Source organism: Falco rusticolus, chromosome Z (genome assembly GCF_015220075.1).
Source record: "Falco rusticolus isolate bFalRus1 chromosome Z, bFalRus1.pri, whole genome shotgun sequence".
Classification (NCBI taxonomy): Eukaryota; Metazoa; Chordata; class Aves; order Falconiformes; family Falconidae; genus Falco; species Falco rusticolus.
Genome location: NC_051210.1, coordinates 66349711 through 66460186, shown reverse-complemented (window position 1 = coordinate 66460186; position 110476 = coordinate 66349711). Strand labels below are relative to the sequence as shown.

General features: G+C 40.9%; 3 protein-coding genes and 1 long non-coding RNA gene across 6 annotated transcripts; 1 reads left to right on the top strand and 3 right to left on the bottom strand.

The window, feature by feature from the left end:
• Positions 1-8674: 8674 nt before the first annotated feature.
• ITGA2 (integrin subunit alpha 2) lies at positions 8675-79190 on the top strand. The gene is given in 41 exon segments (XM_037373591.1): positions 8675-8812; positions 29681-29804; positions 37809-37824; positions 37826-37920; positions 39114-39204; positions 42941-43054; positions 43420-43448; positions 43450-43476; positions 43478-43541; positions 44670-44818; positions 45889-45908; positions 45911-45977; positions 45979-46014; positions 46016-46054; positions 46462-46532; positions 46535-46570; positions 47833-47939; positions 49378-49516; positions 51545-51690; positions 52422-52565; positions 54693-54896; positions 55682-55822; positions 57282-57414; positions 58399-58550; positions 59610-59720; positions 60308-60390; positions 61199-61340; positions 62955-63047; positions 64049-64079; positions 64082-64124; positions 64220-64322; positions 67512-67566; positions 67569-67612; positions 68431-68486; positions 68488-68539; positions 69063-69167; positions 69494-69600; positions 70903-70909; positions 71859-71948; positions 75343-75459; positions 76231-79190. Coding segments are annotated over 41 exon segments (3516 nt in total). The 5' UTR covers positions 8675-8769; the 3' UTR covers positions 76321-79190.
• Positions 61351-75236, bottom strand: LOC119141350. Of its 2 annotated transcripts, XR_005101910.1 has the most exons (4): positions 74633-75236; positions 72163-72275; positions 70993-71283; positions 61351-62037 (listed from the first exon to the last, which is right to left on the bottom strand). It is a non-coding gene; the product is annotated as an uncharacterized LOC119141350 (long non-coding RNA). The 2 variants fall into 2 exon arrangements; XR_005101909.1 differs by lacking the exon at positions 61351-62037 and having other exon boundaries at positions 70714-71283.
• Positions 79191-80981: 1791 nt separating the features above from the next.
• LOC119141338 (molybdopterin synthase catalytic subunit) lies at positions 80982-89864 on the bottom strand. Of its 2 annotated transcripts, none has more exons than XM_037373578.1 (5): positions 89750-89864; positions 88726-88861; positions 87735-87888; positions 86194-86317; positions 80982-85024 (listed from the first exon to the last, which is right to left on the bottom strand). In XM_037373578.1, exons 2-5 carry the CDS (start codon positions 88844-88846, stop codon positions 84956-84958), a joined length of 468 nt encoding a protein of 155 aa, XP_037229475.1. In that variant the 5' UTR covers positions 88847-88861; positions 89750-89864; the 3' UTR covers positions 80982-84955. The 2 variants fall into 2 exon arrangements, with proteins under 2 accessions (XP_037229475.1, XP_037229476.1); XM_037373579.1 differs by having other exon boundaries at positions 89730-89843.
• Positions 89255-93148, bottom strand: MOCS2 (molybdenum cofactor synthesis 2). Its single transcript, XM_037373580.1, has 4 exons — positions 93038-93148; positions 92528-92649; positions 90012-90158; positions 89255-89902 (listed from the first exon to the last, which is right to left on the bottom strand). Exons 1-3 carry the CDS (start codon positions 93047-93049, stop codon positions 90032-90034), a joined length of 261 nt encoding a protein of 86 aa, XP_037229477.1. The 5' UTR covers positions 93050-93148; the 3' UTR covers positions 89255-89902; positions 90012-90031.
• Between the last annotated feature and the right edge of the window lie 17328 nt (positions 93149-110476).

The window sequence follows — 110476 nt, the reverse complement described above, 5'->3', positions numbered from 1 at the left end:
TGTAAATTATTCACATAATCTTCCCTAAAACTTGGTAACAATTTGTAACAAAACTTCCTAGAAGACAAAGATTACACCTTTTACATGACAGTTTAACTTTAGAAAACATTACAAACTGTGTAATTGCTTAACTGTTATCTCATCAGAGACTACTTTAATGGTGAATCACACTTCACTAATAGCAATATCCTGTTCAGTCACAGGGGAAAGCTTACCAAATGTCCTACTCTGTACATATCTGATCATTCGAGTTTGCTGGACATTTTCCATGGGAGTATTTCAAAGAAAATCAGAAAAAAAAATCCACTTCTATTTTTGTTTATTTGTTTTAAATCGCTTTTCAATGGAATGACAAAAGAAACAGAATCACTTTCTCACAGCAGGAAGTATGATATTATGTGTCATTTGCAAAAAGGGTTATAATTCATTGCATTTAGCAGAAGCAGCCTTAACACTTCACAGTTCAAAGGCAACAGCAGCTCATGCAGTGGATGTGGTTTGAGCCCTGTAAGAATGGAGAGTCCTAAAGATTAAAGCACTGATGTCATTTTAGTAACAACTGGCTGATACCACAGTTCAGACAGCACAACTGGATTCTGTTTAATCAGAAGTGGATGATAAAGTGAGCTATCCTCAACATAAACATGTTTTAATCACAAAGACTGAGGGCTAAAACCCCAGAGACACTGGACTTTGCTAATTCAGTCATAAAAAAGGGTGAGTAAAAGACCGTCAGACAGATTTTACTTCTGACAGTAGTGCTCCTTTACTGTTTTTTCCCTCTCGTGCACTTACCCTTCTGCCCTTCTTCTCTCAGTGCCCTTAAGTCTTCTCAGAAAGAACAGACATTCCTCAAAGGCTCACTGAATGTTGCACCGCCTAGGGATTTTCAAAGAAATGGGGGAGGGAGCAGAAGTATTCAAAGCAGATTGCACGTTCAGATCTAGTGGGCCAGTTGTCTTAGCACACTTTGTCCATCCTCTTCACACACTCTGTTCACTTTCAGCAGTGGCCATGGTGAAATCCCACTTTTCCGTTGCAGTTCAGCTCAATTTGGTACTGGAAGTAAATACTGCAAAGCTTCACGTATCTTGTTCAGTATTACATATGATCCTTAAGGATTCATGTTAAGGGTGCCACTGTTCTTCCTCCTGCAGTAAAGGAGTTGGACTTCTCTCTTTAGTGAAAGTTTCTTCATATTGTCTTCCATTGCAGAGCCTTTTCATCCTATCAGAGAGAATAAAACGAAAAACAGATCTCCTCAGTTTTCCCGAAAAAGCTTTTGAAGTTTTGGAATTTTGTGACAGTAGACATAGTCTGAGAAAAGCAGTTAATTTTCTTTCTTTTGAGGAATTGTGTATGCAAACCTTGCTGAGTATTCTCATCTCATGGCCCAAATTAACAGCCATTAACAGCTCACTTTCTTGTTTGCCAGCTCATAAAATCTCACTGACAAGAGCCTATTACTCTGGTCTCAGTCATTTTACACTATGTCACAACACATGCTATTACATTTCAAATCTTCTAGGGTTCAGCTGAAACTTCCCACGACCCTGCTAGCCAGAAAAAAAAAAAGTTCTGGTGGTATTGCTGGTTTAGGTTTTGAGACTCTCACGAAACTCAAAAACTACTGAGCTGCTTTTTGCCATTTATTTGAGGGATCTGTCAAAATTCATTCACAGTCTCTGGCCCCCCTTTATGTCATGAATTTTCAGTATTTGGAAGGATGCCTATAGCTCTCAGCAAACAGCCATTACCAAGTGTATTTAGAGAGCAGTATACAAGATACTGCTGCAGCATAGTTTGCCCTTTCAAGCACCTCCAGGTTTCATTCCAGTTACTCAGGGCTGGTGCATTTCTCCCTGCCCCAAAATATTTCTTATAGGATGAATAAGATTTCTGCAATCTGATAAAGAACACTTCTGTACATCTGGTCAGCTAGATGACACTTGACCCTGTTACCATATTTTATCCCCCATTCACCTGTCTGATATTTTGTCATTAACTCAAGGTTTAGTAGCTAACGGTAAATAATGTAGCAAATTATTAGTTGGTAATAGATTCAATTCAGCTGTTATGTTTGTACCAAAAGGTTGGGATTTTAATTATTCAGTATTATTTTCTATTAGCTTAACTCATTTAAACTGCAAACAATAGAAGGGGGGACAGGGGACGTGACGGGGGACATGACGGGACAGACGGACCCAACAACAAAGCATTGCATTAACACTTACATTCATCTAACCTAATCAATTTAAAATTCAGTGTGATTCAGTGGGAATTCTTAAGAGAGTCAGTTTTGCTAAAGAATGCCTACCAAATGACTGAGCAACTTCATGTGACAGGCAAATAAAAAGGAAAAATGGATAGGTCTTACTTAATTCCACAAACCAGAAAACAACTACTATGTTTTCAAAATAGGAATGGTCAAAAATATAAATAAAGGCATCTTCTGAGGAGACAGAGGTTCTCATCTTATCATGTACTTGTAAATCCTGTGTGAGGAATATTTTCGAGATACCACTATTTTTATTAATTCAAGTGGTTATTTGAGCTGTATCAAGGTTAATGCTTTGGTAAATGGGCTGAAATTGCTGGGGTAGCACACTGGCTGCTATGGAGAGCATGAAATTACATAGGCTGCATTAACAGGCTCCCCTGTAGGTCCTCACTTTTGGGGATCACAGGTGAATGGAAACATTTCTTCACTAGATATCTTATTTGCCATTAATATAATTTCCCCATGACAAGCACAAGCTTTGCTCACCTGGAAAAAGAACTGGTAAAAATATGTGTATAGTCTGTGCTAGATAGGACACAGTTTAGTCAAAACAGCATGAAACAGGTAAATGTGTACTCGTACATCTAGAGTAGGAAGCAGTGCTGTGCAGCAGGAGCAAGACTGGAGGGTGATACAGCTATTGCTGAGGATATGATGCCTGCACTGTATGCCTTTTGAAGGTTTTGCTTTGAACCCTGTCTTGAATATCAAGTACATATTTATTTTTCAGAAGACAGCCTCACTTTACAGGACATGTATATTATTCCTGCAGGACCACTCCTCAGATCAGAGCACTGGCACACTTGTCTTTGCCTGTAGTAAGAAGGAGCATTAAACCACCTATGGCTGCTGTTTGCTCCCTAAAATCCTGATTTCTTCCATATTCAACCCCATTTAGTCCCTCCAAGGTTCATATTACTTGGTTAAGAAATGAAGTGCATGCTGGCCCAGCTAGACTTTCAGACATTGTGCCGTGATCTCTGTAAGTGTCATCTCTACTACCCCTTTTCTGTTCATTTTTATCAGGTTTTGTGGAAAACAGGTTACTTAGTATAAAAATTTTTCTCTGGGATGGCTTGTGTAACAAGGTAGTTTACTCTTGATGACCATCTAAGAAAATCAACTTCCCAAAGTGGATTTGGCTGATTCTCTGGGAGTTTAAGATGCACGGGGGGTAAAGGAGGCAACTCCATGAAATTTAAACCAGTCTGCTTTTTGTCTGCTTTCGTAACCCATCTGCAACTTCCTTTGCATCTGTGTGTGTGTAAGTTTTCAGCCACAATGACCCCCTGACTGCCTCCTCACACCCTTGTGCAAGTGCTAGTGCCACCACAAGAGGTAGGAGTTGTGAATGCACAGCTGGGCAAAGAGGAGCCAGAGTTGAGACTTGGATTAAAAGCACAGCCAAAGAGTGAGACAAGAAGTATACATCAGCTATGGCAGGTGTGATCCACTAACTACTGCACCTTGTGACTTCTCCCCTGTGAACACTAAGCTTCGGAATGGGCACTAAACCTGCGGCTCAGTTTACCTTATGGGGGCTGTGCGTGTGTGTGTGCCTGGGGAGGGGGGGCATCAACGTACCAGTTGACACATTACATGTTACATACCACTTCAAGTGCCTGACACACAAGTTCTGCTGAGCTTCACGAGTGCTTTTTCCTTGAAGTCGGCAGTGTAGGTATTTCTGAAACTTACGGAGAGAGAGTCTTGCTGCCTGAGTTAGCTGTCCACACCTGCATGCAGGGGCTTTCAAAGGGAAGTGAGACTATGGGATATTTTCAACTGTCACTAATCTTCTGCCCTCTGTGCAGATTTCTAGTAGAGGACAGCAACTATCTTGTTAATAATATAATATTAAGTATACAGAAATAATCTATTAAGGCCATTATATTCTCAATAATGGCTTGGAATTAAATCATAGAATGAGCTAAATACTAAAAATAACCAATCCTTATACATACCAAGAAGCCTGTCTTCCCTATTATTCATTATAAGTAAACCAATTGAATAGAAAACTGTAAATAGGCCCAATAGCAGAAACATAAAAGAATCAATACAAAGGTCTATGCAGTACCAAGTCCCGTCTCACTGTAGACAAAGCAACAGGAAAAGCATAAGGTCAAGGTACGCAGGCAACCAGCTTCTCACAAGCACTGTTCCAGCCTCCAGCCTTTTAGAATCATAGAATCACAGAATCATTTAGGTTGGAAAAGACCTTTGAGATCATCAAGTTCAACCGTTAACCCAGCACTGCCAAGTTCAACACTAAACCATGTCTCCAAGTGCCACATCTACACGTCTCCTAAACACCTCCAGGGATGCTGATTCCACCACCTCCCTGTGCAGCCTGTCCCAGACCTCCCCTGGTGCAACTGGAGGCCATTTCCTCTTCTCCTATCACTTGTTATCAGGGAGAAGAGACAGAGACCCACCTTGCTAACACCTCCTCTCTGGTAGCTGTAGGGAGGGATAAGGTGTCATGTCCCTCCGTGAGTCTCCTCCTCTCCAGATTAAACAACCCTTGTTCTCTCAGCCGCTCCTCGTAAGACCTGTGCTCTGGACCCTTCACCAGCCCCACTGCCCATCTCTGGACACACTCCAGCACCCAAACGTCCCTCTTGTCATGAAGGGCCCAACACTGAACACAGGATTTGAGATGCGGCCTCACCAGTGCCCAGTGCAGGGGGATGATGGCTTCCCCAGTCCTGCTGGCCACGCTGTTTCCCACACAAGTCAGGATGCTGTTGGTCTTGCCCACCTGGGCACACACGGCTGGCTCATGTTCAGCTGACTTTCGACCAGCACGCCCAGGTCCTTTCCTACCAGGCAGCTTTCCAGCTGCCCTTCCCCAAGCCTGTAGTGTTGCATGGGGTTGTTGTGATTAGGAATCCTTGGCAGATTTCTCTTCCCTAACCTTCACAGGGAACACAGGTTAACTTTAAACATCCACCACCCTACAGCACTGCAATCTGCACCTGCATGCGCTGTAGGAGAAGAATCTTCTGTTTATGCTGATCTTTCTGTGCAGTAGCTTCATCAGACATCCCTCCCTCATGTGTTCTAAAAGGGAGTACAACTGACCCCATCAGCCTGACCCACGCCCCTTCTAATATATATTTAACATGTCCTTTTAAAGGCATCTATTTTCAGAAGCAGACAGTCCTAATTTTTAATTAGCTTTGTTATTGAGGCAGTTCCCCACCTTCCTTATTCTGTCTCAATATTTTCTAGCTCGACTGTAGCATTTTGAGTTGATTGAACCAAAATTGCACAAAGTGTTAAAAATGTGTGGTTTAGCCAGTAGCAGAGCAAAGTGGTGTTTAATTCTCCACTCAGTGCCTAAATAATTGTTCAAATCTTATTTGTGCATTTTTTTCCCTTTTTAATTCCCAAACTGAATTATTACTAATGTCTAAACTACATCCTCACAGCTAATTTTAACATTTCCTTTATAGATTTGATTTTTTTAGTGGCTTATTCTTTTTTCCTTCAACACAGCCCTTAATGTAACATTTCTGTTACAGACATTGTGTGCGTGCGCCAAAAATAATAACTGATACTTGGTAGTCCTTCCCTCCAACATCTTCAGACAAATCACATCAAAGGAGTGACCTGGAGCCATACACCTTGGTCTAATGTGTGTAAATTACATCACCTTTGCAAGAGAAACTCTGATTCTTTGCCCACCCCTCACAGATGACGAAAATGGAAATACCTGAATGCTTTTCTGAGAAGGCTGGTATTATTTTTACAGTTTGTCATCATATTAAAAAGCTAGGATAACACACATTAGTTGTAAAATTTCACAATAAAACTGATTATTAAGTATGTGTTCACCAGATTATCTTTTAAAAATCAAATATTTGCTCAGTGTCTTTCCCTTGCAACTTTTAATTTTTCTTGAAAAGGCAAAAATAATAGCGATCTTTTTGTAGTGAAACTAGTCAAGTGACTTGCTTCCCACAGCCCTTACCATGAAAAAGAGAAGTTTGTTTGGCACTTGCTAACAAAACAGTTTCTTCTAATGTGCAAGAAATCTGTATTTTCTTCTAGTGTGCTAGCAATCCATATTTGCACAGAACCAAGCCTGAAACTTTGCAAATCAGCTCGGGCAGATAGGGCGGTTTTGCCAAGGGTCCCTGTGATCGCTAACAAGCAGACACAACAGGGTGCTAGGACACACATCACTGTTCAACAAGGACATGTAGAGCAAAGGGTGTCTGTCAGGCCCCATTTTAAACTGCAAAGATAAACAGTGCTAACCAAACTTCTCTGAAGGATTTTTTTTTATCAGTGTTGGTTAACTATTATAACAATTTTTCTGAGTAAGTGTAATGTGTATAAAATAGCTGAAGAAAGTCAAAAAGGTGAAATACTGCACAATATAGAAAATCTTTTTTTTCTATAATACTCAACACACAGCTCAGAATTATATGAGAGGGTTGTTATCAAATGCCTTAAAATCTATTTAAAACACAAGTATTCATCTAAGGGAATATTGTCAGGGAATACAATAATTTTCACAGTATTTATTCTCCTATGACCTACCCTTTGTAGATACAGACAAATGTTGGTCTGAGAAGCAACACCCTGAGAGACAGCCTTTGTGTGTGAGAAACTATTTTTCAACATTGTGTCTGGATGAGGACGAAAGTTTCATATCCTTAGGGTATATTTATAATTACAATGATGTAACTGAATCAAAGACATTGTTTTGTAGGAAACTGAGACATCTTAGTCTGTGGAGGTTATTGTAGGGTGGGGCAGAGGGGAATTCTAGGGTTATTTCATCTATTAAGAAGCCGTATTTCTCTATGCTGTGCTTTTTTATTATTATTATTGTCCTTTTATTAGTATCCATTAATTAGTGTTCTTCTTCCTTGAAGAAGTACAGATTTTCCTCCTTGTCCTGGAGCTGCACACACCTACACACCCAGCACAGATGGGAAGGCAGCAGCTAGCGCTGCTCTCTGGATCACCATTTGCCAGCTGTCACACTTGGTACTGAAGCTGACGTTTCTGCCTTGGGTAGCTGTGCCTTGGCGCATCTGTTTGCAGGGCTTGGGTGACACCACGGAGAGGAAAGCCGGGGACAGCTCTGTGAGACGTTTGAGTCATTTCTGGAAATGACTGACCCAGGGTTTCGGAGTTCGGAAGTGACAGTGTCTTGGGAAGAGCTCACAAACAGTGAGTCCATGTGCAAGTTCATGCGCTAGGATGAGTAACATGTCTGTGTCTCCTAGAAAAGTAAATAAATGAAAGAAACCAATGTGAGTTATACAGGGACAGGTCCCTGCTATACTTCCATCAATGACTTTTATGTCCTGGCAGAGCTTTCTTGAAGTACAGGGTGTCCTTAAAGAACCAATGCCCAAATAAATACCTGTTGAACAATACCACCTGTGGCCAGGCTCCTTAATTTTAACTTATGGTTCAGGCTCAGAATGTTACAAAGAAATAAACTGAGCGAACACATGTACTTCTACAGAATTCCTGAATTCAAAGCTACAGTCTGTGTCACACCTAAAGGACGATGACCTAGATGCCGAGAAGGGGAAAGGAAGGAAGCATTTCTATTTCAATTTTCCAGGCAAACTGTCTTTTTCATTACACAAAGTTAACGCCAAGAAGTTCAGAATTATTCAGCAGAAATCATTGCTACAAAATAGAACACATCCCATATGAATGTGTTTTGGTATCTACCAGAACTGCAGGATGGAGAAAATGAATGTTCGTGAAATACTCCGAATATGCAGTGTTCAAACAGTGCTGACAAGGTTAGATAGGCTGAAAGCTGCAGCGCACAGGTACCTGCACTTTGAACTTCTGATTTTTTAGCAAGTTGAAATCCTCGCCTCCCTGTGATTCACGTAGCTTCGCTGGATGCTGGCCTGGCACCCAAGCCAAAGCCGGCAGTATTTCGCACAGGCAATACCTCCTCGCCACCATTGCCAGCTTCGGGTCAGTTGCGTGGCAAGGCTCCTGGAGCCTATTGCGCTCCCTCACAGCTGAGGACATGTTCTGCAGGAATTTGACTTAAAGAGGATACAGGCTCAATGCTGATAAATGTGCCATTTAATCCCCGAGGAAGGCGGCCGCTCGACGCTGTTACGTAAACCCGCGTTTTACCAGGATTCTGCATTTTTTTGACCCCGAAACTCGGAAAGAGGCACCCCCCAAAGCACCGTCCCGGGGCGCCGGGTGCCTCCCGGAGCCCTGCCCCCAGCACAGCGCCCAGCCGCTAGCATCCGGCCCCGGCCCCTCGCCAGCCGGCACCGGGGCTGCGGGGCAGTGGGGGCGCTGCGTCCGGCTCCGCGCCCGCGGCGCGCAGGGGGCGTGGAGGAGGAGGAGGAAGAGGAGGAGGAGGAGGGGTATTTCGGGGTGGCGAGGAGCAGGTGGTGCGCAGTGCCGCGCTGGGAAGCGGCCAGCTCGGGAGCGGCACCGGCCCGGCCTCCGCACCGCACCGCACCGCACCGCGCCGCGCCATGGGCTCTGCGGGCGCGGCGCTGCCGCTGCTGCTCGCGCTGGGTAGGTCGGTGCTTCCGCGCCGGGGGTGGGCGGGTCCCCGTGCCGCCGGGGGGGCGGCCGGTGCGGGCGGGGGGCGCGGGGGCGGCCTCGGCGGCAGCTGCTGCCTCTCACCGCGGCGCCGGGGACGGGGCAGAGCCGGGCGGCGAGTGTGTGGCGTCCGGGCCAGGGGCGCGTTGGCTGTGCGTGCGTGTGCGGTGCGGTGCGGCGGCATCTGCGCAGCGGGTCCGGCGCCCCAGCTCCCGGGCTGGCGTGGGGTTCGCCCTCCCGTGCAATGGAGCGTGGGCGCCTGCGGGAGGGGAGCGGGGGCAGCCTGCCGTGGGAGTGTACGGCTACATGGCGATTGTGCCTTTTTAAAGGGGACGATACGCGCCCTGTGAATGCTGTTCCTAATTTTCAAGAACCCTCTAGGTCTGTTCCCACCCCGTTGGGCAGATGTCGCTCCTTGGAAAAGGACAGGGAAACTTGAACCATCGCCTCCTTCTCTTGGCTGACTAAATCACCATTACATATATTTTCCTGGGAACTATAAGCCATCATATTCACTTGCCATGAGCGAATTCCCAAGCACTTTCAGAGTTTAAACATTACTGTATACTCTCACAAACCCTTAATTAACAAGTCGGTGAAGAAGCAGCTTAAAACTGAGCTCTCACTGATGAGCTGTTCTAACTTGTTCTTTCAGTAACTATAGCAAACGCTACAGTGGAATGTGCGGCTGCAGGGTATGACATCAAACACAAAAATATTAACCTGTGATGAGATACACAGTATGCAAACGATCTGGTAATAAAAAAAAATAATCTTAGCAGTATCAACGGGCACAACATTCACCCTGCACTTTTGCTTAATCCATCCTTTATTCTCCTGGTTACAGTCACTGTACAGCACCAGGACCATTATCATGCTCTCGAATTCATGGGCTCTTAGGACTTGCAAAGGTTTATAGAGTGGTGCTGAAAGCAGAAGATAAGGACTGATTGCAAGAGGAGGATTCCCCTGGCAATGAGACTGACAGAAGTGGGATAGGTCTACTTTGTTCAGGCACTGTCAGAGATTTGTCTTCATTTATACAGTTGAAAGCTGTCATCGTGTTGATTTCAGATGTGTCGTGACATTTGATGTTAGTGGATGTAATTGCTGAGTTAATACTCAATTAGGCTTTTTTGATCTTGTAGAAGTAGCAGGGAAGAAAAAGCTTCAGAACAGGAGCATTTTCCCTGAGCGACTGGGAGTCCTGCTGTGATAGTACTGTTGTAGCTTATGCAGAATTGTTTTGAAATTTATTAAATTCCCATCAACTGCTTTACTTTCAAAGCTGATATCTGTGAATTTAATTGGGCTACCTTAGCTGAATTAGTCAGTACTTCAAGAAAATATTCCAAGTTTATTTTAAACTTGATTTTTGTGTCAGTATATTCACTTCTGAATCGTCAGCGGTATTTAATGGCCCACATAGGGTATTGCTTTATTGTGTCTCCACATTAAACTAAAAGTAATGCAACGGTTAGGAAGGGTGTGGGTTAGTCATTGTTGGTGTTTACTTCTGTGTTTGGAAAATCACTGACTTTTTAGGTGCTACAAGAAATCCAACAGAACTACCATTTTGATAACATGACTTTGCTACCAAACCTGTTACTCCTTGATCAGAAAGTATATAGCATACAGAAGCAGGTTATGTTAAATCCTTCACTTACAGTTATTCCTCTTAACAGGGCTGTACAACAAAGTGTGATGCTCTATGTTGTAACACGCTGCTCTTGGCTGCTTAGAGATTTGCTATATCTAGTTCCTTAAATTTACATCTTAAGTTTTTCCCTTAGCCTGTTCTTAAAAATCAGAGTCAAAATAGCCCAGCTCTTTCTGAGAGTGAGGTCAGTGGACAATACAGTAGCTTTCCTGTTCTCAGTTGTGGTAACATTTTCATTGGAAAGTTCTAGTGCCTTCATGCTTCAGAGGAGATATTTGAAATCTGGCAGGAAGGTGCTGTTTTGTATAGTCTTGAATATCTACCTAAATTTGGCCAAATAACAAATCTTTGGAGAACTGTGTTCCTCTGGAAAGAAATCTATTTTTATCAGCTTGATTCTAATACAAGTTCTGTCCATCCTTGGTGTGGAGCTTGTCAGACTTCCTCTGCTGTTGGAGTTGTAGTGCGGTGTAGCTGTTTCTGTGTGAGGACTAGGTCTACGCCTGCAAACACAGAAACTCTCTCCTGTGTTCTCATGTTATTTGGTATTTTTACAGCGGTCTCTGTTGTTTGAGGCGTTCTGCTTTCCAGTTTGTTTCTGGATCCTGGTCCACTGATTGTCTGTACTACATGCTGTTAGCTGATTCCTGGGCTCTGAGTGAATCAGCTTGTTCTCCATTTTTTGAAAATAATTTATTTCTGAGTTAATTCTCAAGTCATAGTGTTGAAGGACCATGTCTAGTGGAGGAAATAATATTTAGTAAGACCTCACCTATCTCAGCAGGCCTACATATTAAAGCCCAGCATGAACCTTCCTCCAGCAACCAAGGATGTGAATGATACAACTCTGACACATCCTTAAAATCTCCGCTCTGTGAAGTATATAGGCCTTGCACTATGTAACTCTGAAGTGGAAAATCATGGCTAAGTAAGGGTTATGCCTTTTCGTAGAATCATAGAATGGTTTGGGTTGGAAGGGACCTTAAAGACCATCTAGTTCCAACCTCCTGGCCATGGGCAGGGACACCTTCCACCAGACCAGGTTGCTCAAAGCCCCATCCAGCCTGGCCTTGGATGCTTCCAGGGATGGGGCATCCACAGCTGCTCTGGGCAACCTATGCCAGTGTCTCACCACCCTCACGGTAAAGAACTTCTTCTGATATCTAATCTAAATGTACCCTCTTTCAGCTTGAAGCCCTTCCCCCTTGTCCTATCACTACAAGGCCTTGTAAAAACTTCCTCTCCAGCTTTCTTGCAGGCCCCTTTGGGTATTGGAAGGCTGCTCTAAGGTCTGCCTGGAGCCTCCCCTTCTCCAGGCTGAACAACCCCAGCTCTCCCAGCCTGTCCTCACAGGAGAGATGCTCCAGCCCTCTGATCATCTTTGTTGCCCTCTTCTGAACTTCCCTCGATGGGTCCCTGTCCTTCTGACACTGGGGGCCCCAAAGCTGAGTGCAGTACTCCTGGGAGGGTCTCACACCACACATGCACCATTTGAGGACCATGAGATCTCAAGCCTCATGGGACCCAGGCAGCCTGGAGGAGAAAGCAGCCTTATCTGAAACTGGGGGGTGGTGGTTCTCTGCAACTTTGGATAGAAAATCAGAATTTCCAAATATAAGCCCTCATCTGTTTGGTACATATCTGATCCATGCAGATGAAAAACATCCTGTTGTCCTAGGGCCCTTGTTGGCAGTGGGCTGTAGAGCTGTACAGAGGAATAGGAGAGGATCCCACTATAGATTTTTTCTTTCAGATGATTTTTGTTTAAAGTGGGATGAAAGTTGTGATCAAAAAACAGAGTTTAGCATGCAAAATTTAGGAAGTGCCTGAAGTAAGTTAGCAACCTGGATTTGTTCCTTCTGTGCATTAATGCATCATGCTGTCACTGCCTGTGGACAGGGTAAGGTAGTATGATCAGAGAAGAGGTTGGGGCTCCTGCCATACTTAGTTTTGAAGTCAGAAGGTGTTCTATGAATGAGGAAGAAAGGTAGGATGAAGGGAAGTTGTATTTTTTTTTCTTTTCAAACTTGGATTCTTTCCTTTTTTTGGCACAAAAGCAGAGTGCAATTTCAGGCGAGTCATTTAAATCAAATCTTTGACACGTGGTTGGAGCTTTTGTGTTCATCTCTTTCTCTTTGCTCAGCCCTCGGTTCTCAAAACTGAAGCTGCATTTTCATGATCTGGTTAAGCTGACCTCAATCTGGGGCTGATGCTGCAAGGACATTTCATCCACTCCTGATTGCATGTTCCCACCGGTTTCCCTGTGCTACCACAGGGGCTTGGTCTGGGGAGCAGGTCAGGGACCCATTTGCCTGAATAATTTTTTCCCATTTTTGAGCCAGGTCAGTTTTGGAGATGAGCTAAACCAATCCTGTTCACTTGAGCAATTTATTTAAGCATTAGCACTGGCACGGGGGACAGGCAGAACTTGTGGCCAGAGGAGGGAGGGAAGCTGGAAGAGTCCCTTTCACTGGTAGCCAGCACTTCCACTGGCTTGAGCTGGTTGTGGAAGTGCAATTTGACATGCAAAGCTGCTGTGTATTCACAGCTGTGAATGAAGTCAATGGAAATTGTATTTCAAATGTGCTAAGTATTCTGAAAAAATAAGGTTTTAGCTGTATCACTAGATACTCAAAAACAGCAAGTACTTTTGACCTTTATCTTTTCTTTAATGGGGCTCAGGACGATCTCTCATTTCACTCGGTTGTTGAAAAAGAAATTCTCTGTCACTTGCCAGTACTTTAAGGTGCTTGTGGTCAAGGTATGTAGAGATTAATCCACAAGGAAGCTGCTAATTCAGTAGGTTAAAATAGTATTCATAAAAAGTACAGGGCCATGTACTGAGCAGTAAGGACAAAAGCGATAACTCAATAGCAAATGAAAATAGCACACTTTGTGCAATAAATGAAGCCAGAAGTCTGGGTGAACAGGTAGTGTGTGATCATAACGGATTTGCACACATAGCAACTTACAGCTGTACAACCTGTCTTAACTTCTGCCTTTCTCCCTCTTTGTGCTCATCTTCTGTTACCTTGCTTTTTTATTATTGTATTTGAGTAACGTTAGTATTAAAAATCATTCAAAAATCTGGCAATTGTTTGAAAACAGGACTGAAACGGGAGTGCCTCATAAACTGAAATTATCTCTAGTTTTTCATACTTTCTAAGAGAGTTTGTCAGGTAGTAGGAGTGTTATTATATATTATTTTTGGAGTTTGCCTTTCGTAGCTTTGCACATTGAAGTAAGGCCTCATTCATACTGTATTACAGGACTTGTATTTTGTACAGATGATGCTTATTTTAGAAAGCATACAGGGTATTAACATAACTTTCCTATCACCTTAACAGTTAACATGTATTTGTGCATAATTTGGGCAAAATCAACATAAGACCTTACCAACAAGTTTTAACTGTGTGCTGCCTGGCTCTGGGACAGTTTTTCAATTGGTCTTTGCTTCTTTGATTCAGTAACACAGAATTTTCGTGGAAGAAGTCAAAGAAGTAAAAGGACTGATATTCCTTGGTTTTGTTGGGTTTCTTAGCCACTATATAATTGTGGTCTTTCCTCGTTACTGTTAATCTTGAATGAATGAATGAATGAAAGTGGTTTTTGCATGTAGTTCACATAATGTATTTTTATGAGGGCCAATAACTGGAACTGCCAGCATAATGGCTTCATGTCAATACAGCTAAATGTGAATAAAATACTTTCCTCTAGGCTTAATGCAGGTAAGAGGGAGTTTCTGTATCTTCCATTGGGTAAAGCAAGTCATTTTCCCCAGCAGAAATCTTGGGCAGTCTGTGTACCCAGTGTTGTTGCTTTCATGTGAAGGTTTCCTTTGTTAGGCTGCGGTGGCCGGTTCCCGTTCCCATGGTGACCGTGCCGAAATGCAGACGGGACACAGGCGGGATTCTCATCGGCGTGGCCATGCACTTGCATACCAACACATGTTATCTGCTTGGCTTAGGACATTTCTATTAGCAGTTTTAACGTTTAGGATTTCTTTTTCGCCTAGTCGTGTCTGGCCCTGTGATACCGCACCGGGCTAAGATTTCAGACCCTGTACAGTAAGAGGACAGCAAGTTGATAAGCTTATTTTTTGTGTGAATAAGTTGTCTGTACTATTCCCATGCAGATTAGTCAACGACATAAGAGAACTGCCTCAGTCTTAGTTTTGATTTTGGTTTAAAAAAATAACAGAGAAAGATTTTTATTTTTAAGCCGTTAGGTGAAAGACTGACACATACCTATGCTAAATAGTTATGTGAACATACCCGCTTCTCAAGGCACTGATAAAAGGATAATAAAAATAAATGAATGTGAATTCTGTAGGATAAATGATACCTTCTGTCTATATTAGCTGAGTGTGAGTGTGCATCCCTCACGCTGCACTCGTTTTCTAGAGGTGGCAAATACTAAAGGCATCTAGTAGAGCCAGCATAATCAGTGTGAGCATTTCCATCACTTCCAAATCAGGCTGGGAGCATTTCAGGATCTTCAGAGGACTAAGTCAGTTTTTATTTTCTCCTGGAGCAGCATATTCTTTAAAAATCTAATGAGACTCATGTATTATTCAGGACTTAAAAGAGGAATTATACAGGCAAAGAAGTAAGATCAACACAGGCTTCTAGAATGCAGGATGAGCGAAGACATTTTGTGTATAACCGAATGGCATCTGCATGGTTGAATGTCACACATGATGAATGTCACGGATTCTTTTGTCCCTTCCAAATTACTGGTAGACAGGGTGAAGGGCCTGGAAGTTATGCACAGCCCTGGTGGAACTCTTTTGCCTTATTCCGGATTTATTTTACCCTTTGAATCCTGCTTCTAAGTTCATCATTCTTCCTGTATTTCATACAGGATGTTCTTTTTATTGGCCAGGGAGACTTGTGTGACTGTGATTGGTTATTTCTAAAGAACAGACAATAAAGAAATCTTGAGGAAAATTACTGTTAACAACACACTTCTGGAAGGGAGCGTATCACACAGTGGAAATACCTAAGGAAATAATGGACGTCGGGGGGTGGGATGGGTTGGTGGTGAGGAAAGATTACATTAGGGTTTTACCTTTTATCTATCTGCCTGTCTAGCTCCCTATTTCGAATATAGCAACCCTTAAGCAAGAGAACTGGCAGCAGTTGATGCTGTGTTAAGGCTGTGATACAAAGCGGTATGTAACAATAAGACTGCGGATGCCCAGGCTGTCTGACCCACTGGATTACCCAGTAAACAACTACCTCAGCAGTCTGCAAGATCAGACGACTTACCTGAATGAGGAGCAATCAACCCACAGCTTGGCTCACGTGAGTTTAGTGCAGCGATGGATGCCGTTATGAGAAGTTGTGAACCCAGCAGTGTCCTGGGGATGCGTCTGTGTCCTGTTCTGTGCTGCCTGAAGTAAGGCAGCTGCCCACATGTAAACCAGCTGGATTATCTAATAGGCTGTCTACCTCTTCCACATACACAGCAGTCACTTCTTGCAACTTTTCAGTTCTTGTGACTGTTGCTTTCACAGTTGAAGGGAGACATGAACACATACTGGGTAAGAAATTCTACTTCATTACATAATCTGCAGATCAGTAAACTACTGGACTCTTAAGCCTAAATTTACTCTTGGCTGGTCCTGTTCTGTTAGTTGAGTAAATGTCTATGTAAGTGTCCAAATAAGGGCAACCTGTATCAAGAGTTAGAGACCTGGTTTCTTAATAGCAACATGCTACAAGAAGGAAGGTAAAACACAGAATAATCCCATTGGTAGACACCTGTCTGAAGCAGAAGCAAGTAGGGTATCTTGTCCCTGGGCAACTAGTGTGTCCTAGATGGTTACCAGATATTATTGCAATGGAAGGTATGACTCACATGTTTCTGTGCCTGTATCCTTATTTCCGTTTCCTATTTGAGGAGAATGGTAATTGCTCAGTGAAGAAAGGAGCAATGTTTCATTAAGTAGGTTTTTACCAATTCTGCTTTCTTAACTGTAAATTCTAATCAGACCGTAAGAATAGCTTCTTAATGATGAACACGGAGCAATTTAATCCGGTATTCCTACTGTCATGTTAAACAGTGGGGTTTCCTCAGACCCTTTGTATTTGATCAGCCTGTCAGTTTCCCAAGATGAGACCCTTGTGTCCAACCAGCCTGACCGCTACCAGAGTTTTGACAGGCCACTGTATCAGAGGGTGATTTGAGTAATCTGTTCAGGGACTCCTGCTCACAACATCATGGAGTCAAATCCTTTGTAACAACTACTCAGAACCTATGGAGACTTACACAAAACGAATTTCAGCTGAAGATTTTTATTACACAGAATACAAGTTTGTGACAGAGTAAGGTTTGAGAATTGGTGGTAATACACTGACTGCAAAACAAGCTTAAAACTTCACACTTAATAACAGCTGGCATGATGTAGTCATAAAGTTCTTAGCCATTAGGCATCCCTGTGGGGCGGGAGACAGGTTCAGCCCATGGACTGATCCCAGAAGTTATGATCGAGTCTTCCCTAACTTCTCTCCTCATTTGTCCACTTTTTATATTGCATATTCATTTATCATACATGCAATAAGTTACAAGTTTCTCGCTTCTAATGCAAACTAGAATGCACCCTCAAACAGCACTACTGAAGTTCTTTTACTAGCTATGCATGCTCCCCAAGTTGGGGTTTGCCCTGTTCCAGAGCAGCTATTTGAGTTGGAGGTTGCGATCTCCCAGTACCACAATTACCTTTGTCTTGCTTTCAACCAACTTGCTGTGGGTTTCAACACCTTACTGACTTGTGTCTTCTTGTGGCCGGAACTTCCTCGCTTGGAGGCTTCTTTCTGCGTAACTTCAGATAACGGTGTTCTTTTCCCCATCCGTTCTTTGTTTCCTGTCCTTCCCAAGGCTGACTCCCTTGATTAGAAGTCCCTTCATTCGTAACAACTTTAAAAAAATGCTGAATCAGTTTGTGGTAATTTGTGAGTTTAGACAACAGTTCTCTGCCCTCCCCACCCCCCTACCCCCCTGCTTTGAACTTACATTCGGGACCAGTCCATTTTCTTTACATTTACATGGAGCTTGAGTGAATCTAGTCATACCTATTTTTATTACTGGTTGTTATTATGTACCAGCGAGGTTCAGTAGTACCTTGGAGGCAGGTAACTTTGGGGTGGAGGTGTGTGTTAGTATTACAGTGAGATGATTTCATTTGAGGAAAGTAATTTTGCCACAATGGTTGTCTCAGCACCAGACATCTTCTCATGTATTCTTCATGTGACAACTGCTATGCAGCTTATCAGCTGTGCAGTACCATCAAGTTTCCGTTCCACCAGGCAGCACAACAGAGCCCGGCTGTGGGGTCTCCACTCTGTTCCACCCTCTGTTACTCCTGTCAGCATAGTAAAGTAGATTATGTGTGTGCCAACCATCCTGAAAGCAATAGCTGTATCTTACTCTAAAAAGCTTCCTATAATACTATACTTCTGTTAGGTCCCAGTTTTCTCTAATCCCCCCAAAAGTAATTTTCCCACACCTACTGTGTAGTACAAAATTCAGAAGTACTGTATGTGCAGTACTTCAGATACACGTAGAACTGATTGGATTTATAGATGCTAAAATCAAGTGTAGTTGAAATTTCTCGAATGAGAATTTAGCTAACCTTTCCGAAGTGGAAAAACATTTAAGTGGCCTGACACTTCATCTAACTGTGCCCACCAAAGAGAGTTCCCATTTAAATATTTCTGAAATGCATATAGGTCAGATTTAGAATAGCAGAAAAGACTGAAAATGAAGTGACTGTTAATATGGGCAAAAAATAGATGGAGAAAAAAATCCAGCAGCACTGTTTGGATGGTAGTCCTTTAGTAGCTCTGCTAATAAGTTATCCATTTGACTATAGCCTGATATCCTTTCATTTCCCTGTCTGTGCTCTCTCTTTTTTTGTTTTTTCTTTTCCAAACTGCCCAAAGCCAGTTCATCATACTGAATGGTAAAAAAATACTTTTAAGAGTCTCTAGAGTTGTCTTTCTGAGAAGTTGACAGCTACAATAGACTCTGCTTCTCTGAAGACAAAAAGCAACTGTTCTGCACTTGTGGAAGCAAGTATTATCTCAAGAAAACTCTTCTTAAATGTACGTGGGCCCTTCTCTCTGACCCCAAAATGTACAATGGCTGCATTTTACAAAAAAGGTAAGTTATTTCCAAACTCTGACTAGAGATAGCCTGTCATCACCTGACCACAGGCGTCTCAGATACACTGGAGTCTGCGGTTGCGGGCTGTGAGAGTACCTGCCGCAGCCCCACTTCACCTGAATCCTGGTACCCCCCACCTCAAAGCGCAGAGTTAGGTGCCTTCAACCCAGCAGAGACATTTAGGTGCCTTTAAAGTACATGAAAAATACTTGCCTGCAAAGCAGGAAGGCTCCTGCAGTTAAGCAGTGGGTCGAGGGGAACGTTTAAACTCCATCTTTCTCAGGTACTTGCGTGAGGTGCCCCCTTCCCCAGTGGTCAGTGGTGAGGAAGAGCTTTGGGAGGCAGGGGTCTAGTTCAGCTTTTTTTCAAGAAGTAGCTGCCTGAGAAGTGATGGTAATAGCTGCCTGGGAAACATGGGCTTAGTTCTCCCTTAAGGCTCATGGTGATGCAGATTTACCTTTCAAACTTTCCCAGAAGCATCTTTGCTACCGGGCAAGAGAAGAGCTCTCCACTTCTGCTACTGAACCTGGGTCTCGGCTCATCCCGGGGCGGGTGCGCAGTGGCATTCCCAGGCATGGAGGTTGGACTACTCATGCAGATAGACAGTGCATAAAGATCAGTTATTTAGCTGTTAAGTCAGTTAATTATTTAGAGCAGAAGTTATTTTATCAGGAAGCATTTGTCACCTCTAGCTGTGATACCAGAGCTGGGCCTACAGCAGGGCCAGAGGACGCCTTGCTCTCAGGAGTGCTTCTACACCTGTATCTTATTCGGGATTTTTATGCAAATTTGTGCTGTGAAACCTAGGTGACATTATTTTAGGTTTATTCTGGGTTAGGCAGCTACTGAAGTCTGGGCTTCCTGGGTTGTTTCCCTCATTTTAATGAGCCCGTATTCTGCCTAGGCCTTATCTGCTGCCAGAATTAATCATTTCAGTATGCATTAAGAAGGAATTTCAGGTGAGCAACTGGGACCACCTACCTACTGTTGAGGCTGCTGAGCCATTAGCTCCCCTTATAATCAGGGGAGGGAAATAGTTGTTAAGTCTGCTATAGGAAAACAAAAGTTGTGATAATTATAGCTCTTCCAAGTATTATATTATATATCCTGTGGTGCTTTGGAGGTTTTCTTTTTGCAGGAAGCTGATGCAGCAAACTTTTTACAGCTGAGGCTGTTCTTGTTTATGGGTCTGTGTACAGCTCAGAATGCTGAGCTCCTGTCTTGCTCTTAAAAATCTGTGAAGGAGGAACAGGGTAAAAGTATCCTGAACAGCATGATGGCAGGGTCACTCTCTAACCACTGCAGTCCTCACATGGCGGGCAGCAGTGCTGGAGTGGTAAGGGGATTGATGGTAATGGCGAGTCCCTCAGCCTTTTTCTAATTTAGCCTTTTCAGGTCACATTGAACAATGATGTGGTATAATACACTAATACGTTATAATACACTGAAATTTTCATGTAGCCTAGAGTGTGATAGTGCAGGGAAGTACAGACACTTTTGGTTTCTTTCCCACTTCTTGATACCTGTCTGCAAACATGCGTTTTCATCTGTGTACAAACATGTTTTCATAGCAGCTGAGATGGGCAAATGCAGCACATGGGGCACAGAGACAGCAGTCTCATCAACTTCTGTATGATGACATGCATTTCCTCTCTTACAGTCATAATGTGGCTCGTGCTTCCCTGTCTATATTTGGAAATGTTGCTGGTTTTAAAAAAGGGTCAACAACTGATAATGTGGACACAAGAAGATAATTTGCTGGAGTGAAATGCTGCTTGAAGAGTCAGTCTTTGTCATAGGGAAGCAGGCAAAGTGTTACTTTATCATCATTACTTGTGAAGCCGGTGACCTAACTGCACATAGAACATATAGGTGTGTTCAGCTTGTTAGCCTCATGTACTTTCAGTTGCTCCATGGTATCACTGAGAACACATTGTGGTGCTCTTAAGGACAAAGTTGGAACAATCCTATGTTTTGCACGAAGATAAAAGAAAAAACGCAGTTTATATTAGAAAATGAAATTTATTTGCATCTTCTGTAAAAGAAAGTTTTTTCCACTGAACTTAATGATAGAAACATGCCATGATAATAAATTTGGGTAGGCTTGAATACTTGCTGTCTTTATTAAAAACACATAATAAGTTGTCAGTCCTGCTGGAACTGCTCTTAACCATTACTTTGAGATCAGTCAAAGTGTATGCAGTAGGTTGTTGAGATTTCTTAATTCCAGATGAAGAGCATCTTATTTGTCTGCTTTGGGAGCCAAGGAGGACACTGTGTAGACCACAAACAGGGAGTTACCAAGAGAAAGACAAGTCCTTCAGAGCCATGGGTAATGCAGTCATGGGTAAATTTAATTGGATTTCTTACTCTGCAGCAGTGCCACAACAGTAAAATAGACAGCACCTAGTTGTGTTATCTCAGTATCTCAAACTTTTTATTCACAATTTGGATGTTGTATCATGTTTGAGTTGCTTTTATAGCAGGTTATTGCTTACTTTTTGGTGCAGATTCTTGGATCATAAACAGTTGTTAACTGAAAGACAGTGACTTGGGCTTTCACACACTCAAGAGACTTTCAGGCTGGAAGCTGACCTACTTCCAGGAAGAAGCAGTCAGCCAACTAAACCAAGGAAGTTTGTTAAAGGGAGGGAGAGGAGAGAACAAAGGCTGGTGGGAGGGAGGATTTGTTACTAAATGAGGCATTGTTTTTTTTCTTTCTTCTGGGTGGATTTTTTGTGTTGATTGCTTTTTGGGATTGGCGGTGGTGTTTTGGTTTTGTTTTGTTTTGGGTTTGGTCTTTGGTATTTTTTTTTGGTTGCCTACAGTTTCCTTCTACCCTAAATGTTATACTTTGTTAAGTATTAAATAGTTAGAGATATTGTACCTCATATGAAGAAAACTTCGGTCTCAATATAAAAGAAAGTAAAGCAAATAGATGAAGCAGTGAAATGAAGACTTGCCTATTAAGGCTTCTGTAAACATAATGAAATACCAACAAAGTAACTGAAATGAGGATTATAAAATACTCTGATTTCTAGTACAAAAAATCCAGTGTCTTGCAACTCGCATTCTTCGCTGCTCTTGATTACGGTCAGAAGTTCACATTGTCTTTATTTAGAAGGTTGTTCTCAATAAGAAATCTGTTTGATTTAAAATAAAAATAGATTAAATGTGATTATAAGACTGCTGTTTCAGTACATGAGCTAAAGATACATACTCACTATGGCAAGTAGATACTGATAACTTTGTGCATATTGAAGAAAAAAATAACAAAAAAATAGAGAAGTAAGTATCCAGGAGAAAACTAATGAGAAAATAATTTTAGTTCTGTTGACCGTAATGAATAAACTACCAGACTGAATTATAAATAGTCCTGTATTTTCCCTGCATCAAGTGCATTGGATTCCACATAGCCCTAAGTATACTAAAGATACATCAAAAAAGTGTTTTGTGCTTGTAAGTCCCTAACGGTGCAAACAATATAGGATTGCTTGTTTTACGTGGGAAAAAACCACCTTCATTTGATGTTGTTACCTGTGCGTGCACACAATGCTCTAGCAAAACTGTAAAGCTAATTAGGCTGAAGACTAATGTGTTAGAAAAAAAAAAAGTGTTTCTTTTTTTAAGGCAGATTTGCTCTCTGAGCAAATTCACTGCAGTAAGAATTGCTCAGTGGCTTCTGAAAGTCACAATGAATAATATCTGTACAGCAGTTCAATAGAATAAAGTAACTGCCTGCTGCTTGTTTCGTTCTTTGTGTATTGACAGTCTTGTGACTAAAACCTTCAAAACACGTTGTATTATGAAAGCTGTTCAAATTATGGGTTGTTCATTCTGTAAGAATAATTGACTAATTCCAGTTGGATTATTGCTCTCATAACACATGTTCAGAATAATAAGGGAGTGACTTTACTCCTACACCAAAATGTTGTCTTTTAATAAAAAGTAGTAAAATGTTTAATATGAAGCAAATACTACTTGATTGCCCTCTTTCATAACTTTATTACTTTCCCTTCCTGCCTTCATTCCACCTTCTGCCTAATAGTTCAAGGACAGTAGGTGATTATAGTGCAAATGGTATCTGTAGGTGCCTGTACTCCCTTACTGACTTTGGAACCTATGAGTCAATTTCAGGAAGTTTTTGCAGAGGGATGAAAAAAGAACCAGCTGGATATCAGAGTGAGGCAAAAGTGCTTTCACAAATTCCCTGACAACTAAGGAGATGCAGTGTGACCTTGCACAATACAAAACACCAGAAAATCCACCCCAAAGAGAGCCCTGAGAAATACTTCAGTCATGGGGAAACCTTGAACTAGAGTGTGCAGTCTGCTATGAGATGAAGCCAGCAGAAAGCAAGAGTTACGAGTTCTCTCATCCCTCCCACCCCTTTCTTTTCTGTGCCCCCAGTGAGGTCTGACAGGCTTCAGGGCTCTGCTAATGTGTGTTCTTTGGAGGAAGAATTCTTTGAGACCAAGGAGAGAATTTTCTTTGTAGAATTTGTTGTGGCTCTCTTTGAGCAGATTAACATAAAAGGCAAAGTAAAACCCTGTTCTGGAAAGAGCAGATACTTTAAAAAATGCTACACTGAGCAATTAAGGCAGCGTAGGCTGTGCACATCTTACTGGCTGCCAATCTATGAAGCTGCTACAGGAAGCAGACAATAATCTAGTGGGGGTTTCTTAATACTTTTTTCCAAAACAATTCATGGACTAAAAAACCCGTGCAAGAATGCATGTAATACTGTTTTGGTTTTACCGTAATGCCAGGTCACAGCCTTGCTGCTCTTCTGTAACTACACACTTACCCAAACTTCCACCTGCAAATCCCCTAGTGTGCTGGTGACTTTGGGCCCGCTGCCCTGTTGGGGGTGGCATGAGGGGCACGGTTGTAGCCATGGCCATGTTACTGAGCAGAGGGGAGCTGCCAGTGGGGGCTTCTCCTTGTTCTCTCTCCTGGCATTGTTACTGGCGTGAATGTTCACTCACGAAGACAAACGGCTGCTTAGCTGGATGACACAACAAATATAACAAGGTTCTATAACTAATAGTTGTTTGAAGAAGAGAACACCATACCATTAAGGAAAAAAAGTGTGTGAAGTTTCCTACTGGCAAGGTTAATATTAGATACATGTAAAACCAATGCTTAGCACGAGGTGGATCCTTACTGACTCAGCAGTCAAATTCCATCGCATCTTCTTTTTCCTTTATAGTGTGATAGCTAGGCCGGTTTGATGCCAGCTATAAATAAAAGCAGTAGTGAGTGACTCTGTTTGGCTGGGTGTTTTAATGAGACATGAGACTGGGCATAACTGGGTCTTTATGATTATGGGATTCTATCATATATTACCATCTTGAATTGGAGCATCACCTTTGAAATGTAGTATAAAGTGATTGAAAAGCCAGTTTTACTCCACTGAAAACAAAATGACATGTTTCTTATGACACTTAGGACACAAAATGCAGACTAATAATATTCTTAGTATATTTTATTAAACTTTCATAAACTTATTTTACAAATGAAATAAAGACACAAAATCAGATTTCTTTTTCTTTGCATCCAATGAAATATTTTATTTTTGTTGTACTGATAAATCTGAATAAGAGGTTACAATCTGACAGCTATCATAATCGTGACATTAAATGATTGATTACCCAAGAGATGTTTTCCGCTTGTTCACTTGAAGCTGTGAGCTTTGCTTACAAAATCAAAACAGTTATGAACTGGGTGTACCTAATATGAGCTATTACTTCAATAAACTTGCTTCAGCTTGTACTTCAACGGCACCAAACAGAAGACGTTATAGCTATGGTTAGACATGTCATTTATAGTTACAGAAGAATTCCCACATGTTCAGGCTCAAAGGTGCACAGTCAGAACATGTATTATTTTTGATCCTACTAGGAGCAAGAAAATGGTGGTACAAAAGTATAAAAGAAGCTATGCTGCTACACTACAGCAGCTGTGGTACACACTGCAGTAATGCAGCTCCTGAAATGTAGGAATTCCCCCCCAAAAAAATTTGATTCAAAGAGGTACTGGATTTTATTGGAAAGCTTACAGTTCCTTTTATCCAGTTAAGGATTTTTCACTAACTCTTCTTTTCCGTGCTTGATGAAAGTGTTGTATTTAAACCAAAGCACCTAAGCCCCCTATCCAGTTGGCAGAGAAGAACTGCTGCTTTTGAAGTCTTCAGAGGGACCTTCAGAAGCTTTAGGCTTGTATCTGGCTTCCTTTGTTTCACACGGTCTATTTATTTGACTGTAAATAAAGTGTCATTTGCAGACAGAAGTTAGGAAGTGGATTTTTACTTGCAGAACTAATCTCTCATTGTGATCATTAAGTCACAAAGTAAAAGTCTGTCACTAAAAGCTATTAAAAGTCCAGATAGTGAATTCGTTTTCTTTATTTCAGGATTCTTAAATTATCAAAGTTCATTGCCTGAAGGCAGCAACAGATACTGAATCTTTCCAGCTTAGAATATACAGTACTTTGAACCTAGATGCTTCAATGATTGGCACCCTTTTAATGCATAAGAGACCCTCTTATTCTGGCACAGGCTTAAAATAGGTTTGAAGCAAACTTAGCATTTTCTCTTTTTTTGCTACAAATGCTTGAATTTCTTGTTCTGAATACTGTGGATGGATGTACAAAATGGATAAAAAGATGTTCTTGTAGTGTAAGCACTATATAAGATGGAGGAGGAAAATGTCAGGAAAATGACTAGTATGGAAAATGCAAGTATGTACTTGCTAGCCGCAAACCAAGTAGGGTTTGTGTGGAGTAGATCTAAAAATCAGAACCTTGCTGATGATTATAAAAATGTGGAATTTAAAATGACTGTGATTGAAATATACTGAAACTATGGTTCATTTGACAGTTTGTCGTGACTGAGGGTGTATTTGACAGCTTTTCTACATGGATCTTACAAAGCAGTCAGGAGTGAGAGGCAAAGCTGATTCTTAAGAATACTGCAAATGACAGCAGTCATTTTCTTACTAGTTTTTTTCTCTTTTCTTTTTGCTGTCCTTGACTGGCTGCCTGTCCAGAAGATGCAGATGATAAAGGCAGTTTTGAGAAAAAGCCTGCAGTCTGGCAGACATTTTTCCCCTTATTCCAGGTAGAAATCCTTGCCCTCAAAGAGCAATTCTGTGATGCTGCAGTAGTGCAAATGATCAAAAAGAATAAAATCAAGCCCCTGTAGCAAGTGGGAGAGATGGATGAAATGGTTCAGTGATGAGGTGGAATGGGAGGCTGGGGAGAAAAAAAGAGCATTACTTTCCTAAGTTGTGATGAGGCCCAGAGGAACTGCAAGGAGCTGAAGCATCCCTGAGCTAGACCAGGCAGTGTCTTTCCTCCTTGGAATCAGCCCCCACCTTGGCAAAAGGAGGACAACAAGGGTGGCCCTGGAAGGTCCAGGGAGGGATGCTGCAGTGCCCATGGCGGGAGAGGGCAGGAGATGCACAGGCAATGCGTAACACAGCAAGCGTTGTGTTGACCCGCATCTGACTTGTCACAGTGCCCTGTGGGAATTTGAACCAGCACGAGGACTTCCCTTCAGGCTGTTGGTTATGAAATCGGGTCTCTTGAGTTTTATCACACTGTGGAAATTTTTGCCCTGGCTCTAGCATTTAATGAAACAGTCACCTTGACCACAATTCAAAAGATGTTCTATGCATTTGCACCAAAGTTGGCCAGTGCACTTAGAAGACATTTAGCAGTTACCATTTGGGTAGTTGTGTGATTTGCTAATAACTGTGTAACAAGAGTCCAGTCAGTCAAGAGTTTTTCTCTAGATGTCATTGGATTTGGGGTCAGACTGAAAATATTTATCATTCTAGGATACTTCTGGCTCTTCATTGGAAAACCAGGGTTTATTTTCATGTGCATCACATAACTTGAAGGGTTATTCTTCTGTGTTTATGTGCAGGATGGCACTGCATTATAGTATCCTGTGGCCTCTTAAGAATGGGGCACTGCTAAATCGTGCTTGATTTCTGACTGAGGATAATATAATTTGAAAATAAAAGACCCAAATCTAGGATGTGACATGAGCAAAATGTTTTGGTAAAATGCAAGTATATTAGATCATGGAAGAATTGCTGGCAATAGTCAATACCCATCTCTTTTCCCTCTTCCCAAAACCCAGACATGAACTATGGATATATGAGGTCATGTTTAGTGACAAAAGTATTGCAAAACACAGAGTGATACGTATGTACACATTCTCTTCTCCAATCTTAAACATTACTCAGGAAATACATTTATCTCTTAAGAGACGTTTCTCAAGGAGCTGTACTTTTATGGAAGGGTGATTTTTTGCTTTCCAGAGGTCAGCTGTAAATAGTGGTTGTTTGATTTAACTAGTATATTATTTCCTGTTTTGAGTTTGTGGTGAAAAAGGAGTAGCTGTGTGAGTTTTATTTAGTCTTTTGCTAGTAATGTTCATGTTTTCTATTATGTGGGCAAAGGTACAAAATTCATTGAAATTTTTTACGTGTTGTAAGCTTTGTCTGCAAACCTGCGGTTGTGATTTTAATGTTCTCACTATGATGTCATTATTGTTATTACTCTTACAGCTACTGTGATGGGTTGTTTTATGCGGGTATAATCACTGTTCCTGTCTTCTAGAGCTGGTTCTGGGACCTGGAAGAGAGTCATACCAATCATGAGCTCTCTGCCCATCAAAACTAGAGATGTGCTTGGAATTTTATATTTTTAAGATGCCAAAGATTGGCACATCTCTCCTTAAACGTTCACTGTTATAAGAGATTGTCATAAAGGCTGCCACTTTACTACACAGTGACTCATGCTAAGTAAGTATGGTGAGGCACATTTTGTGTGTAGAGCAGATAAAAAAACTCATTCCGTCTGGGCACACAGGAAGGGAGGGGAAGTGTGAAGGATGTTGTTTAACCCATGAGCAACTCCGTGAACCTGCCTCACCTGTGAACCTTGGGGAGTAACTGCACAGTGCAACCATAGGTGGTGATTTCTTCCATTGCTGCCATTTTTGGAGGGTTGTCAGGAGCCCTGTGGTGTTCCTCAGGTGGGCTGTAGCTTGTTCCAGGGATTCCACTGTTGTCTCAGTCCTTCTACCTTCAAGCTGGGGGAGGAGTTATCTGCTCCTGGCTAATAGAGGATTCCAGCCCTTTTCCTGCAGCTTCTGTAGTGGACATTATCCTAGATGTCCACCTACGGCTCTTGATCGGAAAGAAATCAGGTTCTTTATAAATGAGCAGTGGTCACTCATGCGTTGCAAACTCATGACACTTGAGACCCCAGTTCACACTGTCAGTTCCTTTGAAAATGGCATGGAGTGGCCTACCCTTATTCCTAGGCATGCAAGTGCCCAAGTAAAAGCAATTAATACCCTGATCATAGGAAAGTGGACTTTCAGCGTTAAGTGTGATGATTTATTAATGCAGTTCTATCTTGCATGTTTGTATTTCTAAGTTTTCCTGTTTAGACAACTGTTCAGACTGTTTGGACTAAAAACAAAGTGCCTCAAAAATGTAGGTTTTCTGATGCAGATAGACACTAGAATACAAACAGTATTAGCAGTTAGAGTCAGTGTATTTTCATTTTAATAAAAGCTGGGTGGATGGGATTAAATCCAGTTGGCAGCCAGTCACAAGTGGTGTTCCCCAGGGCTCAATGCTGGGACCAGTTCTGTTTAATGTCTTTATCAGTGACCTGGACAACGGGATCAAGTGCCCCCTCAGTAAGTTTGCAGGTGACACCCAGCCGTGGGGAGCGTTGATCTGCTGTAGGGCAGGAGGCTCTGCAGAGGGGTCTGGGCAGGCTGGAGCGATGGGCCCAGGCCAGTTGTGTGAGGTTCAACCAGGCTGAGTGCCGGGTCCTGCCCATGGGTCACACCAGCCCCCGCAGCGCTGCGGGCTGGGGGCAGGGGGCTGGGAACTGCCTGGGGGGAAAGGGCCTGGGGGGGCTGGTCGGCAGCCGGCTGGGCATGAGCCCCCCGTGTGCCCAGGTGGCCAAGGAGGCCAGCAGCATCCTGGCTGGTGCCGGGAACAGCGTGGCCAGCAGGGCCAGGGCAGTGCTGTCCCCCTGTACTGGGCACTGGCGAGGCCGCCCCTGGACTCCTGTGTTCAGGTTGGGCCCCTCACTGCCAGGGGGACGCGGAGGGGCTGCAGCGTGTCCAGAGACGGGCAGGGGGCTGGTGAAGAGTCTGGAACACAGGTCTTATGAGGAGTGGCTGAGGGAACTGGGGGTGTTTGGCCTGGAGAGGAGGAGACTTGGGGGGGGGACCTTATCCCTCCCTACAGCTACCAGAGAGGAGGTGTTAGCAAGGTGGGTCTCTGTCTCTTCTCCCAGATAACAAGAGATAGGAGAAGAGGAAATGGCCTCCAGTTGTACCAGGAGAGGTTTAGATTGGATGTTAGGAAGAGTTTCTTCACTGAGAGGATGGTCAAGCATTGGGACAGGCTGCCCAGGGAGGTGGTGGAATCAGCATCCCTGGACGTGTTTAGGAGACACGTAAATGTGGCATTTGAGGACATAGTTTAGTGTTGGACTTGGCAGTGCTGGGTGTGATGGTTGGACTTGATGATCTTAAGGGTCTTTCCCAACGTGAATGATTCTGTGATTCTATGATTTTAATGAACCTCAGCAGGCCTTTTATGGGTTTGCTGTGCTATATGCTTAATTTATGCCTTAGGATATAGGAGGATAACAGACATCTGAATCATGTTTCTTGCCTCGCTTCAGCTAAAACATTCCTATTAGTAATGCTGCAACTTTTTTTAAGGCAAACAGTGAATGAGTCCTTGATGTCTACCCACAATATTATAACGCGTGTAAAGAGTGCTATACAGGCATTACGCATGGTCAGATAGGTACTGCAGGGAAAAGACTTTTTTTCTTGCATGTGTCAAAGGCTACATTTTATTTTCTTTTCTCGGGGGAGCTGGCACAGATAAAGAGCCTTTTTCACAGGGATCAAAATTCTTCTTTAATTGTTTCTGTGATAATCATAATCTTTCTGTTAACAGGCATTCTTCATAACTGCTGTGAAGCCTACAATGTTGGGCTCCTAAAAGCAAAAATATTTTCTGGTCCATCAAGAGAGCAGTTTGGATATGCAGTTCAACAGTTTATAAATGAACAAGGCAAATGGTAAGCAGTTTGAACAGCTTGTTACATGAACATCTTTTAAGTTAAAAGATTAAGGAAAAAATGTTGCAACTTGGTTTTCTTTTATAATTCCATGTTTCATTTAAATGTGTTACAGATAATTAATTTTTATATTAGAGTTATCTTTTTACAAATAAATACTTAAGTTATTAAAACAAAAGTTGAAATACTCAGAAGACTTACGCATGTTCAGGGTTTTTTTCCCTTATGCTGTGTAAACTGAGGTCTTTCTGTTAATCTTTTACTTTCATCTCCAGTACACCAGTTTCCTCAGACTCACAATTTCTGTAGAATTTTAACTCATTTCATTCCTTCCCTGTACCAATAGCATCTTTGTAACACATTACATATATGCTGGGTATTTTTCCATTTTAGCATTGTTGAAGTTAAAACAAATTATTAGGCCTGGGAAGATCTAGTTATTAATATTAAAATTAAGTGAACTTATATTTATGTCATTTTGTGTCTGATAGAGTGTTAAGTGTTCGCTTCTCAAGGGACAGTGTATTTGGATGTATATAATAACACAATCTAGCAAAAGCTCTATCTGTGTCCACTTCATCTCTTCAGCCATAAAATTTGATGTGCAATCCACTGTTGCCACAGCACTGGGCTTGATGAATAATTATTAAAATATTTTTTCTATTAATGTTGGTTTCAAAAAGGTCTTTAATGTATTAACCCAGAGTAGACCCATTTAGTGGAAAACAGATTGTTTCCTCTTCTGCAGCTTCAGCAACCACAAAGCTTAACGCATCTTCCATGGCAAGGACTGTATGTCTATAAATAATTTAGTGGTGCTCAACTACTTTAAGTGGCTATTTGTAAGTGGCTATCTGTATATACATGGGTTTAAATCTACAGTGGAAAGTCACGCAAGTTATATATATTATCATAAACTGAGACAGCTTTTTAGATGTGTCATTTGTGTCATTCTTCTTAGACTGAAATAGTGTCAGAACCAAAATCGCCACAAACTGGCGTGTTTGCTTAAATGATGATGGATGGATAGTAAGTAACAACTTAATCTGAAACCCATGGAAAAGCATATGAAAATGTATTTTACAGTTAAAAGTTTGGAAAAAACTATAAAAAATACTGAGCTGAGACATTTATGCATAGCCCTGCACAGAGACACTGTGCAGTTGCAGTTGGTTTCGTATGCAAAGATGTAAGGCTGTCTAGATCTCACTGCATCTGCAGTGTTAACTGTGTTTACCACTAGTGATCAGGAGGCAAAGTAAGAGAAGAGCAGAGCTATATCCTCCAAACTAAGAGCTTGGCATGTCCTCTCGCTCCATTGGGTAGGCTCCCAACCTACCCCCACTCCTTGCCTCACGTTGTGGTGGCTTCTCACTGCGTTTCTGCCTGCTTTAATTATGTGTTTAGTCATCCATAGGTCAGAGCTCTCTTTTTTTAAAGCTTCTGTATAAAGCCATTGAAGGAGAAGAAGAATGTCTGTCTCAAGTGAATTGAATGCTTTGGCTCATACATGGAGAAATTATGTCTTGTGTTTTATCCTTCATGTAAGTTTTTCTCTCAGCTTGTAACAGGAGCACTAAGTTCCAGACTCAACCAAGCTATTTATGTTTTACGTTTCCCTGTTCTGTTTTTACTTCTGATATAAAAACTTCTCCACTACAACTTACGTGAGGTAGAGTTCAGGAAAGAAAGTAACTTAATGGATTAACTTTTCCTATCTTCTCCCAAGTATATGAATATTATGCATCTGGGAAGCTTTTCTGTGGATAGGCACTTCATCATTTGTTCATTCATTGCATGGTGTCTGACCATAGCTCCAGAAGTCAGGAGAGTTTTGTCAGCTCTTGTTTGAGTAACTGGTTTGTTAGAGACTGTTCAGTGAAGAAAAGCTCTTTTCAGTCTCCCTCTCAAGAAGTCATTAGACAAGCTTAGAAAAAAAGTCACGGTTTACTGTCTTGTTCTTTTCATTTCTAGGCTATTTTCTTTTCCTTGGGGCAACAGAGGTTTTTCTTGTGTGCATTGTTTAAAAAAAAGAAAGCACTCAAGCTGTTCAGTAGTTTGTGTCTCCTATAAGTGATGCAGAGGCTGCAGTCTGTCTGCAGAGCATTTGTTGATATGGCTGAACTAAGAGTGAGATAAACAGTCCAAGCTTTGCATAAGATCTGGATGCTCCTTTCTGTCAGAGGGGAGCATTTATCACCATATGCTTTTTTGAAGGGACCATCATTGTGCATCAAGAATGTGATGTACTTGAAAACTCTGTTCAGGCACAGTGGAGCTGCTTACCACATCAAAAGCTGCTGGGGTGGCACTTCTCTCCAAGAGAGAGCTTATCCAGAACCTGACATCCACCAGAAGTTTCGTCACTTGCAAGACCTTGCTTCTATTAATAAAATCACATGTTGCTATATTAAATACAGCTTTAAAAATCCGCCTGTACTCTGTCAAAGAGCAGAAAGGAGAGATACAGAAAAAGCAGCAGATACCAGCTGTATTATTCAGTTGTATTTCTGGAGATACGCCTCCTGAGGCAGTAAGAGCTATAGGAAATGACAGAGGAGATTTTTTGTAGAAATGGCACTGTATACAGCAGTATGTTATCCCTCTTGCTTGGAGATGAGTTCAGAGAGAAAAGGGAAGACAGTCCAATCGGGAAGGGAGGCTGTAGAGGGGGATTTTACATGTTGGGAAGCTGTAACACAAACCAGCAAGGGAGCCCTTTTTGTGTAGAGTCAGATGATCCAGGATAATTGGACACTGGTCTGCTGTGCATCGATGGGCATTGATGGCATGTGATGCTCATAAATAAGGGCAAACTTACAAGTCAAGCACAGCTGAAGCTTTTCTGGTGACTGGTGGGAATTTCAAAACAGGAGCTCTTTAATGAACTCAAGGAAAATTCTGAACACCAAAGAAACTCATCAATTAGAAAAGCTGAGGCAGTCCACCACACAAGTAATTAGCCACAACACAAACATCATTCAGTTTACGCTCTGGTTCCCCCTGTCATGAGGTCAGCTGTATTTGAACCGTAAATTGAGACCAAATTCTGTTATTTTATAAATGTAATCTTTCAGAAAGGCTGATTGTACCGTCAAGTTCACCTGGAATGTGCATGCCCTGAACTGCAGCTGATAGTACGTTCTGCAAAGAGAACAGTATTTACTCCATGCTGAGATTTGGTTTGATATCTGTCTCAGGTGAATAAGATTCAATAGCTGCATGTAGCTATTAAAATGTTTTTTTTCCTACCCATATGTGTCTTTGAGTCTGTGGATACATCCCACAACAGAACGAAAATCTGTCTGCTGTTGAGGTACTGTTTGGTATCAAGTTGCAGCCACCCTGCTCAGTGGTGTCTGTGTGCTTAGGATTTCAAATCTTTAAATTTTGTTTTGGAATTTGTATTACGGGATTTTTCTTTTCTGAAATACTTTGGTCAGTAATGACACCATAATATGCACTGCCCTTACTGATGTATCAGATAATCATTGCACTACTAAATAGTTTTAAAAATCACTGCGTACTGCTCACTGGTCATCAAAGCCCAACAGCCTTTCTCCAGAGGTGGTGTGTTGCCTCTTCAGACCAATAAGATGTTTTACTGAAAAGATACATTTCTGTAGCAACTTTTGCTGAAATCAATACATTTCCAAAGCCTTCTGATTTTAATGAGGAAGGCAATTTCTGCCAACTTTTTTTTTTTTCCTAAACAAAATGCTGCCGTTGTTACAGCTTTGTCTTTTCAGTGCCAGCAGCACTTCTAATGCTTTTGCTGTCCTGTCTGCATGCCCTATGGTTTTCTTTTTTCCTGCTTGGAGAAGCAGCTCTGGCTTCTGTCTTCTAGGCCTTTTAAGTTTGTCAGTCAAATCCTCTTGCCATAGCTCACTGTAATTTTTAAAATATTGAGTCTTTTGTTCAAAGGTTCGAAAGTTTCAGATCGTGATGAGTGTTTTGTGGTGTGCAGAGAAGCATCTATGAAAGCAAAGAGTTTTCTTCATATCTATTTATCACTTCCTGTAATTGTAAGGGAAAGGGCCAGATGATTAAGAGGTCCTTTTCTGCTTTTATTTTTCTTTTTCCTATTAGCCATCTTTGTGTTTAAAAAAACACACTAAAGAGCAAATGCATGGGGAAAAAAAAAAAAAAGAAAACCAGAAAATATAAAACATGCTTTCACAACAGCTGGGAATTCAGCCCTTCACCATGAATTCTGATTTTGTTTTCTGCTACGTCACACTTTGCCATTTACTAGCTTTGTCATGGTGTAATTTCCCAGAAATAATTCCTGTTGCACTTTGATCTGCCACTCCTGCAGCCTGTGTGGTATGGCATTGCTGCTGAACTTTATTTGACTTCATGTAGTTCCATTGCTTTGTATACAGTGTTGGAGACTGATTAAGGAGCTGAATAATAAAATCAGAGGCAATATTACATGCTAATCACTATAGTATTGTGTAAAGATAGTCTACAAGAATACATAAGGAAGTTTTGTAAAAATAAATATGTAACTCATGGCTGAAAAAGACCCTTAATACACTGTACATGGTAACAGTTTATTTGGAAACCAGCATTTTGAAGTATTTTAATACTCATTTATTGCATTCTTTTCTGATACATTCTGTTTCACTCTGCTTCATGTGCATCCTGTTTAATTACAGTAAAAAATACTTTTGTAGTTAGCAGGATGCTAGCCAGATCTCCTGCTTTCTTGTACTTCTGATGTTTTGGGAAGATACACATGCCTTTTCCCAGAGCAGCATTGTGTAACTCCCTACTTGTAATGGTTTATGTTAATTTTCAAAGGCAAGTAGGACGTTGATTTCTAATATAGATTAAGGCTAGTTTTAAACTTAAGTAAGGCTCAGGATAAAAGAAAATAAAGGTCCTAGGAAATTACTTAATTATTGAGGTTGGAAATTAAAAGTAGAGGGCTAGGCTTGGCAGAAGTTGGTTAATAACTTTTTCTAAGGAGCTATGATGGCAGGTTAGACTAATTAAATCAAACAAGGGAAGGGGTTTAATAGCTCTGTTCATTTCTGAAAATCACAATGTCAGTAATAGTCAGTTCTAAGTGTTAAATTCTGTGTGAGTGTGATTTTTTTGCCCACAGCATGGCTACAATATGGAGATTTGACAGACCCTACAAATCTACAATGAAAGTTAATACAGCAAAGGGTCTAATAACTTCCAGTAAAATATGACCAGTGCAAGCTAAATGAAAAACAAAATTGTTTGCTTTGGGCATAGTGGGCATGCATTTATATTTGTGTTTAAAATTAGAAGGGTTTGTCTTGTGTGGCTTGCATTTTTCCATTTGTGCCATGCAACAGCTACAAGGTTAGTTTTAGGGCTAGCGGAAGTAAAATACAATTGTGAATATAAAGTTCTAGAAGTGGATTGGGTGTAAAAAGTGATGGTTCCTTGGCATAAATAGATGTCTGCCTTGGAATTCATGTTGAGGTTGGAGCCCACATGACTGGCTGAGCAGCATAAAGCCCATGGAGTGAGTGCAAATATGCATGCTGAAAGGGCAAGTTTCTAAACTCTGTTCATGGGTTTTGTCTCTAGTTCATGCCAATAGCAAGGGTGAGGGTTGTAGTTAGGCTGGGATATGGGCTCAGCTAGTGCTCAGGGATGCTTCTCCTCCTTTTCTCCTCTCATTCTCACTCTGTAAATGAAACAGTGTGCTTTGGGCTTCAGGATAACCCATGGCTGCAGAGCGATGCCAGTGCCATGCAGAGATGTACGGTGTTTCCTGACTGGATGGAGTAGAGCAGGGGGTGCTTCCAAGATCCATTAAGCTCAGTCTTTGAACAGTAGCTCTTCTCCAGCAGGGACTCTGAGATATATTTGCCTTATGGAAAACGCAGGAAAAACATTAAAATATTTATAAATGTACACAGCGCAACGTTCAGCTTAGTTAATGCTGAAAAGCAATTCAAGTTTCAGGTACTACACATGCAGTACTGCCATCCTTTTTAAAACTGTTTTCTGTTTCCACAAAAACTGTTAGCCCTTTCTTCTCCATCCACCCCAGTTAGCATTTTACAACTGTAAATAACTCCATGGTACGTAACAAGGAGGCAGACTGTAGCACCATGTCTTCCTCCTGTCAGTCACCATTGATCCACTCCAGCCCACTGTGTTACTGCAAGTGTTAGCAGGTTGTATCATCTGTCAGCACGTGACCAGTGGAGTAGTTTCTCATGAGTTCTGGTTATTTAGTCCTGAGCTATGGTAGTTCTGGTTTCCACTGTGCAGGAAAGGCTATATGGCTCAGAAAATAACAAGAAGATCAGAGGCCTCCTCACAGGTAGTGTAACATATGCTGCATTTATATAGAGAGGTATTTATATGAACCAGAATTGCAGGTTTAGAGATGCTAAAAGTACATGAAATCCTGTTCTTGCTGCCTGCATAATCACTGTTTTTCAACAAGGTAATTGAGAAGAAGGTAGTATTTTTGAGATATTCTGACACATAGAAAGTAGAATCTGAAGTTACCCCCATCTAAACTGGTAAAACAGAGTAACATTATCTGTGCTTTTGAGTTTGTGTTTAATTGATATGAACTAAAAAAATGCAGTTAGCAGTATGTCTTTGAGAAAGCTAAAAAGGACTCAAACTCTTGCTTGTGCTCTAAAACTGTCAAAGTTGGTTTGTTTGGTTTGTTTTTTGTGTGTTTTTTTTTTATCAAAGCTTTGTATTGAAACTAGTTTTAAAATTGCAGCAGTAAAATCAGATGGTCCCTGGAAAGTTAATATGATATATAGCAATTGCTTTGAAACATAATAACTTTATAAAATGTGTTTATAGTGCAAGGTATTTGCATTAGCTACCTGTAAAATTTTAGAATGACAATTTAGCTTTTAGCAACCTATTGACCAACTAAAAAAGATGGCTTTTTATGAAACTCCGTGTTCTGTACTCTAGAGTCCCATTGCTTGCCCTTTTGGTCCCATAAATGCATTTATCACTACCATAGACTGTTCTGTATGAAAGAAAAGTCATATTGCTCCTGGAGCAAATACCCACAGTCCTTGCTTTCTAATAATCTTCCATTTTTTCATATTCTTTGAGATCATCTTTTAGGTTGGTTTTGGCTTACCCTTATTTCACTGCATGTTAAACTATAAAGAATTGTCCATCTCTTCCAGCCATACACAGCCTTATACTGCCTGGTGGTTTCACTCTCAGAGAGTTGTGCTGAAAAGTAGGTGTTCTTAAGCAGGTTCTAGGGGGTGAATGAATCCATTTTGTGAAGGCTTTCAGATAAAAATTAAAGGGGGGTGAATTAACCCATTTTGTGAAGGCTTTCAGATAAAATTAAAGGGGTTGAGAAGCAGATGTTGAAAGGGAAACCTTAGGGCAGATGAGGGAATGAGTCAGAGAAAGTGAATCACGTGTATTGTAGGCACAAGTTACCGTAAGTCTTAACTTTCTTGTTCAGGATCAAATATTTCATGCAGCAGACTGTTACCACCTGCAGTATTTCTTTCTGACTCAGTGTTGTCAAGTGTGGTAGTGTTCAAGCTCAGACATAAGCATTGACTGTTGCTGAGATCCTGTAGGAAATGCTTCTTATTGGTTAAAAGAATAACTAAAAGGAATCAGTTAACCATTAACTGACAGGACAATAATTTTTTGTCTCTCAGTCCCAATGTGTACACTTCTAGATTTGTATGCAACTGTATATTGTATCTTTGCTATATTATCTACACTACAACATAATCTCACAGAAAAAACTGTATACATAGTTGACGTACCCTAATCCCTAGAGGCTTCTCCACTGAATTTGCCCCTGGTGAATCCAGTGTATTAACATGCAAGTAAAGCTTCTGAATGCCCGAAAGCTTCTGAATTCTGGAGAAGACTCCTGAATGCCTCAGGTGCTATATCTGATAAAAGCCTCTTTAACCTGTTACCTACAGTGTGCTGTGCAAGAATGCTGCTGAACTTTTCCAGTATCATTAATGACTTAATGAAGCTCCTGTTACTTAGGTTGTTGGTTGGCTCCACCCTGGAGTGGCTATCCTGCTAACAGAACTGGAGATATCTATGCATGTCCTGTTGGTCATCCAAGACCATGTGAAAAATTGAATTTACAAGGTAAGTTGTAATGAATAATGTCTTGCTACAAGTGTTCAGTTTTCCTTGTTTTTGTACCAGGCCAATCAATCTATTTAATCTTTCTTAACTATCTCTCTGCATAATCACACTGTCTGTGGGGGTGGGGGGTGGGGGTGTGTGAGTGAGTGTGTTGTGAGGACTCGGTGCCAGCTACTGGTGAGCCCCATGTGTATGTGAGCAAAAATCAGTGCCTGCCGCTGGAGCTGTGCTGGGGTATGGGTGCCCCAGCCTGTGGTGCCAGCTGCTGGAGCTGCTGGCTGTCAGAGTCAGCTCCTGGAGCAACTGGCAGCTTTAACCTCCAGCTAAAGGGCAGAATGGTGTCTGTCCAAACCAGCTGCTGGGGAGGGACACAGGGAGGGCACCATGTCATTAGGGGCTCTGTGCTGGCAGCTGGAGCAGGACCATGGGTCACAGCCCAGGGCTGGTGCAGGCTGGCAGCAGAGGGAGGGAGGGGGTTTGGGGCCGGGGGGGAAGTGTCTGGATCTTCCCCAAAAGAGGTGCACGTGTGTGTACGTTCACTAGCAAACTTTCATCTGGACCAGCCAGCTTAGGGGAGCCTCAGGTCCAGGCATCAGGTGGGTGGCGCCACACTGGGTATGCACAGGAGAACCTGGAAATGTGGAGTGCGTGAGGGACAAGTATGTGAGTGGGTATGAAGCCTTTTCTGCCTCTGTATGTGTTTCCAAACTAAGTATAAAATGGGATTCACTTTTGGATACAGTGAAAATACGGGGTGGGGGAATGTGCTGATGCCTACTTTATGTTCGGTGTGTGATGCAGAGCATTTCTGTCCTCCACCACTCCTTCCAGGTTTTTCTCTAAAGCCTGATACTAGATACAGGAGTCCGGTGTCCTGAGGAACGTAATAGCTGCTTGGCTGCAGCTACTCAGGCAGCCAAAAATACCAATAGGTCACTGTTTCTTCCTCTCTTTTGCCTTCAGCTCTGGTGAGGGCAGGTACTCTAAATGGCCATACTTAATTCATGTCTACAGTTAATGGTTAGCAGATTTTTGACAAAGATTAGCTTTTGTTTCTTTTGCCTCAGTGTATGCAGCCATTTGGAAAAGTCATCTTAGATTCTGAGAAATCAAGCTTTTGAAAAGGAATTCTAACTTAGTAAATCGCTTCTACATCTTATTTACTATCTGTCATGACTTATTCTCTTTTTATTTCAGCTTTAAATATATTCCAAATGTGACTGAGATAAAGGAAGATATGAACCTTGGTTTGACTCTAATACAGAACTCAAAAACAGGAGGATTTTTGGTACGTATTGAGGATGTATTCACGACATACAGAAATTCCTGAGGAGAGTGAAGAAACTAGAATTCTCCATTTTTTTATAAGAGCAAGCCAAATGTATTTTTATGTGGCATAGATTAATACATATTTTGCATATTTTAAAATATTCCATCCCTGTCATTGCTTAGGGCCAAAATCAGGAAAATTGAATTCACTCTTTTGTCATTATCTATATATGCTACGGAAGAACATATAATTAAAAGAGTCTGCAATTTAAGTCAGACAGCATAGGCAAGAGTATTTCCACCATGGACATCTTTAAGGAAATCTGGTGAAGATCTGATCATGCTTTCAAAAGACAGTATGGGATCTCTTTGCCACCATGTGTACTTGCATAGTGAGTGTTCTGGGATTTTAGGATTTCTAGTCCCGTGGATCTGCGATATGTTGAATTTGGTTAGTGAGCTGGAGGAAGATGCATTTTCTATGTGTATATTCTGCAAACCACTCTCCTTGGAACCTGTAAAACACATTTCATAATTGAAAGGAAGTTTAATATCCTTTTTTACAGTCTTAACTGTAAGCATGAAAACTGCTACACTGTAGGTGGATTCCAGTTTGATGCATACATTGTGGGCATATGCAGTAATTAAGTGAAAAAATAAACTACAGACAAAAAACCTTTGAGGCTCACTTTAAGCTTTGTGGTTTTCAGTTCATCTTCCTAGTAATCGCAAAAGTATTCAAATATTTGTTATCTTTATTACCACATAGCGTGGTTCTCTGAGATACTTTAAAGTAGGTCTAATTCCAACCTTTCCAGCAGTTTTCTTGGAATTAATAAAGTTAATCATCACTTCAAAGTACAGCCACAGTGCTCTGCTTGATTGTTGGTTTAAGAAGATACTGATATCTTATGCCTAATACCTTTAATTGCTGTTATACAGTGTATGCATACCTACTTCTGAGCAGTATCAGTAATTGCTGTGATTTAAAAACCTTAGCAGGAAAACTTGTATTTTGTTGTAATACTTGACATTCTCTCAGTTAAAAGATTTCTTGATCCATATGTTGATTGACTCTCATTAAATAGCATAAAGTAACAACAACAAAAAAAGTTCAGTGCTAAGACATGAACTCGCTGGCAACAGGAGTATTTTTTGACATGTGGAGAATGGGGTACTGGACGCAGGTGCTTATCTGACTCAACCTCAACAAATACCAAAAGCCCCGTGGCTTAGTTGTGGCAAGTATTAGACAACAAGCGAAAGGTGTCTGCTTGTAATTACAAGCTGCTGCCAGGCAGGACTTTCCTCCGAGATGCTGTGTGGCAGCTGGCCTCTGATGGACTCTGAGCTATGCTCAGGCCTTCCTCCTCCCAGCCTCATATGCTCCTTCCTCCAGTGGCTGCTTCTCTCTCAGCCTCCATGCGCTTGCACCAGTCTGTGCTGCATACCTGCGCTGCTTGGCCAGAGCGTGACCCAGCCTGGTGTGTCTGTGCCATAGCACATGAGTTCTGCTGATTCTGCTGTGTGATGCCATGTGATGGCTTCTCACAGGTATCCCAAGTACAGGGCAGTCATTTCCGCAGGCTAATTACATTTTTCTGAGGCGTGCTTAGCCCTGTTGGAACGGTGCTTAAGAATTTTACTGATGGCTAACAACTTTTTTCTGTATTTCTGATTGAAGTTTCTGTCCGTTTGTTGTTGGGGCAGTGCTGTGCCTTTATTTGAAAGAAACAGCTCCCATCTCCCTACAAATAAAATCTCCTTCTGTATTTAACACCCCACAATCATTCTCCTTTGTCCTTTGCTTTACAAACAAACAAATAGTTTTTTGGCTGAAATGTGCTTTTTAAAATGCACCTCTCTCCAACACGAATGACTGGATCTATGTATTCCACATGAGTCTTTCCAGGATACTATATAGTGTTCAGTATTTCCCTCTTTCAACTGCAGGTGCTTCTTTTCACCTGTCTTTAGGCCATATTTGCTTTGTGGGCTGCATGCTTATGGTCAGCCAGTCAGCCAGTGCCCAATCCATCTGCTCCTCTCTCTTCCACTCAATGAGCTCCCAGTTTATGTCCACATTTCTTAACATTAGTCCTTAAGAGCAAGTCTGTGCCCCTTTCTAGTACTCCGCTTTTCAAGTTCATCAGTTCTTGATAAGTGATCTCTGAGTTTACCCCTGCTTTAATGATACATCTTAAATGTCTGCCTTTAACAATTCTAGAACATTAGAGCTTTTCCCTTATTTTTTAAAGTGAAGATTGGCAAAGTTTATTGGAACATCTGTATTTTCTGCTCCAATGAGTTAGCATTAATAAAAGAAAAATAGAAAATGGGCAAATAATATTGATCTAAAAAGTACTTTAAATTAAAAATAAAGACTAGTAACCCTCCTTCAGATTCATAGTTACCAATATAGATATTTATTTTGTACCTCTCACCTCTGTAAATATCCGTCTTTTCCAGGAAGTCTAGTCATGCCCCATGCAGCAGGTAAAAGAGCACTTATCTCAAGATCAATAACAGAGATACACTTCTTTTGTCTTGTCATGAAAATCTGCCATCTTATCAAATAACATTAGGATAGTTTGATGTGGTCTGCTACTGGTAAATCAGTGTGTGATTTCACTTGTTTTCCATTTACTTCTGCCTTTAATTACCTTTTTTTCAATCTTATTGAGAAAAGAGTGATAGTGCTGTTCACTTTCTCTTCTTTTTCTAAATAGAGTTGGTGCATTTTCTGTTTTCCAGCCTCTCCATATGCATAGGGCAATCAGACAGTGTATGTAATGAAGTTATCATTTCTTTCAGAACTGTTGGACAGAGGTTATGTTTTTAACTTGAGTTCCTATCATGACTTTCTTTTAAAAAGAAATACCCTCATGGCAGAATAACCGTCTCAGTATCTGTCTTTTTGTCTAGGTACTTTTGTACCTATCCTTCTAATATCAAAGGTGTGGCTATTGTGCAAGCAGCTGGTTGATCCAGCTGAAAACGTTTCTTTTTACAGAGATCCTTTTCAGCAAAGAAGCAAGATTATTTTCCCGAAAAAGCAATGAAACATGCAGCTGAGGGGTACATGAGGCCAGGGCCAAACTTCTCCTTGCAAGCTGCAGCTAAAACTGACTGTGCATGCTGTGAGGCTGTACCTTCACTGGAGATGATGAAATTTTAACTTGTAAATTTCTGAAAAGTGAATTTCCCTTGGAAAAAGGCTTCTCAAATTAATAAATGTGTGTGTGTGCACTGATCACAGAACTCTTCAGACTGGTCACACTGTAGATGGCATAGGACGTACTGCAAGAAACGCTCCTCTGAGTCTTAGCAGCGTCCTCCATGCTCATGGCTCTGATGCCACCTCCTGGTTAATAGAAGTACTTCTCTGCATGCTTGTAAGCGATGTGCAAGTACCAACCCCAACTTTAAACCAGTAATCTGTAGAGCAGGTTGCTTAAAGCAGCATATTTCCTTGCAGACCAAGTCACACTCCCTAGATGCTATAGCTGCATATAGTCTGTAAGGGGCCATGTTGCAGGAGGCAGCACTAGAATGATCATGAATGGAAAATCCTTTCAGTGAAAAAGTGTATGAAAAGGGTTATACTGTCACTGTGATTGCAAGAGATTTGGCCTAATAACCCAAGAGCTCCTCTGATCCTATATGCCTGTAATCCTGCTTATTGTGCTTTTGTATATGGATACGGTGAGACAAGTATTGTTATTTTATATAGTTTTCTTTTTGTTGTTTTTAAGACTTGTGGTCCCTTGTGGGCACAGCAGTGTGGAAGCCAATACTATGCAACAGGAGTCTGTTCAGAAATCAGTCCAAGTTTCCAGATCCTAAGAAGCTATTCCCTGCTGTTCAAAGTAAGACAACATGTGCAAAAGAGTCAGTTAAAAAAATATATCAAACAAAATCAAGGGACATTGTCTCAGAGACACTTAATTTGGGATTTTTAAAAAATGTGTGTGCAAATAGCGAAGTCCTATGATTGACACACAAAGCCTGACAAATCATGATCCAATGATGTTATGAATATGGAGTCACTTCTCTGAATTCAGAGATTCAAAATCTGCATATACTTCTGTAGTCCTCACTCTGGCAAAACCTTCCTAATCTGAAGCGTTGCCTGTGTGAAACCTAAGTATGCACTTCTGGATTTAGCCAAAGAGGTGTAAGTCTATTGAGGCTGAAAGTGCATTTAATGTCCACTTTTATTTTTGTTTTAGAGTGTTCCTCTGTCATAGATGTGGTGGTGGTTTGATGAGTCAAATAGCATTTATCCATGGATGCAGTGCGGGCATTTTTGAAAAATTTGTACAAGGATTAGACATAGGCCTTAACAAAACGCAGGTAAGTCAAAGACATCTCTGAGAAACACCAGAAGAAAAAAAAGGCAATGAGTTTTATTAGTAATTTTAAAGGAAACTAAGTGTGCTTTATTGTGACTACAGTGCCTCCTCCTCAAAGCCACAGATAATGCAGTTGTCCTATATCTTTCAATATGGTGGATTTTATCTCACAGCTGACCTATTTCAAAAGGGATTAGTAATTTGATTTAAAACATAAACCAACTAAACAGATTATATCTAGGGGAGTCAGATCTTTTTCAAGCATTAGTTGTGAAAGTAATTAAATATAGTCTGTGGGGATGTGGTAAAAATAGAACAGATTTTTTAATGGGCTTTTCATACAGCTCTTACTTTCCAGTTGCTGCATCTTTTAAACAGGAATTTTTCTTCCTGGTTACTGTCTGATCTTTGGGTTCTATTTTCCTTTTAATGTGATGATGGTAAGGAAGATTTTATTGCCTTTTTTTTAAACATTTTCTGTCTTTACAGTTGTCCATTTTCCATAAACAGTTCTGGGACAAGAACTGGGGCACTGGAAATCTCTCTCCCAAAGGCTGCCTTCTTCCTTGGGCTACTTTGGAAGTGAGGTGCTTAAAAGCAAGGCTTCCTGTTCAGTCCTTTCTGAACTTCATCTTCAGCATCTTCTCTTTTTTTTTCTTTCATACTAAATGTACATCCTAGCATACGTCATTAGCTTCACCTGTATTAAAAATAAATAGGGTTTGCAGTGCTGTCAAGTAACTAACCTTTGGGATTTCCTTAGAAGATATGAGATTGAGGTGCTGTCAGCTTGTAGAATATTTTTTTATTTTCTCATTTTTCCCAGAGCTCCTTGTGTTACTACTATCCATCAGCTCTTCCAGAAGTAACCATGCAAACATTTAATGCCTACTGTTTGAGGTTGTTTGCATTAACATATTGTAGTCCATAATAAATGACATAAGGTGCAAGAGCATTTTAGCTTTCTTTGCTTTCCAAACGTGTCACTATCGATTTGGTTTATATGTTAAAAAAGTATAACCTCATGTGTATCTCCAGATCTTTTACTCCAACCTGATAAGTAAATGTTGTGATTCTATGTAACTGATTGTAACGTGTGATAATCTAACATAATTTCTTTATTGCATAGGTGGGTTTAATTCAGTATGCTAATGATCCCCGTGTAGTGTTCAACTTGAATACGTATCAAACAAAGAATGAGGTTGTTAAAGCAATGGAGGGAACATACCAGAAGGGAGGAGATCTCACTAATACTTTCAAAGCCATTGACAATGCAAGGTAAACACATTGATGTTTACTGTGCAACTATTCTAACTTGCCTTACAAGGCAACAAGCACATCCTAAATTTCATTCCCACTGGGAGTGCATGCGCTCAGAGCCTCTGATGACATTCCCAGCACCAGGAAGAATCCTTCAGGTACATTTACAGTTCCCTATGCAGAACAGTACAGGGGTATGTAAACTAAACTTGCTGAAAAGCATGTCTTTAACCGTTGGGTTAAACCCTATATTAAAGTAATTCTGGTACCTGACAATTGTTTGGGCTGTCAAAGATGTCTAGACATGGCAGTGCATCAAATACTGTGCACAAACTTTCAGGTGGGATACAAAACCATTGAAGGAAGTAAAATTTTGCAGGAGTTCAGTGGTAACATTTGTGTTTGCAGGTCAGGCTTTGATTGATTGCAGAGAAAATAAATCTCTTATCAGTTGTCACTGCAACACCGACAGCATGAAAAATACAAAAACTTAAACCCATGTTATAACTCGAATATGTATACAAACCAGGTCTGTTTCTTAATAGGAAGATGCTGTTTTGTGGTTGAATCAACAATAGGACTCTAGGCCAAAATACATGCTGAATCAAATGGCCTTGAAAATTTTCTTTAGGAACAGACTCAGCCTTCGACAGAGTCAGTATCTACAGTAATATTGAGGAGCCATTATTTTGTTTGCCCTTGGTGGAGTCAATTCCTGGTTACTCTGATGTTGCAAAACAGTGATAGGTCTGACAAAAAAACCCTTTTTATTTAGAAACATTTGTACAAAAGTATATAGTTTTCCCTGGAGTGTACATTTCTGTCAGAAATACCATCCAGTCCCACTTGTGTTTTCACTTGTGGTTTTCTTCCTTGATTACATTTCTGATGGCTCTTTGAGCAGATATTTGAGAAGAAGCTATCAGGAGCATAACTGAAAATTCTTACTGCAAATTGTTAATTAACAAAGAAAAAAGCACTGCAGTGCACCTTGTTCTAAGTTAGTGATGGACATATTCATCACAGTATATATACTGAATTCCATCCATTATAAATTAACATGTGATAAATTCACTATTTCGTAACAGACAGTATGCCTTCTCACCTGAATCGGAGGACGTCCAACAGCTACAAAAGTAATGGTTGTTGTGACAGATGGTGAATCACATGATGGCTCAACTTGAAACAGTGATAGGTAAATGCAATGAAGACAATAACCAGATTTGGCATTGCTGTAAGTAATACTATAGTTATGTATATATTAGCAATTTTTATAAGGTCATTTTGCTGTGTAGTATACAGTGCTTGTTCTGTGCATAAGCTATATATGCATGCATTGTTACACTGGTGAGACTGCAACTAGGTTAATTAATCTTTATAAACTAGTGAAACTAGTCTGTAACTGGCTGAAAAATTAAAACGTATTACCTGAGCAATTTTGGTGGTTTTCTCCTTTGCCTTGATTTATTATTTTTCCTGTCTGAATGGTCACTTGTATACAGTCTGATAAACATTTCAATTGTATGAATAAATGTAATTTAATTGGGTTTTTATATGTAGATATTTACTTAAATAATACAGAAGGAAATGGAGTGACACCATGATTTCCTTCACTCTCTTATTTTGTTCTTCATTTACGCAAGGTTTTGGATACTTATCAGGCATGAACTGATACTAAAAACTTAATTAAGAAATCAAAGGATTGCTAGTCATCCAACAGACAAGTATTTCTTTACGTATCATCTGAGGCTGCACTACTAGAAGAGGAACGCTTGGAGAGCGCCTTTTAGTATTGAAGGTAATATTCAGTGTCTCTAAAAATTAAATAAGAATCTCCCAGCTGATGCTAGAATTTTATTTAGTTTCACCTTAATGTAGTACTGTGGAAATGAGGGGCAGCTGAAGTCTACTCCCTTTTCCCCAGGAGGGCTCTGTTTTGCATAGGTGTTCCCCCCCTACTCACCCCTAAGGAGCCTGAGCTTCAGGTTATTTTCAGCAGTTTGTGGGTAATATCCCAGCTGCTGAAATTATGTCAAGTCATCGCTTCAGGCATCTACTGGAGGTTTGTCCATAAGCATTCAAATGTATTTGGAGCTATTACCAACAGGAGTAAAAGTATCTTTAAGCTTGTCAGATTCACCTGTGTGAATGCTGAGCAAGTGCAAATTTAAAAAGCAAATCAGAAGACTAGGTTGCTGATTACAGAACTGAAAAGCTACAGTAATGCAATCTGTGTGGCACATACCAGGCTCCATCCTTAGCATCACCCCAGTCCTCTGTGTACTCTTTGGAGGAAGGTGCTGAGAGGCAACTCATAGGCACTTCATCCTCTCAAAAGCCAGCTTTTTAAAGTCAAATGTAGACTTGCTTGAAAGACTTGTGACCTGCCCTAAGGGGCTTTTCATGGCTGCAACCTTCCTGTGCCCAGGGAAATCTTCCCTTCTCTTTCTTTGTTTATTCTTTACCATCTTTTCTTTACCAGGCCCATGCTGCTAATCAAGTCAAGGGAATAGGTTGAGCTGCCTGTCTTGGGTTTTGCTGAGTACTTCTGTCAAATTCCCATTACCCAAGCCCTATCCATCTAGTTTAGGAATATTCCTGGCTATCACAGTATATTTCAAAACATTAGCACAATATTTATAAGTGCTATATGAAAATAAACATTCTTACTCTGTTTGAAAGTTGTGAATATACAGTTATTAAAACTGCTAATTTCAGTGTATTATTAGTGCTTCCTAGGAAACATAAAAAAGGATTAGCCACAGTGACAAGACTGTGCAGATTGATTCAAACCATCTTTATCATCATCTTCTGCCTTTCTTTGGAAGAGACTCATAGCGTAATGTCTCCATCTTACCAATTTGCCATTAAATCCTCCAATGGTCTACAGCTTATCAGCTCTCATATTTCTTTTGTTTGTAAATGTTGGCAATGTTTTAGCAGAATTAGTGGATTTGGAAAAAATAACGTACAGTCCCTATGTACCTACACTCAGAGGCAGCAAGATTGGATCTGTTGTGTGGTTCTTATAGGGTTAACCATGTGTGAATGTTTGTTTTTACCAGGTACAGATCAAGGTGATACATTCCAAATGGAAATGTCACAGGTGGGCTTCAGTGCATATTACTCACAAAAAAAGGTATGTGAATGTAGTTATGTAATGGTACAATAGATGTCATTACATAGACATGAATGCTTAGAAGTGAACAAATAAGACCGTAAAACACATGGCCAATTTTAAGATTTTTTTACAAGCAGAGATGTCCTATTACCCTTCTTATTTTTTTTTACTTGAATAACACAAAAATTGATTCTAATCACGGTGTACATACCTGAAATGAAAAAACATACATTAGTATGTGAAGTTGAGTAACAGTTTCTTTCACATAATGATTTTGAGATGTTCTAATCCAATGATTTCAGTATTTCTGAGTTCACGTAGCATGAAAAATTCAATTGCTCTAAGTTAGTATTTTGCAGTTGAATGACTTCGAAGAATTGAAACCATATTGAAAAGCTGGTATATTTCTAGGCAGTCACCAAGATACAAGTAAATTAAGTCTGAAAAGAATTTGTCTAATATTTATAAATTTAATAGTATTTGTTTAAAGCATATTTCACTTAGAAATTACAAAGAATAGCAGATCAGATATATTTTTCATGCTGATCGGTTTTAAGATTGTCTTGACCCAGTAGGTCCTTTTTGTAAAATTCAACTGTGGCTCAAGGAGTTTTCAACTGAAAATGCAGGGAAGTTATTTCTCATAGCCCTTAAAGATGAATGAAATATTTTTTTAAAAGTCTTCTGTATTTGCACAAATTGAAGTTTTAATTTACCAAGCAGTTGAAGCTAGGAAATGACAAAAATTAAGAAAGATTTGGGGGGTTCTTCAGGAAAATTACACATTCTATTTTTATTGCCTTTTTCTATAATGGTATCTCAGTTCAGTACAGAATTTTAATAACATGAATAGTCTAAACTAAGTTCGTTTTCTGTGTAGCAGTCTTTAAGATGAAGTATTTCTGTATTAAGTATTCTATATAATAAGCCATATTAATTTGGATTATAGATTTACCTGTCTTCTCAAGGACACCTTAATTAAAAAAAGATGAAATTTTGTATCTTTTTCCATCAGCTTTTGTGTGCTGTCATTGACACTTTTGTTGTGAAAAAAGGGGCTTAGGCTTTTTCTTACAGTTTTAATTGTGTGTCCTCAGATTTGAGATCGTGAGTGCAGAAAAGCATAGACTGGGCAAGCCAAACCCCAGGGTGGACAGGTTTAGGAAATTATCACAGTGTTCAAATAAACCTATCTGATCTTGAATTGCAGTGCCATGGGAGCTAAAGCAGTCACTTACCCTCTTGTAGTAGAGGGATGATAATCCCTCTTAATAGGTCAGTAAATTCCTGCATGTAATTGGTAACTATAAGCAGCTCTAGTCAACTGCTTGCAGTCATTGTACTGTACCATCACTGCCTTAAACACAGTGATGTAGGACACGTATGGTGACTTCAGCTTCATTCACACCTTTTCTAAAATAGTTTTTTCTGAAATGTTGATTTTTGTTTTTGAAAGGATATTCTGCTGCTGGGTGCTGTTGGGGCCTATGACTGGAGTGGAACAGTAGTTCAGGAGTCTTCAGACAGAGTCACCACCTTTCCAAGCCATGTGTTTGAGAAGATTCTCCAGGACAGAAATCATAGCTCTTACCTAGGTAAGGGGCTGAAATACAAATCTGGAAATGTATCAAACCTTTAGCAAGATACTAAAGAACTTGGAAAATTCTGCTGTAGCCAGACTCTGTTAATAACTGATTTGAGAATATTAAAAGAATTTTGCATCTAAAAAGATTTTACTTACTGGTCAACAGTTCATTGAATGAATTCTTTATTGTATTTTTAAAATTCTATTCATATCAGTGCGGTAAGCTGAAAAAAAAGTCAGGCTTTGTCAAGGAGACATAACAATTCATGGGATCTGAAAAGGCTTCTTCATGTATTGTACTGATCATTATGGGTACCTTCTGTTTCAGTGTTTCCTGTTCAGTTCAGGAAGTCATATGTACTTCCCCAGTTACATGTGGATGAGAAGCTGATTGACTTTCTATCATTTCATCTGTGTTCACTCTTTTCTTGGCCTTTTCCAGTTTGTTTTATAGTTTTTTGAATATTGCTGCAGTTTTACAGAGGTCTTATTTATAACCCACATATATTTTTCTGATACATGTTTTTGTGATCCATTAAAGCCAGTTGATTTGTCTTCTCTGTTCATTGAAATGTTTTATGCAAACCTACAACATGCCTGCTCTGGCCATTCATCTCTGAGGAATGCTAGTATATAAAGCACCTATGACTTTCTTATCTTTGAAGTTATTTAATGCATGCTATTTCTGCAATTAGCATGCTCTTTTCCATATGGCTTAGCATTACTTGCATCCAACACAACAAATACATCTAAACATAACCTAACAAGCAGTAGCATTTTCCATGTGTGACCTCTTCAGACTTTCTACTCCTCACTTTTCTAGAATAAGACCTGAAAGATCGGATCGTTTCCTTTCAGCACTTCTCCACTAGGCACTTTTAAAGTATTGGCCTTAATCTTTTAGGAGAAAACAATGCTACTGCTTTTTCTGTTCCTTCATTTCCCTTCTACCTCCTTCTGTCCCAGACTAAGAACTCTCCATACCAGCCCTCTCTGACCAGCTTGGGGGAGCCCAAACAAAAGGGCAACTAACTCATCACAGCTTGCTAGACTGGCCTCTGTCACTGTACCCTCTCACTTCAAATGGCTGTATGCTGTATCAGTTGGAAGTGTGTGGCCTTAACTTGCAGAATAAAATCTTGGTTTGGTGTTGCTTGTTGAAATTCTAGTCTCCAGTGATGTTCTCTCCCTAGAAAAACAGTGTCTAAACACAAGTATTAGACTGGTATACATAATGACCAGGGCATAATCCTTTTAGACTGTGCTCCTCACGTTGTCCTGCAGCTTGCTAAAGACCTGCATATTCTGACCAGTCACAGGGATTCTGTTATTCAGTCTAACTATAGTCTTTATAAAGGATGATTTTGTTTTCTTTTGTTAAAATAAATCTCCTGTAATTAAACCACAGAAATGTAAAATATGTAGTAATGCTAGATGTATATTGCTAATACGTGTTTAAAATATTTGCAGGTATTAAAAGATGTTTCCTGAAAACAAGTAATGTTAGAATAATGGGAATGAGGTTTAAAATGTTCAAAGTAGCTCAATCAACCTAAGCCCTTCAGTTGACAAACTATTAATATAGCCTGTTCTGTTCAGCCAAAGCACTGGGCTGTGGTTTGGTGAGCTGTGGGAAAATGCACTGCAAGCTTTGCAAAAGCTAGGTGCTCCTCCCTAGTTTGAAGGCTACCCCCAAATGTTCATCTTACGTTTCTCTTACTTCTTCATTCCAAGGATACTCTTTGCACTCTGTTTCCTATCTCCTTTACAAGCACGGCATTTTTGTGGTCTACATTTTACTGAGTAGGTGGAACTATTGTCCATGCTATTCTGCAAACCTGCTTCAACTTGATTTGTATGTTATTGTTCTCTCCAGAAGACTAGTGAATCTTATGCATGTGTGACAACTTAACTTGCCGTCTGGAAGCATTGTTCTCTGCGACTAACATACCAGATTGACTCACCCTCAGTGTCTTTATGGATAACCAGCTGATGACATGGTCTCTTACACATGTTAAATGTTGGCTTCTCTCCCCAGGTTATTCTGTTGCTGTTCTCTCAACTCCGAGCTCCATCTATTTTGTTGCTGGCGCACCAAGATCCAACTATACTGGCAGAGTAGTGGTTTATGACGTTGACGGCAATGGTAATATCGCAATTGTGCAGTCCCAGAGAGGCGAGCAGGCAAGTATATTTTGGTCATGAATGCAGATTTTGCAGGCATCTGTTTTTATTAACACAGCAGTAAATCGAAAAGCATTTGTTTCGAAAATTCCTCTTTCTTGCAATGCATTTAGAATCCACTTGAACTTTTCTCTACCACTAGATTATTTCAATGAGGTTAACTGTAACTCCTAGAGTATTTTAGGAAGTCAACCAATTAGTGGTAAAAGATAATATACAAAGCCACTTAATGTATCATTCTGTCAACACTCCTAATTGGGAGAGACTCAGTGAGCTCCACTCTGTCTGAGAAGCTGTGAAGTAGATAATACCAAAAGAGAGATTTGGAAGCTCATTCTCTTTTACTTCATTTGGGAAAAAAGCAGTAAGTTTAGATAGTTTTGATTTTTTCTGTTTGTAAGACAAATCTGACAGTAAATCAGGGGTTGGATTGTTTCATGTGCCCTGTTTAATGTGAAAAAATATACCTCCCATAGCTTATTTTCTGTTTGCATTCTTATTGCCAAGTGGTAAAAGCCATAGCAGCAGCTACTGGACAGAAACAGTGGAGACATGGTAAGGATATGATTCTTCAAACCGTGGAGTATATTATGTAGTAATTTCATTCCAGTGGGCAGTTTCATTTATTAGTATTGGACTATTTCTAGGTGTAAGTTTTCTGAGTCAGGTGCTCAAACATTAAGCTTTACAAAATCCACATACAAACATGACTCTCTTACTACTGATTTCAGATTGGCTCCTACTTTGGCAGTGTAGTGTGTTCAGTGGATGTTAACAGGGATTCTGTGACAGATGTGCTGCTTGTGGGTGCACCAATGTTTATGAATGACCTGAAGAAAGAGGAGGGGAGAGTATACATGTTTGCCATCACAAAGGTAAGAGTGGCACTGTAGCAAAACTAGAATTGCCTTCCTGCCTCCCATCTATGATAAGTGATGATACTTTTATTTGCAGCTGGAGGGATTTACTCTTGTGCCCTGGGCTACAGTTTTACCAAGGAAAAAGCAGTCCAAACTGCAGCAGTACTTAGTGGCAGTATCTGTTCTGTTAAATCTGAGAATGATCAGAAAAGTAATCCCTGGCCCTGCAGCAACTGGTACAGCAGTCTAACTCAAACCAGCATTGCTTAGGGCTAACTTCTTTCAAAGCAGATGGGCCCCATGCATGCTAAAAAGCCTTTGGCCCTGGATCTCTTCAGGGCCTCTAAGTCACTGTTAGTGTGTCTTTTTCAAAGTATTAGAAATATTGCAAGTGATTTTTTTTAACCAGAAGTGGAGCCTGTACTTTTCCCGGAGTGTGGCATAAGGGCAGGGGTAAATGGTGCCAAGCCTGCCTGGTTAGAAGACTGCAGATGGAGCCCTTCCCAGTGTGATCTCGCCTATTCTGCTTTTCAGGAGCAGCTGCAAACTTTCCCCAGAACTTGCTTGTGCATGTAATCTGGGAATAAGCCAGCTGGAACAGACCAAAATGGAGTCACTAGGCAAGTTAATAGCTAAGCACTGTTAGTGACCAGGGGCCTGCTGCTCTAGGTGGCTCCCCAGTCTTGGTTTTAGGCACTGTGCTAGGCACTGTACACAAATATAATACAAGGTTGACCATTTCTCTGAAAAACTTAGCTCAAGGCTTTCCTTAATGAATTTTTTTCCATTTCATTTTGGCAAATCTCGTTCAACACCCAACAGTATTCCCAAAACAGTTCTAGTAAATGCTCTTCTGCCAGTTTTCTGCATTGTTTCATAGACTTTGACACTGGATGGTTGCTTTTACTCGTATTGTCTCCTTTCTTCAGTGAAGCTAGTTATCTGTCTGATGCTTGAATGACTGTATTTTTTACTCAGACCTGTAGTAGGTGTTTTCAGAATGTCCGTACTAACAGTCGTGAAGTCTCTGGCACTTTTGAACAGTCTCTCAATCAATTATTGGATGTCTGGATATGCAAATTAAATTAATACCTGCCTTCCATCAGGGAAAACGGAACATGGCCTTTTTACTAGGTAAATTGCAATCAAATAAATAGAGAGGAAGGACCGTCCTCTTCAGTGGCAGCTTACAGTCAGATCATCCTGGAGAAACAGGAAACTGTACCCTAAAGCAGTTCCAAGATAGATGGAGGTGCTGGAAGTGGTATGGCTGACAGCTGACATTGGTCTTTGTGACTGTGGAATTAGACACAAAATACAGAAGAGAAGAAAAATTGTAGGATTTTATTTTCATGTTTTGAAAACCAAATAAATGGGAAGACTTTCCTTACAACTTTTAGTCTTCATCAAATGTTAGGTTTAAAATTACTTAAAAGTTAAGAATAATTAAAGAATAAACTTTTATTATTTTTTAAAGAACTTGGATTTGTGCAACTTGTCCATGTTGTGCAAGTAATATTTTTCTAGTAATTTTTAATAAATAACTTGGCTGGTATTTCTAAAGTGTTAAGCACAGTGTGATACTGAGAACGATATTTGCCAGAGAGTTGAATTTAAGCTAGTGCAAATGTGATTATTTAACTGTAAAGATCTTCAGTCTTTCTTCATTGGCACTGGAGAGGTCAGGAGTTTAGCATTTGGACACATGTTTTTTGCATTAGTTTAGTTAGGAAATTCCATTTCTGTTTCAAAGAATTATGTCCAGTTACATAATTTCCATTCCCTCTGCATAAAAACTGGTAATCTAAAACTGGAAACTGTATTTTTCAATGTATTGTGAAACCTTCAGAACAGTCAGATGAGGACAGTGAGAGCATTTAAGCCTCATACATATGGTCATATTTGCTGTTAGTGCTTTGCATAGCATGCTTTGATTTTGCTGTGTAATGCTTGCCAAGACTCTGAGACATAATGCAAACTGAATGGGCAATACAATGGGGAAGGAATTCAGGGTTGAGCAGTCCAAGGGGAATGTACTGGAAAACAGAAACAAAAAACAGTGCACACAGATACTACTCCTGTGTCTAATCTGGTGCAATGATAGCTGTGTTTTTGCTTTTTCTTCTTTTTTCTCTTTTAAAGGGAATTTTGGATCAACAAGAACTCTTGGAAGGTCCCCAGGGTACAGAAAATGCTCGCTTTGGATCAGCAATCGCAACGCTTGCAGACATTGATTTGGATGGCTTTAACGATGTCGTAATAGGTGCACCACTGGAAAACCAGAACTCTGGAGCAATTTACATTTACAATGGATATCAAAAGACTATACGTACCAAATATTCTCAGGTAAATAACTGTTGTGTAATGCTGCACTCAGTGCCTTTGGATATGCTAGAGGAAAACAGAAGGATTTTCTATCTTCCAATTGGCTACTATGTCATCCTCCTAAAGGCGTACTGTTATTCTCATATCTTATTTTACGTTTTGTGCCTCTCTTACTTCAGCTGTCAGCGTGCCATTGTTGATGTTGTGGTGCTTATAACTGAAGCGTACAGAGGAAAAGGACTCGCAAGATGCTTTGTCTGAGCCTCTTACAATTTTTGGTGCCTGCATATGAAGTCCTATACATTTTTTGACACCCATTATTCCATATTAATAATTCTGTACCCATATTGATGAAGATTAGATAAATCCCAGCTCTGTAAATTACGAATATTAAAGGAGAATACTTTCAAGGGCCTTTGCTTATCCTATATGTTAATATAACGGTAATTTTAATGCTACTTTCCATGCAGACTTCCTGGTTGCAGAAAGTATTTGCTAGAAGTCTTGTTAAGCATCCTATTGAGTTGCTCAATGTGAGATAGAAAAAGTTTCCAGTAAGTACTAGCTAATATACAGCAGTTAGGTAGTTGATCTGCTCCCAAAACAGAAAAATCTAGTCCATTGCCTGCTCCAACAGGGGAGGAAAAAGTGCTTAAAAGCATCTGAGACAAGATCCATAAAAGCATTTTTTTAAAACAATACATTGTGTATATGGGCAGTATCAGTGAAAATCTATTGTTTAGGCTCCTGTCTACAGACTTAAGTACACTTGTGGCAAACTCAGTAACCAAACTCTTCTTTCCCAGAAAATTTTAGGGTCAGATTCTGCTTTTGGACAACGGCTCCAATTCTTTGGAAGATCAGTAGATGGCCATAGAGACCTAGATGACGATGACATTACTGATGTATCAGTTGGTGCTGATGGAAATGTGGTTCTGCTATGGTTGGTAAACTCATTTGGAAAGGAAGCACTTAATGGTTCAGATGCAAGTTGAGCACTTAGTTAGTTAAACAGCAAAACAAACAAAACAAAAAGCTCTTTTGTTCCATGTGTTCGGAGCTAACACACTTATTGCCTCATCACTGCTATTACAGCTAGCTGAAAAACAGCATTAGACTAAACCTCTTTTAAGCATGTATCATCAAACCATCAGAAGTCAAGGCAGTGTTGGGGGCAGAGCCAGGGCATGTGGGGGGAAGCCAGGTGGTGGGGTCTACTGGAAGGGACCTGGGCAGGGATGGAGAGGGCCTGGAGATACTCCTGCCCACTGTGCTGTGCAGGCACATGGTCTGGAGGGAAGGGGCAGCAGCAGGGAATGGGGCTCATTTGAGAGTATTTGTAACAGCAGGTTGTACTTCAGTAACTGCAGTATCATTCTGATAGCTGAGCCTGAAACAGATGAAACCACTTCCTACACAACCTGTGGGACCTTTACTGGCTGGTAGGCTGATATGGGGGAAAGAGTTGTCCTGCAGGGTAAGAACAGAGAGCAGTGATAGTCGGCACTTCTTTCTGGCCAGAAACCCATCTCTTCTGTTATGTTACCTCTGCCAGAGCAATCTGAGTTCTTTCACAAAATAAAGAAGAAAGGCTTCACAGAACCCAAATCTTCTGCCTCCCTAAGTACTATGTGTTTTCCACTACTTGCTTGAGAAGCTAAATTAAAACACAAGTTGCTTTCCTATCTGTTGCTTGTCTTCTCACTTGAGGCTTCCCATTGTAAGAAGAAAAACATTACTAAATTGCTCCTTATTTCATAATGAAGCAAGATTATTAAAAATGAATGATCAGTTGGACCATTGACCCACAATGGAACTGCTGCTGGTGCTGGTGGGATTTTCATTAAAGAAAGTTATGCTTCTTGGAGTACCAGCATTTATTTAGTTATGATTACTGAAGATGCTCATCTTTCTTTCATTCTGACATTTGGTCTGATTAATGAGTTTCACTTTTGATTGAAGTGTTTGTTTTTACATGCAGGGTTCCTTTGAAACTGTTCTTCAAAATCTTAATTACATGAAAGTTGTTCTGAAAAATAAGGGTATTAATTAAAATGAAGAATTACCCTTCTTTACCTTCCCAGAGGAGCAGAATAAGGTTACTTACTGGGAAAACAGGAAAAAGGCTTCATTTTCTGTTATCATAAGGGAAGGATTAGAATATTAGAATAAAGACATTGATTATCCATTAATTTGAAATGATAAATTATTTATTGTTATTAATGAAAACTGCTGTATCAACAAATTCACATCTATGCAAAGAAAAATAATTTTACTGGTGCCATTAAAAAATGTTTACACTGGGAAATACAAAATCAATGTCACATTAACAGATAGTAGTAGACAACAGCTGCTATGTTACCCAGTGCTCTTGAAAATCACATGTAACTTTTAAAAATTTTTCAGGTCCAAAGCATTGCAAATGTGTCTATAATCGCCTCATTTAAACCTGAGAAAATCAGTCTGCTGAACAAGAACACAGAAATAACTGTCAAAATATGTTTTCAGGCTACATTTCGACCTGCTAAGAGAAATACAAGTGGGTAAGGGTATTTCAGTGACTTGTCTTAACTAGTTTCTTTAAAAGTTCGTATTCAAATGAGTAGTGGAAATTCTAAACATGTATTAGTTTGAATATCAAGAAAGATGGACTCAGGATAAAACTTAAGTGCTTGAGAATGTGTTTTTAAGACCTGCTTTCATCAGCTGGCTCCATAATCTTTAAGAAGTAAGGAATTAACAGGATAAAGGAGAGCTGTATCCTTGCTGTTCAACAAACGCCAGAAAATTTCATTAGTGAGAGGCTGATTTTTTTTTTTAACCTGCTGGTTTCAACAACAGACTGCAGACTTTTCTTCTCTCTTCTGAAAAAAAAAAAAAAATCCATAGGCTCAGTACAGATGTCAATGGGGAGAAGCTCTTCTTTTCAGAGGACAGGAGAGCACCAAATACTTCTGAGACAGCACTGGACTCTCATGAAGCTATTTAGTTAAACGTCACTGATAACACCAGTTGGACTGCTTCAGTGCTGTGTATAGTACCTTTAGAAACTCATGATTGTAAGCTGTAAAATAATGGTGAACTTCCACAGCATATTAGTCATATTATGAAGAGAAGAAGACAGAAATTATTATGTGATTGAAGAGAAGATGCAGATTCTTTATAGTCTCTTTAGACTTCAGGGATATTGTTGTATGGCCCCTTTATCTAGCATAATCCTGGCCCTGCTGACTGGCTTCTTGCCTGAGCTGCAGGCTCAGACATCTGCAGTAGAGGCTGGATTGATTGCCATTTAATGTTCTCTCTGTGGATAAAAACTTACATCAGGATTTAAACATGTTTGACTGCTTTGGAAAACACAAGAGAAAACTTTTTCATTTTGAGACTGCTCTGTGTTTAGCAGACTATGGAAAAAGTAAAATAGTGTGGTTTGCAAAGCCTGGTCACTCTGTAATGTTGAGTATAGTAATGAGATCATGGGCAGTCATACTCAGCAAAAGATGTACTGTTACTCTTCTTGTAGCTATAAAGTACAATGCAACATTGGATGCAGATCTCCAGTCCTCTAGAGTGACTTCTAGAGGATTGTTCAAAGAAAACAATGAAAGGTACATGCAGAGGGATCTTGTGGTACGTCATGAAGAGAATTGTGTTCATGATGTCTTCAGTGTACTGGTGAGTGCAATTGCAAGCAGTCTTATGTGACAAAAATGATCAGAGGAGTATGCTGATGAATTTTATGTCTGTAAGATGAATTCCATGAATGGTGCACTCAAAATGCTTTATTTTCTCAAATCCCCCACAACTGAAAAATACTTAGTCATATTCTGATTTCAAAGAAACTAGTAACTGTGAAATTCAGCACAGCTTTTTAGGATAAAAGAGGCAGTTCCTAATTATGTAATTCAGCTCTGACATAACACAGAGCCCATAGTCCATAGTTTCAATAGATTTTAATTTCCCTCTGAGTAGGTTCTTCTGTAAGATCTAAGACATACATGCGAATGTATTCTCTCAAACTAACAACTTTTCAGGCAGACTTCTGGTACATGCTAGCCCTAGGTATACACCTCGGAAAAAAATTAAAATAAGCAAGTCTCCAGTATCTTTCTCTAGAACCAAAGACCAAACACAGCCTTGAGAGTTGCTTTAAGCCCCCTGCATGAGGCTAGATCAGGTAGAGGACCTCAGTTCCTGTGCAAGTATCTTTGACTTGATCATATTTAGTGCCATTGTGGAGCCATGAGCCACAGGGCTAGAAGAGTATTCATCCAGTACTAAGAAACAGAGGAGACATGAGGTATATTATGTTCTAATGTCACTCGGGCCCAGCTGCATTCTGTGATGGTAAGGCAGAGTGGACTAGGAATTTGACTTCTGCAGCCAGGTGAGAATGAAAGATACCTGGTGGTGGCTTTTGAGGACCAGCTTCTGCAGCTGCAGAGAATTTGTATGTTCCTTAGTACCAGAAGTGACTGTGATGAACAGAGTCTCCAGGAATCCTAAGAAAATCAGTTTTATCATGGAAATGGCACTAAAAGCTGTTTAGTAAGAGGAGCCCACACTAGGCAATCTCACAAAATTATTTTGGTCAAGAAATGAAGCTTTGTACTGTTACTTGTTCTTGTTTAGAGCAAGTATGCTTTTACTATGCGTTTTCAATTTACAATAGAATTACCAGTTTTGCCCTGTCAGCTGTGCTTTGAGCTATCATCAGAAACATGTGTTTTACAGGAACCTTCAGATGCAGTGAATTCACTTAGTTTGCGCATTGACATTGGCCTTGCAAATCCTGGCTCCAGCCCTGTCCTTGATATATATTCTCCAGCAGCTGTGGCCTACAGTGTAAGTATGCAGACTTAACTATCAAAAAATGCATGGCTATACACATGTCCTTAATGTGTGGGCCCCACAAACACTAATGTTCTAGTTAAGTCACTGTGCTGAAAGCAGACACCTGCAGAGGTGTCTTCTGTTTCCCTTTATACCTTTTAAAGTATATCTTAAGTTTATGTTTAAGTTTTGTTCCTTTTAGTTAAACATCTATATTGCATGGGCTTGCTCACACACATGTACATCAGCCCAGTAGCATAACAACATGCTGGTTGATGTGAACTTCCAGGTGATAGAAAAGATTAACTATTTACTTTATCCTACAATAAAAGAGTACATAAGAGAGAGATTGAACACTTTGATTATATCACATTTATTGTGGGTTAACCTTAACCTGCTTGCACTGTTCTTATGGATCAATTGACATGTAGTAACATGTAACTCAGTGTTAACTTGTTCATGTGTCAGAGTTTTTAATGGCCTTCAGAGGATCTGCAAACCAAGAGCATGCTTCACCTCAAAAGTGTTTGCACTCTAGTGTCTGTACGTAATTTTTAAGTTGAGCTTTGTCATTCAGGAAATGTTTTTGATTTTTGTAGATTCCTTTTATTAAAGACTGTGGTGAAGATGAACTTTGTATCTGTAACCTTGTTCTGAATGTTCAGCAGAAGGCAGATGATGGGTAAGAGCTGAATCAGTGGAATAGTTGGGGTTGGGTGTTAAGTTTTCACCAGTTGGTTTGTCTGTAGGCTTTGGGTGAGTTTCTGGGTGAGAACGCTTTTCTAGTTCAACATCTACTTAGAAATAGCAGGGGTAAAAAAACCCCAGCGTTTCTGTCTAAATAACTAAGCAATGAAAAACTGGTGTGATAGGAACACAGATACAGAAGTAAGACTCTTGTCAGCTTAGACAAACCCAAGTTTTGGTAACTTAGGGATAAGGACCCAGTGAGCATTCAGAAGAATTGTGGCTGGCTGCTGTTAGGAAAGGGAGCCACACTGGGAGAGCAGGAGCTGCAGCAACCATTTTGGTCCCTCCTGTAGTGACATTCCAGCAGGAGGCTGTGCCACTGGGAAGCTGAGGTCAACCATTCAGGCAGCGCATATTCCAAGTCCATATGCAGATACATGCATACGGTATGCAGAGAGACAGGGCTGCTTCTTCCTGGAGCTGCCATCTGGGTCTGCTGCCTACTCTCTGCCCACCTTCCCACCAGGGTAGAGCCCTTGAAAATTTACCAAAGTGACTTTGACCATACATAATCAAGGTCCTGCACTTTGAGAAGACACTAATTCCATTTGGTTTTAAGAAACACCATCACAAACTTTCTTATGTCAACGGGTTTAGAAAGCACAGCATTTAAGTGTGTAGAATGGAGGAAATGTCTTGCTGTGCTTGTTATTTGTTGTTGGCTACAGGCAACGCATTTTCACAATCCACAGCTGTTGTAGGACCTCTGTTTACAACAATGGACTTTTATTTTCCAACAGCAAACAGCAGTTTGTTGTCAGCAGCAAAAACAGAAGACTAACGTTCAACGTGAAATTGAGAAATAAAAAGGAAAATGCATATAACACCAGAATCCAGGCTACATTTTCAGACAACTTGTTTTTCGCTTCATCATCTTTACCGGTACGTGATACCCAACCTCACTGTTTCTGTTAATGCCACTGATTTTTTAGTTTCTCAAATAAATATTTTTTTTTTCTTTCTAGTGGTGCCTATCCCAGGAAAGAATGTGTGTGCAAACTTCTCTCCCCCCAATTTATTTTCTTGGATACCAGAATTATTCCCTTCAGCATATCAGTTTATTTAGGTCAAGGAGAGACACTTCCAACTCAGCATAAAAGTTGGCTACCTGTTGAGTTTGACCTCACCTCAGTATTTCAGTCATCTTTTCCTCACTCTGGGCCTTGGCACCCACATCATCTTGACTCCCAACAACATGCCTGAATGCAGTTGCTGTGCCACAGGGAATCTGTATTTGATAAATCAAGCATGTAGCATCGATGATGTGCCCTTAAAGTACAGACTTTGGATCTACAAATAGTGTTAGTGCCAAGGCCATGTGTTCCAGCAAGACAGTTAATCAGACTGAAATGATTGCTATACCAGAAGCTCTTCTTCTAATGAATTTGGTCTTAGAAAAGCGAAAAGAAAGGAATTATACACATTGTTTTGGGGAATGCAGTGAATATATAATCAAGTGTTGCTCCCAAACAATTAATGGAGGATGAAATCCAGGCTTCAGTGCTTGGCTTGTGTGGTCAGGCTGCTACTGGAGAGGTGCATGATACTTCTAGGGGTGAAATCCAGAGCAATCCCTAGACTGAAAGGAAAGGAGGATAGGAACATTTATCACTGCCCGAGAGTAGCATTTTCCTGAACAATCAACTGGCAGAAGTACTCCACACAGCGTTCAGGGTGCACGTCTACCTCCCCATCCTGTTGTGCAGCAAAATTGCTCATTCCATTCATGCCAAAAGACCACACCGGAACTAGGATTTTCTTTAGCTTCAAAAGCCAATTTGCTTAGAAGTATTTCAGCCTGCAAGTGAAGCGTTTGACCAAAAATATGCCTGCTTCAAAGCAGGAAGAAAAGCATAAGTTGAGAATGTATGTGTGTTGTTTTGGGGTGGGGATTGTAGCATAATTCATGAATGGTAAATGCCTGCTAGGGCTGCTTGTAACAAAAGACAGTACATTTTAATTAATTCTTTGCAAAGTGATGATAATTGGCTATGATCAACAACTTTGTCTTTGATGTAGGGTGATGACATGCTAAATATTCTGCAAAGTAGTAAATGAACTCTTACGTATTGAAGATTTCCCTACAAAAAGTATAGTAGAGTTCCTCTCTGCACCCTAACTTATACAGTGAGAGTACATAACTAGCTCTCAGGTTGTGTAAATATGTCTGCAAAAATTCAGTAAAAATGCTGTAAAAAAAAGCCCTGTAGGAGTTAATGTTGAAGTTGACCTGTATTCTCCAGCCTGTATTCCTTCTTCCAAGTCCAGCACAAATTCTAAGATCATTACAGATCACCAGAAATCGCATGGGACTGGTCCTTGTCCCACCTCCTGCCTCTCTGCTAGCCCTGCTACCCCTCTGCGCATCTCTAAGAATTATTGCGATAACACCTATATGAACTAATGTGTGTCCTGGTGAAGATACAGACTGGAACTTCCTCTGTGCTTTATCAAAACATGATTCTAACGTGACTTTTCTGTCTGTTTCCTCTGCAGAGTGATGGGACTGAAGTCTCATGTCAGACAGGAACAACACAAAGTACAGTCATTTGTCAAATAAGCTATCCTGTTTTCAGGACAGGACAACAGGTACAGCTAGTGTATTTAAATAACCTTGATTTTTTGTTGTTGTTTCCACCCAAATCTGCATTTACTGCTGGTGAAGATTTCTTAAATTTGGCAAGTTAATTTCCCTTTGGGTTTCAGAGGCATTAGAAGAAGGAAACTAAGGGCTAAACTTCTGCAACTCCCGGCCAGATTAAAGAAAAAAAAAAGATCTTGAAGCACATTTATCCCTCCTGTGTCTTTCAAACAATGCTGTAGCTTTGTAACTCCTAGAGGGTGAGGGCTAGGGGCAGAAGAAGAGAGCTTCATCCACAGCCTCCTGTCAGACCCCTCCTGCTGTATGAACCTGGGGTAGCTCTCTCTCCTGCTCTGTGCATCTCATCTCTCCAAGAAACCAGTATTGTCCTGAGATAAGATGGGTGGCCCACACAACCCTAGGATAGGTCAGTTATCTTTTTTCACATATATACCATAAATCTCAGGATATCCATGTTTTTATGGAATTTAATATCTTACTCCTCAAGGTTTCTAACACAATCAACTGCAGCAATAACAAACTTGCTAGAAAGAATAGAAACAGGGGTTCTGTGACTGGGGGAGCAAAATAAAAAAAACCCTAATTACATATAAAAAGTTAAGTTTGTTCTGAATTTTTAATGGCCTTTAGTGGACCTGTTGGAGTGAATAGAGTGAATGCAGGGCTTGCGTTAGTGCTAGTGTTTCAAAGCATGTAATTGAAGCAATCCTGGACACCTTTTGTTGCAGCTTGTAGCTAGTTATACATAATCTAAAAATGCAAATAGTCCCTGTTTATGTAACAATGCCAGTTTGTAGGGGAAAGTGAGAACAAAGCAATTCTGGAGTGTTAAAAATTACTGAAATGTTACACAGAAACTGATGAAGAATTCAGAAGCAGAGGGCAAGTCTACATTGTTGCATGCACAAATGATTATGTTGCTGTTGAGGATTTGTTTGGATGTTGCACCATCAACTCATTTGCTCTGTGTTCCTTGTCTCTTCTTTAGGTATCCTTTGATATTAGTTTCGATTTTAACCTGAAAATCTTCAGAATGTAGCAGTTCTACGTTTTCACGCATTGAGGTAAAAGTATATAACCGTATGAAAGCAAGTTAGTTATTAATACCTTATTTGTATCAAATAATATAACACCTGACTTAAATGTGTTTCGGTGACAGTGAAAGTAAGGAAGAGCAAGAATCGGACAACCAGGTTATCTTGTCAATTCCTTTGCGATATGATGCAGAAATTCACTTCACAAGGTATGCTGAATAATGCAGAGTCACTGTCATTTTGCCAAGGCATTTGAATATAGCAACACTCTTGAAAGGCCACTGAGAAGACAATGAAACTTTGTTTTCATTTTGGAAGTTCTAAGAAATTTCCACCTTATCAACACCAGCAGAACTTTACGTTTTTCCAATAATTTTACATGTAAAAAATTATGGAATGTGTAGTAAGAAATTATGGATCTGTGTCTGCCTCTGCATAATTGTTACAGATGCTTATGTGAATGGAAGTGGTATAAAAACCAAACAGCGCTGGTGGTTTTGATAATAAAATGAGTATATACTATATAATAGGGTTGGGCCTCTGGGCTCAAGTGTAGTGACATTGGATCAAATCTGGAGTTAAAGTGATCAAAACTAAACAAAAGAACAACAGCAGAAAGAAAAAAAAGTCCCAGCTCAAACTCTAGGCAAAAGACGGAGGAGGGAGGGGTGAAGAAAAAAAGAAATTATGGACATATCTGCTGAACTTATGAGAAAAATATAAACACTTGTTTGCTGTTTGAGATAACGATTTGAACTAAAACCTGAGGCGGCACATGGCAGATTGCCCTTCGCTGCAGCTGTGTTGGCATCAGGAGTGGCACATCCCACTTTCCCATGTGCCTGCCCAGAGACTCCAGCTCACACCTACCCCTTCCGTGTCCTAGTGTCAGCCCCTTCCCCTCCCTGCGGAAGGGCTGTTGCAAGAGGATCCTTTACCCTGGGAAGGGCAGTTTGTAAGGAGAGCGAGCTGGTGGGCAGTGGGAGAGAGACAAAAAACCCCATCCCTTTAAGACTAATCCCTTGAAGCCCCTTTTCTTCAGCCCTGGAAACTCCTGGTGATTGGGATGCATTGAAACAGTAATTGTTGCTGTTCCAAACCAGAAAGATCACAGTCACGGTTTAACTGAAATTAAAACGGAAACAAAAATACACTGGTTTGACTCTCAGATCAAGATAGGGGTATGTTTATTTTTTCATCACAAAAAAGATCTGTTTATCTTTCCCAATTACTCAGTTTCTAGGATAAACTACATATCGTCATGATAGATGATGCACATATAGATGATGCACTGGGTCACCATTCTTGGGTTTAAAATGCGTTTGCATCCTGAGGCATTCCAAATTTGTAATTTAAACTATAGAAAAATAAGTAGTAGATTACTCAAATAATGACAGAAAAATTGAAAAAGAGGAAGCTGCTTTAAAATCACTGCAACATGAATGCAGGAAATGATATTCAAAGATCACCATAACTACAGACTGTTGGCTGCAAAAGATGACCTGAGCCATGGAATAGGGTCCATAGTACAGATTAGTTTAATAACCTGCTTTGCAGCAGCAGTTTCAGAATATTTGGAGACTCTGCATTCACCACAGCTAGGTGCTTCGATCTGGAGTCCATGGAGATATTTTAGTTGCGAGAAAGTGTTTGAGTTAGCGATGCGAGTTCTTTCAGCTCCCTGAGAAAGTGCATGAGGCTTCGAGAGTGTTACTAAAGTTAGTAACAGCACAGAGACTACAGAACATCACTAACACAGCAACTTAAGCTAGCCTCCGAGGATCCTAGGGATGGTGCAGACTTAAATCAGAAAATTTAATGAGCTGAGAAACATGAACAGAAGCTCAAGGCTTCAGAAAAGGCCAGGCATGAAGTCTATAAAAGAGTTACTCAAGGGAAAACAGGGGTTTGAATTCAGGTGTATCTCATGAGTGTGAGAAAACGCAATCTCAGGTGCAAGGCAAGGCATGAAGGAATCCCTGCTGCCAGAAAAAGATTAGTAGTCCTTGGAGATGAATCATTTAAAAAAAACTAAAGGAAGTACACATTAACCAAGGTACAATTTTAAATGCTTCTCTTGGAGTAGCTCATTTTTACAGCCTTCCACTTAGGAAGTATCTATCTGCAGACAGTTCTTCCTGAGGCAGGTAATACAGTGACAGGTAGCACCTCTTAAAAAAGTGAAAAAAGGCGTTGTCTTCCTGAAGTGAGTCTTTCTAGGGAAAACCTCCTAATAGGAGTTTCTGGAAGAGGTTGAATCATTCTTACCAAGTAATTCCTGCAAGGACAAGGAAGCTTATACAGCAGCGTGTAAGGACGGAGATTTGAGCAATAAGAGAAGCAGGAAATGCTTTCACATGGTTTTTTCCTAGGGGTCCCTTGTGAGGAGGCTGTTCAAGGAAGAAGGCCCATGGGAGGAAGTATAGTGGCTTGAACAGGATCCACGATGCAGCATGAGGACACAACTAATCAGAAGGCACCTCTGTGAGACTGCACACGTATCAATTTGGGATTTCATGCACAAATATTACCCAAATTAAAATAGGGATAGTGCCAATGGTAGAGGACAGATTTGCACCTGGTGCTGCCAGAAGAGCTGATGCAGGAATCATGATAGCCCCTGCTTTTTGTAAACTCACTCCCCAGCTTGCTTTTTCACTGCTCAAATTAGCCCCCTAATGAAAGCTAACAATGAAGGGCAGACACAGTTCTGGGACGTTTCAGCAGAGATGCTCACAGGTAGCAAAGCACATGGATATACACAGGGATGTTTTCAGTTGCTTTGAGCAGGTCCCAGCTGGCTGAGCCCCCTCAAGTAATCCACAGGCCCTGTCACCACATCCTTCCATGTGGGCTGTGACCACCTTGTGTTACTTGGGAAATCCTGAATTTTGAAAACCAAATACCAAGAAAGGGGCCCAGAGGAGACCAAGGCTATGTGATATGTACCATGCACAGAAGCAGGGTGCTGTGTGCATTCCACACCCAGGCAGTGTGGCAACAAGCTTGCCTGTGGTCTGTGGCATTAGGGCCCAGAATCTCCCTTAGAGTCTGTTGGTATTTGCTATTACGGATGCACAAAGGGGGACTGTTGCGGGGCCCTTTCTGCAGAGGGAGGCCACTGCAAGGCTGAAAGTCGCTGTTTGTTGTGGGCGAGGAGCTTGCAGTATGGCACTGAAACACCCTGGGGTGCAGGAGGCCGAGCAGAGCCTGCATCTCATGCAGCCTTCCTGTCTTGCCTTTACATGCTTACTCCAGCTCTGGGCTTCAGTACACTGTGTATTTTCCTAACCGATTTCAAACAGCAGTGCAAGTGGCTGATTTTTCCTGTGACCTGTTTCATGAAGGCACATCCAGTAATGTATGTTTTCAAAGCAGCTGCAAATTGAAATGTATTGTTTTATGGTTGTTAACTAGGCTTGCCACATCAACTTTTATGAAGTATACTCTGGTCATAACATTCCTTCCACTGTGATAATTCTGAAGACATTGGCCCCACATTCAACTTCTCAGTTAAGGTTAGTAAATGTTTCTGATTCTGGTTTGAGAAGCTGCCTTACCTCCTCCCTGTAGCCTGCTCCCAAAATGTAGTTGAAAAACATTCCTGATTTCACTGATTTTGATGTTTCTGAATCAGGTCAATAAAAAAAAAATTTGCAGATAGCTGGGCAACAAATGGTTACAGTTTATGAAGTTCAGGATGAATTTGCACTTACTGAACAAGTAGAATAGGTGAGGGATTGGTCCTGCACTGTTTACCTATTTAGAAGATAGTTAATGATTAAAGTCAGGCCAACTTAGACTGTTTTTTCACAGAGTGTATTTGTCTTTTGCCAGGTTGATAAAGGAAAACAAGTCTTTGCAGGCTTGGACTTTGAAACTTGAAGTCTGGCAAGGGTTAAGCTTTCAAACCAGATGCAAAAACTAGCCAGATCACAGCATTTATTATGTAACTCAGAAAAACTTAGATCCAAATATGCAACGTGGAAGAAAGTTAAATTATGTTCCATTTACATTCCCGTAAATGCTACTCTAAAGGATGCAATAACAGGCCTATTGGCTGTGGCAAAGTATTTGTTTTTCAAAACATATTTCATGCAGTTAATATGAGCTTTGCTAAGGAAACAGACAGGGACCTGAAGTTATACAGTACACTTTCTGCTTTACTATTGGTATAATGTAATTACTACCGTAGTGTCTTGGTACAAAAAACATTGATGCAGAAGTCCAGTTCTTCCATACTCATCCATGATTTCTGATTTTCTTGGTATAACAAGTAATTTATGCATATGTAAGTATAGCTACCTGAATTAATTGTGAGTTATTTGCTTTGCAGGTAACAACAGGGAATATTCCAGTAAAGATGGCATCTGTAAAAATCTATCTTCCAGACTGACCAGCAAGGCAACCCACTGATGTACATAACTGCAGTCACCACGGCTCAGGTAAAGAACTGAATTACCTAAACTGCTGTGTTGTGGGGTTTTATCAGTACCATAAATAAATAATTTCCCTCATGGCTCGGAGTCAGAGAATCTATGCCCTTTCCCCTTGTCCCTTCCTCATAAAGAGAAGGGGGAGGACCACAGTGTCGGCAGTACACTAGTCTATTACTTGGTAGATGTGGTGGCTTGTCTTTACAGTCCACAACTGACTTTTCATATGACTCTGGAACTCTTCAGCTAGGTCCTTCTCCAAGTTCCTGTGAAGGTTACATTAAAAACGGAATTTTTAGACTGGGGCAAAACCTTCAGGTCAGTTTAAGTGGAAAAAATACCATAAGACCTGTTTAATTCTGACCAAAACTACATACAGTCTCTTAGTTTCCTAAGTATCCAGTGTTGTATAATTCACAATCTAGCCTTTCACAGCCACCATCTCATCCCAGAAATATGTATTGTTTTGATGACTATGAACTCCTGAGTATGATGTGATGTCATCCAGTTTCATTCCTGCCATCTTTCCTAGGCCAGAGGTGTTACTTGTCAGGCTCAGATAAATCCACTGCAAATAGGGAAAAGACCTTATTCTGCATCTTTCACGAAAGAGAACTTCAGAGCTTCCAGAGAACTGGTGAGTAAGACTCAGGGCTGCAGTACTACAGGACAGGGGTGCAGAGCTGATCCTTACAAGCCCGCTGCTGTACCTGTGGGGGACAGCTGTGTTGGGGGTGGCTCTCCTCATTCACAGTGCAGGAGTGCAGCCTATGATGTTCTTACCCATACTGCATCTGCCTTAGATAGACGAAGAGATGCATGTACTTCACAGCCTGCATGCATTTAATTTGTAAATGTACAGAATGGCAAGGGCAAGGGCAAAAAATTTGGATGTCAAAAGAACATTTTTTGAATTTGTTTTTAATGTGTGCTTTTGCCTCTCCTTGCTGTTTCCCCTGGAAGAACTGTAAGAATGTGAAGTGCAGTACTATTGCATGCAAACTGGAAGACATTATGCTGAAGGGAGAGTACTTCGTGAATGTGTCCACCCGAATCTGGAACGGAACCTTGCTGCAGTGAGTATCAGCTGCATCTTCATGAAGGATCCCACACTCAAATATTTCCTAACTCCTGATATTTTTCAGACTTCCGTAAAGTGACATTTCAGTCTAGAAGTACCTTCCTTTACTTTACATTGTTGTGTGTGTTTTTCCAAATCAAAAGTGGCATCTAATAAGCAGTGAGGCTGCATAATGGAGCCAGTAAGTTCCAGTCCAGCACAACATCTAAGAAAATGCTGTGATAATGCAGTCTTCACAGCTGAAAAAAAAAAAACATTTTCTGCATCTGTTAAATTAATTCAAGGGGAGCTACAATTTCCACAAAACTCAACATAGGACAGCAGATTACAGTATCGTCATAGCCTGGAAATAATGTTGCTTTTAGCTTTTCAACATTACAGTCTACATAGTGATAATTTAAGTCACATCAAATATGAAACTGCCAGTTATATTTGTTAGAAAAGGTGTGGAAATTTTTTTTTAATTGATTTCTTGTTTTTATTAGAGTTTGTGTCAAGGAAAGAGTCCTTGCTTAAAGACCTACAGGATGCTTAAAAATATCTATCAGTAATGTCTTGACTTTCCCATTTTAAATCACCATGTGTCCTCCAGGATATAATTCATCATGAATTACCAGATATGAGACCATGTTTGCTTCTTAGCTAGGCAACCAACCAAACTGCCTTGGTGTCCTGGGTTTGCCTGGAGCGTCAGGAACATGACGCAGTTTACTTAGTTTCTCTGGCAAGTCTTATGGCAGGTATTGACATTTAACAGCAGGGCTGCTGTCAGCTTTAGTGTTCAGCCTTTACTAGGAAAAGGTCAGGTTGATAATGTAATATACTTATGCAAGTGCGTGAAGGAAAGCATCTGTCTGGCTTTAAAGATTCCATTTTTCAAACCAGCTGGGTCAAGACCACTTGCTGGTGCTGTCAGGTAGGCAGAAGGTGGAGACCTAAACAAAAGGTTGCTACCCTTGCAAGAAAGTGAGTGGAAATACTTTGTTTACCACTGGGTGATGGGAAGGAAAGATCGCATGCCACAGTTTTCCTCCCATCTCCCATTTTGTTATTTTCTATTTGTTTGTCAATGGTGAGTGCAAATAATCTTGCAAGCACTTGATAATGCACATAATCAGCCTTTTTATTCAGTGGCAATTGATCATCGTCCAAGAAAGGGGTAGCAGGCTTGCTGGTACTGCTAAGCAAAGCAAGAAGGATGAGTTTAGGAGTTAACAAGGTGCTTTTGAACCCAGGCAGGTTTCTGAACATCTAGGAGCACAGGACAGACCACTTGGGCAGATGGCCAGAGTGCAACTGTGCAATAACTGCAAGCTGCAGGGACAGTCAATTTGGTATGTGTTGGCTGCAGACCCACAGTTGCTCACATTCCCCACTTTACCTGCCACTACCACAGAGGAAAGGCTGAGAAGGCAACATGACGGAGCAGGCGTTGCATTTGGCACAGGTGGCAAGTGCCTCCGTGCTGCCACGAACCTGAGGCTGCTCTCGGTGGTGCTGTAGGAAATGGGGCTCTCCATGCCTGCTGGGAGAAGAGCAGCGGCAAGCTGCAGTGTCTTTGCAGCCATGCTCCTCTCCCGTTGACACACACACAGAGGGAAGTGGGATCTGGCACAGGGTCCCTTTTCAAATGGGAATTGGCTTAAGATTTTTGTCTTCTTCTCTGTTTAAGCTGAGGGAGTGATGTTAGAATTTGAGCAGTGGAGAGGAACAGATAGTGATAGGAAAAAATAAATGGGGAAAGGCGGAAGTATTGGATAGAATTGGGAGGTGGGGGGAGAGGGAAAGGACATCCAATTTCCATTTCTTTCAAAGGCAAGAGATATAGCCCCATCTGTCTTTTGTTGCTGAGCTGTTTCTCCCTTTCTCACTGTTACATCCACCCCCAATCTCTTCTCTGCTAGCAGCAATGACAGCTATGCAATAACTATAAAAATGGATATATATATATATAAAATTCCTGTTTTGCTTTAACTTTATATTAAATAAAAAAACAACAACCCAGCTTTCTATTTTCATTGCTAATAAGAACAGCAAAAGTAAGTTTGGAATACTGATACACCATTACTTTCATAGACATGTTCACTTGCATAAATAAATATAAATAAAAATAAAAAGGTCATTTTAATTTTCTTAATACTGTGATTTTTTTCAGTTTCTGAAGTCTACATTTTAAAGCAAAAGAATTCTTTTAGAATAGCTGCATTCTGATCGATCTGTTTACAGGTTTTTCTTAATCTCTTTCAGTCAACTTTCCAGATATTACAACTCTCTGCAGAGGCAAAAATTGAAACACATAACCCTGAGTTATTTATAATTGGGGAGAATACTCTAACTGTAAGTGATAGATAAGTATATTTTTTCAACTTCTCTATATTTTACTGTGTTAAAGTGATAATATTTAATTTTCAATGTCTCCAGGAGTACACAGCAAATTACAAACTCTGATGACAGTTATGTTGAACTAATATATCCTTTTGGTTATATACAGCCTTCCTTAAGTTAATAAAATGTTTTCTTTTCAGCCAACTGCTATATAAACCCAACTTACATTAGAATCTGTAGATCTCAAGTATCTTGTAGACTATCCGCACAACTCAGTCAGAAGCTTCTGAAATTCATTTAGCTTCCTGTTCGTGAAAAGATCAAGATTTGCACCTCTTTCTGCAATGGAATTAATTGTTGTAGATAAATGAGCTCTGGGAAACATTTTTGCAAATCAGATTTATAGTCTTACTTCTGTAAGTGTATTTAGTGTGATGTTTCTAGATAGATGTTTGGCACAGGTCTCCACAAATATACTTAATCTCATTTCTAAAAGAATGTGGAGTATTTTTTGCATTTGGAGTGACTGTCATATGGACAATGTGGACACAGGTAATCTCAATAAAAGTCTCCAAACCACCGCTCTGCTAGCATAGAATGCTTCTAAAGTTTCCACCTGCTATATGTAAACATACAAACACTTAAAGAATATATTAGCACTTGGTGCTGTTGTAATAAAAAGGTACCTTGTTCTGTTGGCCTGTCTAGAGAGGAACACTTTTCTATTTGGAATACTAAGTTTAGATTTATTTTTACAGGATTTACCAGCCTCTTTTATCCATAAGAATAACCAGGGCCATTGAAGACCAAGATGCTGGCTTGGTAGTAAGGGACTCAAACTTGAGAATGTGTAGCATAGCCCATTCACAGGCGATGGAAAATTCAGTTCAAGATGTATGAAAGCAGTTATTGATTGATCTGTCTCAATGTGGAAATAAGATCATAATTCAGTACTATTTTCTGTCATTGTTTTCTCATGGATCTTCAATTTCTTGTGAAGAACCTCTAAATAAACCCATTTGTATTCAGGGAAACCTCCAGTGCCTGTAGAAGCAAAGAGAATATATATGTAGTTCTGGAAATAATGCCATGGTTTTCAGAAGAATTATATGCCTGTATTTGAAGTGTGCTGAGTACCTCAGCTTGTGGCACAGTATTACTTCTGCTAGGGACATGAAACTCTAATACATAATGCAAATATTGCAATTAATTGCACAGGCTTTGGGGTAGCTCATAAACCATGTATTACTGAACATTTTTCCACAGTTGGAGCATGATAGTGTCAAATTTACATTACCAGCAGTTCTGTGGAGATTTCAGGAGAACCAGGATTTAATTATTCAAATGACCGTTGATAAGTCAGTTGACAAATAAAGGGTAATTCCTCAGCCAGCCACTAAAGCCGCAGCTAGGACTTTTACAACTGTGAGGCAGTGGCTGAACAGACCCTGAAAGCTATCCACAGGGCTCCTGAGAAACAGTGGTTTTTGGTGAGTCTTACGGCCTGATCCTTACTCGATAGCCTCTTGCCTGTGAGGTCATGGAAAGGTAGAAGTACACTCTCCCTAGGGCAGACGGTTTGCTTTGACGCTTCAGTGATGGAGTCAGTACCCAGTACTGCATATACTTCTTGACAGGTCAGGAGTGATATCCAGTCTTCGCCTTCATACTTCTTTGGGAAAAGGACAGTGCAGAAGCAATCTGCATTTATTTCCCTACTTACCCTGTTATTTTAGATGACGGTGGCAGGATTCATATCTACATTAGTCATCCACATCAGAGTTAGCCCTTCTGTAAAACCCAAACCCATAGAAAGAATAGGTGTTTTCTGAGGACACAATTCATGTCATCTTAAAGATGATCCTGAAACAAGTAGGGTGAATTGGGCCCTATAAGAGCCTATCCTTCTCCGTTGGAAGCCGAGGAACCATATTGTAGGTGTAACACTAGATGAGGCGAATCCCAGACATGGTGTCTTACTGACTACAGTTTGACTTTAGGGAAGATATTTGTTCTTGGGCATTGATTTACCTCTACAACAGCGCCACTTCACTGTTAATCTAATGGAGAAAGCATTACTAGGCAAACTGCATATACATATGGTTTTTATAGTTTTTAGTTTGGATAAGCTTGGTTGCTGTGTAGCCAAATGAACTAATACTGCCTTGTGATGCTATGTGGGGAAGCTGCTTAGGTATCTTTGCGTCAAAGCTTTCAGATTTTTTCCAAGTTGGAAGAACTGCCAGCTGGAGGACAGAATGTAACCTGCTATAATCATCATTATGGCCGTTTGGTTAGAAAATACACAAAGCCATCCTGCCTCAGTAAAATGAATACACATAGCCACGCCTAGCGCAACATCGCAGCCTTCCAGCAGAAATGACTTAAATCACTGACGTGTCAGTCCAATGCAAGTTTCCCAGAAAGTTTAAGATTAAATTACACCAAATACACCGAGCAAGCAACCCTGAGAAAGTAAACCAGCATGACTTCCTTCATGTTAAATGCATATTGTTCCAAGATAAAATCCAAAGATTTGACAGTTCATAAATTTTACAGCAATGTCTCCCTGAGCAACTGTGTTATATGTAACTATATAATTGGTCTACTCAATCCACCTAGACAGGGTATCACCTGAATACTAACTTCCAGACACCATATGTTGTTCTGGGAGCTCTATGGTATTTCTTGCTTACCATTTAGGAAGTGTAGGTGTGCTAGAAACACTCCTGTTTGACCCATACATCTTAGAGTAAATTCATGGAGTTGACTCAGGAGAACACAGACTAATGTGGGAAGATCTAACCATTTCTTAGTGGTTTCCCAGAAGGAACAGCAGGCAAAGGAGACAGAAGTACCTGCCCAGCGGGAAGGGAGAAATTTCAGCAGACGCAGTGAGAGCATGATGGTGTCTGGCCTCCGTGATTAGTATTGCCTCCTACGGCTGCCCACCACAGATAACAGGCCCTGACAGTGCTTGGCTGGAAGTTCTCCGGCTGATAACAGCAGAAGTCTGTTTTGAGCAGATGGGGCTCTACACCAGGCTATTCCCTGCCTGCATATAAGCATGTCTGATTTACCTAGTGGTAGTATGTCCATGCACTATGGGAACAACTCTGAAAGAACTCCTGTTACTGGAGAGGCAGAAAGCTGCAAAGAGATTGCTTCTGTGCCTGTTGTGTATGGCCAAGAGTGATGAGGGCCCCTAATCCTTAACTGGCACTGCCACGTGACGTGGTGCAACCACGTACCTGTGGAGACCAGTGAAAGGGCTGTAATTGCCTGGTGCCTGGATCCTGCAACGTATGCAGTCCAGCTATGCTTGATTAGTGAAGTATTTAATTTACAAATCCTACTTTATATGCAGTTAACATTAACCTCTAACGCAAAATCTCTCTGCTTTTAGATCCCGGTTACAATAATGAAGCCAGATGAGAAAGCTGAGATACCAGTTGGTGTTGTGATTGGCAGTATATTGGCTGGACTCCTCTTGCTGTTAGCATTGGTTGCTGTTCTGTGGAAAGTAAGTGGTAGTTTATGTTCAGAAAAAGAAAAGCAGAAAGGGATAAATACATTTGGGCTATTTTCTTTGGAATCTTCTGTGGTGCCAAAGAAAACTACACATGCAGTTTGGTGGTATGAATAATACTGCATTGGCATTGCACTTTTGATGGGAGCAAGGGCTTTAAAAATCATGATTCTGAAATGGGTCCCCATAGAAAATGGCAACATGAAAATGATAAACGAGTTTCCAATAGTTCCAAACAAAGGCGGTGGCATTTACTATTTTCATTTTGACACTGCCTGCCTCCTTCCATAGCTCCCCAGCTGGGGTCTGAACTCCCATAATATTCCCCATAGGCAATGTTGAGGATTAGAAGCAAAGAGGGAGAGGATATACACTAAACAGACAAAAAGAGTAGGACAAGGGCAAAAAGTCATTTACAAAGGATACCTAGATTAAGGGGAGAGAAAAGTTTATCTATGTGCCAGAGCGTTGGTGCTCAAAGGGCTCCTTGGTGCGCCAAGACAGCATGGACACACCTATGCCTTGACAAGGGGACTATCAATAGACTGACAGGCTACTCAGCACTGCTGTTTTGGAATTTAGTTGCACCGAGCAGCTGTGTAAGTCCTAGCTCCCTTCATTGTAGAGTTAGGAATTGTCTACAGATCAAATACTGTGTGTGTGTGCATGCACACTTGCATTTCTACCATCACACTACGTAACTTAGCTGAGAAATTACTGTCAGTGACTCACTGCAATGTGGTGTTATTTTAATACTTCTCACAGCTTGGATTCTTCAAGAGACAGTATGAGAAAATGACACAGGATATAGAAGATGTTGATGAAATTACAGAACTCACAAAGGACAAAGACTGAAGATGATGAGTTACATGGATAAAGAGAGGAGATCTGAGCCACCAATAGTAGTTGTGATCCAGTCAGTTCTTCAGCTGGAGTGCCTTAAAGCTTAGTAACATTTAAACATTTTAAATGAAAGTGTCTTTTTATAGATGAAATATTTTACAGATTCTACTCTATTATAAGAGTAACTGCAGGACAGTTTGTTTTTTTCAAGAATGATTTATAGTGCCTCTTCATGTAAATTTTTGCCTTTCAAACAAACTTAGCCCTTAGAACTGGCAGGTCCGGAGTTTACAGTAACATATTGTGCCAGCAACCCTTCTCCTGATCCACCACAGAGTGAAACAGAGCGAGTTACTTCAGATTATTGTGGAACAGCATCAGTTCATAATTCAGTTGACAAGTACCATATGCGTAAAGGACATTTTCTATTAAGTTGATGATGAATGTGTGGGGAATACTGCTTCCAGACTGGGAGAAGAAAACTCATTTTTTCATTGACTAGCTCCATCCTTATTGTTTTAGAGAAATAATTTGCACCAGCAAACCTTTGTCTTAAGTAATCTATAAAGTGGGAACCATGTATGAAGATGTCTGTCTGGGTGCTACAGGACAACTGGATGAGCAAGATGTTCCAAAAGTTCACCATATTCCTTGCAGTTAGGTCACAATTAAATTACTGAAGTACATTGTTTTGGGGAAATACTGCCAAATGGTATGTGTAACTGCCTTCTGCATACTTTCTCTCCAAGAAGAAAATATGAATTTCATAATCACTTACAGCATGTTCTCTGCAATGTTACAGTTGGTTTTCAGATTTCATCTTGAGAAGCCCTAACGCTACTGTTACGCTGGGCTTTATGCTCACAGTCCATCTGACATCAGTTTGTTTTTTGACGTAAATAGGGAAGACAGTCAAGATCTTGCCTTTAATTCTGTACTGAAAGATTTTGCAAGACTAAGAGCATGGAGTGAACTAAAGGGGATAATGACTGAGGAAGTATGCACATTAGGACAGGGCATAGTGAAGATCTAAGCTCTGTAAATGGTTTACTGCACTTGTTTCTTTAGCATCTCTGTGCCCTCCAGGAGACCAAAGTTCAGTATGACCTCCTTACCTGTCACATTTTATTTGGTCCCACATGTCCATGTCTTGATGAAGTTAGCTTATCTTTTATAGAGTAAAGTACTGTAGCGCTCTGGAAGGAGCTCTGAGCACAACACTTGGGTTACTTTGTGTTGGTTACACACCTCAAGTTTATCACATGCCATTATGCTGCCAGGTTTTAATGAAAGCTCAGTCTTAAAAAGACCCGTGCTGTACGACTGGTAACAGTAAGGGGAATTGGCTGCCTTTCTCTCGTAGCTGGCAGTTATGCTTATAATCAATTGCAAGAAGTGATGTGTGTGTTGTCCGTACGCATGCTGCCATGCAAGTGACAGTGTTTCCAACTTGAGGTGATTTACTTGAAGAGTAAAACAAATGTGCCTGATTCAGAACCCAAAGTCATGTTTTCTTTATGCTTAGGCACCTTTCAGATTATTTTTTGGGGATTCTTCAAAAACTAGGCTTGAGCATGCTTGAAAATTTTACTTAGTCTTTTATCAGTAATCAGTCAGGAGCCAACCATCTCTTTGGCAAATAATGGTTTCATTTGCAGTGACAGCTGGATTGTGCTCAGTGTAGTTTTATATGTATTTTGAATTTATTTTGTATCTATGAAATGTTATGTTTTGGGGCAGGGTTTTTTTTTAACATTCTGAAAAACAATCCAGATTCTGATCTCGATTGTCAAACAAGATCGTTGCCATCAGCTTAGTCTGTGGCCAAAACAATTATTTAAAAAGGGGGTGGGGTGGGGGGGGTGGGGAATACAGCAATTGCATAAAGCTACAGAATAAGCCCCTAACTTGTAATTATAAAGCCTGAGGGGAAAATGCTCTGAAAGTAAAGATAAAAATTTGTCTGCCTCAATTCTTGTCTAAACTTGTGAGGAAGAAAACAAAACCCTACACCCGTATGTGTATAACCAGGGTCATGCACTCCAGGCTGGAGGGGGAATTTCACAACACAGCAGATGGCAGCATCTTTCATTTCTGGTGCTGCTTGCAAGGGAAAGTCAGGCATTCAGTCAGATTTCCTTCTTCCACCTTTGGTGGGTGGTACAGTTCAGTATCTGGCTTCTTTGGGGATTTAACAGTTTATCTATCAGGTAGAAATGATTCAACTCACTAGTCTTCACCGGGTTTTATTTTGGCCCACACCACAGGTTTTTCACCCCAGCCTGGACACAATACTTTTTCCCAAAACAAAGGGAAGGCTTAGCAATGGGTAAGGTATTTGTATCCTAACCACTTCAAGTTACTAGTTTATTTTTCTTCTACAATTAATACTTAAATGGCTAATTCAGTTTTTGTAATGGGTGAGTCTATTGCACTTTTAAGTTGGCACAGCTGCAAATAATGCTGGAAATATTATGTATATTTTGCATTATGTGCAAGGGATTGGTTTGGGTTTTTTAGTTTTACTTTTTTAAAACAGCATGTTACAGGTGAAATAATATTCTGAAATGTTGAACTTCAGCATGTGCTTCTTGTTTGTGCTTGCAGCAAGAGATGTCGGGAATACCTTCAGCAAACTCAAGTTATGACTGATTCTGGTCTCGAAATCTAGCTGCTGACTTTTTGCAGGACTAGAATCAAGTCCAAAATCAGATAGTTTCATATGAGCCTATGTATAGATGTGGGATGTACAAGACAGTTTATAATCAAACTGACTTCTGAAAGCTAGCATGTAAGCTCTATGGGAGCAGGGACTGTATCACTGTGGTGCCTACCTGACGGCCTAACAGTGTTACTACAATAAAAACAAGAATACTTTTGAACACAGATTCATTTATTCTTAAACAGCATCCTTAAAGAGGAGAAATGCTACTGAAAAAGCACTACATAAAATGAGGCCAGAGATGTCTTTGTTCCAGTTGCACACAAAACCCTAAGGGGATAACTCTTGTTAGGTATACAAAGAAGCTGCATTTGAAGTCTTGTAGGTTATAGTAAGGAGTATGACAACTACCAGTAAAGCTATACTGCCGTGTAAGTCAGTTCACATCAATGCAAAATACCTGTAATTGAACAGCTCTGGTTGAATAACTGGTGTTAACACCTTGCCATGGTCAGCCCTTCCTACAGACATGGGGCTCTCACCACTGCAATCTGAAGTCACAGTGTGCTCTGCCACCTCCCTGCCCTGCACTACCACTGCCTACAGAATTGGTCAGCAGTAGCATGTCTGACACCAGCTCCAGCTACTTCCGACCGCACCCTGGAAAAGGTGAACGCAGCATTTCAGCAGCAGCACCATGGGAAAGGAACAGAGGAGGGAATGTGGCTGCAAATAGGAAGACAGTCATGGCAGGCAATGCCACCTGAAAACTAGCCACTTTCATGGAGCTTCCTTCCCACCCCACCCCCATTTTCAACTCCACTATACTTTTCGCATAGTAAAACATGATACATGAACATACATGCTACCAGCTAACACTCCCGTAATACAGAACCAGATGACCCTAATCTTAAGGCACAAACTCCAAAAGTCTCAGTGTTCTGCAGAATTGAAAGCCACATTCCTTATACACTGACTTGCATGTATGTCCTGGTTTTGGCTGAGACAGAGACAATTTTCTTCATAGTAGTTGGTATGGGGCTATGTTTTGGGTATGTGCTGCAAACAGTGCTGGTAATTTAGGGATGGTTTAGCTGTTGCTGAGCGGCGCTTAGACGGAGCCAAGGCCTTTTCTGCTCCTCACCCCACCCCACCAGCGAGGGGCTGGGGGTGCACAAGAAGCTGGGAGGGGGCACAGCCGGGACAGCTGCCCCCAGCTGACCAAGGGGATATTCCATACCATAGCACAGGGGTCCTCAAACTGTTTAACCAGGGGGGCAGCGCACGGATGAAGTGGCAGGCAGTCATCTGCGGCTGCTTGGTTCCCCCCCCCCCCAACCCCTGGGGGGGGGGGGCGGGGGCATTCTGTAAATAACGGGGGGCCAGACTGAGGACCCTGAGGGGCTGTACCTGGCCCACAGGCTGTAGTTTGAAGACCCCTGCTATAGGATGTCATGCTCAGTATGTAAAGCTGGGAAGAAGAAGGATGGGGGGGACCTTCAAGGTGATGGTCTTTGTGTTCCCAACTAACTGTTGCCTGTGATGGAGCCCTGCTTCCCTGGAGATGGTGAACACTTGCCTGCCCATGGGCAGCGGTGAATGAATTCCTGCTTCTGCTTTGCTTGTGTGCATGGCTTTTGCTTTACCTATTGAACTGTCTTTATCTCAACTCACTACTTTTACCACTTTTACTCTTCTGATTCTCATCCCGTCCCAGTGGGGGAGGTTTGCACAAGCAGTTGTGTGGTGCTTAGTTGCTGACCAGGGTTAAACCACAACAGTGTATTACCCTTCATATCCAAAATGGAGGTACAACAAAAGCTTGCAAATTAAAGAAAATTAAGGTAAGAAAATGCATCTAAAAACCTACAGCTAATTGCCTCAAGTTTTATTGCCTTTCAAGGTGACAAATGTACATAATACAGCCTCAGAAAAGTTGAGTCCTGTCTTTTAAGTCAACCTTTCTACCTTCATTTATGGTCAGTTATTCATACGCAATCACAGGCTCTGGTGTGGTAGCAGTTTTTAAGATGTCCTCATTTGTAAAACAGTTGAAATGAAACTGCTATAAATATAGATCAGGATGCTAATTTTTAAAATACATGACAAGATCAAATTGTACAGCTCATTTCTTTTTAAAAAACAGGCATGAAGTACTCAAACTGCTGATTTATAATCATCTGCCTGTTCTTAACTCTCCTTCTTCAAGTACCTCCACAGGACATTTAATGGAACAGCTCAAGACTGATTTTCAGAGCTTTTGGGGGGGCAAGGGGTAGTACCATCTGCTTTCACAGACAATTTCACTTGTTAATAGCTTGTTTCCTTTTAATGTTTTTGAGGGAGCAAATGAAAGTGTTAGTCTATAAACCCACAAATTCCTTCAACAGCTGAGGGAAAGTGAGCTAAGAGAAAAGCCAAAAATCAAGCTCAAAGTTAAGCAATGTAAAGTCTTCACTCCCGAGCGCGACAGTGGCACCTTCACAAGTGACAGCCGCAGTGAGTGCCTGTTTCCCAGCACAGCCAGCACCTGGGCAGGCTGGTAGCTGCTCCTCCCGCACAGCCGTCTCTCGGCTGCCACCTCCTGGGTAGGCGCCCTGCAACACAGTCCCGTCCCCCTGCCTCCCCCTTTATTTCATGACAATCCGTCAGTTACTGTTTCGTATAGACATCAGGCTGAGCTTCTCTTGAGAGCAGAGCAAGAATGAAAGCTCAAAATCAGGGCAGGAAACTCTTAAAATTAAGCAATGCTGGTACATGGACATTGTCAGACAAAGGGATGCATCTGTGTATTCAAGTGTTGCCAGCCAAGCCCAAGACGTCTTCCCAAAAGGACAAATTCTCGCTCTTAAGACATGCATGTCCCTTCCACAAACACCCCCTACCTGGCAGATCTCTTCAGGAATCGCACAATGACCCTCTGGTCTGCAGTGTCTGTTCCCGGGAACATCTGTCTGCACTTGGAGCCACCACCTCTGCAGTGCGCTGTGACACTGCTGGAAGAGCCACGGACGGGTGGGATTACTCTCCCCTATAGCCAAGGCAGAGAAACAGCTGGACTCAGCTCAGAGAGCGGCTGCACTGTGTATATACACTGCCTACCATCCCACTCACAGACCTCACCAGAACACAAGGTAGCCCTTGTCCAGCAGCCTAGTCCTGCATGTGGGGAAACCAGGACATGTGCAGCCACATCTTTCCCTGACATGCGGTCCGACACATCTGGAATTCATCCCCTGACCTGGAAATCTGGAAGCACTCCTGGGTCGCTCCAGACACAGCCTCAGGCAGCTGTCTTAGAACAGAGGAATTTGCCCTCTTACAGCAATATTGCCCCAGCATAGCGGGTAGCCCTACAGAGGGAGCCGGAACACCAAGCTCGGAATATGGACCTAAATTTCAGTGAAACACATTTTACCTCTAATTATGCACATCATCCCTCCTAGGGGCATTTCCATTTTGCTTTTAGATGCCAGCTGAAGAACCCAAAGTTACACAAGACTGATACATCATTGTTCCAGAACAAAGCAGTACTTGCCTCACACACAGCTAGGGACACAAAATGACATTTCATTGTTTTGACCATGGCAGCGTACACACATTGTAACACTCAGCTGTGACTCAGTACATCTCTTCCATTCATTGTTCCTGGTCACTGTGGGGAAGTACACAATTATTCTTTCTCTTCTTTTCTGCACCCTCCTTCCCAGCTGCATTGCTGATGGGGAAGGTGCATTTAAGGTCACCCTAGAGAAATCTTCCAGGAGACTGCAACACTAGAGACGCACTCGTGCAACAGAGGAAGTGCCCCTGATCACAGGGTTGCAAGTATAACTTACCTGTTCTAAATACCACTATTTTTCTGCATCAGAGCACAGCACCAGTAAGCAAGCACTCCACAAGTTTTACTTCATTCATGAACCATCCACTACAAGGCAAGATAGCCATTTATTTTTGTGAAATACAATAATTAATTGCATGGTAACAGTAAACATGAATGTGGAAAAATGAAGACCAAAAATGGGAAAGTTTGTGTATTTCTTTCTTTTCTAAAACTAAAAATAATTATTTGACAAAGTGATCTGTACTCAGGGTTTTGTACAATTCCCGGTAAAAATTACATTCAAATAGCAGAGGACATCTCTCCAACCTCCAAAGCAAAGGAAAACTCAACCTTGAACTTGCTCAGCTCTGCCTGTGTAAGAGGGCCCACATGGATTGGAGGTTGCGTATTCATGCAAGGAGCAGCTGCTGTCCTTCAGAGGAAGGACTCACTCACTTCCACTAAGGAAAAGGGTATCAGTAAGTTAACAAGCATGGTTTAACCATGCTTTTGCATGAAGTTGTTTCACTGGGGTTTACTTAATCCAGACAGGATTATTTTTGCAGTTTATTTATGCATTTATATTCACTTTTATGATTTTAGTACAGTTTTTCCCTTGTTGCTGTTTTGATACCTAGTTAAAAGAGAAAAAGACTGACATAGTATGTTTGCTTCCACTGGAAACAGTGGACTGCTCATCCAAGTAAGATTATTATCCTGTTGTGACCTCCCATGCAGACCGTGAACAGACTACCAATGTAAAAGCATTAAAGCAGTATATGTCACAGAGGTCTAAACACCTTACATCACTAAGTATTAAAACTGAATCAAATCACTGAGGGGGTGGGGAAAGCTCATAACTTATTTTTCTCCATTTATATTGTGCAGTTAGCAGCTGTTTGTAGATTTTTACAGCAGAAGCAATGAATTGGATTATACAGCTGAGGTTTAAGTGTTATGCAATGTAAAGATTATCTACACTTGATCATATCATTTTACTTTTATTTACCTCATTTCCTTTCCTTTGTATCTATCTTGTCTACATTGTTAATGATGACTAGATAAAACTGCCTCTCAGCATTAGTAGAAATGCCATACACAATGGGACTTTAAATTCTTATCTTCTAAACACTGTCATGGCACAGTAAAATTACATAAATAAAATAATCTTACTCAGATGACCAGTCCATTGTTTCTAGTGGAAGCACAGGCATACTGTCAGTCTTTTTCTCTTTTAACTAGGTTTCAAAACAGTAACAAGAGAAAAACTGTATTAAAATCACAAATGTGAATATAAATGCATATATAAACGGCAAAAAGTTCAACAGACTCTACTTCCTTTGAAAAACTAGTCAATTCCAGTGACTCTGAATCCTAACATGTCGAAAGTCAAACTACTAATACTCATTAAATAGCCAATAAAGCTCCTTCAAAATTAATCTTCTGGCTAGCATCAAGCAGTTACAGGTTTGCATGTTACTACTAATGCAAGTTTGTTGCTGGTAGAGTATTAGACCTAACTTTGAATCAAAGTCTGTCCATATTTTTTAATTTAATAGACTTGTGGTATCAGCTGCACAGTAAAAATGTTTCTGTGAGGCAGAGCTACTGGAATGTAACCACTACTAAAAATTTAGGAACTCTGGAGTATAGTTTATATTTTCCTCTCTGTCTGTACCAAAATGTTTACTCTACTTCAAGTAGCTTTTGTGTTGTTACAAGAATGTCAAAATAGCATAAAGCTTGCAAACTGATTCTACAGTCATATAAAATTAAACTACTCGGGACTTTTTTCAAAATTAAAAAAAAAATAATATATCAGTTGTCCTGTGACCTCCCATGCAGACAATGAACAAGGACTACCAATGTAAAGGCATTAAAGCAGTGTATATCACAGAGGACTAAATACTTGCAACCAAGAATTTTAGGGCAGGTTGTTTTAAAAACTGACTCCATGTTCAAATGCACAGAGATGATTTCAAAGGAAAGTCAAGAACACTTAAAAACCCCCATTATTACTTACTCATTTCCTTCAGTCCTAGTTGAACTATTCAGAGTGAAACACCTATTACACCTGCTTAAAAACATGTAGATTCTCTGTAAAGACAACTCAAAGCTACACCAGTATGTTCACTAGGAACGCTTTATTTTTAAGAGTACAGTTATTTTTCTGAATTTGCCCAAAAGCATTCCTTGTTTTCTTTCCAAGAATATTCATCCTCATAAATCTCCTGTAAAGATAAACAAAGAATGGGAAATACTGTCAGTCTTGCTACATACAGCCACAAGTCGGGGCAAACAACCCAACAGCCATCCTGCTGTTATTTACTGATCACGGTAGGACTATACAGCACTTGGCAGGCAAAGAGAAAAGAGGGCAGCACACTTAGAACATACTAACTTATGCATGGGCAGATGCTGAACCTCAGCCTGAGCCCCATTAAATTTAGTCGGGTCCATCTATCCTGAAGTCAATTCGAGAAACAGATCTAAAAGAAAAGATGTAAAACGGTACAGTACCCAGCACTTGTGTCTGAAACTGCCAAACATCCTTCGGCATGTTAACCTAATGTACCGTCATTTTTAGGACAGTTTTTAAGCATATACAAAATGTCAATATTAAAAAAAATGTCTAACAAAATACAGATCTTCAGGACAGACTGGACTACGAGCAGTCCAGTCCTAATCAGCAAATTCAGCAGGGCTCTGAGCTCTGATTATTCCTACTGAGATCAAAGAACTCCAGCTTCCTGAAAGGTGTCTGAGAAGTGGAGCAAAGCAGAGAACATTGCTGTTACCACATGACAAGTTCTGCCTGGGAGAGAAGGCAGAGGTAATGCTCACTACTTGCACGCAACACTGTGGTTATACAATAAGGCTCTTTCTATACCCAGGCTGGTCTCTCCACACATTGTGTACCCATACTAGCTTTGGGACCTCTGCTCATCCCTTTATTGTGTGCTGTTGCCTAATGCTCTGTGCTTTCCCATGGCCACATGGATGAGTGGAAGAAACACAAGAAATGCCACTTTTACTTGCAAACTGCAATGCTGTCCAAAGCAAAGCTGATTCAAAGTTCTTCCACAAGTCTGCGCAGAACTAAGTTTTGCCACTGAAAAGAGAAAGCTCAGGGCTCCTTCACATTGACCCTAAGATGGCATTAAGGGGAAGAGGAGCTGTACAGAGGCAAGGGAGGGCTTTCCAGGTGCCCAACCTGCCACAGATGGGCCTGGCTGCATTAGGGGAAACTCACTGGTGCTAGACATTGACATCCTGTAAGGAGCAACTGCCGCCTGTGATGCTTCAGTTGCTTCCTTTAAGAGCACAAGCAACCTTCCTTTAGCACGGCTGTCTAGGACTATGGCACAGGCCTAAAATGCAAATTTGTTCCCAAACATACCTTTTTCCATATTGGGACAGATGCTTTTAAAGTATTGATGCAGTACATTACAGCTTCAAGGGATTCTGCTCTGTGTGGAGAGGAGACTGCAATAATTACACTTGCTTCTGTTATTGGAACCACACTAGGGAGAGAAGAGGAACAACAGCAGCTTTAGCTAATGCTTAACATCAAGAGCACCCAAAAGTTGTGGCCATGTCACGTCAGTATTCTGGCCACACGCTCTCCTGACTCATTCATACTGAGCAAGTGTCAAGCCATGTCTAAAAGATTATACACTTCTTAAAAGACAGAAAACCACAACCAAAATCAGTTCCAGATGTGAGAATTCCACACTTTAGAATAAATAAACCCACCAGACACAGGCTTTTTTCTTCCATTCTTTCTTTTTTTTTTAAACAAAGTCTATGGAATTAAGAGGGGAAAATTGCTAACTTGCAACAACGCATAGGAAACTCACTGGAAGCTGGCTTAATAATGAACATTAAGTTAGGAACAGCCAGTTCTTATCTGGAAACATAAGAAATCATCTCAGTTTGCAGAAGAATTTATGGAACAAGAAATTAAGTGCCTCAAACTTCTGATTTTGCCATGAGACTTCATTTTTTTACAAATTCTGATTTCAAATTACAATTTTTTCCTGTTTGGTATGTCGTTTTCCCAACTTAACAGAAGTAGCACAAGGTTTTGTTTTGCTTCTCATAAGGGTAGAATTCCCAAAAGCTGCCTCCCAGCCCTCCCTCTAGAGTAAGACTCCTCTGGCAAATGGTTCATAGGAAAAAAAATCTACGCTTAAATGCTTTGAGCTGCCCTCAAGAGAGAATCACTCTCTCTGTTGATTACACAGGAAACCTACCAAAAATACCTCTCAAAGCTAGTATTACCCTTTGTAGTCACCTCCTAAATTAATTTGAGAGAGGGAAATAAGCATTTGCAACAGACTTTGCAAATCCTGCTCGTTTCAGTGAGAAATCTTATGAACAGTGAAAGCTCAAAAGTATGTCAGACACTAGTATTCCGTGTTTTGAACCCAACAGAAAATGCTTATCCAAGACTCAAGGAACAACAGGAGGCTCTCCGGCAACTATTACTAGCAATTACTGTGCCCCTTGCCTCCCCGTAGTCTAAGATTTCAGGTTCCCTGTGGCATAATTTGACTTAAATTTGACAATAAGAACATTCTGCAGCACTTCAATGTAAGAGAGACAAAAGAAAGTGCTTAAGAAAAGACCAAACCAACCAACAGCCTCCCCTTCCCTGGAATGAAATCTCAATCGCTCCTTCCCACTTTTAAACCATCGCACCGGCATCAAGGATCCTGCAGGCTACATGTGGACTCCAGCAAACACTACCAATACACACATTTTTGAAAAGACTGTTTCTGAAATTTAGCTCCACAGCAAGAGTTTGATCCTGAAGCCAGCTTTGCTGTGTTAGTTCATAAAGACTCCTGCGTGTCCTTCAACTATGTAAGCAAAGCCATTCACTAGACAAGAATTAATACTCCCACTTGCAGAAGGATGGGGCCTGGCAATACATACCCAAGTCTATGGTGCACTGCAATATGTTTGACTGACGGCCATTTCTGTCTAACACCTCTGCAGATTTTCTTTATTTCACTCTCTGCCATTGAAGTGTATGCTTCATATTCTAAGTGAATCACTTTTTTCCCTTCAAAATTATTTCTTGTAGTACCTAAAGACAAATCATTTATCAACCAAAAGGGATGAATAAATATATATTATATATTTATTATATAATGATATATTATAAACAAATACCGAGTAAAACCCAGGATCTCCTCCTATGGTCAAGGTCAGCCCTGTGCAAATTTAAATGACTTCACCTAATCATGGCTGTCTAAAGAGATTCTTTGAACAAGTGAATCTTTACTACACAAGGAAGAATTCAGTTTACACATTACACAAGTCTGCAGTCTGTAATGCCCAAGGTTGGTACATCTTCTGTGTTAACTGCCGAGGCGCTATTATTGCATTTGTCCATGCAATGTTTAAGTGCTCAGTATTTAGGAGCCCAGTGGCACTAAGGTTTAAGTACAAAGGGGTTTCAGCATGTGTACCATGCACATTAAGCAACAGGACAAGAGCTATCAGCCTTGACCTGCACCAGCCCATGGGTAAAACAGTACTTCACTTTCAACCAAGATGTGAGTTGCAGAAGCTTTCATACAAGTTTGCATAGCCACAGCATCCCACTTCCCACCCTGAACAAGCTGTGTCCAAGGGGAGGCGAATAGCTCCCAAGCAGTCCTGTACTCTGGAGCTGCTGTTCTGTTCAGTCCTGTGACAGCCACAAGAGCAGGGAAGCTTCTCACCACTTTGTCCCAGTGCAACTTTTAAATGCTGCTATGATGTTGTTCTAAATAATTCAGAATGTGTTTTATAAACATCCTGGGTTCAGTCCAGGAATTTATTTATTTGAGAAGCATGAGTTTGGGGTGCAGACAACCTAAGTTCCCTTTATTATACTATTAACACACCCAGAGATCCAGCTCAGAAATATTAAACTCACCAATGAAAAGAGACACTGCCCCACAGTATGGTGAAATGACCAGCTCTGATACTTCATCTACAGAGAGCTTTTCAGACTTGAGCTTGATAAAATCTTTTGGCACTTCTTCACTTTCACCCATAGCTCAACAGAAAAGCTGAAATCAAACAGGGTCTTGTTTTTTTGGTGGTATTAGCACTGGCCAAATGCTTTATATCCAGTGCTGATGCCCCAGTTCATGCAGAAAACATGCACCATCTACTACTTCCTTACCCCAAGAGGCCAGTCTCCCCAGCAAATTCATTTCTCAGCAGCCTTGCTGAGAGAGTATTAACTGCAAATATCAAGCAATGACCTGATTTTTAATGCATACAGGTTCCTTCATGCTAGTAAAGTCTGGTCCAGTAGGACAAAACTAGAACTAGTCTAAGGCCCCAGTTGAACAGTACCATCAACCATCATGGACCACTGTGCTAGTAAATCTATGGTAAGGTTGTCAGCCCTTCCTCCTAATCTTACCCTGAAATCAAACACAGTTCGAAACAATGAGTTCTGATAAACATGGATTAGATTTCTAATCCTGAAGTTTAATTTGCTCTCAAAAACCTTAAGGACCTCATATTATCAGTCTGTTTCAGTGACACAGCAGAAAATTTAACTTCTCTGAGTAGAAACCAGTCATCAGTTCATCTAAGAATGAGGAGGAAAAGAAGTATTTTGAGCATCAGCAATAGAACAAACTGCAGTAAATACATGGACTGGCACTTGAAAGCATGCAAAGAAATAAAGCTACTCTAAGGACACCTGTTCCTTTGACAGCACCAAACAAAAAAGGGGTTTTTTTTAAGCAGCAGTGAATTCTTTCTCTGTATCATCTTTTCTGCCAAAAAGTTGCATGAGGTTTCTCATTATTATCTTATTTAGGCAAGCTGGAAATCTACTGGCAGCCAGAAACAACTATGGAAGAATAGAGACATAAAACCCAAATTCAAAACAATGAACCCAAATCCAAAACAATGCCTGACCTCTCTGTCAATTTTCTTACATTTACTGCATATGTGTTAATAATTTATTGTTGCACGAGCTTATAGTTTCTGGTCAGCACAATGGTCCTCTCCAGCAAGAAATGCAAGTTATGCTCTCATAAAAGATGACTGGAGTGGAGGGAGAGAACTGCATCACACCTCTGGGCCTAAACCTGAAAAGAAGAAGAAAAAAAAATATTATTGGAACATTAAACAGAATCCGTGAGATATTTTAGCACAGGACAACACTGCACAGGAAACTTAGCAAGAAGTGATACCTACCTAACAAAGCCTGGGCAAATTCAGCCTCCACTAATTGGTGGGATGATGGCAACCTCGTCTCCAGGCTGCAGGACCAGGAGCTGATCTCCAAGAAGCACGTACTCCTGCCGAACAGCAAAAACCACTTGATCCCGGATGACAGCAAGCCTGAGGGGGATTGGCAGGAGCACAAACAGGTTTCTAAATAAAGCGTTTGCATTTAACCATAAGATTTCATTAAATAACAAACTGATGCACAGTCTAGGGCGGCTGAGGTAAATACCACCAAGACTGATGCAACTCTGCTTCCAACACACTTTCAAAAATGCAAGAAACACCCACCTCCTACTCTTGAATTTTCTTGTGGTGGCTAAGGAGAAACCAATTCAGTGTAATTTTCACAAGTCAGGAATTGGATTTGTTACAGGCCTACATCAGAATGAAGCTTCTAACGAAGAAGTAGGTAACTCAAGAGGCAGCAGCCATGTACTTTGGAATTAGAAGTTCCCTTGATTCAGTCTGGCTGGACTGAAGCTATTCTGTTACACGGCAAGAAGCACTGAGGGATGCTGTTTGTGATATCTCATGAAGTGGTCAGTGTTGCTCTTGCTGTGCAGCTTCACAGTTATCAGGCTTTGGGCCTTTTGTACTTACAGGTCTGAAATCTGCTATTGATAAGGCACGGCTACAGAACTAAGCAGGCAGATATGGTGCATTTTCTGGTAGACCTTCTATACTCGATTTCACATCTATAAGATGTTGCTGTGATGTGAAAATCCACAGCTCTGCATACCATGAGGCAGGGAGGCAGTTCCATGACTAAGTGCAATGACACAGTAAAGATGAGGGCAGCAAGAGTAAGACAACAGAAAAAGAATGCCAACATTTTACTTTAGAAGGTACAGGCATGATAACCATTATTGAGACTACAAGATCTGACACAGACAGCGGAGAAAGTGCCTAGAAACAAGCCCGCACACCAAAAGGGTACAAGTAAAAATCCTATTTCGACAACCGTGGGCAAGGCACAAGCTAAGCAAAACACAGTAGCATTGACTCAGAGGGCAGACTGAAGAGAGGGACTGTATCAAAGTAAAGCAAACCACTGAGGAACCAAGTGCAACTATGAAACTGAAGTGCCCATTGGAAGGATGGGTTCTAATTAATGTCACTTGCAAGTTAATTCATTGGGTAAAATGGGTGGAACAGAAGAGCATTGTCAAGTACACTCAAGCTGCAGTTTGAATATCCATTAGCAATGTGAACAAAAGTCTGCGGTCAAAGCCCTACAATTACATTGAGTTTTTCCAGAAAAGCTAGAATCACAAGCATTTTCCAAGAAGGCCGCTGTGAAGTAACTGCACATGCAAAACGTACTGCCCCAAGTCATCATTCATAAAAGGACAAAGTTGACAAACTACGGCAAACCAACCAATGGTGCTGGTGCTACTGCTGTTACTTCTGACACCAAGTAACAGGCTGCAAAGTAAAATACGCTCATTCCCTACTGCCTCCTCCCCCAAAACACACTTGGTCTCAATTCTCTGTGATGAAAAGGCCCCTGGTCTAACATTTGGTTAGAACTTCTCATTCAGAAAAAAATGCCATTGCTAAATAGTTAATTTTTGTCATAGCCTTTGAAAGTAGATCTAATAAAGAAGGGTGGTGCCTAAAGGAAGACTTTAGCATCTAAGTCCAAAGTTATGAAAATTCCAGTGCATTCAGCACTAAGCCCTGAGGACCTTGACCTCTGTTATAACTTCTTTTTTTTTCACTCCCCTCTCCAAAACCACTTTGCACCTTTGACTATCGGATTCATTCTTGACAGGACTGAGCACCTTCCCTCAGCCTTAACTTCAGGGTGAATTTCTGCTGACAACCTTACAGAGCACCAGCACCCGCAGGGGTCCTTACAGCGCACACCTAGCGCTCTCTAGGACTGGACTCCCTATGAAATGCAACCAACTGTGTGGGGAAGCGGAGAAGGTTTAAAGTGGCTGATCTCCATTCTCAAGTAAGGGCTGCCTGGCTGGATGCCTGTGGCATGGCTTCAGTTCCCTTCCTGACCTGCCTTCCAGAGTGGGCCACAAGCTCAGACCAAAGGCTAACAGTACAGATAAAGATAAGCGGTTGGAAACACCCGCACATTATCATGAATGTCTTATTTATTGCCCTGACTGTCCTTGACCCCTCCTGGAGACATCCCACCTCCTCTGCTGGTTACTAGCACCGCTCACTTTTCACGTGCAGCGAGTGAGCACACCGTAGCCCTTCTGGGCAATGGGTCACACCTCTTGAAGAACCCCTCAGGCTCAACTTTTGGGTACGTTTACTGGACCCAGTCTTTCCTTGAGCGTACCTAAAGCTACAGCACTTCCAGCTGGCCAAAACACTCGCTGCAGGTTAATGTCACTGTCTTTACGGTATCAAAGTCCTGATACGTGTTCCCGCTCAACCTTACATGCTGAATCCGTGTTTACCGAGAAGCCCCAGCCAGGCTGAGCTCGGTGCGCCTCAGCAGCAGCCTCCCCGCGTACCTGGGGTGCGCCTTGACGATCTCCTCCCAGAGCTGCCGCGCCGTGACCTGCCGCGGCACCCAGAGGGCCTCGCTGCGCAGCCCGGCCAGCTCCGCGCTCCGGGCGAAGTACAGCACCGACACCTGCCGAAGAGCCGCCGTCAGGGAGCGGGGCCTGCTGCCGCAAGGCAGCCGCCCGCGCCTAACGCGCCGGGAAAACCAAGCAAGCAACCGAAACCAAACCGGGGCGAGGAAAGGCTTTCCCTGGATTTCGTTAACGCCGAATCGCGCCGTGGCGTGCCTCCTGCCCGGCGGTCAGGACAGCAGGAAAAACCGCGGGGGGGTGGTGCGAGGCCAGGGGGTGAGCCGGCGCAGGGCCCGCGTCCCGCTCCCGCCGTCCAGGCCTCGCCCGCCCCGCGCCTCTCTCTGCCCGCCGAGGGGAGGCGCTGAGGGCGCCCCGTCGCCCTCCCCGGCCCCCGCCTCGCCTCCAGCCGGGCCCCGCTCCCCGGGGGCGCCGGCAGGCTGCACCTACCTGGCAGCGCATGGAGCCGCCGGCCGCAGGCGGACGGCCCTCAGCCGCGGGCTCACGGCGGCGCCTGCGCCCGGGAGAGAGGCGCCGGGCCCGGACCGCCCCTTGCGGCCTGGGCCGGCATCGCGGCGCGGCCCCGCTCCGGGGCTGGGAGGCCTGGCTCGGGCGGGCCGGGCCCAGCTGGGCGCAGCCACGCCTCGGGGCCCTTCCCCGCCACAGGTGGATCACGGAGGCGGCAGGCGGCCCTCGGAAAGCGGTGGGGGAGCGGGAGGTGAGAGGCTGTGGCTTTGCCCGCCAAACGCTGCCAGCAAGTTTGGGGACGGCACCTTAACAGCCAGATTTTCACGTGGGCTCAGTCCCCAGAGTGCATGGGGATGGCAAATGATCGCAAACATCGCACATCAGGCGCTTGCCATCATTATACAGCCGCTGCAAGTGCACATAATCGGTATACGTGGTGTTAAAATGCTGACACAGGGTTTCTAGGATGTGTCTTGTTTCCGTGTGGAGATTGCCGTGGCATCTGTCTCCCCGTGGACAACTGTATCCTTTCAGTAACTGCCTTCGTGGAAGGATAGTGTGGTGGACAGAGGCTGGCTGACCTCCTGCACTGCGATGTGGGCAAGGAGAGGTACGTGGCAGTTGTTCCACAGGGCACAAGTGTGCCCCAAAGCCCAGTCCTCATGGGTGGCCAGTGTTAACGTCTGTGCTGTTTGCCATGCTTTTAACCTCACAACGATGAAGGAAGAGCTCGTTCAGTCAGGCGAACCCAAGGAAACTCTGCAGTTGTTACTAACAATGCGGAGTTTGTGGTCAGTTACTGTTATTCAGGCAGGTGGTCAAGCGGTAAACACATGTCCTAGTTGGATGCAATACCATCAGCCAAAAAAACCCCAAAAAACAAAATAAAACAAAACCAAAAAAACCCCACCCTTAAATCAACCACTACTATCCAGTCATTTAAAAAGCTGGCCGGGAAAGGAAAGAGACCTTTCTATGTAGTAATTTTTGCCTCTGAGGTACAAAGACAATGAAAGTTTAAAGAGATAAAGTTTTCCCGAAAACGTGCAATAAAAATGCAGTTATTTCCGTGGAGCGTGTGTTTTGTACCAGTTACCCGGTACACCATGTATTAATCCTCTGCTGTGAGGAGCAAGTAGTATTTTTTTTTTAATCGTATTGTTTTGTTTGTGAATGATTAACTACTGTTACAAGCTGAACTCTCCTCAAGACAGCATGTGTCAAGTGAATAAAATTATTGCTTTCTTTTTTCTCTGGGCTGTGTAATTTTGCATCTACACATCTTAAATTAAATGGATCACTTTGACAAGGTACGTATGACCCAGCCAGTAGCTAGCAAGTGGCTGGCACATTTTTCCCACACAAAAGATGTGCCACAGGTGTCTGTCTTTAGAGTGAAGTAGGTGAGTGCTGGGCTCATCTGGAGCAAATTAGCCTCTCAGCCCAGAAAACAGTGAGCTTTCAAAGATTTACTGGTAGAATTAGGTCCACTGTGGAATAAAGGAGAGAGGGGGAGGAGTTACTACTACTGAATTTCTGGATTTTCTTTATTTGATCTTCAGCTACTGACTTGCCCCAGGAAATTCTTGAGTATTTTTCAAAGGATGCATCAGTGTTCAGCTCTGTGTTGCATGACTTAGTTAAGGGCAGATTTGCACCTAGAAAGCACAGGAATAGAGTAGGATTTGTGACTGATTATCTTTTAACTATGGTCTAGAACAGATAAGAAAGAGGTTAAAAGTTCTTAAACAGAAGCAGGAATTTATGAATGTCTAAAACTCTCCTAAATACCTCCTCATTCTGGAGGTCTTTTGTTCTGATCACACCAGCAAGTGGTGTGACTACTATACCGCTTGGTTTGCAGGAGTGAGTTCTATTTGTATTGCTTTTGTTTGTTTGGCTTGTTTTGTAGGTTGTCTGGCAGAGTATAGATACTACATGAGATGGAATGAGAGATGTTTCTGTAGCTCTGGAAGAGATAACGTTAGTTCTGTAGAAACCTGAGATTTCAATACCGTTAGTTCTCAGCGATTTCTATAGGCTAGCTCCACGTGATTTTCCCTAAAAATATTTTCTGGTTTGGCCTTTTCTTTCAGGCACCATTTTCTCCTTTGCAGTTTCTGGTTTGGAGTGTAATTGTGAGTAGCTCCGATGTCTGTCTAGTTCTAAATGTTATTTATTGAGTCTAGTATTTTGAATTAAGTCTTGTCCTAAGCCATGAGGCCTTTTGCTTTAGGTGACAGGTGTGTATTGCATCCTTCCACACTGATACATATATTAGCCTCTCAGGGTGTTTTGTTTTGTGTTTTTTTTTTTTAAATGTTCTTAATTTTAAAAACTGTGATGAAGCCCACCAAAGCAGCATGTTCCACTTTCCAGCCTTTCTTTGTTTTAATAATGTTTAATACTGTAAAAGTGCAGATCTTACTGTATGAAATTCCCTTTCACCATCCAAACAGACCAACAGACCATGGCTTAAGAGAAATTCAATTCCAGTAATACTAAGGAGCGGCAAATGGTGAGGAGCTGTTACTCCTATTAATTTATTTCTTACTTACCAGCAGCAAACTTTGAACTTCAAGATCTAGCTGGAGTATATCCAGACATTAAGCTTACAATCTAAGCCACTGATTCTGCACTGTGCTATTGAATGGAGAGAACCACAGCAAAGTCAACAAAACTTAGGTGGGTGCAGTAGCCTGCTAGTTTTCAGCTATTTTTGTAATAACTTATTACAAGAATTGGTATAAAACATGGCTGTATGCATTAGAAAATCCAGAAGAATGGACTGGAGAAATATTGTTAATCTTGATTTATTTTCACCAATGATTTACTTAATGTCCCTGCAGCAAAAAATTACTCTCTGGAACTGGACAAGATGGTGATTGTCTAATCTCTAGTAGATTTTCTGTTTCCTTTTGTTCTCATTTTAGACCTTTTCTTAGGACTACTTGGTATAAATCATGAGTTACTGCTCTGAAGTCCTGATTTATACTTAGAAGGTCTTCAGAGAACTTCTTATACTCTGGTTTTACTGTTGTGGAGAATTTAAGTTATGTTGGTGCTAGACCTGAGTGCATTTTTATTATACACTTGAGGTGTAGATATTGATGCATAACACTGAATAGAGAAGATCAGAGGCAATTGCTTTACTTTGAGCTTCCTGAAATAACCAGGGAAAATAAAAATCATCATTGTGTGGAATAACCCTTCATTACCTCTTGCGTCCTTCATTTTTCTGGGGCAGCCAGGCAGATCCAAAATCAGTTTAACATTAACTTCCTGCTACTGAGTTCCTTTAAAACAAAAATGAAACCAAAACCAAACAACAACAAGAACCAACAACCACAAAAAAAAAAAACAAAAACAAAAAAAAAAAAACCCCAACCTCCCTCCAAAAAAAAACAAAACCAAAGCAAGCTGTTTGGAATAATCTACAAGGATCCAAAAGTGGAGCAGGTATAAGAGAGATGTCACCATGAATTCCAGTCATTCCATGAATTCAGGTCTGAATTTGGCCTCATACATGTCAACACTGGTAAGAATACGGAAAACATCTTCCTATTTTGGGAGGAAGGAGAGCTGTTCCTTGAGTTTCCGTAGTGGAACAATGGAGACAAAGAAGTGAAAATATGAATCTGTCTGAGGCACTGTGAACTCTAGGATTCCTGTGTGTGAGGTATATGTGACCATTTGACCAATGTCTTTAACATTCCCCTTGGCACTCTTTGAAATTGTCTATTACGAAACAGATGGTGCAGTAGTTACTTTTTGAAGGGCTAGAAGAACATGACCACATCTGGAATTAATCTTTAGCTCCCTAAACCAATAGATCACCCAGTTTTAAGAGGGCCTTCCAATATAAATGCATTGCGCAAGTACAGAGAAAGAATACACAGCTTTAAGGCAGACTATAAGCAGTCTGGAACTATAATTTATAGGCACACAACCCTTTCTGTTCAACCGTCTCATTTATGGGCAAGTCTTTTCTACAAGAATTGCTTTTTATTTTCATTGAGCAACAGCAGTAAGTGAAATATGTAACTTCTTTAATAAGATTTTAAAATATCCATAAATTTGTAGGTTTTGTATAGTATTTTCCTTTTCTGTTGACAGCTACAGTGTTCCTAAAGAGATGACTTCTTTCATTTTCTGATGTGCTTTCGTACTGTTGTTTGCCCCAAAGGACAGCTAGAAGTTGTATTAAACCAGTATGCACACCAGCATCATTCAAATAAAGCTAGCTATGGAGTTTTTGATGGTCATTAAGCAGTATAACACATGCTCTGAAGAATGATGGGAAAAGGGTATTAGGGCATTCAGTGATGATGATAAGGTAAAAACAGTTCTTGCAACCCTTGATGCCAAGGGAAAACACAAGTTTTAACCCGTAGAATCTCATGTTTTAAAGTGTCTTGTACTGGACTACCTGGCTGATATTTGATCTGGATAATCATAGAATCATAGGATGGTTTGCCATAGGATGGAAGGGACCTTAAAGATCATCTTGTTCCAACCCCCTGCCATGGGCAGGGACACCTTCCACCAGACCAGGTTGCTCAAAGCCCCATCCAGCCCGGCCTTGGACACTTCCAGGGAAGGGGTGTCCACAGCTTCTCTGGGCAACCTGTGCCAGTGCCTCACCACCCTCACGGTAAAGAATTTCTTCCAAATATCTAATCTGAATCTCCTCTTTTTTAGTTTAAAACCATTATCCCTTCTTCTATCACTACATGCCCTTGTGAAAAGTCCCTCTCCTGACCTCTTGTAGGCCCCCATTAGGTCTAAATATCAAAATTGTAGGTCTAGAAATCTAAATATTTAAAATGCCAAAAGTATCTTTATGGAAAAAAATTGTAATAGCAAAAAAGCATTATTTCCTGCAAAGACCCTGAATTTGTGCAACAGAAGAGTTGTAAGTGCGAAGAATTTTGAAATCTATCAAATCTACAAGTCGTGTCTCTGATTCCGTGTTTGAAAAGATAAAATTTCTCATCTGTAGTATTTCACTTGGCTTGTAAGCTTTTCTGGCCTATGTATAACATAATACAGTGTTAGTTTATATTCCCAGGTTAAATCCTTTGACCTCTAATTGTCATAATGGATTTGCTGAAGCCAGTGGAATTCCACAGGAGTTCCTCTGATCTGTGGGTGGCTGAGGAAAGCAAAATCAATTTCTTCACCCACCAGTTGAGAATTTGGGGTTTGAGGTATACAGTTGTATGTCAGACTCCTGGATTGCAGCTACTCTACTTAGCAATTCTTTACAATCATTGTAGCTGCTTTGCTTAGCTTGAGAATGGAAGTTTTGCTGAAGTTGTTGCAGTATTTCAGGTAAGTAAGTTTACCTACTCTGGGGGCACACTCAGTACAGTTGTGACAGGATATTCTGCAGATGGCAGTCTAGCTTAGGTTTAGATTCTGGTTTTATCACATAGTTAACTCTTTGGATTACTCTAGTTGGTTTGCCTTTAATCTTTCCCTTACACTTAAAATGTAAAGATTATATACCTGATTCTGTAGAATGCTAGGCTTGTGTTCAAACATTCTGCTTAATTCTACATTTAAAGTTTAGCGTTTTTGAGTAATAGGGTCAAAAAAGCATAGACTTTTATAAGCACTCCAAAGAGACAGTGGCACAAGAGACACTAGGAGTAGATCTGCGCTGACCCTAGCTGGGGCGTTGGCTACAGCTTTACATCGCGCTGGGTTCCCATACCTACCCCTTTGCCATCTACATAGGACCCTTGCTGACAGTCTGCAGATGTTCAGCATTATACAGTTGATATATAAAACTGAATCAGTATTCTTACTGGAAGTGTTGTGTGCTTTTGTTTCACACATTTCCAGAAAAACATGGGTAGATCTTGACAATGTCTTCCACTGAGGCTGATCAAACTGGATTTACTTCCACCAGCCTATATGCCCTGCGCATATTCAACTCTCCTCTGTGTTGGCTGACAACTGGAATGCTTTCTTTGTAAGTAAGAAAGGCATTTTTTCAAGAAAGATTATATTCTGTTGAAATTTTTCCAAACCATGGAAAAAAGTTATGCTTAGTTCTGAAAGCCAGCCACTTGATAGCTTTTACTTTTTAATAAGGCCCTGCAAGTGAATAATGAAAGCCTGTATTAAATGAACTGTCCAAATTTTGTGTGCAAAATTGAGATGCTAAAGTTTCTATGGCTTTCTTTTGACTAGAAGTTTAATTTTCTGTTATATATAAAGGCTCACACATCCACATGAGGGCACCAGCTGACATCTTATTTTCAGACCAGTGTGTAAGCTGTTTGTGAAATGAACATGTCAGTCAATGGTCACTCCATCCTTATACTTACAGAGCTAAAGATTGAACTCGTAAATGTTACTGCTCCCAAATTTTTTTTTATTCTTTTTCGATTCTTAGGGCAACAGTATTTTTACTTTCAGTAAACTCTACTTTCAACAGAAATCTTGAAGTAAACTTCAACTACATAGAGATGTGAGGATGTTAAGGGTTTTTTTAATTTTTTTTTAACCTTGCTGCATAATGTTATGTAAGTGAACTCTCATTAAAGTTGATAAAGTTTATTACTTCTTAGTTTTGAAAGGATAATAAAAATCCCAAGGTTTTAACCTCATTTTTATTAAATCCACAAAAATATGCAGCCAATACCTGTTCCATTTGTACAAGTTATACAATCTTTTAAAAAAAGCAAATGAATTGGTCCTGTACTCTGGGTTAGGCTGAGGATCCAGGACTGAGATTGTCTTCTTACTTCCCCCACTGAACTTGAGGAATGTTGACCAACATAAATACAGTACAGGAACAATCACGTTTCCTCTCCCAGCTCCCAAAGATCAGGCAATCAAATCTGCAAAGGCTTGAGGCTTTTTTCAAGGGTCGACAGACTGCATGCTATAAGAAGGATGTAACAGTATGTTAGCTAAATGGGGAGGGTTACCCAGGCAGACTGCAGGGTTATTTGACAAAGGTGACTGCACACAGCATGAAGTGATATAAAAGGTATTTTTCTTTGGAATCAACTGGATGGCATTTTTAAGGAGAGAGAAACTTGTCAGGAACTTCTAAAATGCTCCAGACGGTATTTGCAAAAAGCTCTTTTAGCCTAACGAAGCTAATTTCCCTAGACTCTAAGCAGTGGAAATCCATAGGCTTTTCCAAAGAATGATTCAGAAGAACAAATTAACTTCTTTTCTTGCTTGTCCCTGGCCAAAGCCTGTTTCTCCATTGACTGTTGGGGAGGTCTAGAGAAACTGGCTTCTTGGGACTAATCTTGGTCTCAGTGGATATTCTCCTAGTGACAGAGAAACAAAATACCATTATTTAAAGATTAGAGATATCATGGTACAGTATATCCCTCTGGAGTGGAGAAAGCCTAGGAAAATTTTTTCTCAGCCAAAAGACACAGAGTTTGAAACATCAGAAAAGGTGTTGAGCTGAGGACTATCCTCTGTTCTTATTGCAACACAAATGCAACACAGGCAGAAGCATGTTTCATAGCATAGGAACAAACTTGAGCATTGGAGCAGATGTTATAAAATTCTGAAGATGTGAATCTACTGGAATCCTGAAGGAAAGTAGTGACTTTTAAAAATCTTTTGGTTTTTGTTTTCTAAAAAAAAATGGTAATTTGGAAGGACAATATCCTCCCTTTAGCACAGTAATTTAGTCTTGCAAAATTTACAAAAGTACTCTAGGTCCAAAATCCTCAAGTGACTATTTTTGGGAAAGAAGTAGTTCATACCTGTAAGATCTCTCCCTGCATCACCTATGCACAGAAAAAAAATGTTCTCCATGCAGGTGTTTCATGTCCGCTAAATATAAATTAGATGCATGCCAGAAAATGTAAAGTTATTTAGGTATATGGACCTGTATTTCAGGATATTGTTTTGGCACCAGAGCTATGTTAAGTAATTATTTCCTTTCTTCAGCTGTTACCAAGAGAAATGCAACAGGTTACTATGGATACTTGTATGATATAGGCCCCAGCAAGTATCTGGTATCTCAGTGACAGATGTATGTTGGGGGAGGTGCAGAGGGGAATTAGAGCTGTTTGTCTTTTTGCACTGCTTTTTTTCAGAGTACTTTTGAGGGGAGGTGAGCAGCACAGCCATTAAGTGTTGTGCTACAATGAAAGAGGTCCTGGTTGATCCATAAAGTAATTGTTCAGCTCTCTAGAAGCCCAAATTAGGTGAATACATATTCATCAACTGAAAGGCCTGATGCCTTGGAGGCTCTGGAAGATTTCTAAAGGTTCTGGGTGACTGATTTTATCGTAGGTGAGACCTCAAGATAGCTCAACATAGCTGACAATACAGGAGAAAATTTTGGTGTCTTGGGAGATGGTAAGGCTACTGATGCAAAACAGGGAACCTGAGACTTCAGCATGCACACTGAGACAGCAGAAATAATGCAGAAAATGTAGCTTTGTTGCTTAGTAGAACCCTGAGTGGGTTGGTACCCTAAGCGCTATAGGAGCTTATAGCTTCACGTACCTGAAACGAATTGTGAAGGTGATAACATTCTGTGTGCCACGATCCACTTGATGTGTGTTGAGTCACAGCGTCTCAAGTCTAATTGGTACTGACAACTCAGAGATTTTGAAGGCATCACAGGAACTACGAGAACTGAAATAAGGACAACAAATAAAAGAATATAAACTGAAGCTGTAGTGCATAGTGATGGCAGCACTGGCTAGAGTGGCAGTGATTTCTGTGGGAAGCTTCTGAGCTGAAGTCTCAGAAAGGATGGGAGTCGTTTGATCTAATTTTAGCTGTTCAAGGGTTATTTAAGGAGCCTTAATTTGTGGCCTAGGCTTTTTTTATAGTTAATGAAGAGGCAGAGACATCTTCAGTAAGTGGTTCAGGTCTTTTACACTAGTCTGACTTTGATACTTACCCTGGGTAAGGTGTCTGCTGTCTAGAGGCGACTATGTAGCTTCACTGACTATAGAGGGATCATATGGGACTAGATTAGACACTTACCTTTTAGACAGCTAAAGTTAAGTGAAGTAGGCCCATCAATTTGTAGGTGGCATTGTGCATTTGTAGCTCATGTCTGAATGATGATAATTTCTGCATGGCTTATAAATCTAAATAAGAAAGTTTTAATAGTTTTGCTTTCTTAGCACTTCAGTACACAAATAAAGTAAATTAGTTCAAGTGGACTATTTAATAAACTGAATCCAAATGTGTTAACAACATGAAAGTTGCATGGTACAAGCCCTAAAGTCTCCTAAAAGGCTCCTGCTTTTCCAGTGCTGTGTTTGGAGTAATGCTATTCAATAATTAAAATGAAAATTAACAGGAAAAAAACAACAATCTGTTTATTAAAAGAATAATCCTTCATGAGCAGAAGCACTACCATGTTTTCCATGGATTAACTCAGATGACTTACCAGATATCTCTGCCTTGGAGATCAAGTAGTGATATGATTGGTAAAGATCTTAGGGCAAACTGCAGTAATGACAGTGTTTTTCCAACTGCCACGTAAAGACAAACATTGCTAGTATGAATTATATTTGAGTATTTGAGTAGAATTATGCTGTTACTTTTCTTTTTTCTCTTTTTAGTTCAGGGCAGATCCTGGTTGTTTTTTCCCAGCACATTTCAGCCTCAAGGCAGTCCTCTGGCCTCCCCTTCCTCAGTCTGGACTTCTCCTGGCCTCCTCAGATTTTTATTTTTAATATTTATACATTTTTGTTTAATAAATATATAACACCCACAGCCAGGGAACCACAGCCTTTTTTTCCATGCAGCAGCAGGACCTGGACCTACTGGCTCCTGACTTGTGTTTGCTCTGAAGGTCAGAAAGAAGCAACCCATTTTTCGCCACCTTTGCAGTGAGCATAGATACACTGCAGGATGCTTGACTGTGGTTAAAGTGCTGCCCGTAGCAGCTTGAGAGACACGTACTTTGTACTGATGTACAGCAACTCTGTAGGGTTCTGGGAATTACAGACGTGGGTCTTTTTTAGAGAGCTGGTGTCCCTCAATCAAATTCCACAGGATTCATACAAATGGAAAGTGAATATTGCTTAAAATTAAAAAAAAAAATCTCTTTGCCTTTCCATTTTAGATGCAGGGGTAAAACCACTACTGAAACTCAGGTTTTCCTGGCTGGCCAGAATTTATAGCTATGTCACTTCCTCTTAAGCCTGTGTATCTAAACAATGAGAAGTGATAATAGCTGGAAAGCTTGAAGCATACCGTGTATGCTTAAAACACACAGCATGGTTATCTGCAGGCTTGAGTTTCTTGCAGCTTTATGTGCGTTCTCCAATGAGGACATTTACAGTCTCTTCTGAAGAATTTGCATGTACAAGTCCTGTCAAATTTCATAATACCCTTAAAGTATTGCAGATAACTGGTTAGTCATTACCCCTTTTTTGATAATGAGCAGATACACTTCAAACAACCTGATGATAATGCTTACTATCCTTCTATTAAAAGGCTAACAAAGGCACTTGTTGCCATAGCGTGTACATGTGTAGTATTTCTAATTCCATAAGCACTTTCAGCTAATTTAGCCAGCCTTGCCTTCAAATATGGTAACTGCTGAAAGCCGTCTAGCCCCAGCCAAAAAAACCTGCAAAGAAAGTGTATCAATTCACCATGCAGCTGCATGGACATTGATGCCAGCTCAGGGGAGAAGGTACAGGTGGGAACAAGCAGTGGGAACATGGGATCATTTATTTCAGCAACAGTGTGGGGTTTATGCCAAAATCAACTGCTCATGGGTCTACTGACTAAGGGTTGCCAATGTAACAATGGTATGTAAGTAGAAACTTGCACTGATAAAGTCTTTTTTTAAACCATTCATAATGTAAGAACAGGAAAGTAAACCCAGATTTCGGAAGAACTTCAGGTATCTGATACCAGAATATAATTGTTCTCTCAATATTGAATTTAAAAAATACATCATTTAGTTTAAAAAAATATGCATAAAGATTGGCATGCTTTTGTCAAAGAAATGAAGGTGCAAGTTCATGAGGTTTAGTGCATTTCATCTGCTGTCCATGCACATCATCCACTGATGTATATGACTGGAGTCAATGTGCTGGTACCCCCAGACATAGGCTGCAATTGTGGGCAGACCTAGGGGTAGTTCCTTGGAAGTAAAATTGTCCTATATTTTGAGAATAAGTCTAGACTCTGTGCTTGGTTTATCAAATTAAAAACTCACAAGTGATTAGGTGGACTAAAGAAGTGGTATTTGAAGTTAACAAGGGGAAATCTCTAGATCATCCTAAGTGGGGGCCTATGGATTACTCAACTAATTTGAAGTAAAGCTTTCCTTGTAAAAGTGAACTCTTCAAAGTAGAAATTGATATGGAATTTCCTTTGGGCTCAGTACACAGATCTCAGACCTGGGAAATGAATGTGAGCTGTAACAAACCCAGTAGGGGCTTAAATGCTACACAGCCTCCTCCAGTGTCCCCAAGGTAATCACTCTTTTCTTCAGTGTTTCTGTTCCTACTTTTCCTTTGGTAAAAGCATCTTGGGAATGCTTCTCAGGACTGAGGGAAAATGCCTCTTTTTAGACCTCTCCTCTTGAATTCCCATCTTAGTTTCACACAGCTCCAGCATCAGTCCAATTTAAAACTGGTCATGTCCAGTTTTAGCCTCTTTGTTACTAAGACTGGACAATGCACACACTCATCCATGCATAAATTAATGTGGTCTAATATGGTCAGTGGGAACCTGTAGCTTGCAAGCCTGTATACATCTGAGCTTTTGCTTTGGATCTTTCCCTTGTATTTCAACAGAGAGAGAATGGAGCTGTTTGTGATTTCTTTTTCAGAGTTGTTGCTCAATGTAGTGATGATGCTTCTCTGCAGCAAAGTGAGTAGGAGTTGTTATTTATGATACAACCCATGTGTGACAAAGAATACAGTGTATGTGAGGAACTGTGGTTTGGGAATCACTTCTACTGTCTTGTCCAGTTCTTGCTCTTAGAATGTGACAAGTCTGGTTTGTAGACCTCAGGATCTCAGAGACTGTGAAACTGAAGGTAACAGAGCGAGAATTAATTTCAAGTAATTACTGACCAGTCTTAATATCATTTATACCTTGTGTGTCCCTGGTTTAGCTTTTCACAATTCTCTTTGACCCAGCAGAGATAAAAAACATTTAATGCTTCATGCAAATCACAGCACCACTTTAGCTATACATGCAAGCTTTGAAGACTTCATTTTGGCATTGCCTTTATATGTTGCTGAACAGAGATTTTTCTTTTTGCCTCTTCTAACTGTGGATCCTTCTTTTTGGTTTCTTTAGGAGGCTAGGGCATATTACAGCACTTTGCTTTTGGCAGCTCTGAAATAAAAGTCATGTCCTCACATTCAAAGACCAATATTTGAAAGGACTGTATATAGATACACCACGTATTACCAGCACATGAATGAGTTAGAGCAGCACCTCCAAGAAGTAGGACCTGTGATGGAAGAGCAGAGTTATCTTTCAAAGACTTTGCATAACCGATGCTCCTACATATTCATCTTGGAAGTTAGTTCTGTCTTGACCACTCTCAAAGATGTTTTACTGTTGAAGTCAGACTACTGGGGCTTCAGAGACAATGCTGCACCTTAGTAAATGTGGAGGAAGGTATCTCAGCATTAAATAAATAAGAGGAGAAATAATATAAACTATCAAGAACAGATTGTACTTCATTCTGTATGAACTGAAGTACCTCTAATAGAGTAACAATCTTTTAAACCAAATATTTCACAGCATATGAAAATTTTCACAGTACTGCTACCCCAAGAGGAAGCTTTAAATATGGTTAAAATACATAAAATGATGCTACTAAATATTATTTTTAAGACCAATTTATATAATTTCGTTACCATGCAGACTAAAGTGGACTAGATCACCATAATCTTAAAACTTAAAAACATGTCAAGCTGGGAAGAAGGCATGACAGCACAAAAGTCCCAAGCAACAGAGCCTGTTAGCATTCATGGAGGGTGTGATACTGAGAGGTGTTCTAAGGGAAAACATTATCACTCCAGTATTTTTGTCCATGCTATTAAGTAAAGCATACATATTTCTGCAGAAGAAATGTAAGTATAACACCACTCTGTAGGTGAGAAATGTGAACAGATATTCACTGATGTGTGCTTGTCACTCATGTTCACTGCAAAACTGTCCCAGATCTTGCACACCTTGGTCATTGATGTGCTGGGAATTCACTAGCCTTCCCCAAAGCAGGGGATGACCATGGAGATCCCCAGCTTTCACTGAGCAATCCCAGGGGACTAGAATCTCTCTGGTAGGAAGGATAAATGTGCAGAGTATATGACAGGAAAATAGCAGGTATTGATAATATGCAACTATACACATCACAAATTTTCCAGCTACAAAGTTCAGTACTTTTGGTTGGTAAAATCTGCAATTGAGTAATTCTCGTACCTTTTGCCTGTTGGTGTGTAACAATAGTATTCACCATTACATCGGTGTTACACTCAGTCATGGGGCAAGAACAGGATAGTCACTGTAAACAGTGTTGGGAAACAGGGGTCAGTGGCAGAATTGATTTAAACTGGCCGTGACAATGGTCTCATCACAAGGCTGTGCAGCCAGTGACTGTTAAAATAATTGTTTATGTTCCTGCTGGATTGAGACACTGAAAGTTTTGTCAGCCTTGAAACAGAATGAACTGCCAGGAGTGCAGTTGTAGATGACAACGAAGACTCTTTTGATGTTTGTTGTCCTAATTCCAATACACAACAGAGCGTAAAACACAAAACTCTAGGTTACTTTGCAACACATCTGCCCCTTTTATTTTCATTTTGCTATGGCATCTCTAGAGTTTCCAGCTATAGCAGTTTCTGAAGTGGCTACTCTTCCAAGAACAACTTTCTCAAGGGGTAAAAGGAAGAAGAATAATTCTGTAAACATTACTTTTTTAGATTTCCAGGAAAAAAAATACTTTTTTTCATCTCTTCCAGGAAAGGCTTAGGCAAGACTTGAGATTTTTTTTTTTTTTTTTTTTTTTTGTGGGCGTGGGGGTGTAGATGGGGAAAGCAAGCACTGGACCTCTATCTGAATCAGTTCAAGATAATTGGACGCCTGCTCTTACTCTGGGAATTACCCCTTGAAGATGTTAAGGAAAATATTTTCTGAATGGGATTGGGCTAGCGCTGGAACAGGTTGCCCAGAAGCGATGTGGAGTCTCCATTCAAAACTCAACTGAGCAGGGCACTGCGAAGCCTAACCTGACACTGAAAGTAGTTCTGCTCTGAGCAAGTGCTTGGACTCAGTGTTGTCCCAAGCTCCCTTCCAGGGCTAGTTCTTCTGTGAGTCTATTGTTTTGAGGACTTCCACAGCAAGTGCTGAGTGCTTCAGCTCTTGCTCTTCAGTTCTCAATGGATCCCTGTGCTCAGGACCACACATTTATTGCCTTCTCAAAATTGTCAGCCCATAAATGGGCCCTCATTAATAAAAATAAAAAAAATAAAATAACTGACTGTGGAGGAGGAAATGAGAGCCAGAGGATTTTTACAGATTAAATGGTTATTTTAAAATTGGGACACTTTTCTTAGGAACTTATGTAAGAACTGAATAATCTTAATCACCACTAGTAGAAGGTGAATTTCTTTTCACAAAAACTACCTTTCTAGCAGGCTAACATAATTTTTTTGAATGGGGTTGATGCTAATCTATATATTCTTGGGATCAGAACCAGGTCATTGTTTCTTAATAGGCTGGATGCCAAAATACTTCTGTGTGCTTGCTGTTCTGACTGCATTTTCACATGGTCAGTGGTATTAAAAGTTTGTAGTCAGACCTAAGACAAAAAAATCAAGTTCATGTTTTTATTCAGCTGAGGCACAGTCTAGATTTTTGCTTTCTGTCCAGGTATTGGGTTTGGAACAGAAAATGCTCATCCACAGCTGGAACTAACCCAGCATTCAGGATTCTTCATACCTAGATTTTTTCTCAACCTATCACATTGCAAACTGTTCAGTTGCAGAAAAAGTCATTATTTGTGCATCTTCCTTGGAGAGTAGGAAACCTGGTTCCACTATTTGACCCATATTTGCGGGTTTCTTTCAGACTTCTCCACATTTGTTTCTTGCTAGCTGAGCGTCTGGGGATGTAAGAAACAAAGACCGGCAAGTTTTTTGCCTGTAGCGCTGAGCAGTGCTGTGGCTTCTCTGCTTACCATATGTCCCAACACACAAATGCATGGTGCCAGCTCATGCAACGGCATGCGCTATGCTACTGACAGAATAAAAGTGTCACACAGGATTCAGCTGCATCACTTTCTTGCCTGCAGTTCTACACTTTTTCCTCTTAATTCAGTTTTATGCATGTGAATTAGGTTTGTGGGTCATGAGCTGAATGTAAAGGTCCGATTCACCCAGTTTTAAGTGAGGGACTTAAATGAGAAGCATATTTGCCCTAGGCTGCCTTAATAGTCTGTTAAGAAAGAGAGACATTTTCAGGGGGAAGTTAGGGGTGAGCTGAAGAGCACTGGAAAGATTTTCCCTTCACTTTCAAGAGGGAGCTAACAATGACTGCATTCCTAATTTCAGGTACCTGGCCAGCTACCTGGAGTTTGGTGAATGAAACCACCGAGAGTACCATTGCTAACAAGGCCACTCCTAATCCCCAACAGTGCAAGCAATCTTATTTTCCTAGCAGCCCCTCACACCTGGCCTGTTTAACCATTTTTCTGTCCTTCAGTTATCGTATGCCAATGGCACTGTCCTTACTAGCAGTGTGTGGGCTCCTACCCCACAATAATTCATTCTTTAATAGAGGGGTTGGCAACAGGAGGCTACCTGGCATGTCCCAAGCTCCAAGCCTGCCTGCAAGCAGGTGCCACAGGCCAGAGAGGATGGGAGCAGGCACATGGAGGGGGTTGGGAGGCAAAACAGCAGTGGGCAGAGGGGAGAGAAAATGAGGTGCTGAACTGTGGAGGTGAAAGACAGGAAGATGAAGAGAGGTAGATGAGGGCATGGTAGAAGGTCTTGGGTTAGGAGAATATGCATCTGAGCTTTAGGGAAGAATGTGAATGTAGAACCCGTAAATTCTGGCAGGGGCCACAGCTGTGTGAAGTCTGTCTTGGTGCAAACATTTGCTTTGCGTATTGCCCTGTGCTCCAGTCCTCCACCCTGTTACAGAATGGAGTCCAGCAGTAGGTTAAAAATTATCCATGAGTTTCGGATCCTGATTTGGATTTGATCCCACCAACCCAAGTGATACACTAGTTTAGAAAAGGTGAAATAGGAGGAACCTAAAAAGAAGGAAGAAATGCGAAGTTGGCTGGAGAGGAAAGAGGAATTACAGCTGATGTGCCACAGATTCTGTATCAGTGTCTTTTTCCTCTCTTAGTTAGATATTTCCAGCAATACTGAATTGTTCACTGGAGAATGCCAGGTTCATCTCGCTAGCCTCCCACACTTTCAGGGTCAAAGAGAGCTTTCTCTTGCTCCTGTCAGCTTTATCAGGTGTTGCCCACATTTTTTCTGGGAAGAGAGTTCAATCTGCTGCGAAGCAAGTCCTGCAGTGATTTGGGACTCTCTGTCCCACTGAAGCTTGTGTGTATGAATAAATGCAGTGGATCTGGTGCTCTCCTTTTAACTCCTGAGTCCACATTCATCTTGTATCTCATTAGAGACAGACAACATCTTTTAACATTTCAAATTTCATTGTTTTCTAGAAGACATTTTGCTTCATCCATAAATTGCCATGAAATTAGTATCCTGGCCTTACGTGTCAGATTGGCTGATAGAAGAGGGAGCAGGATCTAGCAGTAGTGTTTAGGTTTTTGTCTTAGAGATTTCTAAGTTTGTCTCTGACCATCTATTCTTGTCTATGATTGTGCCACTATTAACCTTGTTATGATACCGTATTAATTTTATAAATAAGAGACTAGAGGTGGGCCCAGTCCAGCCAGAACATTTGTGTGTACAATTGTGTGTTTATCTTTGCCTCTGTGTGTGAGGCTCATTTCCAAGGAATCCAAACCTGGATCCAAATCCAAAGTCCTCAGATGGTCCCTGTCACTGCAGAAGGCTAAACCAAAACAGTTGAGCAGAGCTTTGAAGACATTTAGATTCTAAATCCCGATCCAAATTACTTTAATTCTTCTCCTTCCATCCCTTTAATCTAGATTAAAGATAAGATCTTGGGAGCACGGGGGAGGGGGGGGGGGAAGTAAAGGGAATATCAACAGTTATATTAATTGCCCTCTATCAATCCCTAAAGAGTTCTCAAAATACACAATCTGATGTGAGCAACAACATTAATAAACTGAATGTGAGAAAGAAAAAAAGCCAGTAATTACATCAGAGTTTAAATATCACTTCTGATAAGTAACAAAGACCTCTAAATGCAACAGATAAAAAAGATAAAACAGAAAGCATAGTAAAGAAAAAAAAAATCAAAGCATTGTCCTCAATGCCA

Excerpts from the sequence above, each read along its gene's own strand:
- LOC119141338 (XM_037373578.1), bottom strand. The coding sequence starts at position 88,846 with ATGGGTGAAAGTGAAGAAGTGCCAAAAGATTTTATCAAGCTCAAGTCT. Across the intron at positions 86,318-87,734 it reads GCAGTGCACCATAGACTTGG|TGTGGTTCCAATAACAGAAG; the intron begins GTATGTATTGCC and ends TTCTCTCCCTAG. Across the intron at positions 85,025-86,193 it reads CTGTCCCAATATGGAAAAAG|GAGATTTATGAGGATGAATA; the intron begins GTATGTTTGGGA and ends TTATCTTTACAG.
- MOCS2 (XM_037373580.1), bottom strand. Across the intron at positions 90,159-92,527 it reads ATCGTCAAGGCGCACCCCAG|GCTTGCTGTCATCCGGGATC; the intron begins GTACGCGGGGAG and ends AATCCCCCTCAG.